The sequence below is a fragment of the Hakea prostrata genome, chromosome 2 (assembly GCF_041222555.1).
Source record: "Hakea prostrata isolate BN-2017 chromosome 2, UWA_Hpros_2, whole genome shotgun sequence".
NCBI classification, from domain to species: domain Eukaryota; kingdom Viridiplantae; phylum Streptophyta; class Magnoliopsida; order Proteales; family Proteaceae; genus Hakea; species Hakea prostrata.
In genome coordinates, this window is record NC_142601.1 from 62,915,521 (window position 1) to 63,040,008 (window position 124,488).

The 124,488-nt window shown below is 37.6% G+C and overlaps 14 protein-coding genes, 1 long non-coding RNA gene and 1 pseudogene across 16 annotated transcripts; 7 read left to right on the forward strand and 9 right to left on the reverse strand.

Annotated features, from left to right (window-relative positions):
- Nucleotides 1-271: 271 nt before the first annotated feature.
- Nucleotides 272-2,544, forward strand: LOC149025568 (rac-like GTP-binding protein RAC2). Its single transcript, XM_089143144.1, has 7 exons — nucleotides 272-592; nucleotides 743-830; nucleotides 935-1,044; nucleotides 1,127-1,190; nucleotides 1,618-1,682; nucleotides 1,798-1,863; nucleotides 2,054-2,544. Exons 1-7 carry the CDS (start codon nucleotides 494-496, stop codon nucleotides 2,150-2,152), a joined length of 591 nt encoding a protein of 196 aa, XP_088999270.1. The 5' UTR covers nucleotides 272-493; the 3' UTR covers nucleotides 2,153-2,544.
- Nucleotides 2,545-7,461: 4,917 nt separating this feature from the next.
- Nucleotides 7,462-9,019, forward strand: LOC149025569 (WUSCHEL-related homeobox 9 pseudogene; annotated as a pseudogene).
- Nucleotides 9,020-14,068: 5,049 nt separating this feature from the next.
- On the forward strand, nucleotides 14,069-17,994 carry RABA1G (RAB GTPase homolog A1G). Its single transcript, XM_089145775.1, has 2 exons — nucleotides 14,069-14,528; nucleotides 17,133-17,994. The coding sequence occupies exons 1-2, from the start codon at nucleotides 14,308-14,310 to the stop codon at nucleotides 17,563-17,565; spliced, it is 654 nt and encodes a 217-aa protein (XP_089001901.1). The 5' UTR covers nucleotides 14,069-14,307; the 3' UTR covers nucleotides 17,566-17,994.
- A 1,787-nt stretch (nucleotides 17,995-19,781) lies between these two features.
- Nucleotides 19,782-25,792, reverse strand: LOC149025571 (RING/U-box superfamily protein). Its single transcript, XM_089145776.1, has 7 exons — nucleotides 25,395-25,792; nucleotides 24,932-24,990; nucleotides 21,395-22,267; nucleotides 20,793-21,208; nucleotides 20,586-20,675; nucleotides 20,322-20,489; nucleotides 19,782-20,196 (listed from the first exon to the last, which is right to left on the reverse strand). The coding sequence occupies exons 3-7, from the start codon at nucleotides 22,263-22,265 to the stop codon at nucleotides 20,050-20,052; spliced, it is 1,692 nt and encodes a 563-aa protein (XP_089001902.1). The 5' UTR covers nucleotides 22,266-22,267; nucleotides 24,932-24,990; nucleotides 25,395-25,792; the 3' UTR covers nucleotides 19,782-20,049.
- Nucleotides 25,793-29,674: 3,882 nt separating this feature from the next.
- LOC149025572 (uncharacterized) lies at nucleotides 29,675-37,748 on the reverse strand. The gene is made up of 8 exons (XM_089145777.1): nucleotides 37,447-37,748; nucleotides 36,639-36,676; nucleotides 34,162-34,230; nucleotides 33,918-34,001; nucleotides 33,753-33,787; nucleotides 33,481-33,566; nucleotides 30,083-30,148; nucleotides 29,675-29,985 (listed from the first exon to the last, which is right to left on the reverse strand). Exons 1-8 carry the CDS (start codon nucleotides 37,520-37,522, stop codon nucleotides 29,951-29,953), a joined length of 489 nt encoding a protein of 162 aa, XP_089001903.1. The 5' UTR covers nucleotides 37,523-37,748; the 3' UTR covers nucleotides 29,675-29,950.
- Nucleotides 37,749-38,585: 837 nt separating this feature from the next.
- LOC149025573 (Polynucleotidyl transferase, ribonuclease H-like superfamily protein) lies at nucleotides 38,586-47,196 on the reverse strand. Its single transcript, XM_089145778.1, has 9 exons — nucleotides 46,977-47,196; nucleotides 46,805-46,880; nucleotides 46,630-46,705; nucleotides 43,196-43,280; nucleotides 40,672-40,780; nucleotides 40,476-40,564; nucleotides 40,277-40,341; nucleotides 40,087-40,165; nucleotides 38,586-39,445 (listed from the first exon to the last, which is right to left on the reverse strand). Exons 1-9 carry the CDS (start codon nucleotides 47,040-47,042, stop codon nucleotides 39,287-39,289), a joined length of 804 nt encoding a protein of 267 aa, XP_089001904.1. The 5' UTR covers nucleotides 47,043-47,196; the 3' UTR covers nucleotides 38,586-39,286.
- A 6,449-nt stretch (nucleotides 47,197-53,645) lies between these two features.
- On the forward strand, nucleotides 53,646-55,361 carry LOC149025574 (anthocyanidin-3-O-glucoside rhamnosyltransferase-like). The gene has a single exon (XM_089143145.1). The coding sequence runs from the start codon at nucleotides 53,746-53,748 to the stop codon at nucleotides 55,120-55,122; it is 1,377 nt and encodes a 458-aa protein (XP_088999271.1). The 5' UTR covers nucleotides 53,646-53,745; the 3' UTR covers nucleotides 55,123-55,361.
- A 1,311-nt stretch (nucleotides 55,362-56,672) lies between these two features.
- LOC149025575 (uncharacterized) lies at nucleotides 56,673-61,727 on the forward strand. Its single transcript, XM_089145779.1, has 4 exons — nucleotides 56,673-57,156; nucleotides 57,246-57,467; nucleotides 61,030-61,055; nucleotides 61,129-61,727. Exons 1-4 carry the CDS (start codon nucleotides 56,788-56,790, stop codon nucleotides 61,337-61,339), a joined length of 828 nt encoding a protein of 275 aa, XP_089001905.1. The 5' UTR covers nucleotides 56,673-56,787; the 3' UTR covers nucleotides 61,340-61,727.
- A 10,165-nt stretch (nucleotides 61,728-71,892) lies between these two features.
- LOC149025576 (uncharacterized) lies at nucleotides 71,893-72,993 on the reverse strand. The gene is made up of 2 exons (XR_016171447.1): nucleotides 72,729-72,993; nucleotides 71,893-72,649 (listed from the first exon to the last, which is right to left on the reverse strand). It is a non-coding gene; the product is annotated as an uncharacterized LOC149025576 (long non-coding RNA).
- Nucleotides 72,994-73,781: 788 nt separating this feature from the next.
- On the reverse strand, nucleotides 73,782-83,927 carry LOC149025577 (uncharacterized). The gene is given in 13 exon segments (XM_089145780.1): nucleotides 73,782-76,810; nucleotides 76,813-76,963; nucleotides 77,119-77,233; nucleotides 77,941-78,011; nucleotides 78,103-78,257; nucleotides 78,634-78,748; nucleotides 78,833-78,921; nucleotides 80,370-80,467; nucleotides 80,559-80,692; nucleotides 80,860-80,943; nucleotides 81,049-81,442; nucleotides 82,488-82,682; nucleotides 83,702-83,927. Coding segments are annotated over 11 exon segments (1,263 nt in total). The 5' UTR covers nucleotides 81,268-81,442; nucleotides 82,488-82,682; nucleotides 83,702-83,927; the 3' UTR covers nucleotides 73,782-76,778.
- LOC149025578 (uncharacterized) lies at nucleotides 74,266-75,065 on the reverse strand. Its single transcript, XM_089143588.1, has 2 exons — nucleotides 74,898-75,065; nucleotides 74,266-74,823 (listed from the first exon to the last, which is right to left on the reverse strand). Exons 1-2 carry the CDS (start codon nucleotides 75,063-75,065, stop codon nucleotides 74,266-74,268), a joined length of 726 nt encoding a protein of 241 aa, XP_088999714.1.
- A 3,829-nt stretch (nucleotides 83,928-87,756) lies between the features above and the next one.
- Nucleotides 87,757-88,453, reverse strand: LOC149025579 (histone H3.2). Its single transcript, XM_089143146.1, has one exon. The coding sequence runs from the start codon at nucleotides 88,396-88,398 to the stop codon at nucleotides 87,988-87,990; it is 411 nt and encodes a 136-aa protein (XP_088999272.1). The 5' UTR covers nucleotides 88,399-88,453; the 3' UTR covers nucleotides 87,757-87,987.
- A 245-nt stretch (nucleotides 88,454-88,698) lies between these two features.
- Nucleotides 88,699-99,779, forward strand: LOC149025580 (OPA3-like protein). Its single transcript, XM_089145781.1, has 4 exons — nucleotides 88,699-89,147; nucleotides 90,229-90,363; nucleotides 91,105-91,191; nucleotides 99,067-99,779. Exons 1-4 carry the CDS (start codon nucleotides 89,019-89,021, stop codon nucleotides 99,226-99,228), a joined length of 513 nt encoding a protein of 170 aa, XP_089001907.1. The 5' UTR covers nucleotides 88,699-89,018; the 3' UTR covers nucleotides 99,229-99,779.
- A 2,152-nt stretch (nucleotides 99,780-101,931) lies between these two features.
- On the forward strand, nucleotides 101,932-106,906 carry VOZ1 (vascular plant one zinc finger protein). Its single transcript, XM_089145782.1, has 5 exons — nucleotides 101,932-102,147; nucleotides 102,451-102,701; nucleotides 102,801-102,959; nucleotides 104,936-105,455; nucleotides 105,587-106,906. The coding sequence occupies exons 2-5, from the start codon at nucleotides 102,477-102,479 to the stop codon at nucleotides 106,138-106,140; spliced, it is 1,458 nt and encodes a 485-aa protein (XP_089001908.1). The 5' UTR covers nucleotides 101,932-102,147; nucleotides 102,451-102,476; the 3' UTR covers nucleotides 106,141-106,906.
- Nucleotides 106,907-108,281: 1,375 nt separating this feature from the next.
- On the reverse strand, nucleotides 108,282-112,835 carry LOC149025582 (transcription elongation factor 1 homolog). 2 transcript variants are annotated; one of them, XM_089145784.1, is made up of 5 exons: nucleotides 112,605-112,835; nucleotides 110,991-111,122; nucleotides 110,113-110,183; nucleotides 108,913-108,934; nucleotides 108,282-108,790 (listed from the first exon to the last, which is right to left on the reverse strand). In XM_089145784.1, the coding sequence occupies exons 2-5, from the start codon at nucleotides 111,101-111,103 to the stop codon at nucleotides 108,736-108,738; spliced, it is 261 nt and encodes an 86-aa protein (XP_089001910.1). In that variant the 5' UTR covers nucleotides 111,104-111,122; nucleotides 112,605-112,835; the 3' UTR covers nucleotides 108,282-108,735. The 2 variants fall into 2 exon arrangements, with proteins under 2 accessions (XP_089001910.1, XP_089001909.1); XM_089145783.1 differs by having other exon boundaries at nucleotides 108,284-108,790; nucleotides 110,991-111,133; nucleotides 112,605-112,833.
- A 1,856-nt stretch (nucleotides 112,836-114,691) lies between these two features.
- Nucleotides 114,692-116,468, reverse strand: LOC149025583 (serine/arginine repetitive matrix protein). Its single transcript, XM_089143147.1, has 3 exons — nucleotides 115,857-116,468; nucleotides 115,465-115,734; nucleotides 114,692-115,268 (listed from the first exon to the last, which is right to left on the reverse strand). Exons 1-3 carry the CDS (start codon nucleotides 116,187-116,189, stop codon nucleotides 114,852-114,854), a joined length of 1,020 nt encoding a protein of 339 aa, XP_088999273.1. The 5' UTR covers nucleotides 116,190-116,468; the 3' UTR covers nucleotides 114,692-114,851.
- Nucleotides 116,469-124,488: the final 8,020 nt, after the last annotated feature.

The following is a 124,488-nucleotide window of genomic DNA, read 5'->3' on the forward strand; positions in this document are numbered from 1 at the left end:
ATTCAACATTTCATCCAAATTTTTCCATCATTTCCCGCTCTCCCTTGTCTAACACTTAACCAACTAACACCTTACACCACCAGCACCAAACTTCATCTTTGGTGGCCCTTTTATGTTCTGTCCTTGCACTTGAAGAAAACGGAAAGCCATTTGAACAATTATGGTAGAGAAGACAAAGTGGAACCACTAAAGTGGGTGACGGGTGTGCATATAGTTTTTTTTTTTAAAAAGCACCAACCTCCCCCCATTTCTTTTCAAAATTCGAACTCATTCAAACACATCACCAAACCACTTAAATCCTTTCTTTCTGTGTATCTCATCTTCCATTCCCTTTTACTTACATCCAAGCTGGTAATGGATGTTTCTTAGTGGTGAATCAGAAACAGAGATCCACTTGTGTTCATGGATAAGAAGGAAATTGAGTGAAAGGTTCTGAAGCCTGGTGCTCATCAACACAGCTCAACTGCAAGAGGAGAAGGAAGAGGATTCAAAAATGACAACAGCAAGGTTTATCAAATGTGTGACCGTCGGCGACGGAGCTGTCGGAAAGACTTGCATGCTTATCTCTTACACCAGTAACACCTTCCCAACTGTATGTACAATTCATGATAGATTATAAGTAGAAGGCAAAGAAGAGGCAATGGGCACCTTCTTCTTAATTGCTAGTTTTAATTATGTGTTCTACTCACTCAAATCCAAACTAATAATTGTGATTAATGTGTTTCCTGTATTTTTTTTTTAGGATTATGTTCCAACAGTGTTTGACAACTTCAGTGCCAATGTTGTGGTGGATGGGAGTACAGTGAACCTTGGACTATGGGATACTGCAGGTGAGCTTCTGGTTTAGTCTGTTCAGCTTTCCATGGGAGCTAGATAAGGAAATTTGAAGTGTGATTACATGGCTAATTCATAGTTTTGGCTTTGTAAATTGCAGGGCAGGAAGATTACAACAGATTGAGACCTCTAAGTTATAGAGGTGCTGATGTGTTTATATTGGCATTCTCTCTTATCAGCAGAGCTAGCTATGAGAACATCTCCAAGAAGGTAATCTCCTCAATTCCCTCATTCCAAACCCTAGTGGTATGTCTCTGACCAGCTGAATCTGACATACTTTTCCTGTACACAGTGGATCTCTGAGTTGAGACATTATGCTCCAAATGTTCCAATTGTTCTGGTAGGAACCAAGCTTGGTAAGTTCAATCAACCCAATGACCATTCAAGCAATGTCTGTTGTGAAATTTCAGATTGGAACAGAACAATATGATCTTCTTTGGGTTCCTGTCTTGATAAGTTCCATTGAGGGTTCGACCAAAGCTGGCACCTAACACCATACTATAACATTAATGCATCTCTTGTTTTTACCTTCTAATTTCTGCTGAAAGGACAACAGTGTCTTTATTATGTCCAACACTAGTTTTCCCATCACAGTAATTGTTTTTTTAGATTTTGATGTATTACTCTGTCTCTACCAACCTTATACCAGCTTGCTGATATAATCATATAACCATACCAGACTTCAATTGCAAACACTTAAATTGACAAAATTTTCTTACAACATTCCATGATAGATAAGTTCTTTTTCTTTTTTAATCACAATTCTGAAATATTTAATTGCAGATTTACGAGAAAACAAGCAGTACTTGATGGAACATCATGGAGCAACACCAATCACAACTGCCCAGGCAAGTCATCCACAAAACATAAAACCTGAGATCATAGCTATTTTATTTGGCTGTCTTTGATTACTTTTCTGTATATATTTTCATCTGGGATTCACTGAAGAAACAATTGAAGCAGGGTGAGGAGCTGAAAAAGATGATTGGTGCAGCAGTTTATGTAGAATGCAGCGCCAAGACTCAGCAGGTATGTATGGATTTATACATCTTATAAGCCTTCACGAAATTGTGGCTAAGATATATTTACTGGGGTTCAGGAAACAATGCTTGCTAACACAGGACCTAACTGATTGTGGACCAAAGAGTTTGAATTCCTTTTTTGCATTAATGATGAAAGTATCTTCACCTAACACCATCTCTTGTTTTCTGTCTCTTAGAATGTGAAACTGGTGTTTGATGCTGCAATCAAGGTTGTTTTACGGCCTCCAAAACCGAAGAAGAAGCACCGAAAGAGAAGGCATTGTGTGTTTCTCTAGTCAGCATTGATATAATACCTTATATGATATAGTTACTCTTATGAGTGTTCCTTCCATTTTATGTCACTCTTGATCAATAGAAGAAGAATGCTAGCTGTCTTGGATACTAAGCCATTGTTGGCTCTAAGATTTGCAGTATTCCCAATTTGTATAGGAAAATGCTTCTTGTTTTGGTTACATTTGTGGCCAGCTTTGGATTTTCTTACACTTTGTTTACTGTTCATTAAATAGTGTGTTGCACCAATGGTGTGGGAAGCCTATAACCCTCTTTAACCCTGAGGCCATGAACACGTAAAATTGAATTATAAGCTTCCATATATGAAAAAGTGACCTGGCCCTTCCATGATTGTTGATCTGCAGAGCTGCTCTGTTTTGGTGTTTTGCATGAGCAAGCGCTTTGCGCCCCTATTACAAGCCCCATAAAGCTGAAAACACAATTGTCACATTTTTTTTTTAGTAACTCAACCCTGACCTCGCTCGAAACGAAATGCTAAAACGTGAACAGAAAGCTCTCAAGAACACCCATAGATGCCAACTAAGAGGTTTTTCAGAGCTTCAACAAGACGAGTAGGAGAGAAGTTACCTTATGGGTTGGTTCGGTTGACAAAATGATCAAGCCTCGTTCTACTACTTCAAAATGATTTCAACTGGTCCATGCTCAGTTCCTCCAACATGACAGGCTACGTCAATAGGCAAAGAAAAGCTTTCACTATGTATAAAGAAGGTTACAAACTTACAATGAAGATCTCTCAATAATCATGCGATAACTCTTACCCAAAATCTTAAGACAAAAATCTAAAAGAAGATAGAGTACATATTTATCGAATTTAATTAATCAGTTAATTGGTCAACCCATTGGACAAATCCTTTGCATAAAATTTCATCACAGATCTCATGAATTGGGTCATTGGGATTGTTCACAAAAATATGTTAGTGTGGGTATATTCTTGAAGTTGAATGCAAGAATTGGGGTCACGCGTGATAGAGAATTGGACAACATATGAACGGATTTAATCGCAATCGCTGGATTTGAATCATAACTTAATCAAATTCAACGGTTGTGATTAAATTGGTCCACATATTGTCCATCCAGCAGTTGGACGCACGAAGGAGATTTCAACTCCAATAAAACACACACACACAAACACAAAGGGGTTATATATGGATATTGGATTTCCATACACATTTACCCAAGTTCACATCCTCTACAATTTTCACCTCCTGTAATTTCTTGTAATTTCTATATAAGATTGTGACACATTACAATTAATTATGCAACCTTTTAGGGATTTATTAGATTCAATTCTTAGGTAGGTTTTAATTGTGACGGTTGGATAATTAATTGTTATGTATCACAATCTTATATAAGAATTACAGGAAATGGGAATTGTAGACGATGTGAATCAACTTCCTTCCTTAATAATATGTTGTCATTGCTGAAGATTAAATGGTTCTACCTTGCTGGATTCACATTCTCTATAATTCATTTCCCTACAATTCTCCACAATTCTCTCCTAAGATTGTGCCATGTGGAATTAAGTAATCTAAGGATTACCCAATTCAAATTAGGAAAGGTATTATCAAAACTTATTATTATTATTAGATTACTTAATGCCACACGACACAATCTAGGAGGGAATTGTAGAGAAAGGAATTAGAGAGGATGTGAATCCGTACGTAGCCTCTCACGGCTGTGTTTCCTCTAGATGCCCTTCATTTAGTATGTAAAATTTCTGAAAAAAAAAATTTTTTGGTAGAAATAAATTTCTGAAATCAACCTTTCCCTTTTAAGATGCATTTATGTCTTTTGCAGGTGTTCATACTTTATGAAGCGAAAATAATGGCGTGGTGAGGATTTGGCTACCTCCGGCAGGCTCGGCTTTAAAAATCAATTCTGATTTTTCACTTTCAGAAGCGAATCGGGCTGCAGGGATTGGTTTTCTCCTCAGGGACTCCGACGGATCGTGCTTGTTCGCTGCTTCGTCCCCTTGTCACAGGTGAAGCACTTGCCCTGCGAGATGCTGTTATGTGGGCTGCAAATGCTGGGTTAAAGAATCTTACCTTTGAGTGTGATTCAAGTACCCTCACCCAGTGTTTTGTGGACCCGTTTCTACCCTTGATATGGATGCTAAACGTGTGGTTGAGGATATTCACCACTTTTTTGGATCTCGAACCGTCATGGTCGGTCCAACTTATTTCTGGGTGGGCTGACTCAATAGCCGATTCTCTAGCTAGGAAGACCCAGTTTGTGGAAAGTCTAAATGTTTGGCCTGTTTCCACCCCTTGGTTTCTTGAAGCTTGTAATCAGGATGTCTTGGCTTTTTCTTGTCCTGGCTTTTTCTTACCTTCCTTTTAATTAAATCTCCATTTACCAAAAAAAATAATAATAATAATAATACTTAATGAAGCAAAAATGAATTCGTATTTCATAGGTAACCAGCTACACAACTTTAAACTCTCACGAGGAACCATCCCAATCCCAAGGTGCTTTAATTCTCTTTGAAGCCAGCGGTTGATCAAGAAAGGCCGCGGGCTGATGCGGAAGAGAATACCAGAACCACTGCGCTTTAGCCGTTTAAACTAGCAGTTCGATCGAACAAAATACCAGCAGGGATTTAATATGGCAGCAAAATGGATTTCATCTCTGTGGTCGTTCGAGAGCAACCAGACGTTCAGGAAGTGTAATATTAAGTATTAACTCCCCTGTTCCTCTATATTTTTTAATTTTTGCTATTCCAACTTCTGACGAACGTACACGATTTACAGTCTTCTTTAGAGAGCTCTACTGACTAGTGACGACATCCCTTTGCTGGTCCTCTCTCTCTTCATTAGCCTGTATTTGGTTGACCAGAATTACATTAATTGAAGCGTTAACAAGGAAATCAGTTTATCGTAATTAATTCATTGGTAAAAAATATACATTCAAAGTGTTCAACTATTCAAGAATGCAAACTTTGTTTCATTTCTTGCTAGCTATTTTATTCTTTTCTTTTCATTTCTGTTTCTCCCTTATCGACCAAACGCTTCTGCCATAACTTACCCATATACTTAATGTTTTCTCGAATCTTCATGAAGTATCAATTAATCATGAAATGGGGGAGAGATTGAATTTGCAGAAGAGAAAGTCATGGGCAATTGACATCCTGTGCTTTCATCTCTCATCTCCAGTGTCAGTGTCGTAGAAAGAACCACAAGACGTGAAGGTGGCCCCTGAAGCAAATGAATTGGTATGACTTTGTGTTCATTAATAGTATTCCATGAACGAAACGTATTTCATTCACTTCAGCTAAAATTCAATGTTGACCGCACGGCCGACTCGTCCAATCCAGATTTTCAAATAGGTCACATTCCAATATCAATATCAAGCAAATATAAAACATTTGGTAGAAATAACACGTCAACATCCACTGCACACCATGATCATTACAGACCTTGAGATTCTTCTTCTTAAAATGAAGATTCACCCCCATTAATGGCTTCCTTCATGTTGTAGTATCACGATTTATAAGTATTGCTAGGGTTTGAACGGCCGCCTTCACGTATGTATATACTCTGTGATATTGTATTTGATAGGCCAACGCAATAACTTTAAGATGACATGTTGATAAACATGACTCGACAAGCAGAGAAAGAGAAACTGGGCAAGCAATAAAGGTTTGCAGGAGATGGGGTGGGCAAAAGGAGTTTCAATGAAGCCAGTGATTGATGAGATGGCTCGCACGAGAGTAGGGGTGTGTGTCTTGCATGCCGGGATCAGACCGACACACCACGTAGCTAGCTTACTGCTTACCATAAATTCTCTCTCTCTCTCTCTTTAAGTCTTCATGCATGGGAAGTTGAAGACTGCATTCAGGCAAAGAAAGAAAAGGTTTGTGCTTCTTTTCAGAAATCCAGGCTTCCAGCACAGTTGCCCACAAGTGAACATCAATGTGAATTTAAACAGTAAAACCCTAGCTCCCCCTGCCACAAACCACAATTCACCCAACCTTTCCACACACCTAATTATGTTCTCACCCAATTAAGTCGCACAAGGAAATTGTATTCACCAGATTTCTATTATATGAGTACGTGTTCACCAACTGGATTCTTTTCTTGTGTTTTTGGTTCAACCAGAACTGATTCCACTTAAATATTTGTCTCTGGCTTCTTCTCTACTTCTATTTCTATATTCACTACTGATTGACATGATCCTTGACATTGAAATCCCATCAATCAAAGACAACACAGTCCTTTTCAAAGACATCCCTTCCCCTCTTTCCCTGTTTCAATACCGATTTTCGAAAAAAGAAAAAAAAGAACCAGTATTCTGTCTTTCTTTTTCTTTAATACCACATTTGTAATAGAAACATCTCAAGTAGATCTTAAAAATTTTCTGAAATAAATTGGGTTTGAATCTACCCTCGAGTCAATCCAACAATCCAAAATCACATCCCTTTGCCTAAAAATAACCCAAAACTGCAATTATTGTCCGCTACCACTTTCTTATCACGTCCCATTTCTACATTCATACCTTCTTGACTTTCAAACCCTCTATTTACTCTTTCAACAACCTACTCTATTAGAATAATCCCACACTTATAGCTATGCCTTCTCCCTTCCATTAATATTGTATGCAAGCAAATCAAAACAGAAAGAGATTCCTTCTATAATGAATAGAGAGTAAATTTTGCAAGAGATCAAGCAAAAGACACATCAGCCTTCTTTTTTTCCTCTTTTTTAAAGTTACACTGATCTTCTTTTTGGTTTACACTTCTTAGATAACTGTTCAACCTCTTTTGCATTGAAAGATCTTTGATTCTTCCCTGATGAAGATTCTAATAAAGCACCAGCATGTGTGGCTTTCCATGTTTCCTTACTTGGCATCAGTGGGAATTGACTTGTACCATGAGTAATGGGGTAGAAGGAAGCATTTAAGTTTTAATGCAAATGTGTAAGAAGGGAATGGGAGGGTACTGGCCACCTTTTCTATTTACCTTTCTTGATGCTTGATTTCCTTTCCTGTTTATGTTCTTGCAGGCGATTTTTGTTGTTCCTTAAGTGGGTATTTATTTTTATCCGTTAAACTAAAATTTTTCCTTTGGGAGACGTGAACTATTATTATTATATTAATTGGGAAGAACTGAACATAGCGGTAGGTGAGGGGGCTATAAGAAGAGGTGTTAGTGTGAGTTTAAGGATACTGTGGCAGAAGAGAGCCTAACAGCAGAAGGGTTTTCTGTGATTTATCAACTGGTTGGCTACTTTAGATTGCTAGCCATCTACTTTGGCCTTCACACGCAATTTATCACCCAACCATCAATACTCTTGTGATGGCTTCATCTAACAGACACTGGCCTAGCATGTTCAAGTCCAAGCCCTGCAATACTCATCACCAATGGCAGCATGACAGGAACCCACCTCTCTTGTCAACTGGAAGCCAGAGAAACCCCCACACATCAGGTATTCGTTCACGCCAAGCTCTCTCTATTAAATTACATGAAGTTAACAATATCACTCCCCAAAATTTATTAGCTTCCATATGGACTCTTCTCTACTTAGCTTCTTAAAGCCTCCTCTTCCCTGGGCTCACTCCCATATGACTTTTTGAATCTTGGTTTTCTGTCTCTTCTGACCATGCTAAAACCAGAAAGATGGTTTAATTAGGGTTCTGACCACCCTAACTCGAAGGTTCTTTGCTTTTGTTACAGTGCCTAGCTGTGAAGAACGAAGCCCAGAGCCGAAACCAAGATGGAACCCTAAACCGGAGCAGATACGCATTCTGGAAGGAATATTCAACTCGGGAATGGTGAACCCTCCAAGGGATGAAATTAGGAAGATAAGAAGTCAGTTGCAGGAGTACGGCCAAGTAGGCGATGCCAACGTCTTCTACTGGTTCCAGAACCGAAAATCTAGAAGCAAACACAAGCAGCGCCACCTTCAGACCGTAAGATCATCGGTTCAATCTGTCCCAACCAATACTGGTTTGCCTCCGGTTCAGACCATTGCTGCACCATCATCATCGTCGTCTTCGTCGTCTGAGAAATCTCCTCCACGAAGGACCCACAAGAAAATGGCCCTAGATGTTGGTGGAGGGCCCAATCCCCACGTCCTCGACGCTTCCAGTTCGAGGGACCTGTCATCTGAAACCTTTTTCTTCCCGTTCCAACTGCCTTCATTCTCTCCTGATCATGGCTTCTGCTTCTCAGACATGGCCAATCTGGTTCAATTCTCGGATCAAACGGCCGGACCTCCCTCGGCCGGTCTCCTACTGAATGATCTGATGAACCAAGGTGCTGCAAAGAAAGAACCACCACCACCGAAGATGACGTTGGACCAACAGCTCAGCTATGCCTCAGCCACTACCGCCCGAACCACCACCACCACCAGTGCTGCTGTCTCTTCCGTCATTCCTGCTGCTACGGCCACTCTCAATCAGATTCAAATTCATGGAGGTACGTACGAACTTGTCAGTTTTTTCACTCTGGATGGAATTTCGGAGAAGAGACGAGGGTATATTAGTCTTTTGACATAACCGCTGGATCCTTTTTCGAGACAGGACGTGTGCATGGCTGAACGGGGTTTACCTTTCTTTCTGACAATGATTAGTGTGAGGTGTTGAATTGTGATTGACAAATTTCAGGTGGTGGTGATATGGTTCCTCCGCCAGCTGCGGCGGCGAAATCGACGGTGTTCATAAATGACGTGGCGTTCGAGGTGAACGGCGGTCCGGTTAACGTAAGAGAAACGTTTGGTGATGATGCCGTTCTCATCCACTCCTCTGGTCAACCCGTTCCGACCAACGTGTGGGGCGTCACCTTGCAATCCCTGCAACACGGCGCATTCTATTATGTTGTGCGCAAGCTCGATCACCATCCTGTGGCTATGTAGCTCATACCCAGATTTACTGTTATCTCTTAAGCCACTGAACGAGTTTCTTATGGTCGATGCTGATCGAGAGAGGTAATTTCGAGCTGCATGCTGATCTGTCAAGTGTTCCTTTTATCGTCTTCTAGCTGTCATAGAATTAGTTATAATAATTAGGTCTTTCGATTGATCAGGAATATGAGTTTGTAAGGTAACTTTGATTATCCATCGATGGATGTAATTTGGATATGGTTAAGAAAATATATACGTGGAATCTATATTTTCTCAAAGACATGTTTCCTTAAGATCTTGTGTATGATGGATTCACTAGATATAGTTTCTAAAATAGATTTTTTTTTTAAGCGAATGTCCCAATCCTAAGTGTTAATTACAGTAAATTATAAGATTAAGAATTGTAGAAGATGTAAATTTCGTGATTCTAAACGGTTATGTTATGGGCTTATGGCATGACCCATGGCTTCCAAACGGTCCGATTGCCAAGACAAATGACTTTATTGTGGAAGCCATTTGTCGTGGACATCATGATGCAGTATCTAAAATCATTTATGCCGCCAATCAGAAGTTCAACCCTTGCAATGATCATTTATTATGTGATAGATAGGAGGAGATCAAGGCAATCAAAAAATGGCAACGGCTTCAATAAGATTCCCTCATATGGTTTCATACTTCCTCTGGTCATTTTTCTATGCAAAGTGCACATGAAGTTATCCAGCCACATGCTCCAACCATAAATTGGTGGTCTCTGGTGTGGCGGTCCATAGCACCAACCAAATTCATGTTTGTTTCTTGGATGGCTGCTCTTCATTGACTCCCTGTGAGAAGTCGTTTGTTTACTTGGGGTGTTGCTCCAAACCCAATATGTGTTCTCTATCTTGCTGAGGACAAAACACATGACCATTTATTTTTTGGTTGCATATATTCAAAACAGATTTGGAATTTGATTATTCGGTTACATGGTTTTAAGCCAAGCGATAGATCTAGCTGGGATGAAGAGTTGATCTGGGCAACTTCTCATTTTAACAACCAAGATTTGATTGGTAAACTATTTCGGTTCAGTTTTGTTGCTTTCTCTATCGTTTTTGGATAGAGAGGAATAATAGCATTTTTTTAGGGGAAGTTGGAGATTCACACTAATGTTTTAAACCGTATTATTTATTATACGAGGTTGAGGTCAATTCCTTGGGACAGAAATTCCAGTCATAGATAATGAGCGCAATAGGTCTCTGTTTCATCGTTGGAAGATCAAGGTGCAATATAGGATTTAAATAAAAAAAGCGCATTTGTACCAAAAAAAAATAATAATAAAAAATAAAATAAAAAATAAAGCTAGGATTTCAAGACCACATGCTCTAACTTGGAATAAGCCACCTGCAGAATGGGTTTCTCTCAATTGTGATGAGCTTTGTCATGGGGAATCAAGGAGGCTATGGGATTATTGCGAGAAATGAGATGCATGAAGTTATCTTCTGTTATTCGATAGGTGTCTAGAAACAAATGTTCTTTGCATGGAGCTCACGGCCATTCGTTGAGGACTAGTGCTAGCTTTGGAACATTCTATCCAGAGAGTCCAGATTCATTCTGATTCATCGAGTGCTATTGCGATGATTTTAGATAGGTTTACCATACCATGGTATGCAACGAGGAGGACATCCGAGCTCATTGAGACAGGCCGAAAGGGGAATCCGAGACTCCGAATCCGAATCCGATGCAGTCTATCCGCCGAATCGAATATAAGCTTCATCATGTTCCGATCCGATGAAAAGCGATTATTGATTGATAATTGCTATTTTTGGCAGATTTTTATAAAATCTATTTTGTACCGAAAACGGGCCGAACCCGGACCGGCGAATCCGCATTACCCATCTATTAGGAAAGTAAAACTTACCCCGGTAAAATATCCGGTATCGATCCGATGCAATTATCCGACATCCGAACCGGGGGGGGGGGGGGGGGGGGGGGGTTTTGGGGGAAATTTCGTCTCTCCCCATTCTTTACGAATCGGAGGCGGATCGCTATCCTACGTGTCTAATGAGCGTATGTAGGCTCTCATGTAAAATGACTAATGCTAGGGCAGATTTGGTTGGGCTTTACCAGGAAGACTTAAATTTCACTCCCCCCCGGGAAAAATGAAGGGAAGACTTATTTCAGACTGTAATTTTTTTTCTTTCTAATACACATCTACCTTTTACTAAAAAAAATTGTGATTCTATGTAAAAATAAATAGTAAAAATCCCTATATTAGAACAATTTTTCTTTTCTATATTTTGAAATTTAAAATGGACATAAAACCTATGGAAAAATATTCAAATTGGTTTAGGTTTTAGGACTGAGTCTCATGCCATCAATTGTTAAAAGTTACTTTTAAGGACTGAGTCTCATATTATCAATTGTTAAAAGTTGCTTGACGTGTTATGGAAGAATTTTCCCACTTAATCAAAAAGTTGTTTAAGTAAATATCACGTCAAATTACACGGTTGGTGATAGATGACTTCAACAGATAATAACTTTCTATAAATCAAGTGGTGACAAATAAATTTATTTATTATTATTTTTTGGACTTACATAATTCAAGCAAATCGTTCAAGCTAAATCCTAATTCTTGCTAAAAAAAATTAAAATTTGTCAAAATTTAGATTGGGCTAAATGTCAACCAAATAAATCTATCTCAAGTCATACTTATAGGTAACCATTAGTTATAAGGCTGTTGGATGTATCATAAAGGTAAAAAATGTTTTGAATTATAAATGTTAATTGCGTGAGGTGTTTTAAGAGTATTTTATATATCTCTCTCTTTTTCTTATTCTTTGATGAATTATAACTATTTTGTTCATCCACACATTATGCATGATATATGATAATAAATAATCATATAAAATTTACATGGATAATTGAGAATGTTTGTTATAATAATTTTTAGTTTATCTTTTTTTAAAGAATAAGTTTGATATTATGGAGCTAATTGAAAAACTACTTATGGAAGGAAATTATAGGTAAGTTTTTGTTCTTTCTTAATAATTTTATATTAATGTGAACTAAGTCATATTTATTTTTTATGAGTTGAATGATTATCAATCCTTAAAATACAAAATTTTATATATTTAAACGTGTATATTAGATGGTTTTTGTGTAGATCTATTATATTAGAATTGAAAACTAAAGTTATAATTTTGAAATTGTTGTAGAGTAAAGTTATATTGAAATTATTGTGGTATTATATAAACCCGATAAGAGTACTTTAATAAAATTAGATAGTTTTTATATTTTGGTTAAAAACAAGATATTTGTTTGTTTGTTTTTTTTTTTTTTTCCAATTGTAGTTTTCAAGTAAATTATTTAATCTCCTAAAATTGAAGAGGATAAAGAACAAAATATAACACTCAGAAATGGAAAAAACATATCAAAGAAGCATTTAGGGATTAAATTTTTTTAATTAATATAGAACAAAGAAAATAACTATCAAGTAAAAATTACATTATTATTGAAATGAGGTTGTAATTAACATTAATGATTATCATATTATAAAACAAAATTACATTTTTGGGCATTATTTGTTGTTGTATGCAAATTGAATGATTAAAGACTTTAAGAAAATAGAAATTTAGGCATTTTTCTTGGGTTCATGCTTTCATACTAGTAGTATGACAATATGATATGCCCATGAAGCAAGAAAATTTGATAGGGTGTGTTCTATTGATTGATAAACAATCGAAGCAGGATAATAGGCATGATAAAATGTGATTTCTGGATCAAGACCTATGACCCATGACCCATGCTACAAGTCCCAAAGTCTCAAGATATATAAAAATTAATATTATATTAATATATAGTTATATAATCTTGGTTAGGTTAGACTAGGGCTCAAGCTAGATTCATGTCGCATAAGGGTTCACACTGTGCTACGTGAGTGTGATCCTTAACCCCTAAGATATATAACATAAATCATTACTATAAAATAACGTAAATAAAACATATATTTATATTAAAAAATATGCATAAGTTTTAAACATTTTTCAAAACCCTGTATAGAAAATATTTCATAATGTTCTAATTGACCAAGTAGGATGGTGTTGAGGTGACTTTGTCACAATTTTGGATGTACAAGGTCGATGGACCAAATGTAACAATGTCGGTCGTTGTTTCATTTGTTGTCTCACTGAGATCAAAGTGACAACTAGGAAAATACCTTCAGAGATGTTTCGATTTTACTACTTCCATATCTACCAAAGAAGCAAATTCTACATACATTAAGTGTGAAACCCATAAATCTAGAATTTTTTTTTTGGTAAAGGAAACACTTTATTTAGAAACGAAAAGTACAATCACGCATAAGAAAAAAAAAATACAGAGACATAAAAGAAAAGAAAAATACAATAAATGCATGATAACACAAGGTTCGGGTCGAACCAAGGAGTGAAAATTGACCAAACTGTCGTACATACAATAGACAGGGTCATCCAGACTAAGGGATAGATCAAGTCCAATAAACCCTTAAAATGAAAGTTGTACCAAATACAACAACAGTTGAACACCAACATCCACATACGGAGATACAATCCAAATTTAGATTGTATAGAAGGATGGAGAAGCTACCAGTTTTAAGAAGAAAAGAAAATAAAAAAAAGAGATGGGAACTATTTTCCAATGCACAAATACCACCCCCAATATTGACCAACAAAAAAAAAAAAGCAACCCCAACACGCAAATGCTTTTGAGTTTTGATGACCAAAAACAAGGGAAAAGTACACAAAAGCTTTCCTATTTCATGTGGGCTATAAAATGAATTGGGTCACGTCACGTAATCAGGATCCGGTCCAACTGTATTTTATAACAAAATCGAAACTAAAAACTAATCGGAAATTCGGAGGAAGAAATTGCCAATATTAGAGGCTGGTATTTTTTTGGGGGGCCCACCGCCCAGGGGGTGAGGGGGTTGTTGTCATCGAAAAGACTGTTTAGGCCTTAAGAGAGTATCCGAATTGACAATTTTGACCTTACGGTCTCTCTCTCTCTTCTCCTACCTCGTCTTCCCTCCCCAAACAGTGGAAAATGGGTTTGTATGATATTTAAAGCCCTCTCCAACCCTCACCGCTCTAAAAGGTTCCCGTCATTCTCGCGCTTCTGGTTCTGGCTTTCCTGTATTTCGAATTTCGAAATGTTGAATCTTACAGGGACGAGGATCAACACCTATTAAGAAGAATTAGATATAGAAGGCGCGTAATCAATCTGTAAAGGCTCTTCGAATCGTTATTATTCTCTCTTGAGTTCACAGGGAAGAATCGAATCGAATACCAATGGCGGCATACAGAGCCGACGACGATTACGACTATCTATTTAAGGTGGTTTTGATCGGCGATTCAGGTGTCGGTAAATCCAATCTTTTATCCAGATTCACCAGGAATGAGTTCAGCCTTGAATCCAAATCTACGATCGGTGTTGAATTTGCTACGCGTAGCATTCACGTTGACGATAAGGTCGTCAAGGCGCAGATTTGGGATACAGCCGGCCAAGAAAGGTTTGATCCGCTCGTGTTTTCTCCTCCTTAATCTTCTAAGATACAATGCTTGGACACATCTTTTCTTCATTGCTATTCGCAGATCTCTAGTTTTTTTTTTTTACATGAATTTTGTTTATCTTGTTTCACACTTAGCAACTACCGAATTACCATGTTAGGATGCGCTCAGATCGTGAACCGTACGGAGACAATGTTGTTGTTTTTTTTTTTTTTTTAAATTAGATCAGGGAGCAGTGTCGAATATAATCGTGTTTGTTCATCTTATGTTTGAATATTATCAGAAGGGTAAAAGTTCTATCTTCTAACTTCGGGTTGATGCTGGTCTTATTATCCAATAAAAAAATCTCTCTTCAGATATTGGTATATAATAAACACATTGAGAATATCTGTGAAGGGATGCTACATGCACACCTGACTTCTATTATGAGAATATCTTCTTACCAAAATACATATGTATTATATGGCTGATCTGCAAAGAACTATAAAACATGAGTTTGTTTCAGAATAACTACTGAATAAGGCTAAAGAAACGTATAGAAGCCACTGGGAAAAACAGGCGACTGTTTGGTTTGAGCTTCTTTATGTTTAGGCAGAAGATTGGATTGCCAGGCTCAGGTTAACAAAGAGATTTAAGTTTGGAATTGGAGAATTTGATGTTACATGCTTAATTGTTCAGTATTTAGTTGTGGTCTCCTACAAAACACTGAGTGAGTATGAAAAGGGTGCGGCATGTTTGAAAATTTTCATCTCATTGTGCTGCATATTTTTCTGTTGGAAGATAATAAGGGTAAGTGCATTAAGAAATTCTCGTCCATTGGGAATGTTTAATGCAACCCATACAAGTTTTCATTTCCTTTTTAGTTAGCGGAATGCTTCCCCCCCCCCCCCCCCCCCCACACACACACACAAAAGAAAAAAGCCCCCAGTGTAACCATACATAATTTCAGGACCCAAAAACAGGGGGGGGGAAATAGCCCAGAAACACAGAAGTTGTGTCTGAGCTTCAAACTGGAAAGAAAACAGAAACCTTATGATACATCCTCTTAGTTTGTTATGTTTTGCATTGAACTGTTCCGGATATCTCACCCTGAGACATTTTAAACTGTGATTGCTAGGTTGTTTGAGAACCTCAATGTGTGAATCCTTTAAAACTGGGGAGAAAACAATCTTCCTGGAACAGTTACACTGTAACAGAGAGGAATTGGAAAGTAACTTCCATTAGCTTGACAAAGGAAACTGTGTTGGTATGGTTTGCTTGTGGCTTTTTCTTGGGGCTTCAAAGTAAAATAACTTTCTTAATTATTCTTTGATTTTAAGGGTTTTGTGTAGTTTGCCTGTTAATGTGAAGCCCAGGATATACTTTTTCTCCTTTTACATTTTCTCCTGGAACAGTTACACTGTTACAGAGAGGAATTGGAAAGTAACTTCCATTAGCTTGTCAAAGGAAACTGTGTTGGTATGGTTTGCTTGTGGCTTTTTCTTGGGGCTTCAAAGTAAAATAACTTTCTTAATTATTCTTTGATTTTAAGGGTTTTGTGTAGTTTGCCTGTTAATGTGAAGACCAGGATATACTTTTTCTCCTTGTAAATGGAACAATGAACTCAATCTACTCGAATCAGTCTATCAAGTGATGTCTATTATAGTTAAGCTTGTTTAGTAGCACTTTCTACTGGGGGTGTTATTGTTAGGTTTTCCTTTACAACCACAATTCTAGTATGACATTTGTTGTACCCTTGTTGTTAGTAGTAACTTCTGCTACTTAATTATTTTTCATCCTCTGTTATGAGGTTCGAAGTGTTTTGCAATCAATTATATTAGAGCATTGGAACACTTTGTAGAACTTCCTAGACATGAATGTGGAGAGCTTAAATTTTCAATTGCTTGTGTCATACTGAAATAATTTATTTGAAATATCAATTAAGGCAGGATAATAGGCATTTGGTTGCAAATTGTTGCCTGAAATATTTAGTAAGATTGAACAATCACAAGAAAGTTTCTTAGCCAACTGCATGTTTTAAATTGCAATGCCAACTGCAGGTTGTAAATTACTTGGTTGTGTTTGTGAATTGTGTTGTCATGACCCAGAGTTGATGTAATTTTCATCTTGGATGACTACAAGTCAAAACATATGGCTGAGGCCTGATTACAGAGTTGATCACAATGTTTTTGGGTAGTAAAGATGTGTTGGGATTGTATATTTAGCTTGTTAACCCGGGTAGGATGTTGATTGTCTTGGGGTCCCACACCATGCCCCTTCTTGTCTCCCTAGTGAACACAGTTGTCAGGGTTGTCATGTAGGTGTCCAGGCACTTTTCTATCACTTTGTTTGCATAATACTGTACTGATCTCAGCCAAAGCAGTGCTGTTCTAGTGGTGAAACCAACACCTCTTAGTGAAGAGGTCGTAGGTTCGACTCTTGCTGAGGCATATTAATATCCCTATCCCCAACTTATTAAGCCCCTTTGTAGGGGGAATTTTTTTTTACTATACTGATCTCATCTTTTCTTGACCCTTTTTTTTTCCCAACTCTTTTGCTAATACATCTTGACAAAAATCTATAGTGCTGCCTAATAATTTGGTGTCTCATTTCATTTCTTTACATAGATACCGTGCAATTACAAGTGCGTACTATCGAGGAGCTGTTGGTGCGCTGCTTGTTTACGATGTTACACGCCATGTTACATTTGAGAATGTGGAGAGATGGTTGAAAGAGCTTAGGGACCACACCGATTCAAATATTGTGATCATGCTTGTGGGAAACAAGGCTGACTTGCGTCACCTGCGAGCTGTTTCTACTGAGGATGCAAAAGCTTTTGCTGAAAGGGAGAACAACTTCTTTATGGAGACTTCTGCCCTGGAATCCATGAATGTAGAAAATGCCTTCACAGAAGTTCTTTCACAGATCTATCGCGTTGTCAGTAGGAAGGCTCTTGATATTGGAGATGACCCTGCAGCCTTACCCAAAGGACAAACCATCAATGTGGGCGGCAAGGATGATGTATCAGCTGTTAAGAAAGTTGGATGCTGTTCTAACTAACAGAACGTGGATAATTTGGTGTTGTATGTATATCCCACTGCTCTGCGTTGGAATCCCTCATTCTCTGTGATGTGGTTCCTGATAGTGCTTATTGAGATTTTGGGAACAGCACCACATGGGATGCTCTCACGAACATAGTTTTACAGTCATATCATCAGCATTGTATTTTTGAATTTGTCTAGGGCTAGCCAAAATGTTTTGGAATCTATAGAAAGTTGGTGGGTATCGGGTTATCTCTTTGCATTTGAGTCTAACAGACGTGTTGCTATTTGTTTATTGTTAAGTCAAGATTGTACTTTTGATTTTTATTTTACCATAGGGTTCTGTTACATTTGGTTGCTCTGGACTATAATTGTATTCAGATACACCGATGGTGGGAAAACACTGAAATTCTTTTTCTAATTTTTTTTTAATTTTTTTGATAATAAAAAACACTTATATATATTTAGTTAAAGACAATTACACATATAGTTAGGCAGTTCATTATAGTTTATATTTCCCATTGTAGCATTAACTGCTAGATAGGTCATCCTAGAATGAAGTTGAGAGGTTGGGAATTCTTCAAAAAATGTTTCAACATTCGTAGTGGCTATTTGCATCAACCTTTCTATTACAAAAAAGGGCCAGGTTAGCTGATAAGGTCTGGATAATAGTTTCCTTAGGTCCTGCTGATTACTCCAAACATACTTTACTTCGAGTCTCAAAACTATGCTACTTGCAGTCCTTCTTACAATCCAACTAGTGCTGCTTCCAATGCATTATCAGTATTAAACATACCAAAATTGACAAACTGTATGTCCGTCTACCACAATACCCATGCTCCATCCAGCTGCATTCACCCGTTTGTTATAAATCCTTGTACACATTAATATAACATTAGTATTTAGTGAAATAAGATGGCATATTTTGGTTTGTGTTTCATTGTGTTGTATCTCATTACAAAAATCATCACTTTGGCTTTCCCTCTGGATCCTTGGATCCCATTCAGATTAGGTTTAGGTTGAATCAGCCTCACCCAATAATGGATTTGATTAACAATCGAAGTTGGATCAAGTTTTTTGTTTGAAAAGACCACTTCATTTCGTTCATGCCATATTAAATAGCAGGAAATGATGAAGACAACCAGAATCCAGGTAGCATTCCCTCCCCCCCCCCTCCCATTTGAGATAAAATTTGTTGGCACATCCCTAAGATTGATGTATCAGCCCAAAAATCAGTTCTTAAACCTGCTAGACCAGCCGCGTGGATTCTTTTTGTCCAATCACACGAGATGAAAGCATGATAGTTTCCCTTTCCCTTCCACAAAATACACAATTTGATTGAGTGTTTGTCCATTGAGCAATTGTACCTCGAACAGGTAATCCATGATTTAAAGTAAGCCAAAAGAAAACAAGGAATTTAGGATGGATGGGTAATTTCCACATAAACTTCCACCACCTAGATTCTTTCTTTTAATTTGAAATGGAATTAATGCAAATTCTTAGAGCACTGGTGGCAAAGTCTTGGGTAGATAAGTGTTGTGAGGAGTCCTAATTAAGAATAGGTCTCCTCTCCTTTTTAGGACTTGAGTTATTTCTTATTTCTTTCCATATCTGGTTTGTGTACTCCTATCTCTAAATTGGTTCTAAACTATAATTTGCAAATTTTATAAATACTCTATTAGGGTGAATTAATGAAATCATCTTTTCAAGTACAAATTTCTCTCAGTTTACAACAATAAGTAATTTCCCAAATTAGTTACATGGTTTAGGCTAATCAATCCTATGGAATGGATATGCTAAAAATGTAAGAGCAGCGAAGGCCAACCGTCCAACAATCTCTTCCCCATGACTGTCATGATGCCCACCTAACTTTGCTGGCATGCCATGATGCAATAGCAAAAGCAACAAGCCTTCTCCCAATTGTGCCTGATAAACGGGAAAACATACAAGTAAGGGATACTAGAAGAGTAAATTTGGCTCAAAGAGTTGAACAAGTCACCAGCCTAAATCTCTAGTTGAAGTAATCACATAAATTAGCTATGTACACGGGCACAAACAATGTGATGGAGCCCTGCAAGGAAACTTTGGTGTTATAGAAGGCTATCAAACATGGCTTTGGAGCTTTTAGCATGAGCCACTGATTTGCATAGGCCACCTGCCCTTTGTACATGTAGACACTGGAGCTAACAAAGGGGAAGACAAGTTTTTGAGAAGTGGAAAAAAACCAGAAGCTATAAACAACGTCAAAATAAAGATCAAAGATGAAACAAATATCCTTCTGTTATTACTTAAATAAGGTCCATTCTGCAGTGTGCTTGAATGAACATTGAATAACATTTTTACAAGAGAGAGAGGGTAAGGACTTCGTTTACCCCTAAGGAGCCAAAGAATTAATATTCAGGCATTGTCAAAATAAATCATTTATATGTATACACAATAAAGCATCGGCTCTGATAAACAGAGATTAGTTTAGAAGGAAAGGTTTCTTTCATCCTCTAATCTTCTATCCATCTTTGCAATCCACAGATAAAGCTTGAATTTTGCAAATTGGGCACACATTTTTCACTAGCAACCATTTCCTTATGCACTCTGCATGGTATTCATGTCCACAATCAAGAGTTCCCATTTGATCCATGTTCTCATACTCATCCTGTAAATCACCAGATCAGAACCAGTCAACCACCAGCTGCTACCATTTGCGGGCATTTGAATTAAAAGGAACAGGAAATATTAGGAAAGGAAAATTTATTCTCTGTGACATATTTGATAAAATACCTGGCATATGATGCAGGCCTCTGAATCCTGATCCATGTTGAATGGCTCCTCCAAATTGATACAAGTAGGTGGAGACACATGATATCTTGTCTTAAGATGCCTAATGATGCTTTCGTCTGTCAACCCAACTTTTACATTGCCAATACGCTCCTCCAGGGCAAGCAACTCCTGTGATGGAATTCCAAATTTTCAATGATAGTTTGATAGAAATTGGTTAAGTTTTATATCTTGATAGTAATATTTACATGTTACTTCTCAACTTACCTCATATGACATGTGATCTATATCCAACCGCATGTCACTGTGATGGTCACTGAAACTCCCAAAGCCTGAAAAATCCAGTATGGCAACCTCCTACATGTATTGATGGAAATACAGAATCATTCACACCAATAGTTTAAACAGAATAAAAGGCGACCATCATTGTAATTTCCACTGAAATTGTATAAGGTAAACAAACCATTAACTTACATCTTCTGGTAGAATCCTTAAACGTGAACGGTGACCATCTTCTGGCACTGCTGGCTGCACTGCTCTCCGGTGAGGTCTATATATCCTGAAGCCACTAGGTAGAACGGGTCTCGGGTAACCAGCCCCTGGAACTGTATCACCTTGAGGAAGATTCAGGCCACTATGGTGGAAGGTATTGTTCAAAGGATGCCAGTATGATGGTGTTGCTGCTTGAGGATGATAACTTAAATTGTGACTTGGCATGCCTTGTACTTGAGGAGGTGGGGGATGATGATGATCATTGTGCTGCTGGCTGTGCTGATGTGAAGTGGAAGAAGGATAAAAGAAAACCGCTGAATTTGCACCATTTGTGGAGTCTTGGTATCCTGGTGCAGCCATACCCCCCATTTCTAAAGAGCCTCCACTGACATTTCTCCCTGTAACAATAACATGAAACTCTTTAAGACCAAAGAAAAAGAAAATCATAGGTGTAAGGCTTCAAAACAAAGTTAATATCTGAATCACAATCAAATCACTAGGGAAACTCATGAAATATACACAATCTTCGATCAACAAACAATAGTCTTAACCATTTTCTGGAAGAAATGAAAGACAAAACTTACCATGCAAATAAGGTAAATTAGGTGCACAACTCCAGGTTGGCAAGCCTCGTCCATCCATACCATTGGTCCCAAACTGTTGCTCCACCAAAGTACTGCAGGCAGGCTGAAATGACTGACCTATAAAATTCCCCTGAATTAAATTATGTGTGTTATGCAAAAGGGGGGGTTCCCGCTGAAGGCCAATTGGACTGGATCTGCTCCTCACACTTCTCTGAGGACCCCCTTCAGCAACTGACAGGGTTCCATTCCCTCCAAATTCAGGTGGAGGAAGAGCTGCCGGATCATGCATTTGGACACCAGATTCAAGTTGTTGTTCCCAATGGTGTCGGCCTATACCCGAAGAGGTGCCTGCGGATGATGAACCTGAGCTTGTCGAGCCATTGGCATGTTGAGAGTTCCTTGGAAAGCCCTCTGCATTCTTTCTTTTGCATGAGCCTCTAACACCATCCATGAAATGATTATTCCCTTCGTATTCACCCAAATTAATGCCACTCATGCCTTGGTTGCTTGAACCAGGTAACTGATCAGTGGGGCCATGATTTAGTGGAACAGGGAAGTTTCTCCTACCAGAGAAGGGTATCATGTAGGGATCATAGAAATTTGACACAGGAACACCACCAAAATCAAGGTTTGCCATCATAGGATGATGATGATGCGGAAGACTATTGTATTGGGCCCCAAAATACATTCCATTATCAATATTACTGGCATTTCCAGAAGCTGATAAAACTGTATAGACATTAGGACGCGGAAAATCAGCAATATTTCCCAAGAAAAAACAGGGCTCGGGATGGAGATGGTGCTGGCCTCCCAGTTGATGGATTTCCCCATCGAGCATCTGACTTGTGCAGAGGATGTTTCTTTGTCCCATATCTGTTGAAAATTAATTTTTTTTTTCCAACAGAAAACTCTAATCATTTTACACAAACAAGTGAAAAAAAGATGTATAAAGCCTCATATGTTAATTGAAGGAACGATGAGAAATACAAAGAATGCAACATTTTGTGAACTTAAATCCAACATCTTTTCTAGTTGATTTTCCTAATTCCTAACTAAGAATTTGAAAATCAAAGATCAAACATAAGGTCCACACAGTCTATAGATAGTCAAGTCTAGACCACAGAAAATAGACAGAAAAGCAATACTAGAACATATTTAGTAAATTCAATTTCATATGCGCTTCATCCTACCAAGGAATGGAAGCCAAAGCAACAAAGATCGAAATGGTTTTGAGCATTCAATCCCCAAGACATCCCGACCAGCACCGATCTCCAAGGAATTGCTTTTTTCATAAGAAAGACAATGCCATAATTCACTACAATAATTATTGATCTAAAGGCTTAACAAACACCCATATCATATATTTTTAACATAAAACAAGGCTTATTCAAATCATTCAGCTACACCTTGCTTAACTCCCATTTGCACTTATTATGATCATAGAAAGGAAACGTTTGGAATTCTGATGAATGTGGAGAATGGATCAGAATGAAATCTTTAAAGAGATACCCAACAGAAGAAAAAGGCAAGTTTCCTATTTGTAAGTTAGAAAAACTACTACTCGAAGCCATATGATTAGATTCAAGTATTAGAGGTTCACCAAATTGAACATATTAGAAAATATTGACAGGCATAAACAGGGAAATGTGAAGGATGGAAGGAAACTATTGCATAAAACTGGAAAATAACGATGGCTGACTATAATTGGGAAACACAAGGTAAACAACAGCTGTACACAGAAGAGCATACAAAAAGGAACAGAGGAAGTAGCTAGCCAATAGATGAAGAAATAATTTTCATTCTATACCAAATAAGGACACAGAGAAGACACCATGACCATACAATAGTCAGTTAAAATAAGAACACAAAGAAAAGTGTGTTTGGTACAGACATGTTTTAAAAGGATCAAAACCTGTATGGCAAAGTCAAATATGTTAAGAACTGGAAACAAAAGGGGAAAACAGACAATACATGTTCAAAAGTCTAGTTTTTAGCAAGGATTGGACTGTAAAAAGGGCCAATATACATGTTTCAAATGATTAATGATTCCATCATTAAAACAAAATGCAGAGAAGATTCAACCAGATGGCATGCCATATTAGTGATCAAAGCAAGCCTCATATATCCAGTGGTGGAATCAGCCGTCTGACCCAAACAAGAGCTCCATCTACCTTAGAAATAACGATGGTGCATGGAACTTGTACCATAAGGGTGCCCATGCGATAATATAAAAATAACTTTTTGGTAAGAATTCTGAACAGGAGGAAGAAAAAAAGTTGGAGAAATAATATATAGGTTCCTTCCAAATCACATCTTCAGAATCAAATTTCAAGGCATTTACATCAGGTCCATAATCCAGCTGTGAATACAGTGGAAACTATTACATAGTCACGGTGGTCCCATGGTTCGACGGTGAGGAAGTTATAGTTGGACCTGAAGTAGGAGTTTGTGTTGCATGGGTGGAAATAATCGCACATCGAACGACTGGCGAGAACAAGAGCAAAGGCTGGCTATATATTGACAAGATTTGTCACTCTAAAGACTACGAATAATGGCTGTGCATAGCTACCATTTTCTAAGAATTGTAGGTAAAAGCTGTAAGCTTTTTAAAAATTAACAATATCATTAAAAATGGAAGGGTATTATAACCATTTTTTTCATTTGACTAAAGCACAGAATGTGTTTAAAATGCATTTAGAACTCCCAACCCAAATGAATCCATTATTTCCCATCACTTCCAGAACAATGATTCAGCCATTTCACCACATTTTAAAAGCACTAAAACAAAGAGATTTAAACAAGGGAAATCAAGTCACTGAACACTGAAGTACTAAATGGTGTATTTCCAAATTAAACGGTCAAAGAATAAATGGTGGTGTTTGGTCAAACTTGATCAATGCCAATATGCAAACTACTAGTAGACAGACAAAAGACAGAGAAGACATATTCCAAGAAAACTAGGAACTTCCTCATCCAATTCAACTCCCAGGCCATCAATAGAGAATATGAATACAACTAACCAAGAAATTCAGCCAAAACTTCAAACAATTCTAGAACAAACCGGAAGCCAAAGAGTTGCCATATCATATGCACAGGCAAAGGGTGTTACACTCGAAACTCTAATGGGAGAGTCAAATAGCAGAAATTAGTAGACACTACAAAAAACCTAGTACGTTTTAGGTGTAACAAAGAAAGTCTCTGTCTTTAGACCTAACCATTGCATCGCACCCCAGAAACGAAGTTTTACTATAAAAGCATCATACTCCAACCCACTCTCCCCAAGGTAGAAAACTTCCAGTTATACCCTATAATAATAACTAACAAACAATTCCTCTATGCAATGGAACAAAGGATGAAAGGAATAGCCAAGTAAGAACTAGCAACTTGTGATCTTTCTTGAATGCTTTCAAAAAATTCTAAAACACATAGGGAGATGATCTACTATGAGCATGTAAAGAAAATATATTATCAAACACAAACCAAGAAGGAAAAAGAAAAGAAGAAGAAAAAAAGCATCCACAAATTCCAGAACCATACCTTTTGGCAGGCATCAACAAGTACACAGCTTCCAGATATTAGATAATCAGCCAACTCTTCTGCAACCAGAAGGTGGAAAAAATATTAATAACAAACTCAAAGAAACAGCGTTGAACCAAGAGGAGAGAGAATAGGGGTGTCAAACTCAAAAATCGAACATCACGCTCTGTCGATCGAAAGCACCCAGGAAAAAAAAACGGGAAGAGAAATGAAATTGGCGATACCAGAGGGGAAAAGTACCAAACAAGTAAGAAGATAACGCCCACAGAAACCGAAGAAAGCCGTAACATAGAAACATACAGAGAAAGAAAGAAAAAAAAGAACCACAGAAAGAAAAAATAACCCACTAGTACATCAACCAGAATCGATGCACAGTAATGGATGATGAACTTCTCAGATAAATTTCGCAACAGAAAATATTTGCAGGTAAAGGAAAATTAACGAGTTGGGTCAAGAGGAGTACCAAAGGAAAATTTGCTTCAGTTTTGGTAGTTTTTTTCTGGGCTTAGATTGCGAATTCCAAGATTTAAATCTTCAGCATTTACATGTTAGCAGAAATCCACGAAGATTGATGAATTGAACGCGAAACTATAAATCTATAATTCCAAACCGCTAAAAAAGTTGCTATATTTTCTTAGATTATAAGTTTATAAATCTCGAAATTCTGAGAAATCTTAAAAAGTTGAAGAGGAGGAATTAATCTTAAGGTCCAATTTCGTAAGATGACCTCACAGTGAATTAATGGGTTGGGGTACTTCTTGGGTAGAGAAGGAATATGCTTTACGAACCAAAAACACTTTCCTAAACTTTCACAAATTCCATGCTGTTTCTAATGATTGTCCAATCAGGAATCTTTCTCCCAAAATAAATAAAATTTAGTGAAAGGGAAAACCAAATTGACTAGAAAAACTTATGGCTCAGGATAACATGGGAATGGGATTGGGTGACTTTTCACCATTTAAAGAGCATCTGTATCCCTTTACTACCCTAGGTAAAATAATTGGATGACAACTGAAGAAATTTAAAGGAAAAAGAGAAATTGGAGAGGAGTAGTTTGGTGAGGATTCTCATCCCAAATTGAATTAAAATTTGTTTTCCACATCAAAATTTACATAGTTAAAAGAGGGTAGAATTGGTTTAAAACAGCTAAAATCATCTTGTTACAGTGAATTTAGATATAATGCGTAAGACCAGCACGTGGATTCGATTCTCACTGATAGTATATATAATATTTTTATCCCTTATTTATAAAAAGGACCAATAAATAAATAGTCCTTTGTAGTTTTTTTTTTTTTTTTTTTTTTTCGAAGCTGAGGTTCATTTGGGCCAGTTCACGCACACCTTGATTACATCCTCGGGGGGGGGAGACGTTGTCTGCAACGATCAAGCCTACGACCTCTCCATTGAGAAGTATGGATTTTACCACTCTACCAATCCTGCATTGACAGCCCTTTGTAGTCTTAATGCTAGTAACTAGGAAGCATGCGAAAGAGTTAATACCTTGATGAGAATAGAAATTTTTAGATCTAATTTATTAGGAGTTTTATCCTCTATTCTCCTCTTAAAAGAAAATACACAATTTGAATCATTTATCAAGTTAAACTTTTAAGGACCCAACAAGGTGTTGGGCAAGTCAATCCACTATGTTGAACTAATGTTCTTATTTATTTGGTATGTTTTTCTGATGAAACTCAAAATATCAAATATCTATAAAATAAAAGAATAAAAGAGAAGTTTGTTGGAATATACCATATTTCCTTTTTATATGGGTACCCACAATTCATTTGATTATAAAACACCACAAAAAATCAATGCAGAGTTGGTTGAGTGATAAAGATTCATTTTTTTCAGCGAAAATATTGTGGGTTCGACACTTGCAGACACATTTCATTTTCAGTATTAAAAAAATACCAATACCAAAAACAAAGTACATGAAACTCATTAGAGTATTTTATAATTATAATGCTCCTTATTTCTTCCATTTTCTACCTAAAACTTGCCAGTCAAGACTTGTAAATTGATAGAACTAATTCCAAAAATTATATAAAAATGAATAAAATGGTGAAAAACCATATAACTGCATCCACTTAATTAGTTCTTGTTAGTTGATATCCCATTAAAAAAAAAAAAAAAAAACCCATTTTTCGAAACAATTTTTAAAGTTATTATTCTAATTTTTAGTTCCAACCGAACAGAAAAATAGATTAAACGTGTCAAATATATAATAAATGTTCATTATGTCAGCCATAAATATAAATATATAAAAACACCTACATGTCTCTATCCTTTGAACTAAACAATTTCAGTTTTTGCAGTTCTAAAGTTCTGGTTAAAAAACTACCCTAAATGAGCTGCCTTTAGCAAACCATGTGGAAAGTTTATCGGTTACCAGACCTAGCACATGAGGTGAAGGTGGCTTATGTTATATCAATAATTATTCTTCCTTAAAAATATGAATTTTACATCATTTTTCCATGAGGTTGGTCCCTCGATATGGATATAGGGTAGATTTTGGCGATTTTGTTTAATATTATAGCCCTAGTATATTTTAATTTATTATTATTTTTATCATATTTTGATTCCATTTATGCTTTCTTTTAATTTTTGAATTTTGTCATGCCATGTATGTATGTTTATTTTTTGTGGATCAGACTATACTATTTTCTTAGGGTAATTTTTATATATAATTTAAATATAAATAAAAGCTCGTCTGAACTAACTTCAAAGAGATTCGAACTCATTGACATCATATTATGATACGGAATCCGGATCAGCACCCCATCGGGGGAGCACTTCTCTGTGCTCCCCGACGGCTTTTCCAACACAAAACATGTGCACAGGGGTTGCATGATTTTTTTTTATTTTATGTTTTATTGTTTTTACCCTGTGGGCCCCACATGTTTTGTGTTGGAAAAGTTGTGCTCCTCCCCTGACGGGGTGCTGATTCAGACTGATACGTTGATCTTTTATATCCTTGTGGTTTAACACTTGGCAATTCTATCTCTTTGTCCCTAAAAAGTTCTTTTTTTCTCTGGGCAAGGGGAATTTTGGGAGCAATGCTGCTCCAAGCAAGTCCTCATCTGAGCCATTTAATATGTGAACGGTTCAAATTAAATGACGATCCAACTTTGAATCCGTGTCGTGGACTCCGCAGAGCAGCGTTGCTCACAAGCATTTTCCGGGGAGAAGAGGGGGACTTCCTATAAAGAAATATGGGATTTTTATCAGAATCTCTGTCAAGCTCCTCCTGAGAATAAAGTTGAAAAAAACAAATAGGATATTACTAGAATATGTCATATTTATGTATCTATCAACATTGGAAAATAAGAAGGATACATATACAAAACTTTCTCAATCCAGAAAAGAACATTTATCTGCAAGAGTTATTGCTTGGAGAAGAAGGCTACCTTCCCTTCCCTACGACCTAAATAAATGGTATACGTACAGAAAAGTTTACTTTGGAAATTGTTATTCTCCTTCTTAAGATCTACGGGCTTGTAACGCATAAGCAACAAGGTATATATATTATTCCATAATGGCTAAAGAGCTTATAAGCAAAGCAAAAGATTGCTTACCTCTGTGATTCTACAAATGTTATCAAAGCAATAGCTGGTGGGAGGCTGAGTTGGTAGCTGGTCATCATTATTGATTTTTTTTTCTTGGCCAAAGATCAAATATGTTCTTAGTGATTCGTTCTCAGTTATTTTTACTGATCTTTCTTGTCTTGGGTTTGGTTTCGTCTATTAGTTCTTTCCATCCAGCTTAAATTAGATTTTTATCAATTTTGATAAATTTTCAAATAAATTAAGCTCTTGTTTGATTCCAGGCTAGATCAAGAGTTCAACTTCAGTATTACGCAATTAATGCGCATTATTATTTGCAAACGGTTGAGATCTAGATTTTGATATTTTTTACACTTTTAAGAAACGGACGGTCAAGCTTAAAATCTCGGTCAAGATCTCCATCTCGGCTGTTTGCTGTAGGTACTACGCAACACCCAAACAATTTTCCTAGATTGATTGGTCCAATTGGCAAGAGCTACAAATTTTATACTACAGACAACATTTTGTTTTCTTATGTTATCTTAAGAATTATGAGAAAGCAGGGTCTTCTTTTTAAATTATGTTTTTTCCCCCCTAAGAAAGATGTTACACAAGGAACTCCTGGCTATTGCCTCTCCCTCTTAATAAAATATTAAAAAGAAAAAGAACAAAACAAAAATCATATTCAATCATAAAAGTGAAGGAGAAAGTGTTCAAAACAGTAATTCCAGAATGATGAATGCATTTAATTCATTGCGTGGATTTGAGTAGTCTTAGTTGGATTCATATGTCCATGAAATCCAATATAACAAATTTAAATAATAACTTGACTTGGAAGTTTGTTCATCATATGGTTAATAATTAGAATAATTTTCAAACTTAGGATAAAATTAAATACTACATTCATGTGGTTGTCACAGTTTATGTTGATACGAATGGCGATCTGAAACAAAGTAGATAACTTAATTATTGCCGACTGTGAAAGCAATATGTATAACCTTGTGAGTGATCCACCTCACTAAAGATTTTTTCTTTCTGGGTATAAGGTCCTTATTAACTGTTTCGCATGGCTTTTCTTATGCATCTGCGTATCAAAAACTAAATACAATTGGTTGAAAGAACAGAAGTAAGAGCTTTCCAAGAACCTATTTAAACCATGAAACGAAAGAGCACAAGCAAACGCAGTCGCAATTTCAATGACAATCCAAATTTGAAACCATTCATCTATTTCCAAGTGAAATTTGGTTTCTATTTGACTAAATAGGATGTAAATTAAACACAGTAAAAGATCAACAGAATTCCAAATTCTAAAGTCCACATACACATTTCCCACAATTATCAAAGACGACATAATAATTACCATTTGGTTTTTTCTTTTATAATTGAACAAAATAGTCATATAACATAGATAGAATGTTTCTTCTTGTTGCTGCTGCTGCATCACAATCTGGGGGAGCTTTCCATCATGTTGCCAACATTACTTGCGTGCTTCAACTTTCTTCTGTTCTCTGGCTGCAAGTTTGATTTGCCAAATCAATTAAAACAGTAGAGTAGATGGGGTTAAATAGAAGTCATACACTAAAGTGGGAATGTGGAACATGGAACCTACCAAGCTTCTCTTCTTCACGTTTCTTTGCAGCCTCTTCCCTCTGTTGGCGTATCAACGTCAAACGCTCTGTAAATAACAATGTCAGAAAAGTTCAAAAGAGTCCCCAATTGAGCATCAAAAAAGCTTTAGTCTCTGGAAGTGTAGTAGTATCTGACAACTTTAGTCATACCAAAAGCATTTCCAAGTAATTTAGCCAAAATTCATGTCAGACTCTGTACTGTGCAGTACATTTAGGACAATGAAGGCTTAAATGTTTAGACTTTGTATTTTTAATTTTTTCTTTGTTTGGGGGGGGGGGGGGGAGTTGTGGAGGAGGAAGAGATCACACAAGCATGCAGTCTCAAAACAAACTCAAGCTTCTATTCATTTACTCAAATAACGGCTGGCTTACAAGCAGAATATAAAGGAATCTGAAATAACAACTTGCAAGTCAATTCTAACAAATTCTAAAATTAAGAAGAAAAAAATACTGAAATAATTTAACTAATTAAATCAACCCTTGTTGGATCCAAGTGCATTGGACTGGTTCTTTCTGGGGTTGGGTCTTGAAAGCCTAACATGCTGATCCAACTACCAAGGGATTCTGTGTCACTCATGGACAGAATTCCATGGCAGAAATTTAGAAGTTTCAGAAGGGTAATCAATAATGATCAGAATATCAACAGAGTCAAAGCAGAAATAGCAGACCAGAAAACTGAAACTAGAATTCGCGATTAATCACTAAAACCAATAAGTTCAAGAAATCACAGTTGGAAGGACACTGGAAAATGATGGGAGGAAAAGACATTTTAATAAAGATTCTGAAACGAAGACATAGGACTAACAATTAAAATAGAATCAAAGCAAGCAGATGAGAAATAGGTTAACATAGTGCAAACCTACGAAGTAGAAATAAAGAGCAAGAGAGAAGTAAACATGCCCACAGAATACAATTCCCAGATCTGACCTTACCAAAAATATGAGAGGATATGAATCAAGAATCTCACATGATCTTTAGGATATAAAATCCCAACAAAATGCAACTTGGAATCACCTCTAAACCTTGCTAGAATATGTATAGGTTTCTACCACGTCACCACATTAAAAAGAGTGCTTCAAACCTCATGGAACCAAAATAGGTAAAAGCTAGTTTCTATTCATCATATTGATGTCCAAGGCTGCAACCTTTTACAACCTTACTTATTTGATACTAAAATGGAAACTAAAACTACGCATACATAACACTCTTCCAGCCAATAGCTTGTATGGAAGTAGTCTCAACTGACTAGAACTCAACATAAATAAAAAAGAGCAGACAGGAACAAAGTTGGATTGGTAAAGAACTGTCCACAAAGGGCATATAGCAAGTACATGAGGCTCCCACTAATTGGTTTCTGAGGCTGATGATAATCTATCTGGCCCTACCCCAGCTTTTGCATGGTTTTTCTTAGATTCGACCCTCAGCCACTGGTCGCAATGGAGCAGCCTTACCATTACACAAAAAGGACTCTGATTTGACCAACTGACAAAGTAAATCTAGTATCAGTGCCTCCAGCATATCTTAGGAACATTGATATATGACCAATAGGCTTAACGATATAAATTATCCAAAAAAGCTTATTTCCATTTTCCCATTTTCTCTGATTTATCAGCATCATATTCCCTAAAATATAGACAAAAACTTTAAAATCACTATTAAAATACCCTAGAGGACCTTCAAAAACTAAATTTAATCTCAAACTACAGATAGTTCTTCAAATATATTATTCAATAGCTTTTACATAAATAAATATAAATGTAGGACATGTCAAATGGTCGGGCTAGGTGAGTTTCAGAAGGTTCTAGTATATAGAGAGCATGTTTGGAGCAGGACCAACACCAAAACAACATGAATCTTCCTTCCCAATGATGAAACCAACTTCCTCCTAAAGCAGTTGGCTTCTGTGTAATCAGTCCAGTACAGGTTACAGATTTCGAAGCCCATACAGTTCCCTTATAAAAAAAACTAAAGCCCATGGACTCAGGGCCCTGATTTACTAATTTATAAGGAGAGCAGACATACATAATAAACTGCATATAACCTGTAACCTAAAAATCAAAATGTAAAACTAAAAGCTCAGATAACCCCTCTCTTTGAGGAGTTTTCCACACACATCAGTTGGTCGTCCATTTCTAATCAAAAAGGTCAGTTTCACTCAGTTAACAGATTTTTGCACTTTATTAAAATCTTCAACACAACAAAACCACTAGCACAACCAATCGGTCAGTATTAAATTTATTGAGCAGTCTCAGTTCGGCATACAAGTTATAACTCAGGATGAGAGGCTTTTGTCAGATTTGGCATTACTAAATTGAAATTGATCACATAAGATTTCTTTTAGCAGTTTCTTTGTTTGAGAGGTTTCCTTTTAGAGTTTACACTTCAGTTAGGTCTCTATTTTTACAAAAGAGTCTCCACTATATGTATGGTAGAAGATCTGAGGATTGGAATATTGAAGTTGAAATTGATAGTTCGTGCAAGGTGTTGTGTCCCCCCCCCCCGGGACAACCTCGGCCAACCCTGGCCAACCCCAAGAAAAGAAAACCCCTCAAGTTTGATTCTTCCCAGGATTACCTTCTTCCATACAAGCCGTCGTACCTTAGGGTTTAACACTCCTATTTAAATGGTTCTACATTTTCTAAAGGATTAAAGATTCCACTGTCCCATATTTCCCACAACCCCAAGTGAAGGGTAACATCAGGAATGTGATTAGAAACGACCAAATACAACCATCCTCATGGCTTAGTTGGTAAAGGGGATAGTTTGAGCACCTAGAGTCAAATGATAAAAAGTGGAATGTTGAAAATAAAAACATAAAAACAAGTTTTACAAAAGAAATTACTTCTATCAACACCTTAATGAATATTAGGATATCCAAACTAGGAAATAGGGACTAGGGAAATCTTATGTGCTAAGATGGCATCATATCATTAAAAATCCTAGATCAATGTGGCAATAATGAAGCAAATGGTAGTGCATTGTTATGCTTTTGTGTCTCAACCATCAACCATATGGACAGAGAACATCCAGAAAAAGAAAAGGAGAAATCAATAGATTCCAAAACCATTGAACCGAATGATACATGTAAACTCTTCACATAACCTGGAAAAATAAGACTAATGCAGCCACAAGGATTCTGTTTCTCACTATACAACACTATTAAGAGCCATCCATGTTGTCAGCAACCCTAGACCATGCATGGCCATATGCCTACAGCCTACCATTCAAATATTAATTCGCAAAGTCAAGCCGCAACCAGTAGCCTAAGCATTAAAAATTAGAATGCCTACTTTACACGGCATCTAGACCAGCAGCCTGATAAATTCAGAACATAATTTTGAGGGGATTAAGAAATCAAACATTATTTCATTTGCTTTACCTAGATCTTTTCTTGCTTGTTCTGTTTTTCCTTGTTCCTGCAGCCTCATATATCGTTCATGAGCTTTTTGTTTCTCTATCTCCTCCCTGCAGAAAAAGAACAAAACATGACCACAAAGATAGAAACACATGGTAATTCACCCCTTCTCAAATTATTCCTTATCTCAATCAAAATAAATGTGGTGAAAAATGCCAATAACTATTCTAAGTATATATTATCACAGAAACTAAAGAGCCACCATCAGATAAAAGTTAACAAGGGAAAATACCAACCTTTCACGCCTAGATAGTTCAGTTGTTTTCTCAACCTGCAAAATGAGAAACCATTATCACACAATCAAATCCTCCATGGTTATAGAACACAAATGTAGAGAAGACTTATAACACAAATGTAGAGAAGACTTATAACACAAATGTGGAGAAGACATCCAAACTTACATCAACATCCCTAGCCTTTAAATTCTTTGGTCTCTCCAAATTAGGATTCTGAATATCAATAATACCCTGAGTTCCTTTTCGCTTCTACAAACATACACAACCAATTCCAACAGCAAAAATCTTATTTGCAACTGCTAATTTATCCCAAAAATATGAGGTGACTCACACAAGACAACTTTGAATGCAAGCCCCAAATAACTAGGCATTACAGAATAACAGATAATCAATAAAGTGGATAATTGACCTCAGGTTCTCCTTCTGATTCTTCTTCAGATTCTTCAGTTTCTTCTTCTTCCACATCTTCAGCTTCTGCCTAATAAAATTACAGAATATATTTTAGAGGTACCCGAATAAAAAGGAAATAAAACAGAAAGGAAAGCAAAGTTTTAATCAAAGTGACATAGAATATTCTGATTATTATGCTAACTGTATAAATTTCCAACCTTCTCTTTTCTTTTTTCTTTTTCCTTTTTCCCCCCTTCTTATGGAATGGATCAAAGTCTTGCCGGACAGGTAAGAACTCAACCCTAACAAGTCGAGCTGTTCCACTCTTCCTGTTTTCAGCCCTACCTAAATGAGTTGTTAACATGCATCTGTTTTCTTGCACTACCTGAGAATGCACATCTAGGTGTTGTACGTCTTCTTCGTTAGACCATTGACTTTGTGAGGGTTTCTAAACTAGAAAACCAACGATTACCGTGCGCCATGCAGATCTCCCCCCCCCCCCAGTGGCAACTACTTTTGAAGCAGTAATGCTGTACAATTTTTATTCATCAAAGTTGTAAGAAGTTCGAGGTTTTATGTCGTAGAAACTGAAATATATGTTCTTGAGAATGCCTAGTATCCCACCCCATGAGAAACGCAGTGATTCATAGAAGACAGTTACATATATGGTATTTAAGTGCAAGCAAACAAAATGAAAAAGGCACTTTGGGGCAAGAGAACAAGCAAGCAGGATTAATATAAGTGGGCATTCATCCAGGGAAAGATATATAACAGCACAATGTAAGGAATTTTGCCTCACAATATCAGTTAAGTTAAACTCTTGTGGATTTTCTGCACCACAAAATTCCAAAACTATGAAAACATATTTTAATCTAAAGAAAAACTGCAGGTCTCGCTGTATGCCTGTATCACATCAAGTCTGTGACCAGTTTAGCCTCTGATGAAGGGGAAGTCCAATAATATTGGTTAAAACAGAACCATAAAAATAAATTTGGAATGGGATTTCCAACTTGATGGTACAACAGTTAAAATCCTAGGTGATAATGTTCCACTATGCTATGATATCATATATCATACTATCATACTACTATATAAAAGTAAAACCTCAAATCAGTAATGGCAAAACTTTTAAATGACCAAAATATCCTTCCTCCAAAAAAGAGCAATTCCTGAACAATTACTGCATCAATCAATATAATAACTCATAAATCATATCATACTAATATATAAAAGTAAAACCTCAAATCAATTATGGCTCTACCCAAAAAAATAACCAATTACGGCAAATCTTTCATTGGACCAAATACCCTTCCTCCAAAACAATGTACCTTTTCCTCATTAAACAAACCCTTTCGAGTCACCCCCGTGTAATATTCATTGAATCAAGCCACCAACGAAATGTCACACCTATCCCTAATAGGTGGTTTTCTCAAGAGGTATACCTCTTCAACTAACACTCCCTTACCACTATCTTGGCATCTCTTCATCTGCCTCCCTTATTCCTATCCTATTAACAATATTCACAACCGAAAAAAAATTCTCATTGTATTTCATCTCACCCCAAAAATCCGCCTAATATTTTATTTTCAAAAAGAAAGAAAATGAGGCAATTCCTATTCAATTACTGCAACAATCAACATTAATAATTCATCAACGTTCAAAAATTTAAAAAGTAAATCCTATCATATCATAATACTATAAAAAAAAGTAAACCTTCAAATTCGTTATGGAAAATCTTTCAAATGACCAAAATACCCTTCCTCCAAAACAACATACCTTTTCCTCATTGAACAAACCCTTCCAACCCAATCCGTGTAATATTGATTGAATCACGCCACTTACGAAACATCACACCTATCCTTAACAGAGGTGCACCTCTTCCAAGTAACACCCCGTACCTCAAACCTTACGTCTTTTTGCCCACTTCTCTTATTATATCCTATAAATATTATTCAAAAAAAGAAATTTTTTTCACTGTATTTCATCCCACCACAAATATCCACCCAATATTTAATTTTCAAAAGCCATCTTTAAAAAGGAAAGAAAAAACATGGTGATTCCTTAACAATGGCCACGTCAATCAATATTAATAACTCATAAATATTTAAAAAATAAAAAGGGATAATTTAACCTTGACCCTTAATCCGTTCTCCTACTAGAAGAAAACGTTTATATTTAAAAGTATGTCAGAAAATAATAAAAACCAAGTCTGTATGCACGTGAAATTTTGCTAGTTCAAGTAAATGAACTCATCCATCATATAAAGCTTCTTTACCAACTGCAGATTTAACCTCAATTTGGGATTTCATGTAGCAAACCTTAATATCTCAAACATTGGAATAAAAATGATACCCATAAGCTAACAGCACAAAGATCAACTGTTGATGAAAATAAAATGGGAAAAAAGGGGCTAGGAGGGAAGCAAACAAATAATAGATACGTTATCTTACAGCAAAAGCAGAGAATACAACTGCTCATAAGGACGTATAGAAATACCTGTCTGAAAGTGCGAGGACGAGTGGAAGTACCAGCAACTGTGTGCAGTTGAGAAAGAGAATAGTGCAAGTTAGAACCAACACATAAATGCAAACAGAAGAAGCAAAAAAAGAAGCACCCTATAGATTTCAGGGCCATGAAGACAGCGTAAGCAATGAACCTGTAGATAATATTCCATCAATGTCTATAACTAAGCAACAATTTAACATGATCCAACATTCCAATGCGCACAAAACTCCATAACTACAGATATTAGATCCTCAGTGACACCGGTAATTTGAGAAACAATTTTGCATGACTAACGACGGTTAATATACCTTAATTCGTTTCGACTTTTAAAAAAAAAAACTCTTGATATTATTTCTCTTAAAATACCATAAAGATTTGAACATTACTACGTGCATGAAATAGCAACTGACAAAGCGATGTAGCAGAATAAAAAACCAACGACATTGAAATATGTCAATTTCACGATGTGAAAAGGTAGCAGAGCCAAAGAAAGACGACAATAACATTGAACCAGTTCGGAATAACCAAAACGAACATATATGGTGAAATAAATTACCCTAATATGAATTGATGTCATTGTTATTCTTGGACAAATTCAAAGAATTATTATAGTAGCTTCAGAATTAATAATTACAATTTGCGTAAGAGAAATCGATCTTGCAATAATCAATCAAATTGTTCTAAACACATTCAACAACGAAGCTCCAGATCTGAAATTACGAAAACACAAAAACCCTAAAGTCTTCTAGGTGCAGAGAAGAGCAGAGAGAGCGTGAGGTGTGTGGGTTAAGTCTCTTACGCATCTCTTCGGGAGTAGAGAAGTGCCTTCGACCCGTAGGCTTGCCCTTGAACTTTCCTCCCCTCCCCCTCACCATCGTCGACGCACGGAGGGTTCAACTTCCCGCTCTTTCTTCTTTAATTAGACTTTGATCTCTCTCTTTCTCTCTCTCTCTCTCTCTCGCTTCTGCTATCAGTATGAATCGAAAGCTGGAAACCCTACCTCTGCAAGTCACACCTGGGCACCACGCTGGATCGCTAATGTACTACTACGGTTTTCGGGTTTTTTGCACTTCTTTCTTTTTTTCTGCATATAATTTTTCAGTTTTTTTACGTGTTAGAGTCTAAACTAATGTTTAAGTACCTTTAATACAATATATTACATATGGATTTTAAATATACCAACACTATTAGCCACGGTTAAATATATTCAAATTTCAAATGTGAAGGAACCGGATCCACATCCTTTGTAATTCATTTCTCTATAATTCCCTCATAAAATTGTGGCATTTAAGTAATTCAAAGGTTACATAACAAATTAGAGTTTAAATAAAATTTAAATTTATGGATGGATTTAAATAAAATTTCAAATTTAACATAAATTGGATAACTATTGGATTACTTAAATGCCATATGGCACAATCCTATGAGAAAATTAACCCCTCGAGGTTACCTACAGAATTTTTAATTTTTTTCACCTCAATTCCGATAGACAATGCACCGTGCACCCATCTCTAGTAAATACTATTTGAATGCCAAAATATATATATGTATATGAAAATTTTCTATGCTTATCTATAAGTACACTTAATTATTTTTAACCCCACCCATTTATCTTTTTTGTATTTTGCCCCAGTCTCTACCTTAAACTCTATTATAAGTCCATTCTAGAAAGCATTAGCCCTGCTTGACACTGAATGGCAAGGCTATCAATTGGTATGATTTCAAAAAATTTGTCTGGTTTGAATCTTGTAGCAAAAAACAAAAACAAAATTTAAAATTATGTTTAATTCCACGCTTAATTTCTAATAATAATAAATAAATACAAGGTCTTTTGAAAGATGGAATGGTAATTTCATATTTAAGAATAAAACTTCTGGGAACTTCATACCAAATTTTACCTTAGACGTAGTAAGATAAGTAATAGAATAAACCTATATCAGCTTGCTCGTACTCTCATTGTCTCAGGGCACATTAGAAGGATGTGAATCTATAAAAAGAAGAAACAATATTATCAGGTTCAGAAGATTTGAGCGCCCTGCCCTAACTTTTAGTGTCTCCTTAGTGGTTTTTGAGATAGAGAAGAGAACTCCAATGGCCAGCAAAGTCCATGGAAGATGTGCAATGGAGACAACAAACCCCCCCCCTTTTTCTTCTGTTCTTGTGTTTTCCCGTTCACAGCTTGCTTGCAGTTCCTCATTGTTGTAGCGTGGAACATGTTCAGCCGATCAGGTGAAATTGTTTAATGTCAAATTCAAGAGGATCCTTGCCCCTTCTCTTTTACATTGACAAGTTATTGCATGAAATAAACAATTGACATTCTCATACAAAGCTTCTGATTCTAATGAAATCAACAACATTTGTGACTGGATGAAGGTCAGTGCTGGTCAGGAAGGGGTATGAAACAGCTCTTTAACCATGAGACTGCATTCAACCTTCAAATAAACAGATCATATATAACCAAGATGATAAGTTCAAGGAGTTTAGCTGAAAAAACTGAGTAAAACCTTGCAGGATAACCCATCCCATCAAGTAATCAAAAGTACTACACATTGGAAAATAGCAGCAAGCACTTTTCACTTGAATTTTTTCTTCAGAACATATTAAAGCCATAAAATATGTTACTTTTCTTAGCATCCATGCTACGATACGTCTTCAGCATGGCTAAGATTAGCTTTTTGCTTCTTTTTGTTCTTGCGCTTCAGCTTTTTTTTCTTCAGACTGAAATGCTCCTTGATACTCTTTTCCCATTGCCTTTTGTTTTTCTGATAGAGTAGCATTGCTGCTCGAGCATCCTCAATCTGAAAGAACGTGCCTCTGTAAGCTTCCAATTCTATGGCAGTCAATAATTTCTAGGATGCTAATTGACAGACCAAAAAACCTGGATTTCCACTTTCATGGCAAAAAGAAGGGGAGAAGGTTCCAATTTCATGGCAAAAAGAAGGGAACAAGAGATTAAAAGAATGATCATGCACACAAAAGTTTCTTCAGAACCAAGATGTCTACAATTAAGGCTAGGGAAAAAAAGAGAAAAATAGAATCAAACTGAGAGAGGCGTAACCTATTTAATAAATTCTGCTTTTCTAGAAAAGGGGAAAAAATATGGTGGAAATTTCTGCAAGCTAACTAGGAGATTTGGAATAGAATCTATCAAAATACACAGCCTTAGAAAGGTCTTCTCGCAGGGATGAGAAAACAGTAAAACAATATGCATCATTGTGCAAATGAACTGGATACCAAGCCTTCTTGAATAAGGTTTTGTTTTAATGTAATTTGTTTAATAACCTCCAGTAACATCATTTTAAGATGCAAGTGGCTCCCAACCCACTGAATTTCAAATAATTCAAGTTTTAGTGAATGTTCAAAACATTAAGTTCCCATTTCATTGCAGAGATGGGGGCAATAATAGGTAATATAAGTAGAAGCAATCTAAGAAACTTACAGGACAGTGCTCCCCATTTTGAATCTTAATTCCAAGATGCTCAGACGCAAGATCCCGGAGTGCCCTTTTATGCCCCTCCCTGCTTAAACCATTCCACGCGTATAAGTTTAAAACATAATCCAAGCTGGAAATCGCACGATAAGTAAATACAACTACAATAGTGACCTATAACCAAGAAGAAAATGAGAACCTTAGAAAGGGTCGATACTCTGAGGTATCACGTATATCCTTCTTTGAATGACTTAACAACAATGCCTGTAACCCCATCACCCCCACCCCCCAAAAGAAAAATAAGAATAAGAATAATAATAATAATAATAATAATAATTCCGCTTAATCACTCAGAATTTTACTTCACACAAAAATAAAGAAAAATGAAATGAGTGAACCTTAAGATCATTGCGCAATGCATGGCCCACAAGGATCCTTCCATTAATCAACTCAGCCACTTTATTCTGAGCAGTCTGGAAATCCTTTGCTGCAGGTATCATCACATCATAAACAGCACTGATATTTTTTGTCTAATACTCGAACAATTGATGAAAAAGAGTTTAATAATGTAATAGAAAGGAAAATAAAATTAACCTTTCCTCAAGTCATGGGCTCGAATGCCACTTATTTGAGTTCGAAAATCAACTACACGCTCTACTGGACGAACAAACTCATCATATACAACATTCCCCCAAGTATTGACCTGAAATAATCTACTGGAGTTAATAGTCAATAAATTCATAAAAATAAGTGTGATACTCTTAATTAAATCTTACAGTCAATCAATTTTTCAGGAAACCAACATTATAGTAACCAACTTTTTCAAGAAAGGAAGCATTACCCCATTCAATATACCAAACCTTGGACAAAGAACTGTAAAAAAGAAACAAGCATCCATACAGTTTACAGTTCTTGAGATTCAATTATGTTACTGCTGGTCCAAGTAGGTAAACCAACTGCCCTATCTTCTGTTTCACTGTCACTGTGATCAACACTTCCATGAGGCATGAATTTCACTGACAAAAAACTGTTAATTTGGTTTCTCCGTTTCTGTAAGTCATTAGATGATTTAGGGGTGCCAGAAACAATCACTTGCATACAGAGCTATAGCATTCAACCATTGAGCACAGTGGCACACACAATTATACGTTCAGTAATTTTAGTTCTGTATAACTAATTCATTTTAACCTGGTTTAGATCTTAAAATCATATAATTATATTCAAGGGTGTATCTTTCTCCCAAAGGAAGCAGAACAATAATTTTTCTAACCCTGTCCTCATGCATCAAATATCCTCACACAACCTAATTCCATACCCTCTCACTCTTAAATACCATAATATTTAGCAACTAAAGCTCATCTCATAAAGGATTCCTGACCTATACCTCATTTTTCTTGATCTTCCAAATGTAGTGGTGGAAGTCTTGACTCACAAAACAAATGCAAAACCTAGCTAATTCATCATCTTCCATTCAATTCTCCCTGGGGGAAAAAGGATAAATTCTTTGGCTAAGTTCTCATTTTCATAGCTCAAGGTAAAACTCAAGTTAGTTTTAAATCCAGCCATATATTGAGAAGTGATTGTCCCTGGAATTTGTGATTTGCAACAAACTCAGATCTAAAAGTAAGATAAGACAACCTTGCTAGCTTTATGGAGAACAATTCATAGTGGTCTTGTTGCAACTAAGGAAAAAATTCCTACGTGTATTGCAGCAGAAGATTCCTGATCCGCATCCGAAGTTGAAAATGCAAGCAAGTTCCTACCCACCGACCCCCATCCCCAACTCCCCCCCCCCCCCAAAAAAAAAAAAAAACCCGAAAAGAAGAAGAAGAAGCTAAAATGTGATTCTTGACCATTGCCTCACACACATTGATTATATAGGACGACAGTTCCCACCATCTCTTGACAGGTAAAGCTTGTAACGTTAAAATTACGAGGCACCCAAACAACCACAGCCCCCTCCCCCCTGTAATTTATTAATAAGAATTAACAAGGTTATGATTAACAAGGTTATGGTTCTATGGGGATCAGAGCATGTTCTGCTGTGAGATTTAAACCCTGACAGCTTCCAGGTTGGGATACTGGTGGAGTTCCAGCCCTACAAGTCAGGCTGGTCAGTGAGCATATCTCTCCTTTCTTTTCCGCTTTTCTCTCCATCAAAACTAATCCAAACTCCAAACAAGGTACTTTTGGGGTTTAACACAACAAGTGATAGGCTGATTGAAACTGTTGAAACTTGCCGTAACTACCAAAGCTGCTTTGGTTGAAATTGGTTAAAATTGGCCAAAACTTGGTGCTCATTGGTCAAAAATATCAAATTTTCCAAAATATTGTCAAAACCTGTCAAAATCTGGTATTTTCGGAATATATGACCATCTCACCTCAGACTTCCAGGAAACTTAGATATCTCAGTCAAAACCACTGATTTACTTCCATGGCCTTATTGCAACTAAATGGTCTCAGAAAATTACACAGGCATTACACGTCCAGGGCAACACTTTGACAATAATGACTCAGAACATTCATATACCACAAAAGGAATTGCAGCAATAACTAAGTTAAGATTAATCTAGGCAGTTCATTTGTAATAAAAATTTGCCTCAACCAAATGATCTCAGATAATTACATCAGGCAAGAGGGGTACTGGGTTGAATTACAAATAGTTGATACCCAAGAGCAGGCATATAAAAATTATTAAAGCGCCCATTGTGACGTATCCAAAGAGGAACTACATTTCTAAGCCACCTGTTCATGTACAGTTTACACCACCTGTTCATGTACAGTTTTGGAAATTACTTCATTTTTAAAAAATATTTGAACTTTTTATAATTTATAAACAAATTAAAAGTAATTACCATCACCAAAAAGAGTAAGAGACAATACACATCAAAAGGACAACCCAATCATAGTAAACAGGGGAAACCAGTGGAAGAACCAGATTTATGCCTTTGTATCTAAGACTTCAACATATTTTTATTCTATAACAAACATCATTTATTTAATTAACCATTTTAAACTATAAAAAAAACGAAAATAAATGAAGAAAGGAGATTGAATGATGAAAATTGCACAATTAAAACAGTAACTGAAGGAAAACCTAGATGGAGATAATTATTACCAGAGTTACCCTTCCAAGGGCACTTTTATTTCCTTCAGGACTGACACCAACCATTTCACAATCCATAGCTATGGCATCTGTTAAGCTGTGAAAAAAAACAAAGAACCAGTAAGGCACAAATCCAAAAGCTCTTGCCCAATGAATTATACCATTGGATTCACAAATTTAGTACATGAAATTTTATGTCAATCGGCCAGTATGATCAGAAATGGCACCAAACTCCTTATATATACGGTTCTAGTGTGCAGAATTGGAACTGGTATCAGTCACCTAGCAGAACAAGACAGTGCTAAAACCAAGAGTCATCTAACATAAAGAAGCACTAGCAGAAACAAGCTGACGCATATAGGGATTCTGAGAAAGAAGGGCCATTGAATATTTAAAACAGTCCTGAAACAGGTATTCAGTCCAACACAAGATGGAACCTGAGGCTTCTGGATACAATATTTGAGCTTCCAAAAATAACTAATTCTGGATTAATCAAAATATCACAAATCAGACCGATCATGGACATTATGAAGAGATGGGAAATCTATTTCTTTAGTCTATTGAACAAGCATACTCCAAGCATCAATATTTCGGACGATTACACCATTCACCAAGGCACCAATTTTCGAACATATATATGGAGAATTCTGATGTCCGAAGTAAAAGAAGCACTAAGTAGGATGAAACTAAATAAGACACAAGGTCCTGATGAAATCCTAATAGAAGCATTGAAGAGCTTAAGAACCCACGGGCTAGCTTGGTTGACTAAGTTGTTTAATAAGATTATGAACAAAGGAAAAATACCAGATGAATAGAGGAGAAGCATTGTGGTTCCAATTTACAAAAATAAAACAGATATTCAAAGTTGTAATAACTATAGAGTTATTAAACTAATGAATCATACTACGAAATTATGGGAGAGAGTAATTGAAACCCATTTGGGACGCTTAACCACAATTATGGAGAACCAATTTGGGTTTATGATAGAAAAATCTACAACAGAGGCTATTTACCTAATTAGGAGCCTTATGAAAATGTATAAAGAGTGCAGGAAAGACCTTCATATGGTATTTATTGACATAAGAAAAGCTTATGATATACCTCCTAAAGCATTTGGCAAGTACTATAGAAAAGAAGTGTTGCAAGTAAAAATGTGGACATAGTTAAGGATATGTATGATGGTTCAGTGACAAGCGTAAAAACAGTGGGGGACAAAGTAATGAATTCCCAATTACAATTGCGCTACATCAAGGATCAACTTTAAGCACATATATATTTTCACTGATAATGGATGAATTAACCAAAGATATTCAAGAAGAGGTTCCTTGGTATATGTTTTTTGCAAATGATATTGTGTCGATTAATGAGACTCAAGAGGGATTAATACCAAGTTAGAATCATAGAGAGCAACTTTGGAATCAAGAGGCTTTAAACTAAGTAGCACAAAGACAAAATATCTAGTTTGCAACTTTAGTCATGGTCGAGCAGATAATGAGGTGGTGAAACTTGACGATAAAGAGATTCCTCAGAGTGATTGTTTTAGCTACCTAGGTTCAATCATAAACATAAAAAGGTAATATAGAGTATGATGATTCCCAAAGAATTAAAATAGGGTGGATGAAGTGGAGAGGTGCATCTAAAGTCTTGTGTGATTGAAGTATCCCATTAAAGCTTAAAGAAAATTTCTATAGGACTGTCGTTAGACCAGCTATGATGTACGGTGCGTGAGTGTTGGGCTATTAAAAATAATCATATAGATAAACTTAGTGTGGCAAAAATGCAGATACTAAGATGGATGAGTGGCAAAACTATGAATGATCGTATTAGAGTTGGTATGGGAGTTGCTTCCATAAGTGATTAAGCTACGAGAAAGTTGTTTGAGGTGCACAGTCACGTTCAACAAAGGCCTATAAATTCCTCTGTACAAAGAAATGATATAATCCAAATTGAATGAACTAGAAAAGCAAGGGGCAAACCTAAGATAACTAAAAGAAGTGGTGAGAAATGATATGCATAGCTTAGGCCTTGTATCTAGCATGGCCTTAGATAGAACTAATTGGAAAGCAAGAATCCATCTAGCCGACCCCATCTAGTTGGGGCAAGGCTTATTGTTGTAGTTGTTGTTATTGTAAATCAGTCCGATCATAGACAAATTGTTTAAACCAAATTCATCAGGAGAAACAAAGTTTTGTCCTCATTGTTTATTTGAGCTTATCGCATGATTTCATGAAACTCCATTTTCATAGCCAAAAGTTGTTTCCTGATTTCATTCCAGATTCCAGATTTGTTATATGTTCCTTCCACCATAGTTGTGAAGGTGTTGTCTTGGCATCCAGATAGTTACGTCAGATTGTAGGCAACCACTAAGTGCAAGGCATCTTGCATTGGTTTTATTGGGATCAAACTCAGTTTAACCTTTTTTAGTGCCAATATCATTTAAAAGAATTCCTGACGTCTGAATTCAACAAAAATAGTGGTAAAACCAAAGAGCAGTAAATTATTGTCTTTTTATATCTAAAGAAACATATTCAGCTAAAGCAATTTTGACAGCCATACAAGCACACACACACCAAATAAGGTTTGACCAAAACATTACTCCTCTCCTCTATCGGGAATCAGGCTAAGGAAATCTTAGATTGGTAGGAAAGCAGGTCTTGCCTCTGCAGAATACAAAATGTCTCAAGTAAAAATTACGGGTAGTTTAATTGCTTATAGATAAGATCATTATATTCTAAGAACAGTGTAAACCAAATATGAGACTATGCCAAGACAATGACCAATTCCAAGGACAGTATAAACCAAAATTTGTGTTCTTAATTGTTTCAGACTTCCAATAGCTAGCTTATTCAGTTCATCCATATAGTTCTATGTTAATTTTGATGACTCGACACAGTTTAACATTGGTTTTTGACAATGTAATGTGGCTTAGTATTTGATAACTTCAAGTGGCTTAATGTAAATTTCTTATGATATAAGATTATAAGGTATATATGCTAGTATACTAATTAATGTTTGGGGAAATGGAAACTAAAAGAATTAAAACTTGGGGCAACACTCAACTGCCTTGGGACGCCTTGACATGAAGTGTGACAGTAAATAATTTAAGAGCTCTTAGAATCTTTTAACTTTCAATCTAGTGCTTTATATCATAAGTTCATAACTATGAGAAATAGGTATGCCTGAGTCATCAAACCAAACTATGTGATATAATGAAAAGAATTTCATGTGATTTTGGATAAAATAGATATATTTCTCAAAGAAATACTTTGCAACGAAGCTTCAACCTTATGATACTACAGTTATCAAATTAGGGTCAGATAAGAATCCCCTTAGGTTATAAACAACACACACTTTCATACCAAACAGAAAAAGGCTTCTTTTAAGAGGAAGAACAGTATCCCATGGGAAAGAAACAAAGAAGAATAGACGTAGGTACGAAGAAACACCTGCAGTCGTCCGTAACTGGAGTGAGTATAGATTTCTGATAAGTGGGTTCAGCATCTTCTCTCTCTTTACGTTTCCCTGAATCAAAACATTAAGCAGACCATGCTTATAATACGAAGAAGAAGGAAGAAACAAATTGCTTCACACATTCACACGCATCTTTATTAGACTTCTCACCTAATACACTTTGTTGATTTTTTATATCCGAATCGACTGAATGTTTAAACGACTTTGGCGCGTGGCTGTTTAGTTTCTGAAAGGCAAACCAAAGATCACTCCCTTAGACACAACAAATTCACACATATACAGACATACAGAAGCAAATAATTTTGGAGAAAAGAAAATCTACTTGTTGCAGCTGAGCCCAGTTGGGATTGAGGGGTAGCCGCTTAGGGTTGATGGAGTCAGTTCCCATATTCAGTCGGAACTCGCAAACACTACAAAATTTCTAACGTCTTCGTCTATCAGTGATGGAGGAGTCATTTGCATTTGGGAAGAGTTCCTTCCAACGCTACAGCTTACGAACAAACTGGAGAAGCTCAGCGGAAGCCTCTGTTCTGTAAACTGTAATGGTGACTCAGGAAGAGAAAAGACCTACGCGAATGACTGTAACTCGGCGGGCCCGGACCTGGGCCCCGGGTTGTGAGTCTTGTGACTCGGTAGAGTGATGAATTTTGAACCAGATTGAGACCGAGACTGGTCGATTGGTTCAAACTCGAACCCGAAGCCAACCCAAGTTGCACCAGGTCCATAATCCACACGACATGATTTGGGGCGCTTTAATTTTCTGAAGCAGTTTTAACTTTAGGGCCTTGTTTGGTTACTTGAATATGAATATTTCAAAAAATTTAGAGATTTCATAGATTCCCTCGGAGTCCAAAATGATATCTCTGAAAGTTTGTAAAAATTCACAAAATATATATAGAAAGCTATTTGTAGGTCACAAAAGTAAAGAAGATAGAAATCCAATTATACTTGATAAAATAAAACTACAACAAATTGTGTTGTTCCAATAATGATTGATTGAACAAGTTTCTCATACAACCTAGCTAGATAGAGATCCTATTCAGACAATAACTTAAGCATTGGACCGACTTCAGGCTATTCAGGGTACGTAGTTGGTCATATCGAAAAAGCAGCAAGTGGGGAAGAAAGTTGCAGACACTGAGGGAGAGTTAGCCGGCCACAAAGGAAGACCGGAAGTATTTTTATACTCCTTGCAATTCAATAGTCACTCAACTTCAATCTTACGTAGTAAAAGATTCATAATTTTTTAATAATTACTTATTATTATAGAAGATTGCTTCTTCAAATTCACACATGCACATTTACATTATGGTATCATCCAAAACATTTATACAAGCAAATAAATAAATTTATATGGAATTGTTTGCAACGATCAAACAGGATCTCACACAGATCTGAGAGTTTTATGGAGCTTTTTCATCTGAGAGGTATAGTATTCGGTATTGACATGATACATATATATACTTAGTTATATTTGTATACTAGTATTGTATAGTGATGTTTATTGTCCTAGTGCATATTTATTTTGATTTAATTGTTTAAATTAATGTTCTCGAACTCCAGTTTTACCTTTATACAATTGGGTATGTATCGATTAAATTAGGCTATATATCAAATTTAGGCCCAAAATGACCTAAAATACCCTCGAAATGAGGAATTGAAATCTGGCCGAAACTCGTTAGAGTTTTGCCGAAACTTTGCAACCCTGAGGTCAACTGCACTCCTCTGTAACTGGATCTCGGTGGTGAAGTTCTACGCATCTAGAAAGCCTACAAGGGCAGGGCTTAGTTTGTGCTTGGAGATACCTCTTATTTTTCAGGGTTGGGCTCAATTTTAGGTATTCATGTTTGGGCCCAATTTAAACCGTCAATGCCACGGCCTTCTTGAATCGGAGAGAGAAGAGAAAGAAAAGTTAATAAAATAAATTCACTTTTTTTTTTTTTTTTTTGGTGGTAATAAGGCAAGTCACATTTGCCTTCCCACAAAAAGATAGTTCAGGCCAAGGAAAGAAATTTCGGATATTTCTAGAATCGCAAATATCGCGAATCTCGGCGATATTTCGCCCCTATAGAAATTCGCCTAATTTTGAGTATTTTATGCAATAATTTTGGTAAATTTGATGCCTATCCTAACGATGCAAATATGTGGTAAATTTGAATTATTTCCTAAAATTATTCCATTTAAATTCTCTTACCTAGTCACATTTAATATGTTACCTTATAAAGCCTACATCATTAGGACATAATTGGAACGATTATCAAATCACTCAAGATTATTTTATAAGATTCATTACTAATTTAAATTGTTTCCATAAATTATTTCATGATACACTCTTCCCTAATCACATTTGGCATGTTGACTTTGATAATTTAAATTATTTCTTAATATATATTTCCATTTAAATCTCCCGCCTAGCCACATTTAAGTGTTACCTTCTAAGGCCTAAATCATTCGGACATAGTTGAAAAGATTAACCGACGATTCTATTACAAAATATCTTCATAATTAAATTGTTTCATAAATTATTTCATGTATATATCCCCTAACACATTTGGCATGTTGACTTTTGAGGACTAGATCACTAGAATATAGTTGGTAAGATTGCCATTAATCTTGATGATTTTACTATAAAAAGTTTTTCTATTTATAAGTTATTCTATGTAGATTTTTTTCCGAATTACATTTAACACATTAACTTTTGAGTCTTGAATCATTGTGATACAATTGCGAGAAATCGCCTAAAAAGTGCAAGAAATAGTATAAAAAGCATACACAAAAAAAAAAAAAATATGGCGATATCTCGATATCTCGATATCATTTCGCGCTTCCCACAAAAACCGATGGTTCAGGCCAAACGTTAAAACGAATACTCTTGAAAAAAAAGAGAAGTTTTGGAAACAAATGAGTTCAGCCTTTCAGGGCCCAGAAACCATACAAAACAAAGGAGTTCTTTTTTTGGCCAAACAAAACAGAGGAGTTCAAATCAAGCTCAAAACGGATACACCGTACACGTGCTTTCACATCACAAGTGCAAAGGCTGTTTTTTTTGGTAGAACAAGTGCAAAGGCTGTTACTGAATCCGGAACATTTTCCGAAATGGGGAGCACAATAACGATGAAACTAGAAAGAACTTCTGCCACCGACATTTTCTGTGAAGAGAATAAATTATTTTCCGAAATGGGGAGCACATAACGATAGAAAGAAACATTTTCTGTGAAGAGAATAAATTATTAAAAACTTTTCGTACGAACACTGCCAACTTCATTTAATGTATCTCTGGCTTCTGGGTTGACGGTTATAGAAAAATTTAACCTCCAACGTGTCATGTGTAGACATGTAAATGTTAAAGAAGCTAATGACAAGGGCCAGCTTATGCACACCACGACTACATCTTCAAGACGTTTTTTTATATAATTGATATAGGCGGGGCTTTGCCCCTGATCCGAGAGGATTCGAACTCTGACCTCCTATGTAGAAGCGTTGGGCTTTGCCAACTGAGCCACTTCTCGTGGTTTTTACTTGACAATTCTAAATCAATTAGGATGAAGATTAGGATTATGGTCAATTAAATCCACCGTGGATTAACGAAAACCTTGATAACGTTGAGCTTGAGTGTGGGATATCTTGGTCCTGTAGTGATAGGTTGTGTTAGGTTTGGTTTCTTTTAAACCTCAACATGAGGGCAAGACCCACCTAAAATCCACTGAAATTCTCACTTATATATTATATTTAAAATATTTATAAGTTGGTCCCACCACTATTGTGTGACAATGCAGTGTCAAGGGAGAACAATGTCCTCTGGGTTCACATCCTCTACAATTCTCAATTCTAATTTATGGATGAATTTAAATAAAACTCAAATTTAGTTTAAATTAGATAACTGTTGGATTACTTAATGCCACATGACACAATCCTAAAAGGGAATTGTAGGGAAATGAATTACAGAGGATATAAATCCCAATCTATTTCCACATCTTTCTTCTATTCATCTATTATATTTTATACATGTTAGATGCTGTAAATTCTACAGTTTCCAAACCTTCATGTCTTTAGGTAAATGACATTGTTTCAACATGTGTAAAATGAAGTTTGAGAGTTCACGGTGGATCCTCTTTCTTTCAGCGTGTTCATTCGATTTTGAAAAAAAAAAGAGAGAAGAATTTGAAAGTTCATCGAGGAATTCACAAGATGTAGTTTCTAATATGAGTTTCTATATTGACCATTGGATTTTTTGAAGCCACATGTCAAAATCCTAAAGGTTAATTGCAGAGAATTGCATGATTGAGAATTGTAGATGATGTGAGCCCAATGTGATTCTCTCCCCTCAACGGAGAGGTGATTTAGGCTCTCTAGTTTAGGCCTCTAGGAATAAGCTTGGATTTAGTAAAGAACCCGAAATCATATTTGATCAACTTTGTTACGATTAATGATAGGATGCATGGTAAGATACTTTTATTTTTTATTTATATCGAAAGATTACTCAGTCGGTAATGATTGGTACCACTTAATAAAGACGTCACGAATTCAATACTCATTGGTATATATATAGTCACAACCATAATATAAAGAAAATGAAGAAGAGGGTGGATTGAATGCAGGAAAAAGAAGGTAGATTTCAACAAGAAAATTCTTTGCTTTAAAGACTACATGGTCATGAAGTGACAATGAGATGATGCTATATTGCTATCTACCATTTTTTGGTGAGTGTTGACAACCCTCAACTTGGGATGTTCACCCCACAACTAGTTTGACATTTATGGCCATCTCCTACAATTCCTATTTGTTAGTTCCTGCAAAAACAGCGGTTTGGTGAGGTTGGTTTCCGCGTGATCTTGACTCTTGAGTAAGAGGGAATATATAAGCTTTTATATAAGTGACCATCCTGATTTTGAGGGATTAGATAATTTTCTTTTCAAAATTAAGGTTTTCTTATTGCAATTTTTTTATTTATAAATTCTTTTTATAAGCAGTAGATCAAAGGAATTTTAATTACCAAAAAAAATATCAAACGAATTTTTCTTCAACAAGTTGTTCTTATTTTATTTATTTTAAGTTGAGATGAGAAGAATTAAGAAATTACAATTGAAATGATGGTCTAAGGGCCTGTTTGGTTAGATGAGTCTGGAGATTTCAAATATCTAGAGATTTCAAATCTATAGAATTCAAATCTATGGAGTTATAATTTATAAAATTATATGTTTGGTTGTGGAATGAAATCTGTGGATTCATCCTAAAAAACTATTTGATCGACGTGATTTTTGAGAATGTGCAAATGTATAGCTTTTTTGAAATCTCTGGGTTCCCCCCCCCAACAAAAAACCGAAGTTCGTGTTTTTTTTGTAAAGGTGAATCTCTAGATTTCATGAATCTAGAGATTTTTACAACCAAACGGGTATAGTTCTCAGATTCATGAATCCAGAGATTTGAAATCTTTGAATTCATGTAACCAAACAGCCCTAAAGCAACTTGGCCCTGTCACTTTTTAGTACATGGGTGTTTTATACTTCCGGTTGGTCCCTAACTCAGTTACAACCTTAACTAAGATGTGGCCTCGTGCCTCTCCTTGGCTCTTAGATCTTAATTTGTTTTCAAGATGCCTTGTGTAACTCTTGTTTAATTTGTTCTTGAATGAATTTGTTTTCTACCCAAAAAAAAGAAGAAGAAGAAAAAAAAAAGAGAGGGGTTGAATGGACGACGTGTTTTTATTGTAGAGAATCCAATGTGATTGCCAATTCATTAGATTTTAAAATAGATAAATTTGGTTTCGGTACGGTGCGGTTTTAGACAGCACGGTTTGGTACGGTTTAACGGTTTCGGTACGCAATTGACACCTTGACCTCTCTTGTGCTTTTGGATCTTTGTTCTCAAAATGCCTTGAATGAATTTGCTTTCTACTAAAAAAAAAGAATAAAAAATCTTTTCTTTCTGGTAGAAAACTAGAACTTCATAAAGAAAATTAACGAATACATCCCTTAGCTAGCAAAAACTTCACCAACCAAGGATCAAAATTAGGCCAAGCTGTTGGTCTCGACAAGGATGGTGCCTTCCTAGTCAGAGCATCAATTAACATGTTGATGCCCTCGAAATACACAAGAAATTACAGGACATAGTAAACCACAAAAATAAAATATTAAGAAACTGGATTTCATCAAAAGGTAGGACCCGGTACAATTAAATAAATAGAAAACAATAGATAACAGATTAGGGGTTCAACTTAATGCGCAACACTTGGCAGCCATATTGTACAATTAAATAAGTGGTAAACAACGATAAAGAATAGACATTTAGATTAGGGATTCAACTTAATACATAACACCTTCCCCCCAATGGTCAAGATTTTCAATCTGGCAACAATATTGCGCATGAACGATACAGATCTTGAACCCCTAACCTAAATGTCTATTCTGAGCCCTACATTCATGTCTGCTTCTTAGATTAGTGTAGCCACGATACAGATCTTGAACCCCTAACGTAAATGTCTATTCTGAGCCCTACATTCATGTCTGCTTCTTGAATCTGCTAAAGTCAATCTCATGCATCAATGTAGAACTGTTCTAGTGGTGAAACCAAGCCTCTTTCTTTTTTGTTTTCATACGTTTCTTTCCACACAAGTCAAATTCGAAAAAGCTTGAATTTCCTTCCACACAAGTCAAAATCCTAAAAAGCTTGAATCATAGGCATTAAATTTGCAGACCCTCAAGCCAAAATTACAATCGTTAGATTCAAAATTTCGGTTGAGACTTCGATCTCGACGGTAGAAATCAAAATTTCAGCCAAAGTCACATTCCAACACTTAATTAGGACGAAAATTGAAACGAGGAATTAATTTCCATTAACCACCGCGAAAAAGATAGGATGGATGGTTGGGTTTACTGGTAAAGAAACTGTAGGTAGTTTATATGTGTGAAAGAATGGAAAAGTGTTCTTGCGTGCCTTCCTGTAATATATCTACCATCTAACGATTCCTCTCTTCCCCCTTTATATATATATATATATTCATATAAGTCTGCTAGCTCGAGAACCTAACGCTCTTCCCCTCCACTGCTCCTGTGCTTGCTTCTGCTAGCTTCTTCTGGCCACCCTCGATCACCATGGCCTCAACCACAGAACACAAGGCTATCCATGTAGCCATGTTTCCTTGGCTCCCTTTCGGCCATGTTAATCCCTTCATCCAACTCTCTAATCATCTAGTAGCTTCCAATTCCAATGGTTTCAAAGTTTCCTTCTTAGTCACTCGTGACAACATACCCAAGATCCAGCCCTTGCTCAAATTTCCAGATCGTATTCAATTAATCCCGCTTGATGTCTCAGTACCACCAACTCAGCTCCCAAACTCGGATCTGAGCGCTGACTCGCCAGTATTTAAACTGACTCAGCTCCTCCTGGCCACCGATTCTTTGCAAGCCCAGGTTGAAGCTGCTCTGAGTCGACTCAAGCCGGACATCGTCGTGTACGAGTTCGTGCACTACGTTCCTTCCATCGCTCATGCCCTTGGCATAAAGGCGGTTTTCTACTGCGTTACCAGCGCCACCGCCGTCGCCTACCACCTCGTCCCTGCATGTTCTAACCACGAAGACTTGACTCAACCACCACCAGGGTTTCCACCCACCGGCGTAGCCTTGCGAGCCCACGAAGCCAAACAGCTTCTTTTCGCTTTCATCGCCCCAGATGGAATTTTGTCACTTCATCAACGAGTAGTCATGGCCATGAAGGGTGCCGACATGATCGTTCTGAAAACCTGTGCCGAGATGGAGAACAAATACTGCAATTACATATCGGAACAGTACAAGAAACCAGTTGTGATGGCCGGACCAAGCTTGAGCGAGCCACGAACCGACACTCTAGATGACCGTTGGGCCAGTTGGCTCGATCAGTTCCCGGTTGGTTCGGTGCTGTTTTGCTCATTCGGCAGTGACGGTATCTTAAGCAAGGAGGAGCTAAAGGAGCTGGTTCTTGGGTTGGAAGAATCAGGCGTGCCGTTCATGGCGGTTCTTAAGTACCCAGACGGTCTGACACAAGATGAAGCGTTGCCAGAAGGGTTTGAAGAGAGGGTAAAACAACGAGGGTTGATCCATAGCGGATGGGTTCAGCAGCAGTTGATATTGGAGCACAAGGCCGTAGGTGGGTACCTGTGTCATGCAGGGTTTGGATCACTGGCGGAGGCGGTGGCGAGCGAGTGTCAGCTGGTGCTGTTGCCGCAGAAGGGAGACCAGTTTCTGAATGCAAGGTTGATGAGTAGAGACCTTAAGGTTGGGGTGGAGGTGGAAAGGAGAGACGAGGATGGTTGGTTCTCGAGGGAGAGTGTAAGCAAAGCTGTGAGTTCTGTTATGGTGGATGAAGATGGCCCAGTTTGGAAAGAGGTGAGGGGCAACCATTGCCGGTTGAAGGAGCTTCTCTTGAACGAGGATATCAAATCCAGTTACGTGGATCAACTGTTCCAGAAGATGAGGGATTTGGTGCTAAATTAGGAGGTTAATTAAGAAAGCTCGAATTTAAGAAGCCTTCTTTGGTGAACGCTTAAGCCACTACGTAATGAAAGCTGTCCTAGCTATGTCTTTCCTTCTTCTAGTCAGTTATTCAAGTGGATCCGTTGCTAAATGGATCTTGGTCATTTTTTTTCTTTCTTGGTAGCACTTTCGTCATATCATCTGTTAAAACATGTTTTAAACACTACTTTTCAAGAAAGTATAATTTCTTCGAATGGCGTGTGCAAAGGAATCCATGCATAGATATGGTTTAACATTAAACGCATGGTTATTACTTTTTCTAGTGACTATTGGCCTCTAGTCACTCTAAAACAAAAAAGAAGGTGCCTCCAACCCAACTTCCCAGGGACATGCAATGCCTTGTTCAGTTCCAGAGGAAATTGTGATTATGTAGTCATTGAGGGATGAAAAGGCTCAAATTTTACAGGTGTTTTCGTTACTTATTGGGGGTGAAAACAAACTTTGAGGCAGAAATGAATGCTCTAGTAGAGAAGACAAGGAATTGAATCTATAAATATTTTTTTTATAAAATTTAATTCAACAGCAATTGTTTCCTAACCATAAAAAAGAAGCCTCCTTGGTTTATATCGTAGCGGTTGTTGTCTTGGATTCAATGGAATGGAAAATCGCTCATTATTGAGAGAAGCAAATATAGCGGTAGCTAGATTACCTAGCAAATTGCGGCTAAAGATAGACCACATATCTTTTCAGATACATGTGTGAACTGGGATGATGCTTCAACCGATAGAAGCCGATGCAATGGGAAGACCTCAGTTTAGGTTTATAGAATAATTTCACACATATCTCTACCTCACGTGGGTGGAAATGTTGCAAACTTCAAAATTTTCCTCTTGTAATTTTTTATATTTTTTATTATATAATTGATCCTTTACCTAAAAAAAAAAGTCATATGACATTATGAAACAAAAATTTTCCCCCCCTTTTCTTCTTCTTTTATTTTAATTTAAGAACATTTCATTTACTTCTCTTTACTAGTTTACTTCCTCTTGCAATTTTTTTTTGGTAACCCACATTTCATTGATCAGCACCAGCAAAACACAAGGGTTCCTGAGCCACAATTCACAGACCCATGCAAGGAGTGGAAGATGGCCAATATGTTGTGCTGGAAACGGACAGGGCCCTCCTAGCTAAGGAGTGGGCGAACAAATTCCCCTCCCTTAGATAAAAACGAAAACTTACATCCAATAAAACAAGAAGATAAGGCATTAATATTGTAAATAACCATGTCAACATCAGTAGGACTTGAAGACTGCTCTTCTTCATTCAACAAGGACACAAGACTGGATGAGGACTCTCCCCACCTTCATGTCTTAGGCCCACAAAAAAACCCAAAGGGCAATTAACCTCAGGTTAAAGCCCAAACAATCCCAGCCCACCCAGCGGAAAGACAAAATTCCATGCCGGGCTGTTCGATAGGCAAATTGCGGCCCAATTGTTGCTGGCCCAATCAACGGTTCAAACTTGAAGATCATGTCGACCATACGTGACAAGCGATCCAGATATTTCAAAAAAAAAGAAGATAGGGGTGAAGTGAAGGCCGAGCTTCTGAACTCCTGCAGAAGGGCAAGAACCGACGATGGGATCGTAGTTAGAATCTCTCTCTAGTCACAGATTCGACCCAAATCAATGTTGCAGTCTATGAATCTCCTTCCCCACAGCTTCCTCTCATCTCCTTCTCCTCCCTCCTATCCATTTTTAACTACCATTTCTTATTATTCCTCCTGCTGCTACAGAGGCACCTCGGATCGCGCTCACTACCGAACCAGACTTGGACCATTGCAGGCTCAGCTCTCCGAAACCACCTCTGTAACTTCAGAAACCCTACCGGAAGATGGACCAATCGAACTCCCTCCTTCGTCTTCATCTTCATCTATCTTTGCAACCAATGATAATCCTTCTACGCTACAAGTCACCACCAGTGTACTTCTCACCGGCGCTATCTCTGTTTTCCTCTTCCGTTCAGTAAGACGCCGTGCCAAACGAGCTAAAGAACTGGTAATCACTGTTATCTGAAGCTTCCGTCCTGTTTGATGCGATTCAATTCCCTTTTTAATCGAGTTCTGGATTCTGTTGTTTTGTTTCAGAGACTAAGGTCCGGTGGTGTCACAAAAAGAACTCTCAAGGACGAGGCATTGGATAGTCTCAAGGCAATGAAGCCGGTCAGTGGTGGATCGGGGTCATCTCCTTCCCCAGCACAGGCATTGTTGGGAGGACTCACGGCTGGCGTTATCGCCCTTGTGCTGTATAAGTTCACCACCACTATAGAGGCGGCGCTCAACCGGCAGACTCTCTCCGATAGCTTCTCGGTTTGTACCGTGTTTTCCTCTCAAAAATTTCCGGTGTTTCTGAATATGTCCCTCACTTCTACTTATCTCATTGGCACTTTCAATAATTCATGTTCAAATTTTAGACTTCCGAATGAAGCTTCAATCTTTACTTTGTCTAAACAATTCAACCATTGTTCTTACACTCCATTTGTTCAATATGTTGGACTGCAACCGCTGAATGTTGCTTTACTTGTTTTAGCAAGTTAGAGGAGTTGGACTTTTTTTTCTCTGCACTTCTATGACAGTGAGGAATTGTAATGCTGATTTCTGAGTACTGCTTTGGTTAAGTGACTGACATCTTAGGTGTAGGAATATCATTTTGAAATATTGTAGTAAGGAGAGTGAATAATTTCAAATAAAATTGTTTGTATTTTCTCGTTGCTTCTTGTGTATGTTATTGTTGATAAATGTTTCTGCCCTTGGTTGGGTTGTGTGACAAGCTGGTCTCTTATTCAAGTTCTGATACACATCCAGCTTCTTGCTTGTGATTTTCGACATTTGATTGCAATCTTCTGAACATCTTCTTGTGCCTATTGAGGTCGTGAGCTTTGATTTTATTTATTGATGTAGTTCTCAGTTGCATTATTCTTGCAAGTTGAATATTTATTCACCATAATAGATATAAGCAGGAGTGGAATTGGCCAGCGATTTATATTTAGGACTCAAAAAGCAAATTGAGCTTCATTGCTTTGTGCCTCTCTCCAAACAGACATAGTTCTGTGGAAGAAAGATCTTGGAACTTGATGGCTTTTAATTCACCTTGTACATATTTCTCTTTGATGGCATCACAAATATCCTCTAGCGGTTTTGGCCTGAGTTACAGCATTAACTAAGTTACGCATTAGTCATACATCCTCTGTAGGAAGATGTTGACACTGGTGCCACCGCTGTTAGTAACCTCGGGTATACAGGGAAGGATAGATGGTGGATGAAGGTGTGAAGCTCGGTTGGGGATTAAGTTGGGAAATTTTCCAAAAAAAAAAAAAGAAAAAAAAATGCCAAATGCCAACTCTTGACTCCTAAGGCTGTCTTAGGTTGGATTTTGATTTCAGGGGGTGATTTCAAATTTTCGGAGTGTTTGATTTTACACCTTAGTTTTTGGAGAACAGTTGGGGGTCATAATTATGATATAGACCCCCAGGTATTTCCGTATTCTATTTTGCATTCCATCAAGTAGTAGAAGTTAAAAGGGTAATCTGTGACACCATTGGTAGATAAAGTGGTCGAACAAGAAAATTGGGACTTAGGGTGACTGTGGAGGCACCAGTATGATAGGGGATTAGATGGGGGCCTGTACAAAGAATGTTGCTAAAGAGGTCCTTGAGTAGTCAAAAGGTATTCAACGTGCCACTAGAGAGACCTAGTGGTGGAATGGTGAAGTCCAAGTAGCCATTGAGACCAAGAAATAACTTAGCAAAGGTCTTAAGAGGTTCAGGATCAGACAAGATTGAATCTTGCTGGGACAAAGCTAAGAAGACTGGGGGAATGCAAAAGCAAAAAAAATATGACTCTGTTTGACATGAATTCTGAGGATGTGGAAAAGGCCATTTTTAAAATATCTAAAGTGAGATAAAAGATGACTAACCATGTTCGATGTATTAAAAGGGAGGACTGCAGATTTCTTATAAAGGATGAAGACACTGAAGAGGGTTGGGAAGAATACACCTACAGGCTCCCTAATTAAGACTACACTATTTGATAGGGAGACAGACAACGTTATTCGTAGGGACACCAACTCACGTAATACAGGCACACACATGCACCAGAAAAAAATTAGGATATAGGAGGTGAGAGAAATGGTAAGAGATGAAATCATGAAAGTAGGCAACGCTCTAGGTCCAGATGAGATCCCAGTTGAAGCGTGAAAGATTGTAGGACCTTGTCTATCATAGCTAAGCAAGTTGTAAAATAAGATAATGTCTTCTAGGAAAATGCTTGATGAATGGAGGACAAGCCTTTTGGTCCCAATCTACAAAAAGAGAGGAGATACCCAGAATGCTTAATTACAGCGGCATAAAGTTAATGAGCCATATGATGATGTTATGATTGAAACTGAGTTTGTAAAGGAGACTACCATCTGGAAAAAGAATTCAGGTTATGCAGGAAGATCGTTAATGGGGAAATTATTATCGATTTTTGGAAAGATATAGAGATTGTTAGAAAGATTTTTGAGTATGCTTATGGAAAGATATGGAGATTGTGTCTCAAGATACACAGAACTAAGACTAAATATTTGGTTTGTTATTTTAGTCTCTTCGGACAGACAATCAGGTGGTTAATATTGATGAGAGAGAGTTCTTGCTTGGTGATCACTATAGATATTTGGGATCAATCGTTAACAAGGAGGGTATCAATTGGGTGGATGAAGTTCAAGGGGCAACCACTGTTCTGAGTGATCAGCGTATCCGTTTATATCTTAAAGGGAAGTTTTAAAGGACTATCATTAGACCAGCTATGATGTGTTGGGTGGAATGCTGAGTGGTGAAGAAGTACCATTTAAGCAAACTGGGTTTTGCAGAGATGAGGATGTTGAGATGGATAAGTAAGAAAACTAGGAAGAGTAAAGTGAGGAATAATTGTAAGAGCAGGGTTCTGAGCAGCTTGATACATAACATACTTAGAGAGAGTTGTTTGAGGTGGTATAGTCATCTCCAATCCCCGTATTTATGTTACCTTGCCCTATTCCACAGCCTCATTTCCTTTTCTGCATCCCCTTCAGCTGTCTGGAGTAAGATGCCACTCACTAATATCAAATTCATGAGCTGCTTCTTATCCATGCTGGGCATGTATAGTAAGATGATTGTTTGAATGACAATCAAAGGTCAGTCAAAGCCACATGCTTGAGATCATGCTCTGTTCTTAGAAGGGGAGAGAGTGGGAGGGATAAGAAACAAGTTAAAACAGATCCAGGAACAGATTAAGATTTTGTCTTTATTTTCAGAGGGAAGAGGGTGAAAATGACTAGAGAGGATTGGAGATCCTAAAATGGCAGATGACCATTCAAGTTTGCAACCCTGCTCCAGCCTCACATTCTCTGTAAATGTTCTGTCATATCCGAGAAAGATACAATCTACTTTTTTCAATTTCTTATTGAAAAAGTTATCCATTGATTTATAAGTAATCAATTTGAAATCGAAACTGAAATCCAACCAATGAGTGCCTAAAATGGTTATGGTTTTACAAGATGAAGCCAAAATGAACCCCCAGATTCTATGAATGAGAACATGTACACGCTGTTGGTTTTTGGGGGGGAGAGAATGGATAGATCCTTCATCTTTTTAATCAAATCATGCATCCCAATAGAATACTGTACTCTGATTGATTCAAAGTTGCTCAACTGATTTGTGCTTTGATTATTAGTTGTGGAAGCTTTAATTAAGGTTAAAATTTGTAGTTTTGACATTTTTTTTAATTGAGATGATGAGAGCCTTGTATGTGGCCCATTAAAACAGAAGATATTACTGACTTGTTTTTTTTAGTCTAGCCATCATCATATAATCCAGTCTTCTGTAATTTTAACATACTTTTTCTTGTGAAACAGGTTCGTCAAATAACGATAACAGTAAGGTAGGCCACTCTGCAATGTACAGCATTTGCATGTATATTCATTTGTATCTGATATTGAGTGCATCTTCTACAGGACCATAGTCAATGGGTTGTGCTATTTGGCTACGTTTATTTTTGCCTTCAATTCTATTGGTTTATTCCTCTACTCGGGGCAGTTGGCAATCAACTCCATGACAAGTGGAGCAACTGTAGATAAAAGCAAACAAAATCCAATTATAGAAAATGATAAATCCAGCAGCAGTGAAGGAAAGCAAGCTTCTGATGAGGATAGTTCTAAAGAATGATGGCAAGGCATTCAAATTCCACCGAGTGAGATCAGTGAACATGGAACGCTGCAGCAGCGATAGGTATCTATGTTCTGTTTTGATGAGTGATTGAATACATGAGCATTTGTATCAGATAGTGTATCTATTTCCTTGATCAAAATTCCCACCATTTCCTGAAGCTGGGGGTGTCACTTTCTATAAGGTTTTCTGGGTTCAAGTCGTCAAACAGCCTTCTATGAGGTGGGATTAAGGCTGTGTACATTATAGCCCTTCCCAGAAAATGGCGTGAGACTAGTGCAATGGGTAAGGCCTTTTCAAGGTATTTAGTTTTAGAGTATCAAAATTGATGACAGATTTTTGGGCTTCCTTCTTTATCCTTGGCAGTATCAATTAAACTCTCGTTTGGTTGAGGTCATTTCTGAGATTTGCTTTTTCAGAATTCGGCCCAGAGCTTTTCCTGAAGGATTGGGTCAACCCCAACATCGGAAACATTCATCTCTATCATCATCTGGTACTCTATACAAGGTAAGTAGGAAAGCATCCACCATTTTCTTGTTCAGTTGTTCACCAGGTCACGCTACTCATATGTGAAATTGGAACCATGAGAAAGGAGAAATGGTTGCGTGAGTCAGCTAACCACAATTAATGTAGAGAGTGAGACGTAAGGGATATCCTACACTATTTCTTGCTCCCCAGGTTACGCGAATATGATTATGACAACCTCTTAATCTAGAAGATTTATGAGGTATAGTCCAACAAATGGTTGATCAACCATGCAAATGTAAGTTTGTTTACCAAAAACAAAAAAAAAAACGTCACCCTACGAACCATGTACGGCTTTAATATTCTATATATTAATCGGTTTAAATTTGACAAAACCTTAAGTTGGTAAGTTCTCTCGTTTTTGCCCGGGCTGGTTTATGTGCATTTTTTTATAGTTAGAAATAAATTTATTGAGAAGAAGAGCTAATACAAGCGAAGGCATCCTCCCTATAAAGATGGAGAAGCTAAGGATTGGATTTCATGCTAAATAGTCGGTAGCTCAACCGAGAGGGCTAATTGAGACAAGGCATCAGCCACGAGGTTGGAGTTCCTTGAAACACACTGAAAAATAGAGTTTATGGTTTAGTAATGTTTTATTCACATAACATTTTTCACATTTTTCTTTATGTTTATGGGGGTAAGAAAAACTTAAAGACTAAAACTAAAGTAAATAATGATGAATGCTACAAAATCTATTCATAATTGCCCACCCTTTCCAATGGTGAGTTCTATGTTATGAATGACGGTGCCTAGGGGCATATTGGTTGAAATAAATTCTCATTTTATATAAATCAAAACTTCTTCCCAAATTGTACAAGCTTCTTCCAAAGCATACAACTTTTTGGATGTATATGATGATATCTAGACAGATGAATCCTATATGAATCGTATAATGAAGTACAACATGAGGGTTTTAGGTTGAGGATATCTTGACAAATAATTTACAATCTCTGTGAAAGGTCTTGAAGAGCCATTGATTTGGTTGATCAAGTCAAAGCAATCAAATTCAACAATCAACTTTTTAATCTTAATTTTTGCTGCTTGCAAGAGACTTGCCTTGAGAGCATAAGCGTCCAACATTAAAGCAGAAACGCCAAGAGTACCACTAGAATAAGCTGAAACTGGGTTGCTTCGATCATCTCTATTGATCACTCCAGACCACCCTTATTAGTCTCCTCATTCCATGTTGCACCACAATTTAGTTGGAAGAAATCTTTTGGATGGGGTTCCAATGAGAGTTAATAAATTTAGAAGGCATGTAAAAATCATGAACATATTTGAGTGTCATCAGAAATGATACTAGAGGCTGAGAATTCTTCAAAAGCCTTCATAACTGACCTTATCACTTCCATAGGTGTGTAAGAGCTTTTTTTGTAAATAAATTTGTTATGTGCATAATAGGACCTATTTAGTGTTTGGGTACTAGATTGAACCACCTTAGTATATGATAAGTTAAATGGCTTGTCTTAACTCGTTCCATTAGCATTGGAGCTTTTGGTATGCTAGTCAAGTATCAAATATTTGGTATCCGTTACTTCAAGGATTCAAATCCTAAAGATGGCTACTTGGAGTAGAATGAAAACTATCAAGAAAGGGCTACTTGTTGTCCCAGAAAAAAAAAAAAAAAATTCTAAGGAGCAGAGAGAAGAGTACAATCACTTGGCGCACTAGTCCAAAGCAAGAATCCAATATTTGATATCATATCTAGCACTACTTCAAAGGTTCAAATCTTAAAAAAAACTTACCAGAAGTCGAGTGAAAGCTTCTAGAAAAATAATAATAAAAAATTCTCTAAGATCTTGTAGTTGATCAATCAAATCAAAAGGAAGGATATGACCAATCTTTGTCTTTAAAAAATTTTGAATTTGGAAAACAAATGCTCTTCATTAATTACATATAATTTAGATAAGGTAAGGTGAGGTTTCATCCCTATTCTTAAGGTATTAGTCTTTTACCAATTAAGCTAAAACTTGGTACATTCTTTATTTACTTCTCAAATGGATCATATTTACCAAAAATAAACTATTTCCCTCTCCTTCTCCCATGGGAATGTTACAAGGATCTCATGCTTTTGCTAGAATGAATGTTTTCTTGAAATTGAAGGACAGACAGAATGATATCAAATTTAACAAGATAGTGATGAGAGAGAGGAATTTGGGTTTGCCGCTACATTCCTCAACAGAACTCCTCAAAACTTCCTGCTACCAATTACGTTTATATGAACGCCATTACGATGATGATGATGATGACGATGATGGTGGTGGCGATGTTCTACTGCCTTAAAAGTAGAGGCCACCTCCTCCACCACCATCTTCCCGCACTGCTCTTTCCCTGATTGCAGCGGCTACATCTTCCACAGCCTTCTTTACCGCCGGCACAACCAGTGGCCGATAATGATGCAATTGCTGAGAATTGGAGTCCAAGAAAGACAATATCACCACCGTCATCACGCACGCAACGAACATAGGTATCGGCCCAAAACTCCAAAATAAGAAAGCCATCGCGAAGTAAAGAAGCCTCAGTGCAATCTGCCAGAAATAATTTCCCCTAACCACTGACCTCTGAGCCAGGTTCACCGGCAAGTCCGTGTTCGGCGTACTTATGTAGAAATTGGCCTGAACGAAGCACCTCGCGGACTGGACGAACGACCCGAAGGCCAAGATGAAAGATACGAGCATCGTGATGTATTTGAGATAATCAGTGCCGGAGCTTGTGTCTCCAATAATATCCACATTACCGAAGAGCTTGCCGTTCGAGCTTCCCACCAATGCCCCTATCAGGGAGGTAAGAGTAAGGCAAATGGTAGCCATGTAGATTGCACCATTTGTGTTTGTTGAAAGTACTGAAAGAGCTAGATTTATGTATGTCGCATCACTCTGCTTTCACCCAAGGTTTCAAACATGAAATAATCATTAGTAATTACGATTATGAGGTGATCAATTAAAACCCTAAAGTTAGGCTATTTAAGTGTCATCGATGATTAATCAGGCATACCTCCATCATGCTCTTAACCCAAGCCTTCCTGTTGTGGTTCTCATAACCGATGCTTGTTGATAAGGGGTCTTTCTGGATTTTGTAGATAAGGTAGAGATGATAGAAGAACATAATCAGGAGCCCTGCTGGAACCAATATCAGGTCCAGGTATTGCACTGCAAATCCCATTATCTGTTATGATCTCACCTTCTCTACTTCTCCTGGTTTCTATCTTGCTGCACCGGAAGTTCAATTGAGAGAGATGAGCTCCATGATGATGTAGTTGTACTTAAAAGTTTAACTTGACATAGGAGGAACCATTGGTTTATTTACTTAATGGAAGTATTGACTTGATAACTTGTAAAGTTGTAACTCATCATAATCCAACTCCAGGTCACCAATTAGCCCAGTTGATATTTAACAAACGAAATTGACCTTTGAAGGCACCTAATGCAATTAACCAGAGATTCCCATGGAAACAAAGGGCAACAAGGATTAGATTCAGAGACAGAAAACATGTACAATGAACAGCTTAGATCCATAAAGGTTAACGGGTAAGCAAATCACAAAGTTTGAACAGTACCAGCAGTACACCATGTTTGAACTCCAGGGGTTGTCTAGTTGTAAAGTAGAAGAAATCATGTTTAGACTTGGAGAAAAATACTTCCATATTGCCTCACGTCCCTTTTGCTTGATGCATTGGGAATTTGTGAGAGACATCATTGTCTGTCTTATTATATCTAATTACAAGTTGTCTCTGTGTTTTTAATTTTGCTAAGAAAAAAGATTCGACTTATAACCTATTAATTATGAGATGTGGATGGATTATATGAGTAAAGGGAGAGATTCTAATGCTGTGTTAAACTTAAATTTGTTTGAACCCAAATTCAGTGAAGCTAGGATTCCAGGGAGATCTCTGTTCGAACAATGAAGTGTATTCTGGATTAAGTGATAAAAGAAACCCATTTGGCCTCACCAACTTGTCTTGATTTGCCAATGACGCTCTCTTAACATGCAACGGTTTCCAAATTTCATATAAAAAAAATATGAACTTCATATAACGGTTGCATGTGCATTAACTAATTTTTTTTTGGGTAAATACACTCACACCTTCCTGTCTGCCCAGAAAATAAAATAAGATTTTCTGATTTGTTAGGGTTGAACAATCTTAGGCTGCGGTGTCTTTTTATAATTAAAAAGATTTCAATTTGATTAAACCAGTATGTGGAATACCCTCTTTCCCCTTCTAATATATAAATAATGGCTTCTTTTTTTGGCCAAAAAAAAAAAAATGGTTTTTTTTTTGCCCATAAAAAAATAATGGCTTTTCTTTCATTATACTCCACGGCTCATGCTAATTGACGCTTTGATTCAATAATGGGTATTCTTATGAATCCTCCAACCGAAAAATGAAGAAATGGTTTCTAAATAATCAATGCATTGATTACTTGCTTCGTTTTCATGTCTATAGATATTAATTTCGTGGGTCAAAATAAGTTCTCTGAACTTCTAAGTAATACTGGGACCATTCTCTTGTTCATTTCTGACAAGGATATGTGACATGTGTCCCAATATTACATCAAAAGGTTGAAGTTCATTTATGAGTCACATCATTTAAAAGGTTGATGTGACTTATAGATGGATTTTAACTATTTGATGTGACGTGGAGACACATGTCATACATCTACAAAGAAATGGATGGTCATTTTTGACAAGAAAATTGATTGCACAAATTTCCAGTAGTATTAGTGAGGCTTTCTCACAAGGGTATGGAAAGCGAAATATAATTTTGGAGCTGTTTGCTTGGGCTTTCTTGGAAACTATCGTCTCACAAGTGCACAGATATTTCTCTCTCATGTCCCCCTGGAGGCTCAATTTTAGTGTTGTGCACCACATTCTAACTGAGTGGTTGAGATCAAAATATTGACTACTCATTTTACACTTTTTTTTTTAAGGTTATAGGTAGATATGGTTGAAGAAAAAAAAACATACAAATCGAGTAGTCGAGATTTCGACTCGGATCATTCATTCAATGTTTACCATATGCAGCTCAGTGCTCCAAAAGTGCTCCATTTAAACTAAAGAGATGAAAAGTAAAATTAGTTAAATGACACTGATAAAGTTGCTAGGCTCATGAAATCAAGGAATCTATCAGGATGACAGATTATTTAAATCAACGTGACTCTATTTTGTTATTTTGTATAATTCCAATTTGATCGGATGTCGTAAAAAAACAGACATGACCCTGGCTGGGGTAAGTAAAACAATACAAGGTAAAAGATGAGGAATTTTTTTTTTTAGGTAAATTTATTTATTGAGGAGCAATCAAGACTACAGAATCATCATTGGCGGCCAAATAGTTGGTTACTCTACTCGCTGGGCCTTCCTAGCTAGGACATCTGTGAGGTATTGCAGGGTTAGAAACAAAAGAAAATTTACAATCTTCAAAGTGCAAAGATAAATGCAATGGCGGCAATACACGCCAGAGGAGAAGAAGATTTCTCTAAGCTGCAGTTCACCCCCTCTAAGTTATTAGTTTCAAACACAAGCTTCCTCCAATCTTCTTGCATTGCATACAACATAGCAGCTTGAACACCAAGAGCTTCACCAACAATCACTCAACCAACGCAAAGTGGGTCGGGCACAACAAGGAGAATCGATCCCATATGATCACATGCCACAATGCCTACTCCAGTTTTCGCTCCTCCGTAGGGGAACGGGGCATCTAAATTAAACTTTGTCCACCCCATGTTTGCTAGCTTGAAAATTGATGACATCCTTCTATATGAGGTAACTGCATACTTCAACTTAAATGTTGCTTTGGTTTCACTTTCTTTCTTTTTATTGACACTCTAGTTGTAGAGGTAACTCCAATTCATTAAAATAGACAAAGATATACAAGGAAAAAAGAACTCTAGTATGGTTTATGAGTTCAACCCATAAATTTCATAACTCTAAGCTAAATTTAGAAGGCGTGTAAAAATTATGAAAATATTTGAATGTCATCAGGAATGATATTGCAGGCTAAGAATTCTTCAAAAGCCTTCATAACTGTCCTTATCACTTTCATAAGTGTACAAGAGCTATTTCTGTAAACCAATTTAATGTTTGAATACTAGATTGAGCCAGCTTAGTATTGGATAAGTCAAAAAGCTTACTTAGCTCATCCCATTAGCTTCGGAGCTTTTGGTACATTGGTTAAGTATCCAACATTTGATATCAGAGCTAGTGCTACTTCAAGGGTTTAAATCTTGAAGAGGCTATTTAGAGTAGAGTGAAAATGATTAAGAAATGGCTACTTGCCTCCTCCAAAAAAATAAAAAAAATTGAGGGAGCAGAGTGCAGCCACTTGGAAAGGGTTACCAACCGCCAGAGTGAGAGTTACCTAGAGTGAGAGCCACAAGGACGACTGCTACATGGTTCTGGAGCTTAGAAATATCCAAAATATTGCAATTTAATGTTTACTTAGTATAACCTACCTGCCTGCCCTTCAGCAAATGAGAATCCATGGAACTTTTGATAATGATTGACCCTTGTTGAAGAACATCTGCAAAAACTATTACTACAATGATACCATATTTTGGATATGCCAGAGCAAATAGAAAGACTCAAGGATGCGAGTCTATTACATCTAAATTTAACAAACATGATTACAAAAATATGTGCACACCGTGTTCTTGCCCAATACGAATAGCAGAAAGGCTGCAAATTCTCTTAGCACAGCTAATCCTTCGCTACTCCGAAAATCGCATGTTATATGGGGATACTTATCCGATGGCAGAAAAAAGATTCTGACCAATCTTTTATCACAATCTTTATCTGCAAAATTTTTTGAATTTGAAAAACAAATGCTCTTCATAAGTTACATATAAACCGGATTCAAATTCTTTGACTTCATATTATAAGGGGTTAGTCTTCTACCAGCTAAGCAACCTCTAGAACTTTATATGGTAATTATTATTATTTCCTTCTCAAATGTTTTCATTTTTACCAAAATAAACTATTTTCCTTTCCTTCTCCCCTGATAATGTTACAAAGATCTCATGCTAAAATTGAATGTTTTCTTGAAATTGAAGAACAGAATGACAGATAATGGTGTAATTGCTGATCATATGATTTGATATCAAATTTAACAAGATAGTGATGAAAGAGAGGAATTTGGGTTTGCGGCTTCATTCCTCAACAGAACTCCTCAAAACTTCCTGCTACCAAATACGTTTATATGATCAAATCTAGACGCCATTACGATGGTGATGATGATGATGGTGGCGATGTTCTACTGCCTTAAAAGTAGAGGCCACCTCCTCCACCACCAGCTTCCCGCACTGCTCTGTTTCCCTGATTGCAGCGGCTACATCTTCCACAACCTTCTTTGCCGCCGGCACGACCAGTGGCCGATAATGATGCAATTGCTGAGAATTGGAGTCCATGAAAGACAACATCACCACCGTCATGACGCATGCAACGAACATAGGTATCGGCCCAAAACTCCAAACTAAGAAAACCATCGCGAAGTAAAGAAGCCTCAGTGCAATCTGCCAGAAATAATTTCCCCAAACCACTGACCTCTGAGCCAGGTTCACCGGCAAGTCCGTGTTCGGCGTACTTACGTAGAAATTGGCCTGAACGAAGCACCTCGCGGACTGGACGAAGGACGCGAAGGCCAAGATGAAAGATACGAGCATCGTGATGCTTTTGAGATAATCAGTGCCGGAGCTTGTGTCTCCGAGAATAACTACATTACCGAAGAGCTTGCCGTTCGAGCTTCCCACCAATGCCCCTATCAGGGAGGTAAGTGTAAGGCAAATGGTAGCCATGTAGATTGCACCGTACGTGTTTGTTGAAAGTACTGTAAGAGCTAGATTTAGGTATGTCGCATCACTCTGCTTTCACCCAAGGTTTCAAACATGAAATAACCATTAGTAATTACGATTATGAGGTGATCAATTAAAACCCTAAAGTTAGGCTATTTAAGAGTCATCGAAGCATACCTCCATCATGCGCTTAACCCAAGCCTTCCTGTTGAGGTTTTCAAAACCGATGCTTGTTGATAAGGGGTCTTTCCGGATTTTGTAGAAAAGGTAGAGATGATAGGAGAACATAATCAGGAGCCCTGTTGGGACCAATATCAGGTCCAGGTATTGCACTGCAAATCCCATTATCTGTTATGATCTCACCTTCCCTGCTTGTCCTGGTTTTTATCTTGCTGCACTGGAAGTTCAATTGAGAGAGATGAGCTTCATGATGATGTAGTTGTACTTAAAAGTTTAACTTGTAACTCATCATAATCCAACTCCAGGTCACCAATTAGCCCAGTTGATATTTAACAAACGACATTGACCTTTGAGGGCACCTAATGCAATTAAACAGAGATTCCCACGGAAATAGTGCAACAATGATTAGATTCAGAGAAGGGTTGCAAAAGAGAGGACCAGAAAACACAATGAACAGCTTAGATCCATAAGGTTAACAGGTAAGCAAATCACAAAGTTATCCTATAGCAGTACACCATGTTTTAAAATACTTCCATGTTGCCTCACGTCCCTTTTGCTTGCTGCATTTGGAATTTATGAGAGACATGATTGTCTGTCTTTTTATATCTAAATTCAAGTTGTCTCTGTGTTTTTTTTTTGAGAAAAACAGATTCAGACTTATGACCTACTAATTATGAGATTTGGGATTATAAGAATAAAGGGAGAGATTCTACTGCAGTGGTAAAACTTATTTTGAGAATACCCAAGTTTAGGGAAGCTAGGATTTTAGGGAAATCTCTGTTTGAACATTGGAGTGTATTCTGGATTAAATGATAAAAGAAACCCATTTGGGCTCACCTACCCATTTGGCTGCAGAGGATGTGAATCCTACTTATCTTGCCAATGACGCTCTCTTAACATGTTATGATTTCCAAATTCCATATAAAAAATATGAACTTCACATGAAGGTTTCCTCGCACCCTCTTGTCTCCCCTGAAAATATAAAAATAAGATTTTCTGATTTGTTAGGGTTGAACAATCTTAGGCTGCGGTGTTTTTTTAATTATAAAAAGATTTCAATTTGATTAAACCAGAACGTGGAAGATCCTCTTTCCTTTCTAATATATAAATAATGGCTTTTCTTTCATTATACTCCACGGCTCATGCTAATTGACGCTTTGATTCAATAATGGGTATTCTTATGAATCCTCCAACCGAAAAATGAAGAAATGGTTTCTAACTAATCAATGCATTGATTCCTTGCTTTGTTTTCATGTTTATTGATATTAATTTCATAGGCCAAAATAAGCAGATTATTTAAATCAACATGACCCTATCGGTTGTCTTCAATAAGACAAACATCAATCTGGCTGGTAGTTTTTTTTGTAAGAAAACTTATTTATAGAGGAGCAACCAAGACTACAGAACCAGGGAGTGGAAAACGACCGAACAGTTGGTTTCTCTACCCACTGGGACTTCTTGGCTAGGACTTCTGAGAGGTATTGCGGGTCCTAGAAACAAAAGAAAATTTACAATCTTCAAAGTACGAAGATAAATGCAATATATCTCTAATGATAGTGGCAATACATGCCAGAGGAGAAGAGGAATTCTCTAAGCAGCATTTCACCCCCTCTAAGCTATTAGTTTCAAACACAAGCTTTTTCCAATCTTCTTGCACTGCTTACAACATAGAAGCTCGAACACCAAAAGCTTCACCAACCATCACTCAACCAATGCAAAGTGGGTCCGATATGCAAGGAAAATCGATCCCATATGATCACATGCCACAATGCCTACTCTAGTTTGCGCTCCTCTGTAGATGAACGGGGCATCTGAATTAAACTTTATCCATCCCATTGGCATGAATTAATTCTTGTGAAATTTGTTTTTACCATCCTTATATGATTTTATTTACCCATGTTTTGTCATATTTGGTGAATGTAATATCCAGATAATTAAAGTGAAATTTATTATCAAATTTGTATACTTAGGCCTTTTTTTTAATTTTTTTTCCTGGTAAAACGTATGTTGGTTTGCTAGTTTGAATATTGATAACATCCTTCTATATGAGGTACTGAATACTTCAACTTAAATGTTGCTTTGGTTTCACTTTCTTTCTTATTATTCACACTCTAATTGTAGAGGGTAACTCCAATTTATTACAAAGATATAAAAGGAAAAAAGAACTCTAGTATGGTTTATGAGTTCATCCCATAAATTTCTTGAGTCAAGCGACCTTTTTCATTTTCATATGAAATTTTTTTGTTACCATTCTCCCCTTATGCTCCACTTCTACTCCTGAACCCAATTAACCCTTCACCACTGTCTTGGAGGGAAGGTTAGCTGCCGGCTGGAATAGATGCAAGGGTTGTGAATTGGAGTCCAAGAAGTAGAGAAGAACAACCATAATAACGGATGCTGCAAACATAGGAATGGGGCCAAAACTCCAAAACAAGAGAGCCGTAGCAAAGTAGAGGAACCTCAGCCCAAGCTGCCAGAAATTATTCCCCCTCAACATCAACCTCTGCACGTAGCTCACTTGTACACTAGCACTAGGCATGCTTATTAAGGAGTTGGCCTGCACATAGCACCTCATCGACTGAATGAAAGCCCCAAAGCCCAGCATGAAAGCTAAGAGCATGCTCACATCTTTAAGTGAAGCGGTTTCCTCGCTTTTGTCTCCCACTAAAAACACAACATTGACGGGGTTGCTGGAAGAACTTCCCACCCATACTCCTATGAAAGAGCTCAGTGTAAGGCACACAGAAGCCAAGGAGCTTGCACCGGATGTGTTGTTCGATATCACAGAGAGTGCTAGACTTTTATGATCCACGTCTCCCTGCAAATTAGATATCATATGATATGATGTGATATGATAAAAGACAACACACAGCTAGAGAAGAGAAGGAAGTAGGAACCTGCATCATTGTCGCCACCCATGCCATCGAGTTGTGGTTCTCATAGCCGATTGCTGTTTTTGCAGGGTATCTTAGAACTTGATAAAGGAGATAGAGATGGTAAGTGAACATGATCAGGAGCCCTGCAGGGACCAAGATTAGGTCTAGGTGTGCCTCTACAAACTCCATTAGTTTCCTTCTCAATCTTGTTCTCTGTTCAATCTCTCTTAAATTCGGAATATTGGAGAGATGAGACGATCAGTACTACTGGAGGGTTGCTTGTAGCTTTTCTTCGTTGGCTTATTTTAAGGAAGTACAGACTATATATATAGGTTGCTTGTAGCTTTCTTCTTAATTTGGGTTAGTTTAAGGAATTATTGACTTCAGAACATCACATGCCATAATCATAAACCAACTTGTTATATAGTATATGTTCTGAATTCTGGAATGCGTAATGGGTTTATCAAAGGTGAATATTAAATTGATGGGAGAAACTATCTTATCTAATTACATTAACATAGGTTTCTATGAAATGTTGATCACACCCTCGTATATCCTCCCCATGCATCGGTATAGAGTCGACATTTTATATGGTCTTATATTTACATACAAGAACTATCATTGCACTTGAGCATATAGAGTTGTCTTTTTCCATAATGAAAATTGAATTTTTTTTAATGGTAAAATGAAAATTGAAATTCAAGGTATTGCAAATTTGCAACTGGGGTTTTAAAAATGGATATCAATCTCTGGTTTGACCCGTAATCGATGAAATTTTCTTTCTTCTTTACGAAACTAGATTTTTCATATTCAATCTCTGGTTTGACCCGTAATCATGGATGGAAACTTTCTTTATTCTTTATGAAACTAGATTTTTCATATTCATATCTTTATTCATATCTTTATCCATATCCACCAGTTGATATGCATGGGATCTATCAGGAATAGATATCGATCTCCACCAACTTACATATGAACTAGCGATCCAATAACCTATTCCTTAACCCACAATCCTCAAATTAATTTCCTTTTTCTTTTTGTTTTTCTTCTTAAGTTTGGGTTGGAACCCCAGCTGCTACACCCTTTGAATTTTGATGCAATTTGAGGGTGTTGTGAACTTGTTCCTGGCCGAATATAAAATAACGTAAGTGTTGAATCTCTTGACCCCAAAACAATAGATAGTCTCTAACTTACATTATCTAAAACAATAAATTTATATAAGCAGATGTGTCAAACACTCAATAGAATTTCTTTTCTTAATAGTCTCTCCACCGCCTCCGTTTTCTTATTGGAAGAATCAGTGAGGCCCCTCCATTTGCTTGGAAAAGATACCCAATTAAGCTGTCAACCTCAGGATTCTCAATTGTAAACTGGTGGTCTAAATCATTTTAATAGACATAAGCATTTGCTGCAGGAAGCTTATCCATAATGCATTTTTAATGCACTCCATTATGTACAAGTCCACAAAATTCCCACTAACATCAACATGACCGCATAATACAAGCACAGATCGCATGTACATACAGGTAAGTTTCAGGAACTTTTCTGTAATTTCTGATCACCTTGGTGCTCGGCTATGTCCTAGCCTCACCTCATTCATCTCCTTCTTGGGAAGCTTAGCTACCAGCTGAGACAGATGCAACGGTTCCGAATTGGAGTCCAAGAAATAGAGAAGAACCACCATAATAACGCAGGATGCAAACATGGGTATCGGCCCAAAACTCCAAAACAGAAAGGCCAGAGCAAAGTAGAGCAACCTCAGCCCAAGCTGCCAGAAATTATTCCCCCTTAACAATAACCTTTGCACATATTCCACTGGCACAGCCGTCTTGGGCATGCTTATCAAAGAGTTGGCCTGAACGTAACTCCTCACCGACTGAACGAATGACCCAAAGGCCAACATGAAAGCTAAGAGCATGCTTATGTTTTTTAGGGAAAGGGTGGCTGCACTAGTGTCTCCCAGTATGAATACGAGGTTGACAGGTTTGGTGCTGGAATTCCCCACCCATGCTCCTATGAAAGAACTCAGTGTAAGGCATAGGGAAGCAAAGAAGGTCACACTTGATGTGTTGCTAGATATAACTGTCAACGCTAAGCTTGTATGATCTGTGTCACCCTGCAAATTAGATATGACAAGATTATATCCAGAGAAGAGAAGAGAAGAGAGCCTAACTTTATAGTACTAGCTACCTGCATCATTGTCACAACCCAGGCCATCCAATTGTGGTTCTCGTAGTCGATAGCTGTTGTTGCAGGATATTTGAGGATTCTGTAGAGGAGATAAAGATGGTAAGTGAACATAATCAAGAGCCCTGCAGGGACCAAGATTAGGTCAATGTGTGCCGCTACAAACTCCATTGATTGACTTCTCCGTGTTCTTCTCTCGATCTGGTTATCTGATGAGACAGGTTATTACAGGAGGATTACTGGGTTGTATCAAATCTCTTATTCTTCGGTTATTTTAAGTCGTAACCATAAGCCAACTTGGTACTATAGAGACAAAAAGGGTATGGACACAAGTAATAGAATAGGTTGGTAATGGGTGATTGAGTTTTAAAATATCAAATGCAAAATAATTGCGCAGTTGATGGGAATTGCAGCCCCAGGAACCTCTACCCGAGCAACGGTTTTTGGTTTGCTCAAAAAACAAACTGGTTTTGAAACCCATTTAATGTAATCACTCTCCGTTGGTCTTTAGATTACATTATCTTTTCTGATATTCAATATAAGGAAACAGGGTTCATCAACCCTTCAGCTTGGAAATACATTCCTTGTTGCTAACTTGTAGATTCTTATCACCATATGATTAAGTCTTGGAAAAAAGATTTCTAATCTGAAAAATTCAATGTTCCATTTGTGTTGGTTCCCCCACGTTATTGGTGCAAGCTCTACATGATCATATATCAGTCTCTTGCATCTAAATTTTCAAGTCTTAGTATGTAATAAGTTGTTCAAACAGTGATTTGAAGTGCAACTAAAATTTCACCAGAAAGTCTTCTTTTGCAATTTTAACCATTTCCTCCATTTGTGCTACCCATTAAATGTGTAGTGCAGCACATGTTGCCCATTAAATGAGCAGCACTTGCTTGAAATCTTGACCGTTGACAGCACAATGCTGCACATTAATTCAAACTGTTCTATAAGATATACTAATGGTTGTACCATTACGTGATAAATATTGATGTATTATACTTCATTAGATAAACTGGTAGCTAGAAAGGATATCCTAAATGTTATATTAGAGAATCCTGGGCATCTTGGCTAGGCAACCTGAAAAGCTTAAGTTTCTTCTATTTAGGCTATTAATTAATGCCGGTTCCCAGCGGCCCTTATTTTGGTAGGCATGGGCTAGCATTTAAATAGTAAATCCCACCCAGCCCTACCTTGACCTTGGTAGAGGCCTAATGGAGTATGGCTAGTTCTGGGCTCCAGATCAGTTCTGGTAGACATATATTACAGTACCCTCATTGATCTTAGCTCTCAATCATATTGCAATATACATTAACTTTGCCCTTTATTTTCAAAGTAACAATCCTTAACTTCTCCCTTTTACCAAAAGAAAAGAAAAGAAAAAGAAAAACAATTCACTTTTTCCTAGTTCTACTCTGCTACTGCAGTATCTCTCAAAATCTGCAGTGACTGCCAGGTATCGTGCAGTGAGTAGCATGATGGGTCACACGCTTAGTGAAGCACTAATAGTCATACTGTTTTAGGCATTTTTATGATGCATTCACCAATTACATGAAATCAAGGATACCAGACCTTCCTGTCAGCATGCATGGAGGCATAAATTTTACTGTACTATGATCCTTGGTCATAATGCATGCTGGAACCTACCTTGGGTTATAATGTATCTGTACTTCGGAATTTTGATTCAGGAGCTATATATTCTCAGCAACCACTGCAGCAAATAAAAACCCGTTTTTGAGATTTCTTTGAGGTTTGAATACATCGGACAAACAGTCCAATCACAAACTCTGCCATAGTAGCTAAGCTACAACTATTAGGATAAAGAAGCAAAAGCTTTTTAACACGAACATGCTTAATTCTAACGGATGGCATTGACCTGTTTCAGATAAGTAGTGACTGCATCAGGGTATCCCAGCAGGAGAATACAGCTGAACCCATGCAAATTCCTCTTTGTACCCGATCCTTGCTTCACAAGATGCTGTACAGGTGTAAATAACAATGGTTGCCCAATCAAGAGAATCTGGATCATTCTTCACTCTGAAGTAGTACAACAGCTGGGGCAAGATCTGCGCATATATCGGAATGAAAGATTGTCATCACAATGACAGACATGGAAGAGAGATTCAACGGAGCAAGCAAATTTGTGTAAACAGATAAACTAGCTGAACCATTGCAAAATTGTATCACTCAAATCAAGACAGGGAATGATTGATCTCTTAACCTGGAATTCAAAATGTCGTGGACCATTACAATAGTTGCATTTAGGAATATCTGCCATTGATGGACGGCCACTTGACATGGGCCACAATGGTTTGGCCTTTGCACCCCTACAATACCTGCAATAATTTGATAATGCAAATCAATGATCCAATCTCTGTAATAAAGCCTAGTCTCTCCATCTACTGGTAGAACCACAGGAAAGAGAAAGTATAGAATCAGTCAACATCATTGATGCTATCACTTGAGAAGAATGAATAAATTATTGTCCACTAAAGAAGAAGAAACATGATTATAGTTGCTAACATAGTCAACTCACTACAATACAGATTTCATCTCTCTTTTCTTCTCTGTCCCCACCCCGCAGGGGGGGGGGGGGAAGTGTTGTTGGAGAGGGGCGGGGGAGGAGGTATTAGGGTGGCAGGTTGGGTTACTACAGAGTACCAAATGAAAATACCTAGGTGCAATTATTAAGGTCATAAAATTGAATAGAAGACACATCCACTGTGTCATTGCTGATCATGGCCGGTAAAAAACTATCCCACCACAACTTATGTCAAACATACACCATTCTAGAAACCCTTAAAACTAATCAGATGAGAGAAGATTTATCAGCATCTCATGAAAGTGAAAATTCTTTGCACTACAAGAATATCAAATTCCTGAAAACAACTGCTGATAGTGATGGAGAGAGACACAGAGGTGCACAGCAATTTGAGCAGAGATGAACATGAGTAAGATCATACCATACCTAGGTTCCTCATTAGGCTGAAATTGAAACATAAGAGTCAGAGAGCTCATTTTTTTACAGTTCAGTAGTACTCACCTCATTACTTGCTCCGGAGCTTTAGCAATGCGCTCTTGGAAAAGAGCCAAGCATTTCTGATCATCATTTCCCTAGCATCCAAATCAAAAAAGCAACCATTTACGACCCCACTAGACGAAACAAGAAGAAAAGATCAGATGTGCAATGCAACCCCAAGCATACCTCAAAAGTATCTAACAGTGACTTCATTGTTTCATCCAGCTGGCCATTGGAAACCACTGAATTTGAGTAGTCATTGCCTTCAGATGCCTCAGTGTTAAATGTGTCTTCATCCTCGCTTATGATTTCGTATTCAGACCATAAAGCTTTGTTGGCAACTGCTATTGAACAAATTCACGACTGGTGAACATATGTACAAGTACAGGAAGTAGCGGGAATATAACAGATCATATTTGAGAATTCACGGTCAAAGCATTGGACCAGAATCTTATGTTTGAATGCTAGGTAACCAACTTAAGATTATAGGTATCATACAGTTGTAACCCTACTTTCCAATCACAACTCATCTCTCTCTACAAATCCAAGTACTAAAATCAAGTATTGATTGAATTATTAGTGAGATGCAACCATCAAGCCATTGCCTAATCTAACAGAAGTTTAAGGTTTATACGTGTCACATACATAGGATTAGGTGCACTAAAATACTTGAGGGCATTTTACCAAATTAACCAAGATCATTCATATCAAAGCCACCTTTGCTTATCTCTCCAGTTGTAGTTCTAATGCCATAAGTGCTAGAGTTGGAGGATGTAGAGGAGAGGCAGATTTGTTGACAGTCTGCTTTATGTCCTGAGCACCAATGCATCATCTGCAACAATGGAAAAACATCAAATTTTCAAGGGGTTGATCCAAGTCACAAGCCAGCATTTTGAGATCCATTATTGTTAATTACCTGGTGTTTCTCTGAGCAATAGCGTGCACTCTTGCAACTGCTACAGACTTTATCTCCCTTCCATGTACCACACCAACAACAGAGTGCAGCTAAAACAAGACATCATGAAGCAATGAGACTACCGGGAAAATTTTGAAGGACGCATTATATATCCTTTTCACAAACTTCTGCAACTAATATGGCATGAGTCAGACATATGACATGACTGTATATTCATCCTAAATCTGCTCCAGGCTATCCAACGATTGAACCCTTAGACTGTATAAATTTCAACCTGAATTGATGACCACAGGCAAAGAAGAAAAAGAGTGAAACCTCATCCAAAATAAACCCCCTTCAGTCTTTTGTTCAAATTTATTTACTTCATTTTTTCTTTCATTTTTTCTATCAATAGTCAAAATAAAAAAAAAAAAAAAAAAAAAAAAAAATCTTAGGATGTAATCGAAACAAAGGGCCACAGGGAGTGGAATGCAGAACAAATCCTATAATCTATTACCTTTATTCTATCCTACTGATTTCTCATGCTCAAGCTAGTTTCACTTCCAGAAAACAAATCCTATAGCAAGGTTACGTGACTTCACGATGACCTGTGAATGCCCAATGGTTCAAACTTAACTACATGCATTTATTAAATTATTGGCACACAAATGAAAATGTTTATCATATGCTTGGCCGGTCACTAATAGATACAGAATTAGATGATTTTTTTTTGGTGGGATGAATAAAATATTCATTAACCAAAGGAGGAGAAGGGGAGGTGGGAGAGAATACAAGAGACCAAGGGCAGAGCCCAGCCAAACCACAATAACAAGACAAAGGAGTCACCAACCTAACAACCAAAGCAACACATAAATGAGAATAAAGGCACCAGACAAGGATATCGTCCTATGCTTTTTCTTTTTCTTCCTAGAAGACTTCAAATCCGCTGGGAAGTCCCCATTGGGTCAATAATGATCCTTCGGACATGATTACTTCTTCTGCAGTCTTCACAATCAGAGATGAACGACAGGAGGGGTTTCAGCTGCAGCCCTAGGTCTTCTTTCAGCCTCTCCTGGGGTGGTCTGGGTGGTTCACATCAACGGGCCTTGCCACTCATTTGCGCACGTGTTCTATAGAAATATAAATATAAATCATAACCACAAATTCTGGTTTTCATTTGGGATGGAGTAGAGATGAATTTCTTTTGGGTAAGAATTATACCATGTCAGAAAGCTAAGGAAAAGTAAATTATGCAACCTTCCGTCACTGTTCTTCTAAAATCCATATCTGCCTAATAAGCATACTTTAGTAGCAGCTATGAGAGAACAGCTATAACTATAAGCCTATAAATCCTTCTACCATAACTATCTAGTACCCATTTTCAATTATAAACACAATGATTGCCCAGATGGTCTACGGAGAACCCTGAGAACAAAGATAATAATCGTCTCAAATCTTCAGTTAACTCTGAGCATTACAAAGTATAATTAGAAGTTACCGAAAGGCTTCGAAAAAAAAGGCATGAGAGCCCACTCAAAAAATAAAATAGAAAGAGTACCTCCAACTGTGGATGGTTTGTCAGTCCCATCATGTCTTGGAGGTTCACTTGAGTAAAAGGGATTTGAACGATGCAACTGACAACGGAAAACCTTCACACTTAGAAAGCATTTTTAGTGTCAGGAACACTTGCAACTTAAAGGAAGAATATGCAAATATGCTCCAAAAGAAAGGTTTTCCCAAAAAGCACCTCCGTGCTGGCTTGTCTGGAGCACGCTTCCATTGCTCATGCTGATCTTTGAGAAGGCATGCCATTGATGGGCACATGAACACAAATAAAGTACGATGGAATGTTGATTCCTTTTCAGCAACTGGAGCATATACCTAACAGCAAAACCATTAGACTTTGTTGATTCTTTATATTGTAATTTGTTGAATATCATGGATGTAAACGGAAGAATCAAATGCCTAGGAGTTGAAAACAAATCAGAAAAAAGAAAAATGCAGATTTTTGTGAGGAGCAGAAATAAATATAAGAAGCAAAACAACACCTGAAGGAGAAACTGTAAATGGTCTCCACAGATACCGCAGACACGAGATTTCTCTGATGGCAAATCAAGGGGGTCTAACCAGGCCTGCAGACATGAAAAGAGGATATTAAACAATCCAAAGAGAGCTCACTGTATCAAAAACATTTATAAGTAACAGGAAAATGCGGAAATCCTGAATTAAATACATACAGGCACTCCTCCAGCCTTGCTTGGAAATAGTTGACGGAGAAGAGAATGAGGACCTTTAGGCTTCTCAACAAAACCTAAAGTCACGGGATCTTGCTCTTCTTCATCTTCATCATCTGGTTCCTCTTCTTCATCTTCTTCTTCTTCTTCCTCTTTGATTTGGAGAGAACTGAAATCATCTACAGAATCTCCTTCTGCTTCCAATTCCAATATCCGTGGCATCTTCTTTCTAGTTTGATTCTCCTATGCTATCTTTTCAGAATGGAAGTGTCAAGGATGCTTCAATGTCAAAGATTCAGCTTACCAGGTTCTAATAGGCAAGTGTTGGCATGTCACACATTGAAGCCTATCCATTGCAGTTGTTCAATTTAGAACTTGAATAGGAGAGGCAGGGTTCCTGAGTAGATGACCACCACTACTTTCACTCAAGTTTTAATGGTTCTTAGATAATGGCATGTGGAGTCAACAACTGAATAAACATAATATAATAGATGATAACAAACTAGAAACACTGTAAAATGAACATGCAAGAACACGAACATACAATAACACAGCTTAATTCAGCAGAACACTTCCTCATATTCAATCACTCAGCTATTCATGTTTAACAATGGGTACACAAGAACATGGCTATGGGAGTTCAAGATTGTGACAAGCCAACAAAAATTTGAGTTTAGCAGTGAAAAACAAAAAACACCTACTAGTTTGAAATCCTTGGAGGTTCTAATCATCAGATTAGGCTCACAAGTCATGATGATCTGAACCACTTAAGTTTCCATAAATAGATGAAATTTAAAAAACAGAAGTGACCGCCAACCACATAAGTATATGACAATTAGCAGCTCCATAATCCATGCTCAACACCTACAAGATAGTGGCATCACTGTTGTCTCAGGCTTAACAAACCCAGTCAAATTTCATCCCTGCCTTGTTTCACTTGCAAGAAATGAACGCCGACAATTAATAGACCAGTTGTAATTGTTTTCCCTTTATAAGACTATCAATCCATAATTTGTTAGTTCATTCCCTGTTTTCTGCTAAAGGAGAACATGAGATGTTAACAACACATTTTTGTAAGTTTAATTCCATGATTTTAGTTTGCAAATGCTGACTGTTTTCTAACTTCTTTTTTTTCTCTCTGGCTGCGGCAGAATGGTACTACATCCTCCGCTAGGCCCCGGTAAATCACATATATTGTTCCTTGTGTAAAATTTTTGACCCCGCATACATTTGAAATAGGATTCAAAAAGTGCATGATAATTTGGTATGTTCTTTATTGGATTTGGGTGGAGATAAACTGCTTCAACACCCCCAGGGCTCCACATAAATGCACACCTGATACATCTGTCTGAGAGACAGATGCATCCATTTAAGAAAACACTTATAGGAGAGAGACCCCTATTGACTTAAATGGAGACGGAGTAGTAGTGGACAAAGGGTACCTGCACAGCGCCAGAGAAGAGGAAAAATGAGTCACCACCGCTACAGTCACTGATGGAGTTCTACAAGCTGGAGCTTCTCACTGAGTGCAAACAAAAACATTCGGAAACAGTGCTGATGAAGAAAGGCTACAAAGCTAGGATTCCAAAATCGAACTCCAAATTACCTGCTTCAACGCTTGGTTCTGAATTTTGAACCTGAAGTCGGTTAAGGTTTTGAGGTTTAGGAACTTGTTTTTGCGACTTATATTTCAATTAAATAAGCATATGATACACATATTATTCCAGGTATTAAAAATTTTGATCACACCAGGATTTCAAATTTTATTAAAAAAATATCAAGATAATTTTCTGTTTTCTTTTACTCGATTTAGGGTTGAGAGAAGTGCCCCTCCCACACAAAACCGACAGAATATCTGAGAGAAAGAAACAAGAACTCTAGTGAAACTAACAGTCTAATTTGACTTTTAATAGGGAAAGTAACGTACATACAGAAAAGATAGAGAACTCACCAAGGCAGTTCTTGGACGTGTAATTACAAATAACAGAAGTTAAATACTTGCAGAAAAGGGGCAAACAATGGTGTAAATTCTAAAGGAAAAAATCTATTCACGGGACCATAGCTGTAAGAAGTGACTGTTACTTCTTACCATAACACTGGAAAAAGCGCCAAAATATCATTAGCATCACAATTGAGGATCAACAACATGGAAAAGGAAATAATTCTGCGCCTGATCTCTATCTGGCTAATTTATAGGGCAGGAAATTAGCCAAATGGTAAATGATACCAGTCATCATGCACTTTTTCAGTAGTAGATGATTGGAAGCTTTAACCCCGCACAATACAAACTGAAACGAAAAATGACATTCTACAGATAACTATAAGAAGTTGTAACAGCGTCTATTTGGTGATGGACTAAAAGGAAGTTTCATTGAGAAAACAGCCGATAAGCTTATACAAGCAGAGTCTTTGAATCCTCATTCCAGAAACGGTGACTGGCCGTTTCCAGGAATGAGGATTAAATTGGATTCACTCAAAAAAAAAAAAAAAAAATCAATTGATTAAAACAAATATGGGATACATGAGCAGATCCAAAAACATAGAAAAATCCCCATAAGTGAAAACTCCATCTGATGAATTTCGGCTAAAGACGAAAACAAGAAGAATTATCTGAAGATAGAATTACTACAAATAAAAACCGATTTATTCTACTGACCTTAACTGCTCAGCTTCTCGCTATCCCACCACTAGAGATGCCGAGACGAATAATACGGAGAAGAGATGAACGGCAAACTGATTTCGATGGACTGGGTCACCGGAGTTAGAGAACACGAAAAAGAGGAATCTCTTTCCACAGAACGGCGGCTGGGTTAATGAGGAAGAGGAATCCCTGTTGATCGTTTCCTTTCTGGGTTTTGGGCTTTGGGTTTTCCCTTCCACAAAATTATAAGAGATTGTAGAATTACCTTTTTAACCTTATTTAACGTACGTTACAAACATATGCATTTTAAAACTGCCGCTAAAATAACAAGAATCTTTCAAACCTTCAAGGGACTGAGACAAGCAGAAATGGAAGTGGGCTGGGCTTAGTATGTAGGGACTCAGGGGGAAGGCCCATTTCAGGTTTCGCGGTTCCAGCCCAGTTCGACTCGCCTCTGATGGGTGAGATCTTGGCAATGCGAGAAGGTATTCGCTTTGCGATGGAGAAGGGTTTTGGCAATGTCCTGATGGAATCAGATTCTGCGGAAGTGATCAGGTTCGTGACCAAGCTGGAATTGATTCCAGTGGATATTCAAAATTTAGTGTGGGATGTGGTGATTCTTGCTGCTGTAGCTGACTTCCTCGCTGGTAAGGTTGTGTCCGTTGCGTGTCGGACTCTTTGGCCTAGTTTGGATCTTGTTTTCTTGGATTTGTGTAATCGTGATGTTTTGCGTGGGTCACGCGTTAATATATAGACCTATTTCTACCAAAAAAAAAAGAGACAAGAAGTCTCTCTCTCTTCTTATATTTTAATCCTATGTGCTGAAATGTTCTTATCACATTTAAAAATGCCAGAATCAAAAAAAGTTGAAGGGGATCAAACTTGCAAGGAGAGAAGAGAGCTTATCCCACTTAGCTTTTGTAGACGACATTATCATGTTTGGTCATTCTACTCAGAAGGAAGTGGGGATTTTTCATGAAATCATTCAAATTACAACAGGAGGTTAGGTCAACATTTAAATATCAACAAGACTCGTGCACACTATAATGCATACACTTCTTATAATCTATAAAGAATTATGTCTTCTCAATTCCATATCACACCCACAACCAAATTGGACATTTACTTGGGTATTCATTTAATCAATGAAAAATTAAAGAAAAAACATTGTGAAACATTAGTACAAAGGTGGAAGGCAAAATATTTGAGTGCAGCAGGAAAGTCGGTTTTAAGCTAAGCAACATTATTAGCCATGCCATCCCATTCATGTCTTGCTTTAAGCTACCAAAGTCGACGTTGGAAGAATTGGACAAAACAAATAGGAATTTCTTTTGGTCCAACGAAACAAAAAGTTTGGTACACACAATCAGTTGGAAGTTGGAACACAATTTTTCAATCAAAGAGATCTAGAGGCCTAAACTTTAAAAAAGAAATGGAACTGACTAACTTAGCTCTTCTGTCTCGAAAGGCTTGGGAGCTCCTCAATCCCAATCACTCTTTTTGGGGAAGATTGATCATGAAGCAGAAATACTTCAAAGATGTACACTTTCTAGAGGCAAAGGCCACCAACACCTCCTCATGGGGTTGGCCATCGATTTACAAGCAAGAGACTTTATGAAATCAGGTTACTTCACTTGGTTGGAGATGGTAACGTCATTCTCCCATGGACAGATAATTGGATATCTTGTCTTAACCCTCAACAAGCACCGTTACCTCTAGCTCCAAATGCTCCAAACAGATCTCTTTCTTCATCGATAAACAAACACACACATGGAATAGAGAAATCCTTAAAGCATGGTGGCCGCCAGAGTTGGAGGAAGCGATCTCACAAATTCCGTTACCTCTCGTTGATAAACCTAATGAAATTATATGGAGTCTCATAGCATTTGGGAAGTTTAGTGTGGCATTAGCATATAGATCAAGCACAGCTCAACCCTTGAAGCATAATAGTACAATATGGATGAAGCTTTGGCGTCTCAAGCTAGCCCCTAAAATCATCATTTTTATTTGAAAATTTTTGCATGACAAGGTCTCAGCATCAACGTTGCTCAAACACAAAGGATGTCATATCCACAACATGTTTGTGTCTATGGGTTTGAGCTCAATAATGCACACCATCTTTTTCTAGACTGCAGATTGTAAACAAGTTTGGTCACATTTAATCCCATCTCTTTGGACTGCAACTGAAACTCTCCGTAAAATAATTGATTTTACACCACAACAAACAACAACAGGAAAGCACAAATTTATATCTCCATATGAATGCTTTAGGATTAATTTGGAATAACAGCAGTCAAACTATCCATAATCATAGATCAAATAATCCATGGGAAATCGCACGCACTACTTCAATTTTAACTGAAGAGTATCTAAGCAAGCCTACACCATAGGTCACAAATTCCAAAGATAACAGAATGATTCGCTAGATAGCATCCAAGGAAGGTTGGCTCAATAAATGTTGATGGTTCTTTTTTGGATGTTGCTTCTAAGACTCAAGTTGGTTATGTCGGCATCATGAGAGATAATTTGGGCCGATGTTATTTTGTTTTTTTAAAGGTTGTGGGGAACAATCGGCAGCTGTGGCAAAAGCATTTGCGGTAAGGTCAGCCCTAATTTGGGCACAAGATTTGGAGCTTTCCACTATTATTGTCGAAGGAAACAATTGGGATGTCATAGATCCTCTCTTACATCTTCAAATAGAACCAAGCTTGAAACTTAAGCCCTTATACACAATAGTCGAATTTTAGCACATGAGTTTGATTAAATCCAGTTTATTCATACTCTTCGGAAGGGCAATGGTGCCATAGATCGACTTGCAAAGGAAGGTGCAAAGTCCCAACATAAATTTTTGACTGATTCCCATCCTCCCTTGTTTTTAACTTGGTGTTTATTATTTGATGCTTTAGGTTGTAAACAAACTCGTCATTTTAATCTTTAATAAACTACTTTTTTACCTTTAAAAAAAAGGTCTCTACTACTAAGGTTATGAGTTTATGACAAATTTTTCATTAGACCAAAATGCTTTTTCTCCAACAAAAACATACATTTTTTTGTCCAATAAGAGATTTGTCTAGGGGTGTCAATGGTGCGGGTTGGAGTGGTTTTGGGCTGATAAATGCACAACCCAAACACAACCCACTTGAAAAGATAACAGTTTCGATGCAATTTGGGTCCAGGTTGACTAGCAGTTTAGACTCGATTTGGCTAATAGCATGGCTTAATTCATCGTTTTTGGTATCAATAATTGTCATGCAAGTTTCCCATAATACATAGCATAAAATTCTATTAGTTCCATACAAAGAAAAGGTATATTTGTATGATGTTGCAAATGCAAAATCACTTATGCGAGGATCCAAAAATGGCTGATGCAACAAGGATGTTTCAGTACCCTGATGGATCAATTCTCAACCCTGTCCCTATTTGGAGGCCTCATGTAAAGCCATGTCTTTCCCCATAAATTGTCAAACATTCTACTTGTGAAGGCAACTACATTTCCTTTTGCCTCTTTAGCATTTCTTGGTCATGGATATCTAAGAGCATTAATCCAGCATCAAACAAGAAAAGCCGTAATCTAGGCTTCAGTTGTTCACAGTTGGTGATAACTGATAACATAAAGTCATCCAGGGTTTCGTAAAAGGAAACAAAGTTAAAATAGCACAAAGAATGGGCTAGTGGGCCACACACAGGTTGGCCCAAACCGGCCCAAAACCGTTCTGGACTGGGGCCTCTCAACTCAAATTCGGCCCATTCAAATTTGGTTTGGGCTATAACTGAGTGGTTGGGTCTGATTTTGACGGCTCGGTTATGCATCGAAGAAGGCATCAAGCAAGACTGAAAGCAAACCTGGTTTGTTCTGTCTCACACAATAGTGATTTTAGAGGATGCGACGTCAAGACAGAAGTGAAAAAGAAAAGAAAATTGTTGTCTTTTCAATTTGAATAACCTGACCAAGCATCTAACAGATTAAGCAGAAACAAGCTTCTATAATTGAGAATTAACAATGTATTCAGGGATCCTATCGATGATTAACTGAAAACATAAACAATGAATGAATGGGTGAAGCACATCAGTAGTGTAAACTATGAGGTAAAGGATATTATAGAATCATGAAACAAACAGGATGTCACAAGCTCTTAAATTTCCATTAAGAGCTCATAAACAGCCAGATTACAGATCTACGGCTATGTTGAAGAGATAAAAGAACAGAAAGGCCTACAGAGCAGAACCCTACCACCAGAAACTTCACTTTACAACATCAGCAAGACAGATTTCCGATAACATAACAATCTGCAGATACACATTTAAGCACGCTCACCCCTGATTCGACGAGCAAGCTGGATATCTTTTGGCATAATCGTAACCCTCTTCGCATGAATAGCGCAGAGGTTGGTGTCTTCAAATAACCCAACCAGATAAGCTTCTGCAGCTTCCTGAAGAGCTGAGACTGCAGAACTCTGAAAACGAAGGTCAGTCTTGAAATCCTGAGCAATCTCACGAACCAACCGTTGGAAAGGAAGTTTACGGATCAAAAGTTCCGTACTCTTCTGATATTTCCTGATCTCCCTCAGAGCCACTGTACCTGGCCTGAATCTGTGAGGCTTCTTCACGCCTCCGGTAGCCGGAGCAGACTTCCGTGCCGCCTTCGTAGCCAACTGCTTCCTTGGAGCCTTACCTCCGGTAGATTTTCTCGCCGTCTGCTTCGTACGCGCCATTGGTAAGATAAGCGGAATGCGTTTAGGGTTCTGAAAATTTGAAATGGAGGGAAAATGTTTTGAAAAGTTAAGTTCCTTCCATTCGGAAATTGTGGGGCTTTATAGGAGAACCTAGAAATTGTGGCGGGATTAGCACGGAATCTTGACCGTTGCTTTCTTACATACTATCGACGGATGAACTTCATTTAAAATTTTAACAAGGATTGCCAGCTTGGATAGCGAACCGGCGCTAGAGCCGAAAAAGAATAATAAAAAAAAAAAGTACCACGACAACAATTGATTCGCGAATTACCCGAAAAATTGGAGGAGATGCACTCACCCTTCACTTGAACTCGGTCCTTCGTGTAACCAAGTTATTATATTAGTGCTGAAGTTGCAGCGATGGTCAATTCTACTTCTAACGGTCTCATTTGCGCAGCTGCTATGCGTGGTTCTCACGGCTTTCTTCATTCGCAATAACCTCTCTCCTTCAAATCGGAAGCACAAAGGTCGCCCACTTCATTTTCATCTGTTTAGCACTTAAAGAATAATTTTATTTCGGTTCAAAGAGTTCACAGATCGAGCAGGTGATGCTCATTTAATTCAAATTCCACAACCACGGACGCAATAGAGCATAAGATATGTCCGTTCCTCTCCTGAAGCTCCAGTCCCTCGTCCTGAAGACACTATCCAAACCCATCGCTAATAGACTCAAGAAACAGGCCGGAACGAATCCCAGATTTCGCCAGTTTATTGTCGACTTTGCCCAGGTCCTTCTTCCCCAACTTTTAATCCATTTGTCGTTCATTTACTTCTAATTAGCGTTGGTTACTGTCAAATTTATGTTTCCGTCATTTATGGTAAATTAAAGTAATGTTCGTTGATCGTTTATTTGGATTTGGATTCATTTTATACCTTGGTTAATTTTGCTGGAGGTTTTGCGACTGTAGGGTATGTTTATGTTCAGTGAATTTATGTTGCCCTTCCTTCATCTGCTTCATCTCATAGTTAAAAGCATTTCCTCAATTTAATGCTTAGAACAGCCTCTTTCTGGAATTGCCTCTGGCCTGGAAATTCATGAAACTTTAGTGGGGAATTTATATTCTTGAAATTTAGACAAGAATGCTGAATTTTCCCCCGCAACATTATCAATCGGTACTAACGCAAAAAGATCTGGAAGAAAATAATTAATGGGATAACAAGCATAGGATCGATGATATAGGCAAGGATTACTCCTCGCGTCCAATAAACTCTAGTCAAGGTCAGACTTGATAAAAGGCTTAAGCCGTGCAAGCCTACTAAGGTAATATTAGGTCTGCCCCTGGTTCTTTTAGCTCATTTTCTGAACATAGCGTTGCTACCTCAAACACCTTTCCTGTAGCTTACCAGGTGTCGAAGTCACTCCCAAATCAGCTCTAACTTGATCATTCCTAGCGATTCATCAAGCTCAATATTCTCATTTTTGATATGGTGGGTTTATTTATATGATGTTGCTTAAGTTCGCAACATATCATGCTACAAATTACATCTGGTTGTATGATTGTCCTATAACTTAATGTCTTAACGAATATGTTGATCATACAACACTTTGGGGCACCTTTCCTATTCTTCCCTCCTATTTTAATTCTCTATGGAGCATTATCCTCTATTTCACTTTCTTTATTGATGATTTGAGCTCAATTACATAAAAAACCATGTTATATATATATATATATATATATATATATATATATATATATATATATATATATATATATGTTTTGCTGATATATCCTCAAATTAGTCATTTTATTTGGAGTTTAATTTTTGCTAGTTCTAATAGTTCTGCCCTACGTCATCTACTGTGATCAGGCAAATCATCGGTTCCAAACACATATGCAAAGACGCTTCTATGGTCATGCAACTGATGTTGAGATCCACCCATTGAATGAAGAGAAAGCTGTCCATGATGCTACTGATTTTATTGGGGAACTATTTGTGTTCTCGGTACGCTTCATTTCCAAGTTTACATTTTAGGTCATAAAGGACTCAATAATACAAATTGAAATGCTACTGCATTTAGATTATTATATGTTAGCTCATTAATGCATTTACTTTTCTGCATAAGATTTCATTTTCATTTTGAGGTGTTGAATACTTCATTCATTTCCAGTGGATGGCTGGGTATGGTTTGGGTTGATTGTGAGCAGCTTTGTTTTCTGGTGTACCTAGTGGAGAAATATGCACTTGATCTTGTATGCATATTATATGCTATAGTTAAGCGATGCAGTTCTAGATTTTTTCTGCAGAATAAAACTGTATGTTTTCAGCATCCCTGCACCCTTTGCTCAAAGGTCGTGTTTAACATCATTGCAGAACAATAGCTAGGACTGCAAGGGTGGAAAGAAACTGTCCACTTCACTGTTTACCACATACCAAAGAAACTATTTGCTGGTTTGGTGATCCTAAGAATCTATTCACTGTCAATTTGGTTCTGTATGAAAGATAAGAAACATAAATGGGTGATTGGAAAGCATGTAAACAGTGTGTTTGCCTATCAAAATATTCTAGAAATGCTAGATAATGGTTTCTACCCTGCATGTACACTGTTAAGTACAAAATAGATGTGAGATGATGGTTTCTTATTGTCCATGAATCCATATTTTCCTTTCTGTGTGTTTCTTGGATAACTAGAGTCTAATCTAAATTATTACAATGATGTGCTACAATGAGCTGCTGTTCATTTAGGTTGCAGGAGCCATTGTGATCTTCGAGGTGCAAAGAAGTGCAAGATCAGACGCTAGAAAGGAGGAATTACGTAGGCAGGAATTAGAGGTAATATTTGAGAATTCTCATTTGATCTAGGTAATATTTATTTGCTCATTACCATTTATCTCAAAAATCATATTGAAGATTTTTCTTTTACATTTAACATCATGAACTGAAGTCTGGGCTGTGTATTCGACAGTATTTAGACAAAGACTTTGATGACTTCCTAAATTGGGTACAAAACAGATGTATAAATAAAAGAATTGCCATTGTAAACAATAATAAACTTTATAGTATGTTGATAGAGGATCAGATATCTAGTGTTTGAGAATATTTATTTTATATATGTGAATAGTTACATACTTACATGTTCCCGTAATTATTGTGGTGTATAGAGAATATTTATGTAAGAATTTAGATGTTTAAAAGTTTAAATTTCTAGTTATGTCGCACTTGGTCAAGGAGCTAGAGTGAAGTTAGAAAGTAGGAATACAACAACAAGATGCCCTGTCTGAACTAAATGGGGTCGACTACATGGATTCGTGCCTTCCAATAAGCTCTGTTTAAGGCCATTTTAGATACGAGGCCCATGCATATCCTTTTTCACCACTTCTCTTCCTATTTTGTTTAAATGAACTTTCGGACATCTTTCAGTCGGGAACCTATCTTGCACCTTCGGAATAGACTGGACACAGTCACACAGTAGGTTCGAAGTCTAATTCACTAATTTGTGGGAAGATACTGTGCTTTTATATTTGAAAAATATTTCAGTAGGCCCATGCATATTAGGGCTGCAACTGGGCCGGGCTTTTGCAATCCCAAGCCCAGCCCTATATGTTCTAATTTGAGCCCATTTTCGCCCTGACCCTAGTTCAGGGCCAAGGATTATTGTCCTTGGCCCTAAGCCCTACAGGGCCAAGCCAAGCCCATTCCGCCTAATTGGCCCTAATGGGATGGGTCGGGATGGGTTGGCCCTGAGTGGCCCTAATTGGCCCTGGCCCTGACCCTGATTAGCCCTGATTAGCCTTGATTGACCTTGTCCCTGACCCTAATTAGCCTTGTCCCTAGCCCTGATTGACCCTATCTTCTTAATTGGTCATATTATTGGACGTGAAATAAAAAATGTAAATTCATAAAAAAATAATAATAATAAAAATAAAAGTATCCTAAGTAAACTAAAAATAAAATTCATAGAAATATAAGATGATTCAAGCTCATACAAAATGATAAAATAGTCAATAAGTTGATAGTGTTGCTTAAAACATAAATAAATTCATACTCCATAATTCTATATTGATATCTGAAAGTCTCTCATTGCTTTGATGATGGAAATTGAAAACCTCTCCCATTACTTTGGTGATGGAAATTGAAAACCCCTCCCATTGATATCCTTATTCAACAAAAAAAAAATCATATTCAAAACTTTGTGAACAAGTAAATCAACGATAATTTAGTATTGATATTTTTTTTCCGTAGTTAAAGAAAATTATATTTTAGTTATAAAATAGCTATTTGTCCTTAATAAGTTTTTTTTTTCTCTCTCTCTCTCTCTCTCTCTCTCTCTCTCTCTCTCTCTCTCTCTCTCTCTCTGAAATATCACATTGGAGGCAAAAGAAAGATGTCAATATTAATGATGAGAAGTTAGGGTGTAGATTTGTTAGATATCAATTCTCTATATACTAGCTTTTATTATTTATAATATATTATCTCGCCTTAGTCCAAAAAAAAAATCAATGATTTTTTGGAACTAAAAATGACTTAATTCAAAAAATAAAAATTATCTTAAAAATAATATAAAAAGTGAACTCATAGTCTAATATTATCAAAATGACTGAAGGTCAAAGTCGAGACTTATAGGTATATCAATGTTAATGTGAAGATTAGGGTAAAAATCTAATACATGATCAAGGTCAAATTAACATTAAGACTAGAGCCAAAATTAGGGTTAGGATCGGGCCAAAATCAGGTGGATGCTTACTACATTGGTAATGAAGATATAATTTATTTTTATTAATTTTTTATAAAACATGATCATATTTTTAAAAATTTGATAGGTGTCAAATATTCACCCATGTGGATTATAATTAATTCCTCTCCATATGGATGGAAGGTTCATACTCAAATCAAGGCCAAAATCATGGGCCTAGATCAAGGCCAAGATTAGGGTCAAGATTAGGGCCAAGATCAGGGCCAGAATCAGGGCTAAAATCAGGGCCAAGATTAAAGCCAAAATCAGGGACAAACCGGGATGGGATGGGCGGGCCAGAGAATAATCCTAGGCCCGCCCTTGGCCCTAGTTTAGGGCTAGAATATTTTGGCCCTAACCCGCCCTTAGGGCCAAAATTTTTAGCCCAAGCCCTATTTGGGCTTAGGGCGGGTTAGGGCCTGCAAGGGCCAAACTTGCACCCCTAATGCATATCCTTTTTCACCACTTCTTTTAAAGTTATCTTAGGTCTGCCCCTAGCTCTTATAATTCCTTCAATCTTGATCATAGCACTTCTCTATACAGGGACATTTACATGCCTCCATTGAATGTGGTCATGCCACCTCAAAGAACTTTCTCGTAGTTTTTACTTATTGAAGCTACTTTCAGACTAGATCTAATACGATCATTTCTTATCTTATCCTTTCTAGTTTTGCCTCTCATCCATCTTAGCATCCTCATTTCTGCCACATTGAGTTTATCTATATGATGCTTTTTCTACCTCATGTGTGTATGGTTAGATTACCTAATATAAGAGTCATCATGGAATCCTAATTTAATTTTAGATGTTATCTTGAGAAGTGGTTGGTTCCTGCCAATAAGTCAAGGTGCCTTTGCTTCATTTGTAAAGCAAACTTATATTTTTTTATCTTACTTTATTTCATCCCATATCCATGCACGTATGATCTAGTATCAAAGCCTAAGGATTATCCAGACTCTGCTATGGCCCTACAGTTACCTCTACTTGAAGGCTTATTCACCCCATCTTATGTATCCTTTCTAGAGAATAAGTTGGGTGCAAGTATTAAATTCAAAGTGAATTTCCAGTCATTACTTTGGCAGATGAAACCCTTCTTCCAATTTCACAAGCTTTTCTAGCTATCATGTTTGCGAAAGAAGGGTGCAAGTCCTTGTACGTAGGCAAGGCATCTCACCTGTCAAAGGCCACCTGGGAAGATCTGGAGACAGTTACAAGCCAATCTTAGAATATTGGGCCTGAGTACAAAAATATCCTTTGAGAGGGATGGGCTATTATGTACGTGCATGATTATGTGATGCTGTTGGTTTTAATGGGTTTAAAAGTGAATGGTTAAATAAGAATTAAACATCAAAATGTGTAGTAATGTCAAACATGGTCACTTAGTTAAGAGTAAAGTTAAGCGAAAAAAAGTGATTACAAATAACTACTTTTGTAACTTGTATGTATATATAGCAGATTATCAAATATAGGAGGAGCTTTGGAATGCTAAGGGCCTGTTTGGTTACTTGAGTCTGGACATTTTAAAAATCTAGAGATTTCAAATCTATAAATTTCAAGTTTATGGAGTCATGGTTCATAAAATTGACTATTTGGTTAGCCTGAATCTTTGGAATAGAATCTATAGATTCATCCAAAAAAAACATATGTTGTGTTATGGTTCAAATGTTCAACACTTTTATAGTAGGGTTGAAATCTCTAGATTTCACCTTATACCCATAAATCTACAGATTCATGTTTTTAGTGCATAAAGGTGAATCTCTAGATTTCATGAATCCAAGGATTCATACAACAAAACAGATAGAAATCTCCCATTTATGAATCCAAAGATTTCAAATCTCTGGATTCATGTAACCAAACAGGCCCTAAATTATCTTTAGATGTTTTCTTTAGAAGAGGTTGGCTACCTCCCAATAAGCCAAGTCATTCTTGCTTCATCTGTAAAGAAAACATGTACTTCAATTGTATTTTATCTCTTCCCTGCAAAACAGGCAAGATAAAATATAGTGCAGGGTTACTTACTACCTACTCAAGAGACAAATTGAACTCTTCACCCATGATAAAAACAATTTTATATCTGAAGGTCCATAAATACCGTCTGTAGGTTCTTATTTATTGGCGTGTGTTGTTGCCATCGGGTTTTACGTTGGAAGATAATGACTCTATGCAACATCAGCTTATGGCATATGACCTTGAGAACAACGTTGCTTTTAAGGAATGAGTTGAAACTAGCCTTCATGATTCCCACCCTATGTTATCTTCTCTTCCCTGCAAAACTGGCAAGACAAAGTATAGTGCAAGGTAACTTACCACTACTCAAGAAACAGATGACACTCTTCACCCATAACACAAACAATTTTAGATCAGATGGTCCATGAATACTGTCTGTAGGTGCTTATTTACTGGCATGTATTGTCACCATCTAATGCTACTTGGGAAGATAAGGAATCTATGCAGCATCAGTATACAGCATATGACCTTAAGAACAAAGTTGTTTTTAAGGAAGGAGTTGATTTGAGCCTACATTTTTTCCATGCATAAAATGATGCTGGCCTTCAAGTCTATTGTCTTATATGCACTATTGCATGGAGAGCCATGTGTGTAGCAGGGGAAATGAGTGGTAGTGGGTGATTATTCTACAGTGAGTAAATGGTAGATGGTCGGTAGAAGTTATTTAATTGTGAGTCATGGTACTAGCTATACTTATTGTATTTTTATTTTATTTAATTCATTGGAAATAAGTAAGTGATAAGTATTGAATTCCCTAAAACATCTCAATAGTAGAGGTTGTTATGTAACTGAGGAGGATGGAACAGCTTATGGTTCAATTCTTTTACGCACAACAATATTTCTAGGGTTTTGAAATGGGCCAACGGGAGGGTTTCAGAGTTTTAACAATCTCTAAATGGGGTTGTTTTTGGGATGTCTAAGGTTTAGATAAAGTTTGGATTAACAAAAACCTAGATGAGTTGAGAATGAAATAAAGTTAGGGTTTTAAGAAAATGGAATGGGACTGTGAAAAGGTTCAAATTTTGGGGAATGGGCTATGGGAAACTTGCAGTTAGAGGGGAATATGGTTCATGACCAATGTTGCTTTCTTCTTTCTTTTCTTGTATTTTTTTTTCTTCCTTTTTGTTTCTTTCTTTTCTTCTTTCTTGGTTGCACAAGATGGGGAGGGGCTGCTTTATTGAATTCAAAGGAGGGGCAGGAATGGAACTATTGGCAGAAGGTTTTAGGTAACCTAAAAGGGGTCTAGAAGCTGTATTCTTGGACTGTGGAATGTGGATTGGTGGGATAGCAGGGTTCTTGGACAAAATTGGAGTGAAAAGGGTTACCGCAGGGTGGAGGGAGGTGAGGGGAATAAAGAAGGGTTAAGGCTGGGGCTTGGAAAGGTGTTTAACTTACTTGTTGGATGCATGTTGGATGTGAAGGAATGCTGTGAATGCTGGAATTGCAGGATTGAATGCAGGCTTCAAGTGATGTGAAACAAAATTGCCCCTTGTCTACCCTAACTGGTCCCCACAAAATGCACCTGAGGAGCCTTCCTAGGCTGGCTGAACCCTCTAGGAGGGATATTTTGGGCATTTTCAGCCCTATTTAGTTGCTAGAATTTAATTCCCAGTTTAAGTCTAGAGTCCAGCTTGGTTAAGAAGTCTGGATTTGGGTTAGTAGTTGAGTCCTTAGTTCTTTTAAACTCTAGCACGTGTCAATTAGAGTTTTAATTAAATATAATGTAGCATGTGCTTATTAGAGTCTTAAGTTATTTAAACTTTCATTTCAGCATGTGTCCATTAGGGATGCTTGGATTTTTTAATTTTCAGTTCAATGGTTGTGATTATTGTTGTGGGATCCTAATGTTATCAAAGAATCCCACCAAGCGTTGAGATTTTGAGTTTTTTATTTTTATTTTTTTTTAGTAGGCTATAAATTATGACCTACTCTTTCTTTGTAAATAAAGTTTGATTACGCGGATAAGAAAATTGAGTTTGGTGGACCATGGTTCCTATTTAAAGGTGCCATGGCAGATTTTGAGAAAGCATTATTCTTCAATAATCAGCAACCTATCTAGCGCTCTTCTTCAACAAATTCCAGCAGCCATTGTTGGCAACAGCAGCCTTAATCAAGTAAGTACAGTGACCCCACCTCCTGCCCTCACCTCCCAACCCCATCACAAGACCTAGAAGACCCCTCCCCTACCATCACAGCCCTTGCCCTGCCCTGCACACCCCTCTAAGCCCCTTCCCCTTGCTGCCATGACTCAGCAGCAACCTCCCCCCACCCCCCACCCCCCAAGCCCCTACCTTCACCCCACGACCACCCTTAATCCCTTCCCTGTAGTGTGCAACCCTCACCGCCCTTCTGCCTTGCTGTCACACGTGGACAGCAACCTCTGCACTGCCCCCTATGTGTATCGTACCCCCTTCTCCTAAGCCGGTCACCAGTAGACTGAAATGGTCTCGTGAAGCTGGTCACCGATAGGCTAAGATCTTCCTTGTGACTGAAGAAGAAAGGTGAGATTGGCATTGAGAAGGTGTGGGACCCACTACTATGGCTTTGAAATGGGGTCTGTGGGCAAGCAACCTGATCGACGTAAGATCCATTCTCAAGCAAGATGAAGAGCAAACCAGAGCTCAAATAAAAAAGTAGGACATGTATTGTGTTTTATCATACATTTTAAGACTATGGATGCAGCAAATCCTTCGATCTGCTTTGAACTTGGTCTATGATCTCTCATCCATGGTATCTCTTCCCGCTTTTGTTATTCATCCTTTGCAGCCCTTTCTGAATTGTCCCAAGCTCCGTTAAATGGCGTTGATTGCTCTTAGGCTCTTTCTTCTCTTGTCTTCCACCCTCAAAAGAAAGGATCAGCCCTTGCCTTGAGGCTTTCACTGGAATAAGGAGGCATTTTGCTAACTTCCTTCGTGGAAAAATGAGTATTCAACTCATGGGGTAGGGCAGAAGGGATTTCATTAGAATGATTTAAACCAATGTGTGACTCTCCCCAGCCTTTCCCACCCTCCCCAGACCTTGTGGCACCCCGCTCACACCCTCCCCTCTCTCTTTCCCTCCCTTCTCTGACTTCCGGCAACAAAAGAAACAGAAAAAAAAACGTATGAAAAAGAGAGAAAAAAAGAGAGAAAAGAAAGAAGAGAAGTTTCCCAAGGTCTTCAATCCCATCCCATGAATTGAATTGTTTTCCCTCCAAAGTTCCCTCCCTTTAGGGATTTGGCAAAACCCTAATTTTACCCTTTCCTGAATTAAACTCAACCCATATAAAACTATTTAATTCTTAACTTGTCTCTAGGTCTTCCCATAAATTCGTAGATATCCACAAACATCCCAAAACCTTCTCATAATATTTTACCATTATTTGCTGGAAAATTCTAGGTGAATCTTAAATTGTAGGGAAATTCTCTTAGGAACCCTAACCCTAGAATTGGGTCCACATCATAAGATTGCAAAGAAAGAATTCGTGGACAACCTCAAAGGTCCCCCTCAAGAGGACCCTACTCGATACCTCCTTGGCTGTAGACTCTCTGATAATTTCATTGATCAGAACTGTTTCTTACAATAGTGTTGCTTTGGATTTATACCATTATGTTTAGGACTCCAAATAAGACTTGATCTAGGTGACCCTACTCTAGAATATTCTTGAACTCCTACTTAGACTTTATAACTTCTAACTGAAATAAAATCCCAGTTAGAATTCTTTAATTAGAATCCAACAAAAGAAATAAAATAACTGAAACAAAAAGACAGATAAAAATGCCCCTAGGGGCTTGCGCGTGGGCTTAGGAATGGATCCTTTTACCTATTGCACAGAGTAGGTACAAACGAATGGATCCTTTTACCTGTCACTGTGAACTTAAGTTGAAATACCTGAAACGATCGGTGGATTTAAGGGTATATTGTCTTTTCTTGTTAGGACAAGTCTATGTATCCTCTTGACATGTTACTATTTATTTCTCTCACTGTACAGCCAATGACGCAAAAAGATGAAGAGTTGGGTAGAGAAGTGGAACTTCTTAAGCAGAAACTTGAAGAGCTCGAGCATCTTGCTAGGGGACGAGGACTGAGTGGTCATTTAAAGTTCAAGCATCCTCAGTCCACTGAAAATGTAAAGCCAGCAACACCTCCATAAGTAGGCAATTGGACCATTAAATTCATTTTAGTTTCACCTGTTACAGGAAACTGCTCTCACTTTCATATGGTTCATCTTGAGAAATTAGGGATTTGTTTCACTGCTCCCATTTGTAAATGAAGTAATCAAGCTTGGTACAGGGAGGGGATATATATTCACTCTGCAAAAATAAATAGTTGAATCCCTCAACTCCCTCCTATGTGTAGTTGGAGAGTCTATACCCTGACTTCCTTGGACCCTTGCAACCTACTGGTATGGGTGCACCAATTGTGCCAGGAGATGGCTTCAAGCTTTGAAGTGTGCATATTCTTGCTTTGTAGTTAAGAAAGAAGTTGAGCAATATTCTGAATTGTGACTGACAATACAAATAGTTATTCAGGAGTTGATTCTTTTTTCCAACAGAAATCTGGAATGTTATTGTTTGCCACATGATTTTGTATGAATAATTTTTTCCTCATTTTGGTAAATTACACTTATATACCTAATGTTTAGATATTTAGGTTTATGGTGCCTGATTAAAAGTTTCTTTCTGTTACGATAAACAGAGGATCCAGATCATCTCCATCCCATGATCTTGGTCGTCTGACCGTCGGATGACCAATGTGTAGAAATACCTAACTTTTTTTTGGGCAAAAAAGTAAAATAATAAAATATGAATATTGACACCTTTGGAATGGACTTTGGACTTTGGAGTCTGCCCTTTGTAGTCCTTAAAAGGATCAGAGATGGCCTTGGGACTTGGGAGAACAATCTTTTATTTTATATTCCTTTTATGGCGGTAGCTGTGAACCGTACATAGGGAGGAATCTTCCTTTAAGCCACCCGACACGGCTCTTGGTAAAAGTCTCTGCGTATCGTTTCATATGCTCTCAGGCTTCCTCTTCACTGCTTCTTTCTTTTACACGTGGATCTCAACTGAAAGAATCAAAGAACTAGCAACCATAAAATCTCTAAATTGCCCTCATACCATTGAACTGTACTTCATTTCCTGTGAACTGTTTGGTCAAACAACTAATTTCAAGGGCAAAACATATTATAGTGACTTTAAAAGGTTGGTTCCAAAGAAAACAAGTTGGCACTTTTCAGCATTCCAAATTAAAAGAAACCTGAAAGTTGCTACTCTGAATCCGTTCCAAGTTCCTAATCCAATCCTTGCAAAATGTATCAACTTGGGTGTGGTGTGGTGTGGTAATGCTATTTATTTATTGGTTGGCAGAGATGTTCCTCAATCGTGTGGATTGGATTGTTAATTCATGTTCCTTATACAAAATTTCTTTTATATTTTTCTTAAATGATAAATAATGATGTTTAATGTTGATTTTTCTTTTTATTTCTATAATTATTTTCTAAACCTGTATTGATACAAGATATATTTCATTTCTTACATTCTCTTTATATCAAGTATGCTTTTAGGGGATGCAATTTCACATTTGAGAAGAGTGACAAATGCTAGCATGAAAAATCTTGGCAAGCTTATTCAAATTCACATAAAATAGGTAATGTGTTGGCCAAATATTTATGACTTGTCACTTACCCCAAAAAAATTATAATAAAAATAAATATTTATAAGATGTCACATTACCTAGTGGGAGCGTGGGGCAAGCTGATTTTCTAAATGGTTAACCAAGGTTTCTTGAGGATTGCTTGTTTTACTTTTGAGTTAGACTTAACATATCAAAATCCTTGGTAATTGTATGATCTCTTTATTTTGTTAATCATTTTTCTAACATTAAAGTTATTGTAGGATTAAAAATGCTTGGCAGACACCAAGTGATGCATATTGATACTCGTTCACACCAATATTGATAATAATTTGATATTGTATTGGTATATATATAGTATAAAATTTATCAATCAGTTGATATAAGCCACAAAAAACCATCCCTAAGTTGGTTGCCAAAAAAAAGAGACATCCTAAGTGAACCAATGCTAAGTAAAGTTTCTTTACAAAAGTATTCGGTTCATATTTGGTCTGTGTGTTGAAACCTATAAGTTAGCCGATTTAGAATATGCAAGAAATTTTTTTTCAAACACGCACTAAAAAGGACAGCTACGGATGATGTAGAACATTATCAAGATTCTTTATGAAAAAAAGAGCATCAAATGACCGACTTAAACTGGGTTTTTTTTTTTTTTTAATGAAACATAGAAGATTACTTCACTTGCTAGGAAACGTAAATGTAAATATTTTTATTGTGCATCTGTGAGATATAATTTATATAATTTCTTAAACACCCCTACTTAATTAATTTTTTTTTTGGGTAAGTACTTAAATATTTTTCACTCTGTCCATGAAATTTTATGGTGAACCGCCCATAATCTCTCAGGAGGAATTTGCCAACGATAGCTAGAACATAATCAAAGAACCTCTTAATACTTTAATTTCTGGAGAATGATTCCATACCCACTTGAAATTGAAATTGTTCTAACCTTAGATTTTTCAATTTGACGGGAAAATTATATATTATGCGGAAATGATTTATTCACCGAACCACTGGAACCCGAGTACCGATTCATTTCCATTTCCGGTTTTATAAATCAAGCCGAACTGACTCGGTTCAAATTATTGAGTTCAGATTTGGTTCAGAATTTCACAAATCCTTTTTCCAGATGGGGTCGACCGGCGGTGGTTCAAAGCTTCAACCGTGAAATCTGGAATGTGAATGGGTAAAGCGCTCGAAAAAAAAAGAGAGACTTTCATGCAGAAAAGAAGGTAATTTACGGTAATTGGGGAAACTTATCTTTACTGTGATTCTCTGATCACCTTTAGTTTTGCATGGAAGGTGGACTGTGGAGGGACTTGGAAGAGTGGTAAAGCAAATCCATAAATCCACCATTCTTCGCTTCGATCCTCTGATCTTACTTCAAAACCGAAGTCCTCGCCTGAAAACGAAACAGAGAATCTAAGAAGCTTTTTAGGTGACCTTTTTCCCGATTGAATTAGGGCTTCAACTAACTTTTTTTTCTTTCTTTCTTCTAAGTTTCTGCGATTTATTGGTATTGGTTTCTACATCTTCTGTGATTTCCAGATATGGAAATATTACACTTACAGTTTAAGTTCGGGTTTCGATTTTTCTTCTTCTTTTTCTCCCTGTCTTTGAGTTACATAATTTGGTGATCAATTTTTTTAGCAGTTCTTCTAATTTGGAGAATTTTGTGTTTTTTTGATTCTTTTTATGGAGTGAGTTTGAGGAATGTTTGTTGCATGTGATTTGTGCATAGGGCCTTCGGTGAGGAGTTCGGTTGCAATGGGGAAAAGTTCAAAGAGTCTTTGCAAGTCTGCATCTCACCAACTCTTCAAGGATAAGGCCAAGAACCGGGTGGATGATCTCCAGGGTATGTTTACGGATCTACAATTCGCTAGGAAAGCAAGTCGAACGGGCGATGTTGCTGTTCTAGAAGAGCAAGTACATCAGATGCTGCGGGAGTGGAAAGCCGAGCTCAACGCGTCTTCTCCTGCATCGTCTTTCCTTGTTGGTGTTTTCTACCAGTTGCTTTGTTTCTTCTTCATTTTCTTTTTCTCTCTTTTGTTGTCATAAACTTTATGTAACCCGAGGGTACGTACTGTGCAGGGCGGTAATACTGCTTCTTTCTCCTCGGATATTTGCCGTATGTTGCAGCGATGCGAGGAAGAAGATGATGCAACCAGTGCTTTGGCAGAACCTCTCGCCCTTAAGCCCGAGCCGGATGATCAGACCCTTCAGCAGGTAGATACCAGGGAATTCCAGGAGGTAATTTTGGCGATCATTTTTAGTTTCGATTCATAGTGATTTGTCGGTTGGGTTTTATAAATTTTCTGTAAATTCTATTTTCTAATGCTGTCCGAACGTTGTGGGACATGAGTAATGATACACGCGTTATGCGTTCAATAATAGGGCCTGGGAGATGAGTCAGAGAACTGGATTCTATGATCTAAGTGACACACAGCTCTGTTCAAGTCTTATAAGCTGCAAGCTGACTGTGTCCTGTCTTGTAGTGTAGGTGGAAACGTGCACTTGCAAGAAGTATGATCCGTTGGTGCTTATGGTTCTTGCAAGAGCTATTGTTCCTGGCTGGCTTCTGATCAGACAGGGAATACCGATTATAATAAATATGTCAGCTACATTGCTCTTTAGGTAGGTCGAATAATATCTACAACAACACTGACTATAATTGTATGCAGTACTTGTTCATGGGTTATAATTGAACCTGTAGTTGTCATCTCTGCGCTTTACATGTAAAGCATAGTTGGAAGAGAGCCTAGGGCTTTCCAGTTGGGTGTGATTGTTAGCATTGATCTATATTTATACTACTGGTGCCATGGGGTGGTGGTTGTAATGTTCAGTGTAGTCAAGCTTCTTTCAGATATTGTATTAGCAAATTTACTCTTTTGGCTTAGCATAAGGAGATAATCAATATATTTCATATATTCTTATCTTACATAGCTCCATAGTTTTGGAATAACCTAGAAGGCATGATTAGCTAGAGCCTATAACTTTCTTACGGCCTTAAATATAGTTGCCACTTACTGTTCCATTCGCAAGTGCCTGGTACAGGGAGCAAAAGTGAGAAAGATGACTGAACAAGGAGCAAAAGTGCGATATTAGTCAAGATAAATAATATCTGAACAGGCTTGTACCAAAAAGGCCAAGTGCATTTTCAATAGGTCTGTGAATTATATTCTTCAACTAGAAAACCTGACTTATGGTACCCTCTGATGCTTTGTCAGTTACTCATACCATTCATAGGGGAAAGGTCTCTTGTCTTTCTCCATTCAATTTTGCACTAGTGAATTTTTCTTCTTGTAATTTATCAAAAATATCTCTTGCAATCTGCTTGTTATTCCTAACTTATTCATGATTGTATTATTTTGTAGAGGGCATTGCACTCAGACCTGTTAAATATCTTTGCTGATATGGAGGATCTTCTGTACATTAGGATATTTTGAGCTATATTTCATCTATCAATTTGCTGCATTTATATGAAAATCTATTTCTGTGACCTAGTATTACGTGCGGCTGGTTCAAGCAGCTGACATGAGTGGGCTTATTTCCTTGAGAAAGTCATGTGACATTTAGGTGTACTCTTTATGGTCCTCTGATATTTGTTTAATTTGATCAAACACATAAAATTGCTTCAAGTGTTTAGGACCACTGGGTTGGACTTCTTTCTTGTTGTTAGGACTTTAACAACTTTTGGAGCCAAAGTTTATTAATAGTCAAGAACAATAAAGCAACTTTTAACCGTCTCTTTAATGAACCAAGTTATGCATTCTTAATGTGTTGAGGCTGTCCAACCCAAAAGCCCAAGCAGTAGGGTGGAGAGGCATTTCCAAGGATCATAAGCTTTGCAACCACACACTTCCAGTAGATGTTGGGCCAGATCCTCACCCACAAAACAAAATTCTGGACATGGAGTTGCACTCACCGTATCAAATTTCCTCAGCTTTGGGCCTTGGGCCTCCAGGCTGGTTCGTGGACAAGTACAACCTATTCTGTACCATTTTGTGATTTGCATCCTGCATTGATACCATTTTATGATTTTCAATCTCAAAACTGAAGCTGGGTGTTGAGGGCCTTCCTATGGTATAAGCTCAAAGCTGGACGCACAGCATCATTTGTTAAGCTATTATTTTGTGGTTGCTATTTTGAATGCTTCGTAATTTTCTGCTATTCTATTGGCTTTAAAAGATGGATTTGTACTAAGAACTGTGTAATTTTGATTTCAGGTTTATTTCACAAATCAGCTCCCAGAAGAAAATGGGTTTCAAGGAGTTGATCAGTGCAAAGCAGATCCTTCGGAAGTGCATAATGCATCAATTAATAGCTTGGAATTGGCAACTCAGCTAGACTATCATCAGTTTGATTTGCAGCAAGATTTTGACAATAATTTTTTCTTCGGGGTTAATGCCGGTCATTGTGGAGAGGATGGAATTTCTCATTTTACTACTATTCTTCCTAGTATCTGCCCTCCACCTTGTGCCTTCTTAGGACCAAAATGTGCACTTTGGGATTGCTCCAGGCCTGCTCAGCGGTCAGAATGGGGTCAAGACTACTGTTGTGGCATTCATGCAACCCTGGCATTGAATGAAGGCCCACCAGGTATGACTCCAGTCGTGCGACCACGGGGCATTGGTCTGAAGGATGGTCCCCTTTTTGCTGCTCTTAGTGCAAAGACGCAAGGAAAGAATGTGGGTATTCCAGAGTGTGAGGGGGCTGCAACTACAAAATCTCCATGGAATGCTCCTGGTATGCTTATGTTTTGTCCTTGTATTCTTGTGAATTTGTGTGTGTTCATCACGGTTTTGTATCTCTGATTCATGTTATGTTTAACTAGTGAGGGCAACCTTTTTCTGTCTAATCACTCTCTCATGATGCAGAGCTCTTTGATCTCTCTGTGCTCGAGGGTGAAACAATTAGGGAGTGGCTCTTTTTTGATAAACCTCGAAGAGCATTTGAGAGTGGTAACAGAAAGCAGAGGTCACTGCCAGATTATAGTGGACGTGGGTGGCATGAATCAAGAAAGCAGGTGATGAAGGAATATGGGGGGCTCAAGAGGTCTTACTACATGGATCCTCAGCCGTTGAACCATATTGAGTGGCACCTGTATGAATATGAAATCAATAACTGTGATGCTTGTGCACTTTATAGATTGGAACTCAAGCTTGTTGATGGAAAGAAAAGCCCCAAAGGAAGAGTTACAACTGATTCACTTGTTGATCTGCAGAAGCAGATGGGAAGGCTGACTGCTGAGTTCCCTATGGATAACAAACGTTCTGTTAAGGGAAGAGGAAAAGTAAATATGAAAGGTGGTGCTGGGAATATCAAATCCACTCCAAGTCAGATTGCTCCTCCAAATGAAACTTTTGGTTACAGTGTGAATGCTCCATATGGGTATCTAGTCGAGAATTTCACAGAATACTATGGTACATAATGAGGAGACTTGACTACATGTGGAAGCAACAGCATTTTCTAATGAATAGTTGATATATCATGCTTTTCTCTGTTGATGTTGGAACCATTACTCCTTCGTAGATCATAAGTCTTCAGTTCTGGTCTCATTGACATTCAGCCAGCCACAATTTTGATACATGGAGATATTGTGCATATTCCATTATCATCTGGGAGGGCTACTCTAGTTTTCCTCTGATTTACTGAAGATGGTTAACTTATTGTACAACAGGTTGTATTTAGGTGGTGCAGTTTGCTAACTATACGGGCAAAAAGTAAATGCTCTGATGATAAAGAGGTCTCAAGAATTGTGAAGGGTATAGGTGCAATTGTAGCTGTAGTTATATCATTTGAATTGCATATATGGGTTTATGCATTTATAATATGTATAGGGTACATTTGCAGCTTTTGCACAGCTTCTGAAGGGCCTTGGCGGAAGCTTTTTGTGCTGTTTGACTGTGAAAGTTTAACATCTGAATTGACACTTTATTCAGTTACTATTACTACTAAATTGCTTTTGTGGCTTATTACTGTTCCAAGTTGGTTCTTATGCTTAAATTCTCTCTCACTCACTCAGTCCACTCCCATTTTTTTGCGATGGATAGTTCTGTTACACAGTTAACAAATGTTGTGTTTTTCTTTGTCAATACCTTCCTGTTTTAATTAATTTGCAAGATATTGCGGATTATTTTGTATGGTGCTTGAAAATTTATTCAACCTCTTAGTCACCTACTTACAATTTACTTTTGTAACTCATTATTGCTCCACAATGATCCAACTGTATGTGTTTTTGATTTGTGGTGTTATTTTCATTTTGAACTTTGATCAATTCGTTTTCTTCATGTAATTAATTGAATTGATTGTTTTGCTTCTGTCGTCTTAGACCTTATTGGCCTTTGTTGATAGTGTGTCAAGAATCATACTAGCAAATAGCTATACATTGATATACTTGGCTTTGCCAACCATAATCACACTTTATTGTTGCTGCTGCCTGCCTTATTGGGCTTAACTTTATTTGAGCCTTCCTTGATTCTATTCTGGGAAAACTTTTAAGGACAGACTTTGGAAGGTTTTTGTCAGCCTTGTAGAGAGGCCAGTTGGATGACATGATGAACAAAGTATTAGAAATGGGACAGGCAAGGGAAATCAAATCAGTAGTTTCTTGGAAATTTTTACAGTCATTACCCTGATGATTCATCGTACAGCAAATTCTTTTCAAATATGATCCTGAAATTTTACTTTTGCCGTCTGATCCGTTTTTACATGTATCAAGATCACAAATGAAAAAAATACAAGGGCAAAGGTTCTTCATGTTGTCGGCAGGGTGGGAATGTTTCATGCCACAGCGTTCGGCATGCATGAATGGGCTTCACCAATAGATGACCAGAGACGGCATCAGCCAGGCAGAAGGGTCCGTGAAAAAGATCCCCAGCTTCACCAATAGATGATAAAAGTCTTTCATGGGTTGCAGAATCAAGATCAAGAGAAGCAATAATTATTTTTGGGTAATGATTCTTTAGGTAGGTTTGTTGCATGATCATCATTAAAAAGGACGGAAATTTTCATCAGGGTAAACGAAGTGTTCTCTCTTCACCTTCTCCTAGTCTACCTTTTAAGGCTTTATCTCCAAAGAGAGAAGAAAAATCTTAATTTGCATGATTCTTCCCTTTTCTTCCTTATTGGGTTGTGGTGTCTCAGTTTGAAAACTCATGTATTTTATTTAGCTGTTCAGTAACTGTGAATTTTTCTGGAGTATTGCTTCCCCTCCTTCAATGATTAATTGTTCTATTTCTAAATAAATGAACCCTCTTGAATCTCCATTGTCCATCTATGAGTCACGAATTCGCAAGGAACTTTTATCAGAAGCGTGAAGCATCTTGCTATATTTATAGGATCCAAAGGAAACAGTTGGTACCCCAAGGAACGATTCGGGTGGAAAATATCGATCTTGAACATTCGATAAAGCAGAATAATAACCAGGCTTAGTGGACCATGTGTTTATTCCAAATTACTTCCACCCCACCACTACCACTTAAATTCTCTTTAATGTCGGACGTAACCTGGTACCTCTGAGAGAGATGAATTACTATAGACGAAGAATCAAAATATTTTTGATGGCTGACATTAATGGCCGACCTGCAAAATGGCCACGTCAAAAGCCTCTCAGAATTAGCCATTCTGGGTCGCACCGAATCACTACAAATCAAACCCCACTAGTAGCGATTCTTAATTGCTTGTCTGCTACCTTCTACAGTAGCCCCTACAACGCTCAGACTTCTCGGATGAATGAATTTTCGAAGGTGAAGAAGCCACACACAACGCAGACAACATACTAGGGTTGAATACAGTTTTACATATTTAACCATTCGGGGTTGTCAGTATAGGGTTTCTCCACATGGGAAGATGGATTTACACATGGGTACCGTCTTCACAATCCCAATTTTAAGAAGTATACCCTGCCATGGTTTCATAATCCATAGTTATCTAGTAAGAATGAAGAAGTTTTGACAAAGTTTCTACTAGAAAGCACTCTTTGCCTTCACCACTGAAGTTACAGATGGAACACTCCTGTGGTCCCTTAAGCAGCATCTTCAGTGTTAACCCGCTCACATTCATCGATCCACTCACTGTATCTGCAGAGCATCCCCCCACATTATTGTCAGTTGAGTATAGCACAGAAATTTCAAAAAAAAAAAAAAAAAAAAAGGGGGTTTTCAGAAGGTAAATGCAGAATTAAAAGGTGAATTCAACTTACATGTCTATGGGTTCAGTCAAAGCTGCCAAAAAAAAAAAGCAAAGAAAAAAATTAGCTTAGCGCAGTTAAACAAACAATTAGGATGAGAAATAGATGGAAATTTTTGAACCAGAAAAAAATGTTCATCCCTTGGCATCCCTAGATCAGGAAATGCAGCCTGCCTGCACACAATATGGCGTAAATATGGTATAGCTACAGTTTTCAAGGAGCCGTTGCTAATGATGTTCTGAATGGCAAGTCCAGATCACCTCATACTGCTCCCCTGATGTTCTTCTACACCACAAAATTGGATGGGGCCCCATGTGGGTCCCACATCAATTGTATGGTAAAAAAACATCAGAGCAACAATAGGCGTTCACTGACAAGGAGGTGATCCTAACTCCTGAATGGCAGTCACTCCAATGTCTATTAGAACCAAATGACAGAGTGATTATTCTGTTTCTATTAGTGTGGACCCAAGTAACACAAAAGAAAATGATGGTACAAATTTTCTCTGCAACAAATTTCATATATTCCATGCAACCGGAGGTATAATAGTCCCCTCTACATTCTGTTTCATTTGATAAATAAAGATTATCCACCTAGAAGAACCAGAAAACAGCAATAGCCAATGTCACTAAACCTGAAAAAAACACTAGTTTACAATGTTTTTTATTGGCAAAAGATAATAGATGCTCACCAAAGAGGCCTCAGATCCTAATCCATAGTTTTCAAGCCTCTGCTAAGGCATCCAAGCGTCAGGATGTCAAGGTGGCCTTACTGGATCAAGGAAAGGCAGGCTGAGCACATTAGATGCTTCGGTGCCACCTTGGATGTCTTAGTCTTAAATGTATGTTAATTTACACAAACTTGCTGGTTTCTTTACCTAGCTGTTAACTTACTTGCAATGTCTTCATACTAAATATTATAGTACAAGGGAGGAAAAAGACTCTAGCATGGTTTGCCGACAAGGCAAATGAGTCACCTTGAAAATAAGCTTTAGTCAGATACTTGTTTGCATAGGGTCTACCTTTTATGATCCTTAGAGCCTGAATCACCAATTCCCATAAATCAACATTCCAAAAAGGTTATCATTGGGGGTTTCCATGGACACCATGCCTATTCTATTGCAATCCTAAATCCAGACCACAATATTCATCCAAATTTCATCATCAAATAGCATATTAAGAATAATTTGCACCATAAAGCAACTGCACATACCAGTGATGGTCATGCTGAAACTCTCTTGACAGATTGAGCAAACGGCTTCCCCAATCAAATTTTTCATATCACTGCAATTAATAGTATCTTCTTAGTCACATAACCAAAACAGATTCAGCTTACAATGAGCCAGCAGACGACAAGTGCATACAACAGAAAGAAGAAAAGGATAGAGGAATTTGATTGTAGGTTACAGCAGAAAGGCCTATCACTCCTGATGGATACTCTGCTAGAGTACAGTTTCTATGAATGTCCAACTGTAACCAAGACTAGTACTGAGGTCAATGAGCTCAATGCACTGCCTCTTGCATTAATGCTTTCCAGAGATCATTTTCAAGCAGCTTAACCATCTCAGGATCATTAAGGGGTGTTTAACCAACACCACAATCCATGCCTCTCGCACCAACCCCCCCCCCCCCCAAAAAAAAAAAATCCCAAACATAGAAGGAAACCTTGCAAAGAAAAAGAAAAGAAGAAAAACCTTACAAAAATAACATGCAAATAAAAGTTGTTGAATATAGAAACACTAGAATAATAACATGGTAAGATCTTGAAGTCACTAACGATGGATGGGATAAGAGCTGTGTATACGATATACTGAACATGAATTCAATGAAAATGACTAGTCTCCCACTGCCCTGAACCCCCCCCCCCCAGTAGTCAAATTTTAGGTTGTTAGCATAAACATCGATACTTGAATCATTCACTTAGTCTGCTTAAGGTCATCCCACAAATAAGAAGGCCCAAAACCTAGGAGATGAATGGGTGGTATGGTATCTAATACATACAGTAAAGTGCAAAATGTCAGCGAGCCTCAGGCCAACCGCATGCTTTTTTGCAGAAAAAACAAGAAGGAAATTGAATTTAATATCACTTACATGCGGCACTCAACACTACTTCCATGATTGCAGAAAGGACAGCTGAAAACAGTATCAAGCTTGTCCATCCTCTTCTTTGGAGGCGGCTTTGCCCTTGACTTCCTTTTCCCCATAACTCCACACAAGTTTTACCTTCAGAGGCACTAGAAGAACTCAAATGTTATCATCATGAAGAGAATATCATATGAACAGAATTCAGTGAGTACATGTCGAATTGAATATGTGGGGAAAAAAGGGAAAAAAAGAAAAGAAAAGAAAAGGGAGAAGCAAGTCAAAATTACATGCCCCAACCCTAAAAAAATAAAAACACAGAAGATCAATTTGATGAACGCAAAAAAAAAAAAAAAAAAAGAATTCTCATAAAGCATCAAGACCAGCATCACAAGGTATTCTTCCTTCCCAATCCCCTCTTTTCCTCTCAAATGCCCACATGATGAACCCAATTCTCCCTCCCCTAATTTAATGACTAGGAAATGCATCACTGATTATTCTTCTTTTATTTTTATTTTGTTTATTTTGTTTATTTTGTTTATTTTTTTTTTTTTTTTTTGGGGGTGGGGGGGGGGGGGATGTTGGGGAAGTGTAGGTAATTGCCTTGATGTTGGGGATGGTTACAGGGTTGGGGTTAGTGGGTTTTGGTTAAAGACAGTGGGCTGTAAAGAAATCAGAAAAGGTATCCACACAGTTATGCACTCTCTACTAGTGAAAAATAACCTCTCATGGTGTTGGTACATATCTGAAACCGCTTCTAAACCTTTACATGGTAAACCGTAGACTAAATGCCCCAGTCCTTGTTCTGGACATTGCACTTTCAGATGAAAACAATAGCATATACTACATAAATCGAACCTAAGCCCACACAAGTGAAAATAAGTAAATTGAAGCCCCTGCTAATTTAATTTTACTTCAATCTTGAGAGACACACTAAGCAAATACTTTAGTCCCAAAAAGGGGGGCCGGGGAACATTAACCTCACAACCAGCATAGTTTGATCTTGTCCTCAACCAAAGATAAACGTACTGAGTGACAACAGAGCAGTAATCAGGTGATCTCTAAACAGTCCATGCTATAGACCATGGACCTAAATTCTAGGTCGCCACCCCTTTCCCCCCCTCAAGACGAAACTAACATCAGATACAAGGGGAACAGTGAACCAAGTCACCATCAGAAGGACAATTAGTATGTCACAGCACTACCTAAGAGATCCCCACCTTTGAGATTTAATCTTCCTAGCATCAAGAGAAAACTTAAGCCACAGAAATTCACAACAGTTTATTTTCTTCGCACACGAAGGTAACCCTAATATAACGAAACCAAAATATGTAAATCCAGCACAGCATCCCAATAGCTAAGTTGAACTACTTGTACTTCAACAGAACCCTAAATTCAGTAAAACCAAGCCAGTCAGATTGAAACCCCATAACCGAAACCAAACTGTAATTCCCTCCTGCAGCCCAAAATAGTTCCGAAAGAATAGCTTCAGGCAACTTACAAGTACTACACTCTTCCTTGATCAAATAACAGAAACCCTAAAATCGAAGATCAAATCATCAAGAAACAAAAAAAAAAACAAGACGATCTCATGCGATTCATGACATATAATTGGAAGCATACCAAATAGTATTGCAGGGAGCAAATAAGAAACCTTCCACAGCAATCGTGAAGACGAGCAGTATCGACCACCGAGTCAAAATACTCGAACCAAGCGATCCACCATAAATATAGCTGTGGATATTTTGTTATCCTATTTACACACGCTGTTAAGGTACCGCGTGTTACTCACTACGTCGCGTGGACTCTTCGAGTCTTCGTCAGGGCCTCGGCGGCTGTTCAGTCGTTTTGATTCTAAATTGGTTAACGGAGTCCGGTTTCAAAATAAATCCTCTTTTAAGCCAGGGCTTGGATTCGGCAACTCCGGTTTGTTTGGTTAATGAAATTCAGATCCTCTCCACCCAAGCAAGCCGTGCCTATATTTCCTCACACTCATATATGGCCCCGTCTATGGTACACGGACAATGCCCTATATTAGATTTTATGTGAGTGTGGAGAATGAAGAGATGGCCCAGTGGGTGGAGAGGATCTGCACTCTTGGTTAACTGCATAGCTAGTGTTCTAGTCAAGAACGCCTAGTCTTTGACAAGTAAGACTGTATGGACGATTTCAAGTTCTTTTAATATAAGATTTCTTTATATTGAAAAAAAATCCCCTTACGTGGCAAATTCAAGGATATAGGCCCTTGCTCTAGCACAATTCTCGATCGTCTCTTCAAACACGTTCAAGATGTTGCACAGTAACGAATCATAAGGAATCAAATGATTATTTCTAATATCCAATGAGTATTTTTGAATTACAATATTACATGTTATTAAATTATTTTTATTTTGGATGAATAAATAATTGTATTAAACCAACAACACGCTTACAACAAAGCAAAAAGCAAAGAGCACTAAAAGAGCAAATGGGTAGGACCCAAAGAAGACGGCCGAACAGAGTTAATGAGACTAAGTAGCGGATTTTTTCTTAGATGACTTGAAGTCAACCAAAAAATCGTCACTAAATGGGTTGTGCCCCTAACCAGTCAATCACTCCTCCTACACTCAGTCCGATCAAGGATATGCAAAAGGAGGAAAGAAGGAGGTTCCGAATCAAACTCAATAGAGAGGAATCAAATAATTGATGACTCTTTATCTTTTTATTAAATTTTTATCACTCCCTTGTACTAGTATAAGGCTCTGTTTACTAATGGAGAACTAAAAAAAACTAAGTATAGCCAAGTGATAGAAATTACCCAAGTATAGCCAAATGATGGACATTTTCCTATTATTTTTTCCATCTTCTCATGTGAAAATGGTTATTCTAGAAGAAACCTAAATGTCTCATGATTATTCTAGAAGGAGCCTAAATAAAATTTGGGCACACAACATTACATGCTTGGCCCCCTCATAAAAAGGACCAAATGCCACCTGTTTGATGTCGCAAATCCTTCCCACTTAATGCAGCCATGCATGAAAATCGCCTCCTGGAATCCAGTAAAATTATAGTTTTTGTGTTTCATGGTAGAGTCATTAGACTCAATACAATGAGAGTTCCCCCCACCCCTTCCCCAAAAAAACTTGTTAATGAAAATCATCATAACATATTTTGGAATGAATGAATGAATGAATGATAAGGAATCATTCTTTCTCAAAACATAAAAGCTTGGACGCACTAGTAACTCCATTGGATACTAGCTAGAAGCCAAACAAACATAATTAAGGGATTTGGTTTGGATTTTGGATTGGAGAAGGTGTTAGGTAACTTTATTTTCTCTTTTGCTTAGTCAAAATTAAGCTAATGGAAACAATTTAGGAATTTCTTATGCTCATGGAATTCATAATTTAGGTTCAGAATATCCATAGACCTGTAAGCCCAAGGAGCTAGTTGGCTATTTGATTTGACGCAATGGCCATTATACCAGGATGCTAATTCCAGCTTCCCCTGTTCCTCGTGTTCTGAGAGTTTCTGGATGTCATCACAGCTTTGGAGGAATATCAAATTGGGTGAAGCGCCAGCCATTTCTTAATCATCTCACCATTACAAATGGAAGGAACGGTAGATTTTAATTCTCTAAATTCGTCAAACTGTTTCAATTGCTTAAATAAGTTCCATGTACATATGAATATGGTTGGGAGAAAGCAGAGCAGAGATCAAAATCGAGGTTTTGTTGCCTTTTCAATACCAATAAGCTTTCGATCTCCTCTTTTACATCATACCACAAATTTGATTATACAGAGGACCAAAGGAATCGTTAATCAATTGCTAACCCAGACAAGTTAGTTAAGAAAGGAAAGTAGCGATTGTTATAATCAGATGGAGTATGTTTTAGCATTCCTGACGCACGCTAGATGCCACAGCCCGAGCCCAGAATTTGAGTTGTTCCTTCATGTCTCCTACTGATGATCTCCTATCAACCCAATTGGGAAACGGAGGAGGTGATCTGTTTTCAAGCCATGCTTCAGACAGATAAGGTCTACTCACCTTGTCTTCATCCCAATTTGCTTCATTCTTGCTTTTCAGTGCAGGAATTATGTTCACCACACTTGGGTTCAAGTCCTCCTGGTGGAATGTGAAGCCCAAGTCCATGAAACCCTTTAATTCCTCAATCTCAAGATCGTTCATCGTCTTCCAACGACTCAGAGTCTTGCTGGTGGCTCCACTTGAACAAGAGCTGTCACTCTTATCGACTTTCGTTTCTCTTCGCATACGATGCTTTCGAATGCTGGGACTTGGTGTGATCGTCTGAAAAAGAACAAATGTTAGCAAGATCAGAAATTGAATCATCATTGGGCAAGAGTGATAAATCAACTGGGGATGTATATAAATAAACTACTCTAATTGAATGTTGAAATCCCACATTAAAATCTATGGTAGTCTACAATGAGAGGTTCAACATCTGCAAGCCAGAACTGCTGTGATGATTCTTGTAGTATAGTACCTTAGAGATCTGCTGCGATGGCAAGACAAGTGAAGGATCAAACGATGCCTGCCGCATAAATGTTCTAGATCCTCCTTCCATCCCAGCTACTTCCCTTCTCATGGCTGGTGGTACTGATGGTGTTCTCACTATATGATGATGAACTGGACTATCGTCCCAAAGTTCCTTGGTTATCGAAGAGGATTGCTTTTCAAATGGGTTCTCAATATCCTTGCTTGGCCTTTCCGCACTTGATTCCTTCAGCATTCCATGCCTTCCAACACTTGTGCTCTGTATTCAAATCACAGGGAGTGAGTGACTGGAAAGGTATAGCTGCAAAATTATTGGATGCAAATGCTTCAGGCTCGAAAATATACACGTCTCTGTAACTAAAATCAAGAGAAGTATGGTACCTTGGAGATTCGTTGAGGCAGAAAAGCATCTGAAGTGTTACTTGATGTTTTTTGGTTGATTTGATCCACTTCAACTGCTTCCAGCTTCCCTATGCGAGGAGGTAATGATGGTGTTCGAAGAAAATTTCTATGGACGGAATAATCATCCTTAGCCACCACCTCCATCATTAACGAAGAACTCTTGTTTTCACCACCCATCTCTTGCTGGCAGCTGCTCCATGAAGAGGGAGGAGCAGAAGCACATCTGGCAATGGTTGTCCTTCCATGAAAGAAGTTTCTGAAGAACCAGTTCTCTTCCAGCAACTCAATAGGTTCTACCTTTTCATCTTCCATTGCTAGCTACAACCTTCTCACGGTAATGGAGTTGAAAGGGCACAATCATTTAAGGTGCTTATTATGTTTGATTTGAGATGTTATATTAAAAGAAAGAAAAACTATGGATCTAATCAGTAAATCAGCCATCTTAGATACGAAATCATGTGCTTCATTGCATCCTTCTCTGTACACAAGAATATTTAATCTGGAAACAGGGTTTTGCAAGAGAAAGCAGAGATGAACTGTGATCTCAAAAGTCCAAACAACTAAGAAATGGGAAGGCGAGCTGTTGCGCCTAGGATCAAGTCATGCCAGCAAACCGCCCATGTGACATCTCATTTGTTTATCAAAGAACACTGTGTCATAGGAGATTCTTTATATTGAAATTTTTTTTCTTGAGAAGAGACAGAAAACTACAGAAAAATTACCTACCAAAAAAGAACTAGCCTGGGAAAGAAACAAATTAAGAAGGAAAAAACCGCAATTGAACATTACATGACACATGAAGCTTTCTGCTGTTCCATAAAAGAGAAAAAAGGTAAAACCCAGACTGGAAATATGATTGAAGGTAGAGCTTTTTGTTATGTTTTCTAAATGTCCAACCAGGTGACTTTGGTTTGTTCTAGGAGAGAGAGCTTTGGGCTTGATGACCCATGTGAAGAGAGAAGACAATTTCTTTAGTTCTAGGTGGCAATAATCGTAGGAAGCTTTGTGGTTATTTAGATTGGTTGCATACTTTAATGGTTGAAAATCGCAATATGAGATGCATCTTCAACTTAACTGGTTATTGATGTTTCATCCACATGGTGGTTTTAGGAGCTAAAATCAAATTAGGTTCGATTTGATCCGAAATCAGCTGATCTTATTCTGATACTAGTCGTTCCCAGTAGACAAAAATAGAATAACTCTTCGTTTCTCTGTTCTCACCCTGTACTGTGAACTGTTTTAGCTACGAGAGCCATGAGAAACAACAGCTGAGTGACATGAAGAGACGTAAAAATTCAATAACGACTGAAACATTGTTATAAATTCTAACAATAAATTTTTCTACAAGATATTGCAGGGACGAATTGATGTGAAGTCATCTACAGAGACGGCCAAAGACAACCAACTGTTTCTCAGGTCCCAACGCTATAAAACATGTAATGGCTCCCAAAAAGGTGAAAAGAAACGAAAGGACCACACACCAATCTAGTTCCAAAAATGCTGACGATAAGCATAAAAGCCATGCACAACAATGGAATATGAACATACACCAGATTTTAATTAAGTAAAAACAGATTCTTCAAAAAGAAAGTGCTCAAAAAGCTAGTAGCAGAACTTCTAAGACAGTCCCACGAAGATCAAGAATATATTCAGTATAAAGCTTATTATTATACCTCAAGAAAACATCGTAATCTGGTGCTCCTATCACCATTAAAATACAAGTATGTTATGGCTTTTTGAATCAGAACATTTCTTTGGTTATCAAGATCATCGAAATCCAGTGCTCATTTGACATTAGCCATTTTTTTTCCTCCTTCTAGGTAGAAGATTTAACGAAAATTTCACCAGAAAGAAATTTGACAAACAGATTATATTTTGAAAGTCTCCACGCCCTATACAAAGAATTCTTCCAAGCTCACCAAAAGCTCCCTGAAATTGCAAAGTAGTAGATCAATGCCCATCATAGAAATTTTTGCATGCCGCGATTCTGACCTCAAGACTATTTTAATAAATAACATTTAATAAGATTTGAATCCAGTTATGGCCCATTTGGCTCTGTTTAAATGATGTGTAGGCTCTGTCCTCCTTTAGTTCTTCATTCTAACATTGGGTCTTCACATTTCTACCAGACTACAACCCCACTTCACAGAACTCACTAGAGCAGCCAAATTCTCCAGTTTCTTACATCCCAAGCAAAATCAATTAAGCCGACAGCTTTCGAGGAAAAGAGCTTTCCGCGAAGTTCAATGGCACAGTTTATGCAAGACTTTTAAACATCAACAGAAAAATAGAAACACAAAAGGCACAGGTATTGCGTGAAGAAGATCTTACATAAGGAGCCTTGATATGGACATGATTTCACCCGATTACTCCTGCAAGTTAATTTGATAATTCTATTATTTACGGGTCAATAGGAACAGCATTACTAGTAGTGAGCTTTGAAACATCAGTGCTTCAACTTGCTTTCTTCTGTCGGTAAATTGCCTCCACTTTAAAGGAGAAAAGAGACATGATTTTCGCTTGTAGTGCTGGCAATCTAATGAAAAGAAGCAACAATACCAGCTATTATTTCCACTCCAACTTTTGGTAGTTCCAAGACTGAGATTTCTAATATTGCTTGCAACTATTTGCATTAGAAATCTTGCTCCCAAACTAATAAAACAGAGGAGTGGAAATAGCCACTCCCACCTAACATTCCTTAAGCTGATACACAAGCAAATAAAGTTTTAATCAGGTCCACAGAAAACATGTTTGTAGCAGTAAAGCACACAGACAACATCTAGAAGGTTGAAGTTTTCCTCCTAGAGAAACATAGAAACACGAATAATAGTCTCCTGCAAACACCTCAATCGAAGTTTTTCAATCTCTGTCGCCATCTCTCCTGAAGTTGGAACTCCAATGTTAACTCAACTTACCTTGGTATCTGGGTTTGATTTCTCAACACTTATAGCAGAGCTAGAGATTCTGATGTCCAGTTTCATTGAAGGCCTAGACCACAAATTCTCCTTGTCAAGGAACTTTAGTGGGAAAAAAAATTGTGGGAAGTTTTGTAATGTGGGATAAATCACCTTGCACTCCACTCCTCACTATACATACCCTCTAAGTGAAGAAAGTGAACAGAAATCAACAGGACAGTCCTTCAATTCTCTTTACCTGATCTCTATAAAAGGAATGATTAGCATGATCTCAAAATAACCATGAGGGAAAAATTCATAATGCAAAGACAATTACACATCAGAAGAGGGGTTGTGATCAATTTTAAGACAAAGGATGAACTACCCTGCATTGGTTTTTTTGGATGAATAAATAATTGAATTAACTAAAGAGAAACAAACAAACAAAAAACGGTATTTTAAGAGAAAGACTGGAAAGAAAGGTTAAGACCCCAGAGACAATAATAAGCCTATTTCTTGGGTATCAGCAATCAGGGGATGGGGAGAAGAACAATCCATTTGAGCATGATTGCAATATTACCAAATTAAAGTTGACCTTGATAATAGTTGACCGATAGAGGTGATTAGTCCAGTTATTATTTCCTCAAAGTTCCTGCTAATTGCTTAAAGACTGAAAATTTATCACCACAGGATTTGTTTCCAACTATTCCCTACAGACGAATATGAGCACCGATACAATTTTCTGCATTTTTTGCTCTCTCCTACATAATAATCAATAGGTAGATTTAATTAATTCGTTCAGAATTCAAGCTACAATGTTCTAAGGCAAATTGTGAAACTCATCAAGCATCACATCTCCTACCAAATCAATAAGAGTAAAGTCCTATTCTGCTCTTAATTTTCTTCATAATTAAGGGAGAAAAAGACTATTTTGCATAACATGAAGCATCTAATAGCAGTAACTAAAAGCTAAATGGCATGGATAACAAAAGGAAGGATTCTAACAAAATTAGCAATAAAGAGAAAATTTTAAAAAAGAGGACAAATTTCTGATTAAAGATCCCAAATGCGTACAGAGCCTCATTCAAATTAACAGCCGAAAGAAAAAACACTGTGGACATAAACAAACAAATATAACAGTTTCGATAAAAAGATGTATCAAAGAAGACAAATATCTTCCTTTTACCCTTTTAAATGACAACAACAACCGGAAATTTGGGATGTATCTACGCCGAGTCCATCTCCATTGGATCACCTAGAATTGTTGATGATGAAGGTGGAGGGAGTTATGGTAAAGCACTGGTAGGAGATCTGTTAACGTGAGGACCATACCATCCACCTGACCTCGGTCGATTCATCTCAACGGGCAAATCCGAATCGCCAACACCACCTCTTAACATCTGCTCGTAACCTCCTGATTTGGGTCGACCGTCTTCAGTGTAGCGACCAGGGGAGCCGTGCTGGTGACCGTGGAACTCGCGCTTTCGGAAGCCCTGGTGCCTCTGCCCGTCCGGCTCGAACCTCGCTTCACGGGCAACGAATCCTGGGCGGAGATGGGGAGGAACGAAAGGCTCTGGCTTCGCAGGTAGCGATGCGGTAGCAGGTTCCTTCACTGATGAACCCAGAAATGGAGAAGGAGAGGGGGAGGAGCCGGTTCCTGTCCGACCTAAAGGGCGGAGTGAGATGGTGTCAGGTTCGGAAGGGGTTCGAACGGGCTCCCCAGGCTTAGGCTTAGGCTTAGGCGGCGCTGCCGGAGTTGGAGTCTGGGATTTCGGTTGCTGCGGCAGTTGGGGTAAGGGTTTGGGTGTAGGACGCGTCAGGACGAGCATTCCTCCATGATTACGAGTAGCAGAGATGTAGGTATTCTTGGGATTAAGAGTTGCAGAGGGAGTTGAAGAGGGTTTCTTGGTTGCAGTGTTCTTCTCGTAGATGTCGTTGAAATTGATGGAAGCGTATTTGTTTGTCCTTGCCATCCACCTGCAACATACACGCGCAGAGCAAAGAAAGAGAGAAGCTTCGAACGATTGGATCGCTTGTCAATGGAATATAAACAGAGAGACCAAGGAAGGAGGTGGGTGAAGATGGGGGAATGAAGCGGGCAAGGAAATATGATATTCTTGAATTCTTCTTAAATCTAGTGCCGAACCGAAGCTCAGAAAGAGATGCAGTGATCATCTGCCACGTAAACAATATTAATCATTTTCTTGCCTATTTTATATTTCTACGAATTTCGAATTTCGACGCAACATCTACGATCTACGGATCTCCCTAAGAAAAATAATAATTCGAAATGGTTAGGGTTTCCATTTGTCCATTTTCCAAGCGGGTCCCCACGTTTTGTCGCATTGATTCCGTATCGGATCGTCTGTTAGGACCGAGAGCAAGGCTATTTTAAAGGCAAAAAAATGTGGTTCGTGCCGATATTGTATCAGTATTGAAGCGATATCTACATCAAAACCATTTGTGGGCCCGGCATTAACGTTCGGAACCACTAACCATCGACCTAACATAGGATGAAATAGATCTTTCCTTGGACGTTCCATCTTAGGAATCGCTTCTCCTACCGTCTTTCTCCTTGATCTTTCTTTAGAACGTTCCATCTAAATTTCCAATGGGCAATTAAAACCGGAAACAGTTGAATCTAAATCCAGAAACCATTACTGGCAATGTATGACCGGCTTCTTAGCACGAATCTGTGCTACCCAATTTACCACGTGGCATGATTATTGAATCGGGCTCAATTCGCGATGCAAATGGCACAGAGGAAAAAACCGATTCAAATTATATGTCAGTCCGATTTTTAAAATTGATTTTAACGTCTTTCATTCTTTACTGGGTTACCTGGTTCTAGCCTGTTTTCCACTCAGCTTAAAATATTGGGTGCTTGTCATGTGTTTTTGGTCTGACTCACGAGTAAAACTGTGGCTCCTGAGATTCTACAGGAAGTGCACCTGTTAAGCAGAGGAGAGGTGGAGTTGAAGGGAGATGACGGGCTAAACAGAGTTTGTTGTTCAGCTAAAAATAGAGACCAGTTTTTTGTTTCTGTAGGAAAATAGAAATCAGTTATGGGTTATGCATTCTGGTCCAATTAATGTATAACTAAGGTTTAGTAGTGAATTGTTTAGAATTGATTTGGTAGGATTCCCGATTTCAATTTCAGCTTCACACACCTTATCAAGATTCACAACTGGGCTCACAAGGCAGTGCAGTCCATATTGTAAATGAAACCCAAGCCCAGGTCCTACTTTTCGAGTATTCTAAAGCCTTTGCAAATTCCAAACAAGTGGAATTCGCATGCATATAGCGAATGGGCCTCCAGGCTCCGATGATACTTTGTATGGTACTTTTAACCAAGGTCCGAAATGCCGCCGAAATGTCACCGACATAGGGATTGATGTCAATGAAAAATCAACCCTTGGTTGATGTGGGTTTGGGGTATTCAAGATCATTTTATCCTGAATTTTATTGTGTAGCTTAATATGCTGCCAATAAACACATTAGTAGTATTATTTTAACCTAAAACATCACATAATTTTATGTTGTGATCAGCTAATTTTCGACTATATGTGGGTAAAACCGAAAGTTTGAAAACTTGTATAAACCAATGTAAACATGCAAGAGAATACTAATGTACTTGATCGGTAGTGAAAAGAAGTATTAAAGTCAAACTGAAAGTTTGAAAACTCGTATAAACCAATGTAAACATGCAAAGAGAATACAAGTCAAGAACTAGTGAAAAGAAGTATTAAAGTCAATTCGGGAAGTTTGAAAACTCGTATAAATCAATGTAAACATGCAAAGAGAATACAAGTACAAAACTAGTGAAAAGAAGTATTGAAGTCAATTCACTATACAATTGTGTTGCATATAACTCATGCTTCGCCAACTATCACTTGGGGCCTTCGAGTTTTTTTGCAATTTGAGTCAGCCAATAATATCCATATTTAACACAACCAATACAATACATCTCAATATGTCTCTCTATTGAATTGCATCAAAATACATTAGTCGATACAATATTCCATATAGGTTGATACATTTCTTCAAATCACCTGACACCATACCAATACTTTAAACCTTGGGGCTTATTCACTGAAAATGGTGGATTGATTATCCATTGTTCTATTTAAGCAAAAATACTGTTGAGACCACTCTGGTTTCTTCTCTGTTTTTTCCCTGCCCCAATTAGGGGAGGAAAGGAAAAAATGGGGAAAATTGAAAAACTACAATGGAAAATTGGAAACAAATTCTTGAGTTACTTCTCGATGAAACCCGTCATTCTGACAATTGAGACTCTGGCTCGACTCAAATCGCGACCTTTGAGAATCCTCCCATTGCCTGAACAAACTGAGAAAGCCATCTGCCGTGCTGACCTGCCGGCGCCCAACAAATGAGGTGGCACCATCTCTGCAACTTCAAATCTATCGTCGATCTCTTTAGAATCCGAGCAATCCTCTAACAAATTATTTTTATTATTAGGATACCTACTTGTGTTCGCGCTGCAGGGGATGGTAACCGGAAGGGAATGACACGACTTACCCGCCTTCTTCTGAAATTGATTAGAAAACTGTTGAAGCAGAAGAAGCAGAAGCAGCAAAAGAATCGTTGTAGTCTGCAGGATTGATGTTCTCATCTTGGAAAACACTGCGATAACGCCGATCTTCTCTCTGGTTCCTGCTTGATTTCTTCGCCCAAAGCACATCTGATTCTAGTAATTCTTCCGCCATTTCCTTGGTGGGTCTTTTGAAAACAGAAAGAATGAATAAATGAATGGTGTTGATGTAGAAGAATTTGTGGAAAGTGGAGGGGAGGGGTGGGATTTATAGTGCAAGAGAGAGGAGATGAAGAAGAAGGACTGAAGAGTGAAGAAATAATGAAGTCATTGGAATGCCGTGCGTGGAGTCTATGTCGTACTGTGCACACTTTTTCCATCTTCTCCGAGAGAGTCTCTGGAATGGAATGTATGTTATCATCCTGAGCCCATCGACTGATGATTTGCCGGTTCGCCCTTTGAAATGGTATCATCACAAAAAGAGTAGAGGGTGCTAACTCCGATCCCCTCTTCTCTTGCCGGTTTTAAGGGTAATTTTCACTGAGATTGAGATACTAGTATAGTCTAGGCTCTTTTTGGTATCAATTATCATTGTCAATTATGAGAAATTTTCATTATTTTAAATTGTTTGGCATCTATCCTGAATTTTATTTTTATTTAAAATAATAGAAAAACCTCCAAAATCCATAATGAACTTTTTGTCCACTATGGATTATGGTGAGAATTTCATTATCTCATTTGTGTAAGTTTACTTAAAGTTCTATAAGTAAGATGAGGGTAAAATAGTCAATACACATTCTTTAAACAACCATACTTTTCCCTTCTCACTTGTTTACTATCATTTTTAATAATTTTTTATCTTGACGCCAAACTTATTTTCCATTTTATAATTTATTTTCGATAAAATTCACCAAACCATTTTTCATTCTTGACCAATAATGAATTCCTGTATTTATTTATTTTAAATAGGCATAATAGAGAATGAGAATTGATACCAAAAAGAGCCCTAGTACATCTAGTTTGGATGGTATCGGTGAAAATTTGACTCTCGGTTTCAAGAGGTATTTAAGGTAATTTTTACCTGAATTTTGTAGCCTAGTTTTTGGAAGAAAAAAACATTGGAAGGATTATTTTGGCCTAAAAAACATCATCTAAACTAATGTTC

Excerpts from the sequence above, each read along its gene's own strand:
- LOC149025568 (XM_089143144.1), top strand. The coding sequence starts at position 494 with ATGACAACAGCAAGGTTTATCAAATGTGTGACCGTCGGCGACGGAGCT. Across the intron at positions 831-934 it reads TGGACTATGGGATACTGCAG|GGCAGGAAGATTACAACAGA; the intron begins GTGAGCTTCTGG and ends TGTAAATTGCAG. Across the intron at positions 1,864-2,053 it reads GCAGCGCCAAGACTCAGCAG|AATGTGAAACTGGTGTTTGA; the intron begins GTATGTATGGAT and ends TCTGTCTCTTAG.
- RABA1G (XM_089145775.1), top strand. The coding sequence starts at position 14,308 with ATGGCGGCATACAGAGCCGACGACGATTACGACTATCTATTTAAGGTG. Across the intron at positions 14,529-17,132 it reads GATACAGCCGGCCAAGAAAG|ATACCGTGCAATTACAAGTG; the intron begins GTTTGATCCGCT and ends TTCTTTACATAG.
- LOC149025571 (XM_089145776.1), bottom strand. The coding sequence starts at position 22,265 with ATGGGACAAAGAAACATCCTCTGCACAAGTCAGATGCTCGATGGGGAA. Across the intron at positions 20,676-20,792 it reads TAAGGATTCTACCAGAAGAT|GAGGTTGCCATACTGGATTT; the intron begins GTAAGTTAATGG and ends CAATACATGTAG. Across the intron at positions 20,197-20,321 it reads AGGCCTGCATCATATGCCAG|GATGAGTATGAGAACATGGA; the intron begins GTATTTTATCAA and ends GGTGATTTACAG.
- LOC149025572 (XM_089145777.1), bottom strand. The coding sequence starts at position 37,522 with ATGGTGAGGGGGAGGGGAGGAAAGTTCAAGGGCAAGCCTACGGGTCGA. Across the intron at positions 34,002-34,161 it reads AATCAGAAGGAGAACCTGAG|AAGCGAAAAGGAACTCAGGG; the intron begins GTCAATTATCCA and ends GTATGTTTGTAG. Across the intron at positions 29,986-30,082 it reads ACGTGAAGAAGAGAAGCTTG|CCAGAGAACAGAAGAAAGTT; the intron begins GTAGGTTCCATG and ends TCAAACTTGCAG.
- LOC149025573 (XM_089145778.1), bottom strand. The coding sequence starts at position 47,042 with ATGGGAACTGACTCCATCAACCCTAAGCGGCTACCCCTCAATCCCAAC. Across the intron at positions 40,342-40,475 it reads CATTGCGCAATGATCTTAAG|GCATTGTTGTTAAGTCATTC; the intron begins GTTCACTCATTT and ends ATGGGGTTACAG. Across the intron at positions 40,166-40,276 it reads GAGTATCGACCCTTTCTAAG|GGAGGGGCATAAAAGGGCAC; the intron begins GTTCTCATTTTC and ends TGGTTTAAGCAG.
- LOC149025574 (XM_089143145.1), top strand. The coding sequence starts at position 53,746 with ATGGCCTCAACCACAGAACACAAGGCTATCCATGTAGCCATGTTTCCT.
- LOC149025575 (XM_089145779.1), top strand. The coding sequence starts at position 56,788 with ATGTTGCAGTCTATGAATCTCCTTCCCCACAGCTTCCTCTCATCTCCT. Across the intron at positions 57,157-57,245 it reads CCAAACGAGCTAAAGAACTG|AGACTAAGGTCCGGTGGTGT; the intron begins GTAATCACTGTT and ends GTTTTGTTTCAG. Across the intron at positions 57,468-61,029 it reads CTCTCTCCGATAGCTTCTCG|GTTCGTCAAATAACGATAAC; the intron begins GTTTGTACCGTG and ends CTTGTGAAACAG.
- LOC149025578 (XM_089143588.1), bottom strand. The coding sequence starts at position 75,065 with ATGGAGTTTGTAGCGGCACACATTGACCTAATCTTGGTCCCTGCAGGG. Across the intron at positions 74,824-74,897 it reads GGGTTGTGACAATGATGCAG|GGTGACACAGATCATACAAG; the intron begins GTAGCTAGTACT and ends TCTAATTTGCAG.
- LOC149025579 (XM_089143146.1), bottom strand. The coding sequence starts at position 88,398 with ATGGCGCGTACGAAGCAGACGGCGAGAAAATCTACCGGAGGTAAGGCT.
- LOC149025580 (XM_089145781.1), top strand. The coding sequence starts at position 89,019 with ATGTCCGTTCCTCTCCTGAAGCTCCAGTCCCTCGTCCTGAAGACACTA. Across the intron at positions 89,148-90,228 it reads TTATTGTCGACTTTGCCCAG|GCAAATCATCGGTTCCAAAC; the intron begins GTCCTTCTTCCC and ends TACTGTGATCAG. Across the intron at positions 91,192-99,066 it reads TACGTAGGCAGGAATTAGAG|CCAATGACGCAAAAAGATGA; the intron begins GTAATATTTGAG and ends CTCACTGTACAG.
- VOZ1 (XM_089145782.1), top strand. The coding sequence starts at position 102,477 with ATGGGGAAAAGTTCAAAGAGTCTTTGCAAGTCTGCATCTCACCAACTC. Across the intron at positions 102,702-102,800 it reads CTCCTGCATCGTCTTTCCTT|GGCGGTAATACTGCTTCTTT; the intron begins GTTGGTGTTTTC and ends CGTACTGTGCAG. Across the intron at positions 105,456-105,586 it reads ATCTCCATGGAATGCTCCTG|AGCTCTTTGATCTCTCTGTG; the intron begins GTATGCTTATGT and ends CTCATGATGCAG.
- LOC149025582 (XM_089145784.1), bottom strand. The coding sequence starts at position 111,103 with ATGGGGAAAAGGAAGTCAAGGGCAAAGCCGCCTCCAAAGAAGAGGATG. Across the intron at positions 110,184-110,990 it reads AGTAGTGTTGAGTGCCGCAT|TGATATGAAAAATTTGATTG; the intron begins GTAAGTGATATT and ends TATTAATTGCAG. Across the intron at positions 108,935-110,112 it reads TTTCAGCATGACCATCACTG|CTTTGACTGAACCCATAGAC; the intron begins GTATGTGCAGTT and ends TTTTTTTGGCAG.
- LOC149025583 (XM_089143147.1), bottom strand. The coding sequence starts at position 116,189 with ATGGAAGATGAAAAGGTAGAACCTATTGAGTTGCTGGAAGAGAACTGG. Across the intron at positions 115,735-115,856 it reads TGCCTCAACGAATCTCCAAG|AGCACAAGTGTTGGAAGGCA; the intron begins GTACCATACTTC and ends ATTTGAATACAG. Across the intron at positions 115,269-115,464 it reads CATCGCAGCAGATCTCTAAG|ACGATCACACCAAGTCCCAG; the intron begins GTACTATACTAC and ends GTTCTTTTTCAG.